The sequence below is a fragment of the Erinaceus europaeus genome, chromosome 2 (genome assembly GCF_950295315.1).
Source record: "Erinaceus europaeus chromosome 2, mEriEur2.1, whole genome shotgun sequence".
Taxonomy (NCBI): Eukaryota; Metazoa; Chordata; class Mammalia; order Eulipotyphla; family Erinaceidae; genus Erinaceus; species Erinaceus europaeus.
Window position 1 is genome coordinate 181455774 of NC_080163.1, and position 143350 is coordinate 181599123.

The 143350-nt window shown below is 45.4% G+C and overlaps 2 protein-coding genes and 1 non-coding gene across 6 annotated transcripts; 2 read left to right on the plus strand and 1 right to left on the minus strand.

Annotated features, from left to right (window-relative positions):
* Positions 1-403: 403 nt before the first annotated feature.
* On the minus strand, positions 404-68214 carry CEP89 (centrosomal protein 89). 4 transcript variants are annotated; one of them, XM_060185671.1, is made up of 19 exons: positions 68069-68214; positions 60978-61084; positions 55449-55607; positions 50188-50374; positions 43778-43883; positions 42027-42052; positions 39782-39821; positions 37582-37800; positions 33852-33994; positions 31274-31324; positions 30357-30440; positions 27620-27723; positions 25646-25761; positions 19137-19317; positions 15673-15840; positions 14177-14318; positions 6535-6624; positions 2396-2565; positions 404-1299 (listed from the first exon to the last, which is right to left on the minus strand). In XM_060185671.1, the coding sequence occupies exons 1-19, from the start codon at positions 68105-68107 to the stop codon at positions 1068-1070; spliced, it is 2364 nt and encodes a 787-aa protein (XP_060041654.1). In that variant the 5' UTR covers positions 68108-68214; the 3' UTR covers positions 404-1067. The 4 variants fall into 4 exon arrangements, with proteins under 4 accessions (XP_060041654.1, XP_060041655.1, XP_060041657.1 ...); XM_060185672.1 differs by having other exon boundaries at positions 25646-25754; positions 27613-27723; XM_060185674.1 differs by lacking the exon at positions 37582-37800.
* Positions 22155-22258, plus strand: LOC132537277 (U6 spliceosomal RNA). Its single transcript, XR_009548736.1, has one exon. It is a non-coding gene; the product is annotated as a U6 spliceosomal RNA (small nuclear RNA).
* Positions 68215-68460: 246 nt separating the features above from the next.
* Positions 68461-72698, plus strand: FAAP24 (FA core complex associated protein 24). The gene is made up of 4 exons (XM_007539465.3): positions 68461-68878; positions 68980-69119; positions 69262-69414; positions 71605-72698. The coding sequence occupies exons 1-4, from the start codon at positions 68773-68775 to the stop codon at positions 71851-71853; spliced, it is 648 nt and encodes a 215-aa protein (XP_007539527.2). The 5' UTR covers positions 68461-68772; the 3' UTR covers positions 71854-72698.
* The last annotated feature ends 70652 nt before the right edge of the window (positions 72699-143350 follow it).

Sequence of the window (143350 nt, forward strand, 5' to 3'; positions counted from 1 at the left end):
CACATGGTGTAAAGCGCAAGGACCAGCACAAGGATCCCAGTTCAAACTCCTGGCTCCCCACCTGCAGGGGAGTCGCTTCACAGGCAGTGAAGCAGGTCTGCAGGTATCTACCTTTCTCTCCCTCTCTCTGTCTTCCCCTCCTCTCTCCATTTCTCTCTGTTCTATCCAACAATGATAGCAATAACAACAATAACAATGATAAACAAGGGAAACAAAAGGGAAAAAATGGCCTCCTGGAGCAGTGGATTTGTAATGCAGGCACTGAGCTTTAGCGATAACCCTAGAGGCAAAAAAAATTCTTTGGAATTGGTCTGGGAGGTGGCACAGTGTTTAAGTGTTGGACTCTGATGTATGAGGTCCTGAGTTTGACCCCAGTATCTCAAATGTGAGAGTGATACTCTGCTTCTCTCTTCTTCTTCTTCTTCTTCTTTTTTAATAAATAGGTCTTTTAAAAAAATAGGGAAGAACTGTGCTGTTTTCTCACAACTTCCCAGTCAGCAGCCAAAGAGCACATGTGTCTAACAGTCACACACAACCCAGGACCAATGCCAGGGCTTCTTTGCATACCCAGGAAACAAGCCTTAGATCTGTGGGGCTTTGTTAGAAAGTGCTCCCAGGAGATAACATCCTTCCAGTTCACTGGTCAGGGTCCTCCATAGACTGGTTTCTGGCTCCAGAATGCCAGGCACAAACAGCCCTATATCCCTTATTATCACAAGTCAGGCGGGAAGCAGAGTGGAGCAGAGCCCTAGCCCCTGGCCACCTCCTCAGTGGGGGGCAGTGGGACAGGGACCCCCACCCCTTGGGGCTCTAGAACAACTACCTTCCTGGGAGGACAGAAATGAGCGAGGGGGAGAGGAAGGCACTGGCTTTTTCCCCCCCCCCTGCCAACAGACACTGTTAATCTGAGCAAAGGTTCTTGTAAACTGGAAGAGGTCAGCAGCCCATCACTGCATTAAGGCAAACTAACAATGTGGATGAGGGGTCTGAGGCAGTTTATTCCTCCCTTTCCCTGTGTGTGTAGGGGGCTGGGGGGGGAGGGTGCTCTGTCCCTAGGAGGCAGAGCACTAACAGGCCAGGGGCTCCCGAAGGCTCTGGCAAGTGGGTGGTGGTTTCATGTCACAGTAGCTGAAGTCACAGCCATCCTGTCTGTCCTCCTGAGGCAGGCTTCGGTCTTCCAAGGTTGGGCCAATGTCCTGCGGGCCTGTCCTCTCCGCTCTGGCCTGGAGAAGTGTTTGAATCTCCTTGTTTTCCCTAGAGGTGGCTTCCCACACAGCCTTGAGCTCTCCTTCCACTTCCCTGAGAGGGAAAAAGCCAGATAGGAAGATGTTTTTAAAAAAACGTGCTGAGGGGGCTGAGTGGTGACACACCTGGTTAAGAGGGCACATTACCATGTACAAGGACCCGCGTTCGAGCCCCTGCTCCCCAACTGTATGATGGGGGAAGCTTCATGAGCAGTGAAGCAAGTACTGTAGGTGTCTCTCTGTCTCTGTTCCTTTATATCTTCCCTGCCCATCTCAATTTCTCTCTGTCCTATCAAATAAAGAAAAAACATTAGGGTCCAGGCGGTAGCGCAGCAGGTTAAATGCACATGGTATAAAGCGCAAGGACTGGCTGAAGGATCCCCTGGCTCCCCACCTGCAGGGGGTAGCTTCATAAGCAGTGAAGCAGGTCTGCAGGTGTCTATCTTTCCCCTTCTCTGTCTTTCTCTCCTCTCTCCATTTCTATCTGTTCTATCCAAAAACAAGAGCAATAATAACAGTAATAATAATAAGAAGGGCAACAAAAAATGGGGAAAAAATGGCCTCCAGGAGCATAGTGCATAGTGCAGCCACTAAGCCCCAGCAATAACCCTGGAGGCAAAAAAAAAAAAAAAAAAAAGGCCATCTGACACAGTGGATTTGACACACATGCACTAAGGCCCAGAATAATCCTGGGGGCAGTTGAAAAAATAATAAATAAATAAATAAATAAATAAATAAATAAATAAATAAAATATATGGAGCCTGCAGTAGCGCAGTGGGTTAAGTGCACATGGTGCAAAGCGCAAGGACCGGCGGAAGGATCCTGATTTAAGCCCCCGGCTCCCCGCCTGCAGGGGGTCACTTCACAAGCACTGAGGCAGGTCTGCAGGTGTCTTTCTCTCCCTCTCTCTGTCTTCCCCTCTTCTCTCCATTTCGCTCTGTCCTATCCAACCATAATGACAGCAATAACAATACCAATAACAACAATAATAAACAAGAAGGGCAACAAAAAGGAACAAAAAGGCAATAAAATAAAATAAGTAGAATATGATAAGCAGTTCAGCAGACACAGGACATCCAGAGAGTTTCTCCAGGAAAATCTGACAGATATTCACCACCCAGTGCTGCCTATGGGGCTGGTGCAGTCCTACCTTTTCTGCCTCAGCACCTGGTCCAGGACCTCCTGCTTGTCCTGTAGTATCTGCCGCAGGTACCGCATCTCCTGCTGGTACTGCGCTGTCTTGCCAATAAAGTCCTCCTGCTGTTCCATCAGACGGTGGCTGACTTCAGTCATCTTCAGGGCTTCCTGCTTCTTGTACCCCTGAAGGAGGAGGAGGAGAGATTCTGTCAGTGAGGGGGTGCTGCTGGACGGATGGTCTCCTGGATCGTTCTCTGCCTTGTCCTTGGGCTGTCAGAACACCTGAGCTGAGCCATCCCGGGATAGATCTGATCCAGATGGACAGGTCTGGGTCCTGTAAATCACCTGCAGCCTGGGAGGGGGTGCAGTGGGCAAAGCATTGGACCGTTAAGCATGAGGTTCCAAGTTTGATCCCCGACGTCGCATGTGCCAAAGTGATGCTCTGGCTTTCTCTCTGTCATTAATAAATGATTATTTAAAGATAAATTTAAAAGGGGCCAGGTGGTGGCGCACCTGGTTGAGTGCACACGTTACAATGTGCAAGGATCCGAGTTCAAGCCCCTGGTCCCCACCTGCAGGGGGAAAGCTTTGCAAGTGGTGACGCAGTGCTACAGGTGTCTCTCTGTCTCACTCCCTCTCTATCACCTCCTCCCTCCCAATTTCTGGCTGTCTCTATCTGATAAAGGTAAAAAAAAAATTTTTTTAAAGGGCAGGGGAGATCATATAGTGGTTAAGTAAAAGACTTTTGTGTCTGAGGCTTTTGCGTCCCAGGTTCAGTTCCCAGAACCACCATAAGCCAGGACTGCGCAGTGTGTTGGCATCTAGCTAATCAATCAATCTGTCTGTCTGTCTGTCTATCTGTCATAATAGAGACCAGGTGATGGCACACTGGTTGAGTGCATAGTTTACTATGTGTAAGGACCCAGGTTCAACCCCCTGCTCCCCACCTGCAGGGGGGGTCACTTCACAAGTAGTGAAGCAGGTCTGGAGGTGTGTCTCTCCCTCTCCCTCTCCCTCTCTCCTTCTCTGTCCTATCAAATAAAATAGAAAGGGAAAAAACGGCCACCAGAAGCAGTGGATTGACAGTGCTGGCACCAAGCCCCAGTGATAACCCTGTTGGAAAATAAAAAATAACTCAAAAATAAGATGAAGTCAATATAAAGAATCAAGCTAAGTAGTGCTCTGGTCTCTGCATCTTGCTCATTAAAATAAATGAATACCAATATATTAAAAATAAAAATTCAGAAAAGCATTTATTAAAAGACAACAAACAAGTAGCTCAGGACAAACCCACATGTATTTGGAAACCAAACAGACATCCTCACAACATTTATATGTTTCTGCTGCTGTTTACCTAATGCCACAACTACCCAACCAGTCCCTCTGTTTTGCTTTTCTTAGCTTATGAAAGTTCCAGCATATGAAACGTTCTCACTCACTAGGCCCTTTGAATCACTAGTCTCCACAGACATGTCCTGGAGTCTGGGGGCCCCACATCTCATTTCCCCATGCTTGAAGCCCCATGCTTCACAGTCTCTTCCCTTTCAAGCCTTGTGGCTTCTGTCTAGCACCCAGGCATTCAGCCTGCTCACTGGGTCCTGCCCCTGACAGGGAGAACTTGGTTTGGCTGGTAAGGCTGTGATGCCTGCTGAGAGGCAGTTGGAGGATGGAGGAGAGATGAGGGACGATGAGAACTGGGCAGGGAAGCTGGATGGTGCCATCAGGAATAAGCAAGAAAGGAAGAGGTCAACAGTGGAACTGACAGGCAAGACATGACCACGAAGCCTCGTGTATTAAGGCTGAGGATGCAGTGTGGAGATTTTTCTTTCCTTTCTTCCCCCCTCCCTCTTCTTTCCTTCCTTCCTTCCTTCCTAAAATTTATTTGTTTTTGACAGAAACCGAGAGAAATGGGGCCAGGTGGTGGTGCACCTGGCTGAGCACACATGTCACAATGTGCAATGACCCAGGTTCAAGTGGTGAGGCAGTGCTACAGGTGTCTGTCTCTCTCCCTTTCTATCTTCTTCTTCTCAATTTCTGCCTGTTTCTATCCAATAAGTAAAAATATAATTAAAAAAATCTGGGGGTAGGGTGGTAGCACATCGGGTTAAGCGCACATGGCACAAGGATCCCGGTTCGAGACCCTGGCTCCCCACCTGCAGGGGGTTTGCTTTGTAAGCGGTGAAGCAGGTCTGCAGGTGTCTGTCTTTCTCTCCCCCTCTTGTTTCCCCCCCTCTCTTCATTCTCTCTGTCTATTCCAACAACGACAGCAATAACAATAACAGTAACCACAACAATGATAAACAACAAGGGCACTGGAGTTGGTGTATTGCACCAAAGTAAAAGACTCTGGGGTGGCTAGGGCAGGGGGAAGAGTACAGGTCCAGAAAGGATGACAGAGGACCTAATGGGGGTTATATTGTCATGTAAAAACAATAAAATTGTAAAAACAAAATCAAACAAAAAAAGGTCAACAAAAGGGGGAAAAAAGCTTCCAGGAGCAGTGGATTTGGGGTACAGGCACCAAGCCCCAGTGATAACCCTGGAGGCAATAAATAAATAAAATGAAAAAAATCTGAGAGTAACTGAGGGGCTGGGTAGAGAGGGAGACAAAGGGAGACACCTGTAGCACTGTTTCACTGCACGTGAAGCTCCCCCACTGCAGGCAGGGAGTGGGGGGATTGGAACCCTGGTCCTTGCACAGTGTGCTTAACTGGCTATGCTCAACCCAATCTCTGAGGATTTTTCTATTTCCCCTTTTAACTGTTATTTATTTATTTATTTTAATCAGAGCACTGCTCAGCTCTGGCTTATGGTGGTTATTGTCCCAGCAATAACCCTGGAGATAAAAAATAAAAAAATGTATAGGTTGTTTTTATGTGGAACTCCATGCATAGGCAGTACTGCTGAGTCACTCCCCCCAGACCAATTTCTTTTTATTTTATTTTATTATTTTTTTAATTTTTTGCCTCCAGGGTTATTGCTGGGGCTCTGTGCCTGCACCATGAACCCACTGCTCTTTGAGGCCATTTTTTCCCCTTTTGTTGCCCTTGTTGTTATAGCCTTGTTGTGATCATTATTGTTGTTGTTATTGATGCCATTGTTGTTGGATAGGAGAGAGAGAAATGCAGACAGGAGGGGAAGACAGAGAAGGGGAGAGAAAGATAGACACCTGCAGACCTGCTTCACCGCTTGTGAAGCGACTCTCCTGCAGGTGGGGAGCCAGGCGCTTGAACCAGGATCCTTCTGCCGGTCCTTGCGCTTTGCGCCACGTGCGCTTAACCTGCTGCGCTACCGCCTGACCCCCACCCCACCCCCCCGATCAGTTTCTATTCTATATATTGAGAGAGAGAGAGAGGGAGGGAGAGAACAAGAGAGGTGGACAGTCTGGAGAAGAGGGAGAAAAAGGGAAGAGGTATGGAGAGACAACAAAGTAATATTCCACTGGCCATGCAGCTCTCTTGGTGCTGTTCATGGTGCTCCCTTGTGGTGCTGGAGATTCAGGGTTTCGTGGATAGTAAGTCATGGTTCTTATACACTGTAACCGTATCTTCTTCCTTTCTTTTCAAAGATTTGTTTATTAATGAGAGAAAAAGGGGAGAGAGAGAGAAAGAAGGAGAGGGGGAGGAAGGGGGTAGAGAGAGAGAGAGAGAGAGAGAGAACAGGAGACAGCACCCAGAGCATCACTCTGGCACACACAATGCTGGGGATCCAACTTGGAACCTCCTGCTCTTAGGTCCAACGCTGTGCCACCTCCCAAGTTATCCAGTATCCTTTTCTTTCCTTATGTTTATTATTTTATTTGAAACGACAGAGAGAAATTGAAAGGGGAAGGGGAGGTAGGGAGGGAGAGAGAAAGAGAGACACCTGCAGCACTGCTTCTGCCGCGTGTGAAGCTTCCCCCTTCAGATGGGGACCAAAGGCTTGAACCCGGGTTCTTGCACATGGTGATATGTGTGCTTTACCTGGTGTACCACTGCCCATCCTCCCGTGTTCTTTGTTTTGTTTTTTTTAAAAACATGGAGTTCTGCATCAATAATTCTCTATTCTCGTGGGAAAATAAATAAATAAATAAATTAAAAAAAAAAAAGAAAAAAAAATAATTCTCTATTCTCTTTTTGAAAATGGTATCTTTGAAGTGAAACCACCACTTACCTTGATTTCTTCCTCTAATCTTCCCAGGCGAATATTGCCTTCCAAGATTTTGTTCAGGACTCCATGTTTTTCATTTTCTAAGAATTTAGTCTAAGGTGGGGAAGGTAAAAAGAACAGAAAATGGGCTCCCAGCTTTATAGACAACATAAAATCAGGCACAAAAAACTATCCTCCTGCAAAGAGTCTTACTACTCATGAGTAATTTCCATTCTGCTCCTTGTTCTGGCCCAGTCCCTACTCCTGCCCCAGTTCCAGAAGACCACGCCTTGCGTGAGGACTGTGAACAGAACTTGGGCCACCAGCCACAGAGGGGCAAAGGCGGGAACAGCCTGCCCTGTGCTCTGCCTTGACACAAGTGGAAACTCTGAGCCCTGTGCCACCCCACAAGGTACACGTCCGTCCTTGTGGAACATACAATTTCTTTCACCACAGCCAAGGAAGCAGTGCAGGAGGCAAAGCAACCTTTAACTCAACCTATCTGAAGGATTCCACAATGGAGGACTATCTAATATGCACGAACAAGGATGTTCTCCAAACCAAATGTGACTGGCGGCATCGCCAAGACAGATGGTATTCGATGCTGCAGGATTTAGGTTAGTGTCGACACAGGATGTGAAGTACTAGGCACTTTACTTCAAACACTAAATTTCAAAATGGAAAAGGTGGCTGGGTGGTGGTGCACCCAGGAGAGCGCACACATCTGCCTTGCACGAAGACCTAGGTTCAAACCCCTGACCCCCACCTCTGGGGAGAAGCATTATGCTTCCTGGTTCAAGTCCAGCCCCCATCACATAGAAGAAGTTTTGGAGCTGTGATCTCTTTTACTCTTTCTCTGCAACTGAGCAGTACTGCAGGCATCTCTCCTTCTCTTCATCTCTTGCTCCCTTTTCCTCCCTTACCCTGCATCAAAAAGAAAGAAAATGGGTGTATCGGATCAAAGGACTCTGGGGTGGTGGTGGGGGTAATGTTCAGGTCCTGGAACACGATGGTGGAGGAGGTTAGAGTGTGTGGAAAACAGAAATGTTACTCATGATGGAAGCAGGCGGTGGTACACCCGGTTAAGCGCACTCACCATATTGTGCAAGGACCCGGGTTCAAGTGCTGCAGGTGTCTGTCTCTCTCCCTATCTCCCCAACCTCTCTCAAGTATCTATCCATTAATAAATAAAATTCATCTTATTTTATTTATTTTTTTTTACCAGAACACTGCTAGACTCTGGCTTATGGTGGTGTGGGGGATTAAACCTGGGACTGTGGAGCCTCAGGCATGAGAGCCTCTTTGCATAACCATTATGCTAGCTACCCCCACCCTTAATAAATAAAACTTTAAAAAAGGCTCTCTCTCGCTGGGAGTATGGATCGACCTGCCAATGCCTATGTTAGTGGGGAAGCAATTACAGAAGCCAGACCTTCCACTTTCTGCATCCCATAATGACCCTGGGTCCATGTTCCCAGAGGGATAAAGAATAGGAAAGCTATCAGGGGAGGGGATGGGATATGGAGTTCTGGTGGTGGGAACTGTGTGGAGTTGCACCCCCCTTATCCTATGGTTTTGTCAGTGTTTCCCTTTTTTTCAATTTTTAAAAAATATTTATTTATTTCCTTTTGTTGCCCTTGTTGTTTTATTGTTATTGTTGTTGCTGTCATTGTTGGATAGGACAGAGAGAAATCAAGAGAGGAGGGGAAGACAGGGAAGAGAAAGATAGACATCTGCAAACCTGCTTCACTGCTTGTGAAGCAACTCCCCTGCAAGTGGGAAGCCAGGGGCTCGAACTGGGATCCTTAACGCCAGTCCTTGCGTTTTGTGCTACATGTGCTTAACCCTCTGCACTACTGCCCGACTCCCTGTGTTTCCTTTTTATAAATAAAAAAATTTTTTTAAAGGCTCTCTCTCTTTTCTTGGCCTACCATGTGAGCAAAATGTAAGTCAGTCTCGTATTCTTTCCCACCCCACCCAGTACCCTAACATGTTTTGTTTTCAGTAAAGTCTGAAGTACCTGAAACAAATTAAAAAAAGAAGTGTTAACGTAGGTAAAAACTACTGTATTAACCCTCCCCCATTAAAGAAAAAAAAAGAAAAAGGAAAAAAATGACAACTAGGAATGTGGAGTTGTGTAGGCACAGAGATAACCCTACTGGCAAGAAGGAGGAGGAAGAGGAGGAGAAAAAGAAGGAGATGGGAAGGGGAGGAAGAAGGGGCAGGGGAGAAAGAGCTATACTCCTTCTAAATAAGGCTAGGTCACTGGTAGTGAATTTGAGTTTCCAGAAAGGAATAATAAGATTCAGAGTACCAGGGTAAGCCCTGGTGCTGTGGTTTCTCTCAGTCTCTCTGAAGAAGTCAGCCCAGGAATGGGGAGGCCACATGTGTGTGAGTCCCTGGCTCCACAAACAAGATGATTTTGCATTAAATGGCCATCAGCATTTCCCAGACTATAGGGTTTTTCTATCCTTCAAAAGTTTTCATTTTGCTCTCTTCCTATTCCAGCAGGAAGCTCAGGAGGCAGGGCAAAAGAGGGGGGGACACAGGGACTCAGCACTGTTGCAGAAAATGCCGGTTAGTTCAGCACTTGGGTTGGGATAGCGACTTCTCAGGAGGGAACTATACGAGGCTCATATGGTGTGTCAAAGTTCAACAGCTCTCTGACAGAGTCCAGGGCCAGCAAAATAGCTCACTTGGATGGTTCACTGCTTTGCTGTGTGCATGACCCAGGTTCAGGTCCAGCTCCCATAACATAGAAGGAAGTTTTGGAGCTGTGATCTCTTTTATTCTCTCTCTCTCTCTGCCTTTCTCCTCTCTGTCTTTACCTTCATAAATAAGAGAAAAATAAAAAACAATGAAAGACTTCAGATGGAAGCAGACAGGGAGATGTGCAGTGGTAGCACACAGGGCTTGTAACTGAGAGGGGTCAGGTTTGATTCCTGTTGGCATCACCAACAGTCAACTGGTCAAAATAAACACACAATAAGGACTTGGGATGGATTAGAAATCACTGTAATATATAGCCAGGCTTGCTATTCTGCTGTCAACAGTTACTATATATTTTTCCCCCAACCAGGATTATCATGAGCTCCATACCTGTATATCTATTCTACCTTTCCCAGTGGCCGTGTTTTCTTTTTCTCTCTTTCCTTCTTTCTTTTTCTCTATTTCTGTTGTTCTTGTTCTTAGAGAAACAGGGAGGGGAGGGGGGAAGCAGATATACCTGTGACACTGCTCTATAGCTTATGAAGTTTCCTCCCTGCAGGGGTTTGTACCACAATTATAATATTTTTTTTTTGCCTCCAGGGTTATTGCTGGGGCTTGGTGCCTGCACCACAAATCCACTGCTTCTGGTGGCCATTTTTTCCATTTTTTCCATTTTTTGTTGTTGTTGCTCTTGTTTTATCATTGTTGTGGTTATTATTACTGTTGTTGCTGTTGGATAGGATATTGAGAAATAGAGAGAGAAGGGGAAGACAGAGAAGGGGAGAGAAAGATAGACACTTGCAAACCAGCTTCACCGCCTGTGAAGCGACCCCCCCCCCCCCGCAGGCGGGGAGCCGGGGGCTTGAACTGGGATCCTTATGCAGGCCCCTGCGCTTTGCGCCATGTGCGCTTAACCCGCTGTGCTACCACCTGACCCCCAATTATAATTTTTTTTTTGCTACTATAATTTTTAAATGCTTTTGTGGCCATAAGATGAATACTTTTCCTGCAAAGACTATGCACTGTTTCTGCTCCCTCTTATGTAAATACTAAATGAAATCTGAATCCATTTCCCTATAGAGGAGCTGTCTAGCCACTGCCAAGAAGCCTGTGGCATGTCCTGGGGTGAACTACTCCACATCTCGTTTCCCCCAGTGAAGGGCCAAGCTACTTTTAGATTTGCATATTTATGTCCCTCTTTCGCAATGACAGCCGTTAAACTACTGTTTCTGGTTTTGCCTACCAGAGACCTGCAACACTGCTTAAACATACATGCTTTAAATGCACATAAGCAATATGTAGAAAAGTTAAAAATGCAAATGACTGGAAAGATTTAAAAAAAAAAAAAAAGATCTCTCACTCCACCACTTGGAGATACATTTATCTACTTCCCTGTTACATTTGACAGTGAATCCCAGCAGACATGTCTCCACACTGAGAGTTTGGCAGAGGGAGCATCTGTCTTCTATCACCACCCAGTCTGCTGTAGACATCTCTCAAATGCCATATGAGGATGCCAAGAGCCGTGTCTGTAGCATCCCTCTTGCTGGCTGGGCAGTCCACCATCATTCAGGGCCCTCAGGAAGCGGCCCTCTTCTCTTCCTTGGGACTAGGGCTATCACAGGGAGCTCAGCAGGCCCTTTAGACTAACACCCTCGGGGTGAACTCCAGTTCATTCACCTCTCTACGCTTCTTAACATTTCATCTTTGAACAGAATACAATGGACAGCTTTACAGAGAGAGAATATCTGCAGGTGGACTGCCTGGTGACTTCTGTTTCTATCAACACTTAGTTAAGTAGACTGATCCCATTAATTCACCTTCTAAAAGTATCACTTGCCATTAACTTAAAAAACAATTTCATGGGAGTCGGGCGGTAGCGCAGCAGATTAAGGGCAGGTGGTGCAAAGTGCAAGGACTGGAGTAAGGATCCCAGTTTGAGCCCCTGGCTCCCCACCTGCAGGGGAGTCGCTTCACAAGTGGTGAAGCAGGTCTGCAGGTTTCTTTCTCTCCCCCTCTCTGACTTCCCCTCCTCTCTCCATTTCTCTCTGTCCTATCCAACAACGACGACATCAATAACAACAACAATAATAACTACAACAATAAAACAGCAAGGGCAACAAAAGGAATAAATTAAAAAAAAAACAATTTTATGTCACTGACTGGGAAGAGAGCATAATGGTTCTGCAAGAGACTCTCATGCCTGAGACTTTGAGGTTCCAGGTTTACTCCCCAGCACTACCATAAGCCAGAGCTGGGCAGTGCTCTGGCCTGCCCCCCCATTAAAATAAAATAAATAAAATACTTTAAAAAATGATGTCACTTAATTTTTAGGAGCAAGAAAGACAGAGGGATGGAGATAGAGACCATAGCACTACTTCACCATGTGTTAATATGAGACTGTGTTTGTGTGTGTGTGTGTGTGTGTGTGTGTGTTTCTTTGTGTCAGGGATGGAGCCTGGGGCCTCATGCAAGCAAGACATGCCCTGCTGCTGAACCACCTCCCAAGCTGTCATTTTCCAGTATTTAAATGTTTGGGTTATTTATTCATTTTTCAAAAGCCTGTCTTTTTCCCTATGGATAAAAGATACAATTGTGAAGAACAATAGAAATTTTAACAGATGAGCTTTTCACTGAAAATTTGTCCATATACTCCTAAAATTATAGTGGTGCACATTTACCCAAAGGAAACAAAAACTTATCAGAAAAGATCTGTGCACACCTATGTTCATAGCAGTGCCATTTGTGAAAGCCCAGAGTTTGAAGCAACCCAGATGTACAACAACCGATGAGTAACTAAGAAAATTGTGGTATATATACACAATGTTACTACTCGGCTGCTAAAAGTGATGAAGACATCTTCTTTGCCTCATCTTGGATGGAACCTGAAAGCAGCATATGAAGTGTGATAAGCCAAAATGAAAAAGACAAATAGAAAAAGATAGCCCTTATAGGTGGAACTTAAGAAATGAGGACAGTTTCCAACTATGACACCATCTCCCCAGACAGTACCTTTGGTCACCTGCATATTAGCTGTCAGACTTAGGTAAAAACTAATAAAGTCGGGAGTCGGGAGGTAGTGCAGCAGGTTAAGCGCAGGTGGTGCAAAGCACAAGGACTGGCCTAAGGATCCTGGTTCAAGCCCCCGGCTCCCCACCTGCAGGGGAGTTGCTTCACAAGTGGTGAAGCAGGTCTGCAGGTGTCTATCTTTCTTTCCACCTCTCTGTCTTCCCCTCCTCTCTCCATTTCTCTCTGCCCTATCAAACAACAACGACAGCAATAACAACAACAATAAAAAACAACAAGGGCAACAAAAGGGAATAAATAAATATTAAAAAAAGATTTAAAAAAAGCAACAAAAAGCTAATAAAGTCATGGGCCCCTTGGAATATACCTAAAATAGACCTACCAGCTTTTTCCAAAATGGATACCCCAAATCTTCATCTGTAATATTCTTGCCTTTATGTTCATGATTAGTCACAATTTGTTTTGCTTGATACCTGAATTCTTTTCAGCCACCAGGTTCCAGATGCTACCATGATGCCAACCTAACTTCCCTGGGCAGACGACCCCAATGTGTCTTGGAGCCCCACTTCCCCAGAACCCTGCCCCACTAGGGAAAGAAGAGACAGGCTGGGAGTATGGATCGACCTAACAGCACCCATGTTCAGTGGAGAAGCAATTACAGAAGCCAGACCGTCCACCTTCTGCACCCCATAGTGACCCTGGGTCCATACTTCCAGAGGAATAAAGAATAGGAAAGCTTTCAAGGGGGGTGGGGTGGGTAGGGCAGAGGGGATATGGAGTTCTGGTGGTGGGAACTATATGGAATTATACCCCTCTTATCCTATGGTCTTGTCAATATCTCCATTTTATAAATATATATAAAGAAATAAGGACAAAGAGGGAAAACACAGGGCAAAACACAGACTGGGTGGGCTGGATTGCACCAAAGAAAAGAACTCTGAGGAAGGAGGGGGAAGGGGGGGTGATGAGAACCTTGGGGTCCTGGTGCATGCTGGTGAAAAAGGACCCAAAGTTGTAGGTTAGAGTATCCTGCAGAGAATTTTTATGGGCATACGAGAAATTGTACCCATGTATCAACAGCTGCACTGTAAACTATTGATGCCCCCATTGAAAATGATGTTTTAAAATTATGGTAGTATACTAACTTACAGTGTACTTGAAGTAACTAAAGAAACTTACCAGACAGGGCAGGGGGAACAGCATACTGGTTATGCAAAGAGATTTTCTTTTTTTTTTCTTTAATATTTATTTATTCCCTTTTGTTGCCCTTGTTGTTTTATTGTTGTAGTTATTGTTGTTATTGATGTCATCATTGTTGGATAGGACAGAGAGAAATGGAGAGAGGAGGGGAAGACAGAGAGGGGGAGAGAAAGACACCTGCAGACCTGCTTCACCGCCTATGATGTGACTCTCCTGCAGGTGGGGAGCCGGGGGCTTGAACTGGGATCCTTATAACGGTCCCTGTGCTTCGCGCCACATGCGCTTAACCCGCTGCTACCACCCAACTCCCACAAAGAGATTTTCATGCCTGAGGCTCTGAAGCCCCAGGTTTAATCCCCAGTATCACCATATGCCAGAACTGAGCAGTGAAAATAATAATAATAATGATAATGATAATGATAATGGGGACTAGTGGTGGTGCACTCAGTTAAGCGCACATAGTAGTAAGGGCAAGGACCCATTCAAGTATTCGGGTCCCTACCTGTAAGGGAGATGCTTCACAAGCAGTGAAGCAGGTCTGCAGGTGTCTCTTTCTCCCTCTCTTTTCCCTGCCCCTCTCAATTTCTCTCTGTCCTATCCAATAAAATAAAAAAATTAAATTAAAATTAAAAACTAGCCCCCAGGATCCATGGATTTCTAGTGCCTGCGCTGAGCCCCAATGATAACCATGAAAAGGAAAGGAAAAAAAAAAAAAGGAAAAGAAACTTACCAGACATATAAGATTGTCCCGTTCCTGGGTTATATTCTCTGCCAGGCCAACAAGACTTGCCAGGTACTGGTGAGCAGACATTTCATTCTTCATGGCTTTTTCTACCTGCTTTTTGAGGACATCAATTTTCTTTTGAAATCTCCTGGAATTCCCCCAAATGGCAGAATAAAAATCTCATTAGCCTTAATGGCTAAGGTATAATGAATGCTCTATTTTAAAAATCATTATTATGTTAGCATCTAATTGTTACTTTTCAGTAATACAAATATTAAGCTTCAAGGTGAGGAAAAGGTATTGAATTTCATTCCAAACCAAACATAAGTATTGACTGTAACCCAGTAAGGATCACAAAATGCCAACAACCGTTAATAGGATGATTATATATTATTCAATTAACTTTTGGCACATGTTCTAATGGATATTTTTGAAAAAGGAATCTAATCATCCCAAAGTAGACTTTTGGGAACTCATTAGGAAAGAGCTTCTAGAACTTCTAGACTCTTAAGCTCATCACTGTGACTATCATGTGTAATAAAACAACAAACCTGAGAAATGTTGGTTAACAGTTTTTGCCGACATTTTGATAGTCAATGATTCAATTTTCCATTTCCATTTTATAGTCAATGTTAAAGAAAAATGCAAATGAGATACAATATGCTTTGGTTCTTTTCTAAAAATGATTTTGTCTTTTTTAAAATTATTGGGGGCCAGGTGGTAGCACAGCGGGTTAAGTGCACATGGTGCAAAGTGCAAGGACTGGCATAAGGATCCCAGTATAAGCCCCTAGCTCCCCACCTGTAGGGGGGTTGCTTCACAAGCAGTGAAGCAGGACTGCAGGTATCTGTCTTTCTCTCCCCCCTGTCTTCCCCTCCTCTCTCCATCTCTCTCTGTCCTATCCAACAACAATAACAACAATGACAACAATCACAATAACAACAACAACAAGGGCAACAAAATGGGAAAAAAAAATGGCCTCCAGGAGCAGTGGATTCGTAGTGCAGGCACCGAGCCCCAGCAATAACCCTGGAGGCAAAAAACAAAAACAAACAAAACTATTTTTAACTATTTCAGAAAATAACTCAATTCTCTACAGTCCTCTTTTGAAAGAAAAAAATTTAAAAAACATTTTATTTATTACTTTTTGGATAGAGACACAAATCAAGAGGAAAGGGAGAATCAGGGACACGGATACACACAACACCTGCAGCGCTGCTTCAGCACTTGTGAAGGTGGGGACAAGGGGCCTGAACCTGAGTCCTTGCCCACTGTAACACGTGTGCTCAGCCAGGTACACCGCCACCTGGCCCCTTTAGAAAGAGCAGAAGAAAGAACAGCATCCCAGGAGGTAGCATAGCATTAAAACACTAGACTTGCAAACATGAGGCTCTGACTCCTCTCCCTGGCACTGCATATGCCAGTCTCTCTCTGTCTTGTGAAATAAACAAAATACAACTTTAAACAGCTTAAGGAAAACAAACAAACAAACACATATGAACCTGTTGATTTTCTGTGTCTTCTCAAGTTCTTCCTCCAGGGCTTTGTTTGTAGCTGCCAGATTGTTCTTCTCTAACAGGAGGCTCTTTTTCTGCATTTGCGCGACTGCCAACTTCTCCAGCAGTCCTTCCATGTCGGCATTGCCTTTCTCTTCCTCCTTCAGTAAGTGGCTAATAGATAAAAGCAACACACAGGCTCATATCTAGGACACAGGAACTAACACGGGACAGTCAGTGCTGGGCACCATGGCCCTCCAGTCCCTGGGCGGATCACAGGGAGGGTGTCTGGGGAAATCACCTTCCTCCTCCTGCCGCAGAGCTCCAGAGTTCGAGCTCCCAGAGCACAGCAGAGAGGGTAGGCTGAGTGCATACGCCTGTGGTAGTAATGACCAAACCCTTCATCTGCCCCAGCATTTTGCTTTTGTCTGTTTCTGTAGATACATATGCGTGTATGTACTTACTTTTTAAAAAATTTATTCATTCAGTTTCCCTTTTGTTGCCCTTGTTTAGTTATTATTGTTGTTGATGTCATCGTTGTTGGATAGGACAGAGAGACATGGAGAGAGGAGGGGAGGACAGAGGGGGAGAGAAAGATAGACACCTGCGGACCTGCTTCACCGCTTGTGAAGTGATTCCCCTGCAGGTGGGGAGCCGGGAGCTCGAACCGGGATCCTTACGCCGGTCCTTGTGCTTTGCGCCACATGCGTTTAACCTGCTACGCTACCACTTGACTCCCTTATGTACTTATATCTTTATTTCTTCCTTCCTTTTAGAGAACCTTTTCCCCCTAATTTTTATGTATTTGTTAATGAAAGAGATTTTAAGAAAAGAAAAAGAGACAGAGAGAGAGAGAGTGTGTGAAAGTCTCTTATTGAACTATTATGCTGTCCTCCCACCCCACCCTCAGTGGGACTTTACTACTCTGGGACAATTTTTTCAGATACATAGAGAGATAGACACACAGACTCCAGAGACACCACAGCACCAGTGTCATGGGACTCCTGTGTAGTAAACTGGGGGTTTGAGTTTGGGTTGCGCACAATGAAAAGTAGGAACCTGCCCAAGTGAGCTGTCTCAGGCACTTATTTATATCCTGTTCTTTTCAGAAAGTATTTTAAGCAAGTTAATTCTCCACATAGTTATGATTGCATCCTCCCTCAAGCCCTCATGGGGGAAGTAAATATTATTTCCCACTCAAGTCGCTACACTGAAGCCTCACATAATAATCACTAGTAAGTTCTCAGAAACTTGTGACTTGAAGTGAAACAGTCTAAAACAAAATCAAGTTTTGCCATAGACCAGTTGGTAAAAAGAAGCATGGAATTCCCAGAGCATATTTCTGACCACGAAATCATACCTAAACATTTAAGTAAAGGCTCAATTTACCTCTAAGGTTAAACAATAATTTGCATTCATTCACCCGTTCATTCTTCAAGTCTCTTATTCAGGATTTGTCAACTATAACCCAAGATATGTAAGTAAAGTTGAGAATTCATTTCTGAAAATTAATATAAAAGTTCAAAGTAAAAACAAAACAATTTTTTTATTATTTAATTTTTTTGGTGTTTATTTATTCATTCCCTTTTGTTGCCTTTGTTGTTTTATTGTTGTAGCTATTATTGTTGTGGTTACTGATGTCATTGTTGTTGAATAGGACAGAGAGAAATGGAGAGAGGAGGGGAAGACAGAGATGGGGAGAGAAAGATAGACATCTGCAGACCTGCTTCACAGCTTGTGAAGTGATTCCCCTGCAGGTGGGGAGCCGGGGGCTCGAACCGGGATTCTTACACTGGTCCTTGAGCTTTGCGCCACGTGTGCTTATCCCACTGTGCTACTGCCGACTCCCAACAATTTTTTTTTTAAGTAAGCTTTTGGGTTGGGGATATTGTAAAGTGGTAGTACATAGGACTAGCATGAGCAAGGTACAGGATCAATCCCTGAACCACACCAGTAGTCAAAACTGAGCAGTGCACCACACAAAACAGCAAAAACAGAAGGGGAGGGAAAGGGGCCAGGTGGTGGCACACCTGATTAAGTGCACACATCTTTCTCATAAATAAATAAAACCTTAAATTATATATATGGGGGAAGAAGCAGCAGAGATAGCATATAGGTTATGCAAAGACAGCCCCAAGCCTGAGACTCCCAAGTCCCAGGTTCAATTTCCTGCATCACCATAAGCCAAAGCTAAGCAGTGCTCTGATAGGGAAGAAAAGAAAAAAGAAAAATATATACATATACATATGTATATAGGGGGTGGTACTGGTGGGTGATAGCTCACTGGTAGGGCACATACTTTGCTAAACACAGGGACCTGGGTTCAAGCACCTGCATAGGAAAAGTTTCAGGAGTGGTAGACCAGTGTTATGATATTTCTCCTTCTCTTTCTCCCTGTCTCCATCTATCTTAAAGAGAGGGGGCAGGCAGTGGTACACCCAGTTGAGCAAATACATTATCATGCATGAGGACTGGGGTTTTGAGTCCCCACTCCAAACCCGAAGTTTTGTGAACAGTGAAGCAGGTCTGCAGGTATCTCTCTTCCACTCTCCCTATCTCTCTTTCCCCTCTCAGTTTCTCTCTGTTCTATCAAATTAAAAAAAATAATAATAAAAAAGGGAAAAAGGCCACTGGGAGTAGTGGATTAGCAGTGTTGGCACTGAGCTCCAGCAATAACACTGGTGGCAATAGAAAAAAAATAAAAATAGGGTGGGGGTAGATAACATAATGGTTATGCAAAGAGACTCTCATGCCTAGGGCTCCAAGTTGCAGGTTCAATCCCCTGCAACACCATAAACCAGAGTTGAGCAGTGCTCTACTAAAAAATAAAAAACTTAAAAAAATAAAAAGAGGGAGTCGGGTGGTAACATAGTGGGTTAAGCGCACATGGTGCAAAGCGCAAGGACGGTTTGAGCCCCAGGCTTCCCACCTGCAGGGGAGTCGCTACACAGGCGGAGAAGCAGGTCTGCAGGTGTCTGTCTTTCTTTCCCTCTCTCTGTCTTCCCCTCCTCTCTCCATTTCTCTCTGTCCTATCCAACAACAATGACATCAATAACTACAACAATAAAACATCAAGGGCAACAAAAGGGAATACATAAATAAATATTAAAAAAAAAGAATTTTGCTTGATACATGTGAAATGGTTACGTTGTGTTCCATGGTGTCTATGCATCTTTATATTTAACCACTTTCCTGTTACTGGATACATAGACCTACTACTTCAAAGTGTCTCTGAGTACAAGCCCAGTGAGCCAGGAATGGTGGCAGGGAGCAGGTGCACACTAAGTGCAGCTGCAGCCCCTAAGGACAGTCACAATCCACTTTCCCAGGCTCAGGCCCAGACACCTGCACTGCTGGGACTAAGTGATTCCAAAAGGGGGGGAGGTTTGGGGAGAACACCCTTTCTCTACTCTGCCTACTGCAGCTTGCATGGTGACGGTTCATCCTTGAAAGGGAGCTCAAACCCGTACCTCTTTAATTCATTTACAATTGAAGTGTGAACGTTCAGTGCGATTTTGCCATCTAACTGTGTCTTCAGTTCCTGGCACTGGGTCTGTAAAGTCTCCAGCTGCTCCTTCTTCTCACTCAGCTCCTTTTCTTGGCTCTGAGTTTTTGTCTCCAGAAGCATTAGCTGTTTAGTCAGTTTAGAAACTGAGAACAAAAAGAGATGGATAGAGACTTGGTACAGATGACTTAATAAACAAACCACCACAGTGCTTAAATGCTAGGTAATACTGAGGGCCAGCTTAGAAAAATGATTGTCTGAAATTCTTTTGGAGGGCTGTGGGCACAGCATAATGGTTATGCAAAAAGACTTTCATGCTAGAGGTTCTGAGGTCTCAGGTGCAACCCCCAGCATCACTATAAGTTGGAGCTGAGCAGTGCTTTGGTTAAAATTTAAAAAAAAAAGATTTTTTTTTTTTGAGACAAGGCTGGGGAGATGTAGGGCAAGTGCTTTGTCATGATGCAACCCAGGTCTGAACCCCAGCACGACAGGAGAAATGCTGTGACAATGAGGGAAGCTCCAGGCTCCAGAGTTGTGGTGGTTGTTTTTTTTTTTTTTTCTTTTTTTTCTTTTTATTTTTTTTTTTCCTCCAGGGTTATTGCTGGGCTCGGTGCCTGCACCATGAATCCACCGCTCCTGGAGGCCATTTTCCCCCTTTTTGTTGCCCTAGTTGTTGCAGCCTCGTTGCGGTTATTATTGCCATTGTTGACATTGCTTTGTTGTTGGATAGGACAGAGAGAAATGGAGAGAGATGGGGAAGACAGAGAGAGAGGGGAGAGAAAGATAGACACCTGCAGACCTGCTTCACCGCCTGTGAAGCGACTCCCCTGCAGGTGGGGAGCCGGGGGCTCGAACCGGGATCCTTATGCCGGTCCCTGCGCTTTGCGCCACGTGCGCTTAACCCACTGCGCCACCGCCCGACTCCCTGTTTTTTCTTTTTTTAACTATATGATTCCTTCCTTCCTTCCTTTTCTTTCATTTTTATTTACTGATAGAGACAGCCATAAATCGAGAGGGAAGGGGTGATAGAGAGAAGAGAGACAGACACCTGCAGCCCCGCTTAACCGCTCGTAAGGCTTTCCCCCTATAGATGGGGATCAGGGACTTGAACTTAGGACCTTGCACATTGTAATAGGTGCACTCAACCAGAAGTGCCACCAACCAGCCTCCTGAGCTTTTTTTTTTTTTTTTTTTTAGAATAAAATAGCTACCTGGAACAGTAAAGCTGTGTATGTAGGAGGCCTCAGCTAAGCTAAACAAACAAAAACAACTTTTGGGAGCTAGAGTGAAAGCTCAGTGGGATGACTGCACAAGCCAGGCACCACATGGAAGAGGTTATGGCAATGGAGGAAGCTTCAGTGCTATAGAGTTCTCTGTCTTATAGGGGGAGACAGCATAATGGTTATGCAAACAGACTCTCATGCCTGAGGTTCCAAAGTCCCAGGTTCAATTCCCTGCACCACCATAAGCCAGAGTTGAGTAGTGCTCTGGTGAAAGAAAGAAAGAAAGAAAGAAAGGAAGAAAGAAAGAAAGAAAGAAAAGGAAAGGAAAGGAAAGAAAAGGAAAGGAAAGAAAAGAAAAGAAAAAGAAAAACCTGAGGGTTTTTCAAGCACCAGGTTAAGTGCATATAGTGCGAAGTGCAAAGACCAGCACAAAGATCCCGGTCTGAACCCCTGGCTCCCCACCTGCGGGGGGTTCACTTCACAAGTGGTGAAGCAGGTTTGCAGGTGTCTTTATTTCTTTTCCCCTCTCTGTCTTCCCCTCCTCTCTCCATTTCTCTCTGTCTCATCTAACAACAACAATAGCAGCAAAAGCAATAATAACAGCAACACCAACAACAATGGAAAAAAGATGGCCTCCAGGAGCAGTGCATTCATGGTGTGGGCACCAATCCCCAGCAATAACCCTGGAGGCAAAAATAATAATAAAAAAAAAGAGTTCTCTGTCTCTATCTGAATGAAAAAAGTGGCTTGAACCGGGATCCTTACGCTGGTCCTTGCACTTTGCGCCACGTGCGCTTAAGCCACAGTGCTACCGCCTGAACCTCTTCCTTATTTTTTGTATAGAGACAAAAAGAAATTGAGAGGTTGAGAGAATGAGACATTTGCAGACCTATTTCACCGCTTGTGAAACTTCTTCCCTGATGCAGGTGGGCACTGGGTTGGATGTGGGGGCTGAAGCCAGGTCCCTGCGCAGGGTAACGTGTGCTCAGCTGGGTGCACCACTGCTTAGCCTGGATTTACTTACTTTGATTCAACTTTTGTTTTATGATTGAGACAGAGATAAATAAGGTGAAGGAAGAAGAGAGAGTGTGAGAGAGAGAAAGAGGGCACCTGCAGTCTGCTCCGTTGTCTCATGGTTTCCCCCTGCAGGTGGAAGCGAGGGGCTTGAGCATGACAGTTCTCAAGCATGATAACGGGTGTGCTTTACCAGATGTACCACCACCCAACCCCTACCCTATTGACTTTTTATTTTATTCATTAATTTTTTTTGCCACCAAAGTTATGGCTGGGGTGTGGCACTTGCACAAATCCATTATTTCCAGCAGCCAACTTTCTATATAGAGGGGGAGAGACAGAGAGAAATAGGGAAAGAGAAATAGAAACACCTGCAGCAGAGCTCCACTGTTTGTGGAGCTTCCCTTCTGCAGTTGAGGGTTGGGACTTGAACCCAGGTCCTCAACACATGGTAACATGTGCACTCTTAACAGGTGAGCCACTACCTGGCCTATTCTGCCAGACTTAACCCCAAGGCACTCAGTATTTTGAAGAAAGGGCAAGAGCACAGACTGCTGAGCATTCAGTGATTCCAACTCCGGCACGCAGTTATTTGGGAACAGGGCCTGGTGTCATTTCAAGGATTCGTCTCCCCCGCCCCATACACACACTTATACACCCCCTAAACCCAACTCTGTCATCTACAATCGATCTGCAAAACATAAAGGGTTACTAAAAAGAGACTACTGGAGTGAGAAAGCAATGATGAGCTCGCTTTGGCAGCACATAGACTAAAACTGGAACCATACAGAGATTAGCATGGCCCCTGCGCAAGGATGGCATACAAATTCATGAAGCATTCCATACTTAAGGAAGAAAGAAAGAAAGAAAGAAAGAAAGAAAGAAAGAAAGAAAGAAAGAAAGAAAGAAAGAAAGCAAACAATGACCACTGTGGGGAAAAAGCTGGACATGTTGTAATGCACACAGTGGCATTTCAAGAACGAATGGATTCTAAAATACACAGTGGCCAAAGAAACAGCATAATGGTTATACAGAAGACTTTCATGCCTGAGGCACTGAGGTTCTAGGATCATCAGGAACTGAGGTTCCAGGTTCTTCAGGCACTGAGGTTCTAGGATCATCAGGCACTGAGGTTCCAGGATCATCAGGCACTGAGGTTCCAGGATCATCAGGCACTGAGGTTCCAGGATCATCAGGCACTGAGGTTCTAGGATCATCAAGGCACTGAGGTTCCAGGATCATCAGGCACTGAGGTTCCAGGATCATCAGGCACTGAGGTTCCAGGATCATCAGGCACTGAGGTTCCAGGTTCTTCAGGCACTGAGGTTCCAGGTTCTTCAGGCACTGAGGTTCCAGGATCATCAGGCACTGAGGTTCCAGGATCATCAGGCACTGAGGTTCCAGGATCATCAGGCACTGAGGTTCCAGGATCATCAGGCACTGAGGTTCCAGGTTCTTCAGGCACTGAGGTTCCAGGATCATCAGGCACTGAGGTTCCAGGATCATCAGGCACTGAGGTTCCAGGTTCTTCAGGCACTGAGGTTCCAGGTTCTTCAGGCACTGAGGTTCCAGGATCATCAGGCACTGAGGTTCCAGGATCATCAGGCACTGAGGTTCCAGGTTCTTCAGGCACTGAGGTTCCAGGTTCTTCAGGCACTGAGGTTCCAGGTTCTTCAGGCACTGAGGTTCCAGGTTCTTCAGGCACTGAGGTTCCAGGTTCTTCAGGCACTGAGGTTCCAGGATCATCAGGCACTGAGGTTCCAGGATCATCAGGCACTGAGGTTCCAGGATCATCAGGCACTGAGGTTCCAGGATCATCAGGCACTGAGGTTCCAGGATCATCAGGCACTGAGGTTCCAGGATCATCAGGCACTGAGGTTCCAGGTTCATCAGGCACTGAGGTTCCAGGATCATCAGGCACTGAGGTTCCAGGATCATCAGGCACTGAGGTTCCAGGATCATCAGGCACTGAGGTTCCAGGTTCTTCAGGCACTGAGGTTCCAGGTTCTTCAGGCACTGAGGTTCCAGGATCATCAGGCACTGAGGTTCCAGGATCATCAGGCACTGAGGTTCCAGGTTCTTCAGGCACTGAGGTTCCAGGTTCTTCAGGCACTGAGGTTCCAGGTTCTTCAGGCACTGAGGTTCCAGGATCATCAGGCACTGAGGTTCCAGGTTCTTCAGGCACTGAGGTTCCAGGTTCTTCAGGCACTGAGGTTCCAGGTTCTTCAGGCACTGAGGTTCCAGGATCATCAGGCACTGAGGTTCCAGGATCATCAGGCACTGAGGTTCCAGGTTCTTCAGGCACTGAGGTTGCAGGTTCTTCAGGCACTGAGGTTCCAGGATCATCAGGCACTGAGGTTCCAGGTTCTTCAGGCACTGAGGTTCCAGGTTCTTCAGGCACTGAGGTTCCAGGTTCTTCAGGCACTGAGGTTCCAGGTTCTTCAGGCACTGAGGTTCCAGGATCATCAGGCACTGAGGTTCCAGGATCATCAGGCACTGAGGTTCCAGGATCATCAGGCACTGAGGTTCCAGGATCATCAGGCACTGAGGTTCCAGGATCATCAGGCACTGAGGTTCCAGGTTCATCAGGCACTGAGGTTCCAGGATCATCAGGCACTGAGGTTCCAGGTTCTTCAGGCACTGAGGTTCCAGGTTCTTCAGGCACTGAGGTTCCAGGATCATCAGGCACTGAGGTTCCAGGATCATCAGGCACTGAGGTTCCAGGTTCTTCAGGCACTGAGGTTCCAGGTTCTTCAGGCACTGAGGTTCCAGGATCATCAGGCACTGAGGTTCCAGGATCATCAGGCACTGAGGTTCCAGGTTCTTCAGGCACTTAGGTTCCAGGTTCTTCAGGCACTGAGGTTCCAGGATCATCAGGCACTGAGGTTCCAGGTTCTTCAGGCACTGAGGTTCCAGGATCATCAGGCACTGAGGTTCCAGGATCATCAGGCACTGAGGTTCCAGGTTCTTCAGGCACTGAGGTTCCAGGTTCTTCAGGCACTGAGGTTCCAGGATCATCAGGCACTGAGGTTCCAGGATCATCAGGCACTGAGGTTCCAGGATCATCAGGCACTGAGGTTCCAGGTTCTTCAGGCACTGAGGTTCCAGGATCATCAGGCACTGAGGTTCCAGGATCATCAGGCACTGAGGTTCCAGGTTCTTCAGGCACTGAGGTTCCAGGTTCTTCAGGCACTGAGGTTCCAGGATCATCAGGCACTGAGGTTCCAGGATCATCAGGCACTGAGGTTCCAGGTTCTTCAGGCACTGAGGTTCCAGGTTCTTCAGGCACTGAGGTTCCAGGATTCAGGCACTGAGGTTCCAGGATCATCAGGCACTGAGGTTCCAGGATCATCAGGCACTGAGGTTCCAGGTTCTTCAGGCACTGAGGTTCCAGGTTCTTCAGGCACTGAGGTTCCAGGATCATCAGGCACTGAGGTTCCAGGATCATCAGGCACTGAGGTTCCAGGTTCTTCAGGCACTGAGGTTCCAGGTTCTTCAGGCACTGAGGTTCCAGGATCATCAGGCACTGAGGTTCCAGGATCATCAGGCACTGAGGTTCCAGGTTCATCAGGTACTGAGGTTCCAGGATCATCAGGCACTGAGGTTCCAGGTTCTTCAGGCACTGAGGTTCCAGGTTCTTCAGGCACTGAGGTTCCAGGATCATCAGGCACTGAGGTTCCAGGATCATCAGGCACTGAGGTTCCAGGTTCTTCAGGCACTTAGGTTCCAGGTTCTTCAGGCACTGAGGTTCCAGGATCATCAGGCATTGAGGTTCCAGGATCATCAGGCACTGAGGTTCCAGGTTCTTCAGGCACTGAGGTTCCAGGATCATCAGGTACTGAGGTTCCAGGATCATCAGGCACTGAGGTTCCAGGTTCTTCAGGCACTGAGGTTCCAGGATCATCAGGCTCTGAGGTTCCAGGTTCTTCAGGCACTGAGGGTCCAGGTTCATCAAGCACTGAGGTTCCAGGTTCTTCAGGCACTGAGGTTCCAGGTTCATCAGGCACTGAGGTTCCAGGTTCATCAGGCACTGAGGTTCCAGGTTCATCAGACACTGAGGTTCCAGGTTCTTCAGGCACTGAGGTTCCAGGTTCACCAGGCACTGAGGCTCCAGGCTCAATCTCCAGCACCATCATATGCCAGAGCTGAGTAGTGCTTGAGGCTCTTTCTTTGTATCTCTCTCTTTCATATTAAGATAAAATAAATAAAACATTAACACACACACACACACTCTCACCTTCCTGTAGCCGCCGCTGCTGGGCTTGCTTGGCTTTTTTTTGCTGAATCTCCAACTGCTCTATCAACAGCTTGTTTTCCTCTAACACCAGTTCTGCTTGAGTCTGGAGCTGATGCCTACAAATGAATTAATAAAATTACACACCACATAATGGTTCTGCAAAAAGATTTTCATGCCAGAGGCTCTGAGGTCTTAGGTTCAGTCCCCAGCACCATCATAAACTACACCGAGCAGTGCTCTGGTTTCCCTCTGTATCTTTCTAGTTAAAATAAAATAATTAAAATATTTCTGTGGTCCGGGAGGTGGCACAGTGGATAAAGCATTAGACTCTCAAGCATGAGGTCCTGAGTTCGACCCCCAGCAGCACATGTACCAGAGTGATGTCTGGTTCTTTATCTTTCTCTCCCTACTTTTCTTTTTCTCTTTTTTAATTTTATTTATTTATTTTCTCTTTTTTTGCCCTTTTTAAAAAATTGTTGTAGTTGTTGTTATCGATGTCATCATTGTTAGGACAGAGAGAAATGGAGAGAGAAGGGGAAGACCGAGGGGGAGAGAAAGATAGATACCTGCAGACCTGCTTCACCACCTGTGAAGCGACTCCCCTGCAGGTGGGGAGCCAGAGGCTCAAACCGGATCCTTACGCCGGTCCTTGCACTTTTGCGCCACATGCGCTTAACCTGCTGCGCTACTGCCTGACTCCCTCCTCCTACCTTTCTAATAAACATCCCAAAGCACAGAAGAAAGGAACTGATGTGGTACACAGGAGGGACAGCTTAAACACATATTAACACAGAAGAATGATGACAGCAAACCTTGTCTTTTGGATTACACAAGAAGACAGGGTAGTGATAACAGTGTGAACTGCAGATGGTTTGAGTAACTGCTTGAAAAGCAAAACTTCAGGAGCCAGGTCAGCTGCTAGAGCATACACTTTACCATGTGCTAGAACTCAGCTTCAAGTTCCTGGTAGCATGTGGGAGTACCGTGTACTATAGGTGCCATGGTGACTCTCTTTTTTGCTATATCTATCTCTCTCTTCCTCTTTTTTAAATGCTTTCTTTTTTTTTTTTTTTTGCCTCCAGGGTTATTGCTGGGGCTCGGTGCCTGCATCACAAATCCACTGCTCCTGGAGGCCATTTTTCCTCCTTTTGTTGCCCTTGTTGTTGTAGTCTCGTTGTGGTTATTATTATTGTTGTTGTTGATGTCGTTCGTTGTTGGATAGGACAGAGAAATGGAGAGAGGAGGGGAAGACACAGAGGAGGAGAGAAAGATAGACACCTGCAGACCTGCTTCATCGCCTGTGAAGTGACCCCCCTGCAGGGGGGGGGAGCCAGGGGCTTGAACTGGGATCATCATGCTGGTCCCTGCGCTTTGTGCCACGTGCGCTTAACCCCCAATGTTTTCTTTTTAAAATGTATTTCTTATTGGATAGAGACAGAAACTGAGAGAGGAGGGGGAGGTAGAGAGGGAGAGAGACAGAGAGACACCTGTAGCCTTGTTCACCATTCATGAAGCTTTCCCAGGGGTTTGAACCTGGGTCCTTGTGCACTGTAATATGAGCACTTAAACAGATGCGCCACTGCCTGGCTCCTCTCTTCCCTCTTTCTTAAAAAGATAAAGAGTCTGTGCTGGAGAGACAGCAAAATGATTATGCAAAAGACCTTCATGCCAGAAACTCTGAGGTCCCAGGTTCAATCCCCAGCACCACCAGAAGCCAGAGCTGAGCAGTGCTCTGCTGTCCCTCTGTGTATGTCTCTCTCTCTCACTATAATAAAATAAAATAAAAATATATTTAAAAAAAAGAGCCCACAAGGGGTGGTAGAATCATAGTAGACATAAAGTCCCAGTGTGCAAAAAAAGAGAGAAATGTGAATCTTTAAATATATACAAATTGATTAACAACAATAAACTCTCATGTGCATGACACTCAATTATCTGTTGTCACTAAAATACCGGAAGCACAACACCACTTGCCATTCCTCACTGGTGACAGGTCTGTTCTTATTCAACTCTTGGTGCAATTCTTCATTTTCTTTCACCACTTCTTGGACTCGGATCCTAAACGATCTCATCTCCTCCTGGAATAAAAATGCAAATTGTGGGGGTCGGGCGGTGGTACAGTGGGTTAAGGGCATGTGGCGCAAAGTGCAAGGACCGGCCGAAGGATCCCAGTTCAAGCCCCTGGCTCCCCACCTGCAGGGGAGTCACTTCACAGGCGGTGAAGCAGGTCTGCAGGTGTCTGTCTTTCTTTCCCCCTCTCTGTCTTCCCCTCCTCTCTCCATTTCTCTCTGTCCTATCCAACAATGAACAACATCAACAATGGCAATAATAATAACCACAACGAGGCTACAACAACAAGGGCAACAAAAGGGGGAAAATATGGCCTCCAGGAGTGATGGATTCATGGTGCAGGCACCGAGCCCAGCAATAACTCTGGAGGAAAAAAAAATGCAAATTGTAACACACACTACACCTACATCTTTATTTCTCAGTTCTGGAGCTGTTTCTGTGGCTGAAATAAAATCTTAGCAGTTAATTCCTCATTTTCAGTTCAGACAAAGGAGGGGGGTGGTGGAGTGGTCACCATAGCAGTGCCATAGCACCTCTGATGTGCGGGGATTCAAACCTGGATGGCGAGCAACGTACTGCAGGCATCACTTGTGAACAGCTTTTTGGGAAAGTGTCACAAAGATAACACACACTAAGTTCTTAGATTTGGCACTGAGTGCCTGCCCTCAAGAAGCTCACAGTCCAGTGAGAAAACCCAGAAGACAGCCCTGATGTCAATGACGAGAGACAAAGAACCCTAGGCTTCAAATATTCAACTTGTGATTCAACAGCTTTTTTCGAGAGCTGCCAAACTACACTCCCCTCTCTCTTGCTCTCTCTCTCTCTCTCCATCTCGCTCTCACTCCTCTCTCAAAATTTCAGGGGATAAAAAGATAAAATTTCAGGGGAGTCGGGCTGTAGCGCAGCGGGTTAAGCGCAGGTGGCGCAAAGCACAAGGACCGGCATAAGGATCCCGGTTCGAACCTCGGCTCCCCACCTGCAGGGGAGTCGCTTCACAGGCGGTGAAGCAGGTCTGCAGGTGTCTCTCTTTCTCTCCTCCTCTCTGTCTTCCCCTCCTCTCTCCATTTCTCTCTGTCCTATCCAACAACAACAACAATAAAACAACAAGGGCAACAGAAGGGAATAAATAAATAAAATAAATATAGAAAAAAAAAGAACTCTGATATAAAGTTGGTGCAAATGTTAACTGGTCCAGTTCCTGTGGAAAACAGTATGACAAGTCCTCAAATAAATAAAAATGGAAATCCCTTATAATCCATCAATCCCACTGCTAGGCACATAGTCAAAGGACATAAAAATACTATTTTTTTTAAATACTAGAACACTGTACAGCTCTGGCTTATGGTGATGCTGGGGATTGAACCTGGGACTTCAGAACCTTGCATAAACATCGTGCTATCTTCCCCATCATGAAAATACTAATTCAAAGGGACATATGCACACCTATGTTCATAAATGCATTACTCACAACAGCTACAAATTGGAAGCAGCCTCAATGCCCATTGGTGCATGACTAGATAATGAAATATGGGGCATATGTTCAATAGAATTAAACTGTGCAATCAAACTCTGTAATTAAAAGGTGATATTGTATTTTTCAGGACAAAATGGAAGGAACTAGAGGTGATTATATTTAGTGAAGTAAGGAAATGAAAAAGAGGGAGGGCAGGCGGTGGCATACCCGGTTAAGTGCACATAGTACAAAGCACAAGGACCCACATAAGGATCCGGGTTCAAGGCCCCAGCTCCCCACCTGCAGGTGTTGGGGGAATGCTTCACAAGTGGTGAAGCTGGTCTGCAAGTGTATATCTTTCTCTTCCCCTCCTCTCTTCATTTCTCTCTGTCCTAACAATGACGGCATCAATAACAATAACTACAACAATAAAAAAATTGTAATAAAAAAATAAAAATGGTGATTTCACCATTTTCAGCCCATCCTGGATGAAGCTTAAAGAAATCATGTTAAGTGAAGTAAGTCAGAAACAGAGGGATGAATATGGGATGATCTCACTCACAGGCAGAAGTTGAAAAACAAGATCAGAAGGGAAAACACTAAAGAGAAATTGGACTGGAGTTGGTGTATTGCACTAAAGTAAAAGACTCTGGGGGAGCGGGGAGAGATTAGATCCTGGAACATGATGACAGAGGACCTAGTGGGGGTTGTACTGCTATATGGAAAACTGAGAAATGTTATGCATGTACAAACTTGTATTTACTGTCGACTGTAAAACATTAATCCCCCAATAAAGAAAAAAAAAAGGAATAGTAAAGCTTTACGGATAACATAAATAAACAGATACATAAAATATATTTATCTCGTGGTCTGGGAGGTGGCGCAGTGATAAAGCTTTGGACTCTCGGGAGCCGGCCGTAGCACAGCGGGTTAAGCGCATGTGCGCGAAGCACAAGGACCGGCATAAGGAACCCAGTTCAAGCCCCTGGCTCCCCACCTGCAGGGGAGTCGCTTCACAGGCGGTGAAGCAGGTCTGCAGGTGTCTTCCCCATCTCTCTTCATTTAATCCCTGGCACCACTACAAGCCGGTGTTCTGGGAAACAAACAAAAACCCTAGTACTACTTCAAAGCTTGAAATGACCTTGTGTCTAAACAACCTTGTCTTTTCTGAGACATCAGACAACCTACCTGAAGGGTGGCATTGACCTCATCTTTCTCTTTCATTTTGTCTTCATAAGCCAGCAATAAAGGTGACAGGTACTTCATATTCAGCTGAACATAACAGAGTAAATAGAATGAATGCATTTCTTACAAGTAAACACAGTCAGCAATGCCAGAAAACACACCTAGAGTGGGGAGATAGCTTAAGCTATGCAAAAGACTTTCATGTTTGAGGTCTCAGGTTTAATCCCTGGCACCACTATAAATACGCCTGCACTGAGCATTGCTCAGGAGAAAAAAAAAAAGGAGAGAAGAGAAAAGGAAAAGAATGAAAAGGAGAAAAAAAGCAAACATAAATTTGAAACGTTTTTTTTTAAAGATTTTATTTATTTTTGAGAAAGGAGGAGAGAAAAAGAACCAGACATCACTCTGGCACATGTGCTGCCAGGGATCAAACTCGGGACCTCATGCTTGAGAGTTCAAAGCTTTACCACCGCACCACCTCCCGGACCACTGAAATCATTTAATAGCTATTCAAACATAGCTTAGCTGGACAGGGATAGACAGTGTAACAGTTATGCAAAGAGACTCTCATGCCTGAGGCTCCAAGGTTTAGTCCCCCACACCACCATAAGCCAGAGCTAGGCAGGACTCCCGTATAAACAAAGCAAAACAAAACAAAAAGTGGGAGATACCAGGTGGTGGTGCACCTGGTTAAATGCATATATTACCATGTACAAGTACCCAGGTTCAAATCCCCATTCCCATCTGCAGGGGGAAAGCTGCATGAGTAGTGAATCAGTGTTGCAGGTGTCTCAGTATCCCCCCCCTCACTCCCTCCCCCTTCCTCTTAATTTCGTTCTCTGTTTTAGCAAACAGAATAAATAAAGTTGTTGGTGTTGTTTCAGAAAATAAGGGCTTCAAATTAAATGACTTTCACTTACCAACCAGGGTGGTGTAGGCCCTTTTGATGGGAGGCCTTCAATAGTTACACTCTAAGAACAAAAGATATATTGAAGACAAATTAGATTATGCTGCCCCTGAAGTTTCAGCCTTTGATAGTCTTAGTCTAGCCTGTGCAGGATAGGTTGCTATAAAAGCTTTAAGACCAGAACCAGCAAAAATAGTCTGCAGGGAGTCGGGCGGTAGCGCAGCGGGTTAAGCACATAGCGCAAGGACCGGCAAGGATCCCGGTTCGAGTCCCCGGCGCCCCACCTGCAGGGGAGTTGCTTCACAGGTGGTGAAGCAGGTCTTCAGGTGTCTGTCTTTCTCTCCCCTTCTTTGTCTTCCCCTCCTCTCTCCATTTCTCTCTGTCCTATCTAACAAGGACAATATCAATAACAACGAGACAATAATAACTACAACAACAAAATGAAAAACGACAAGGACAACAAAAGGGAAAATAAAAAAAATATATAAATAGTCTGCAGTGGTTTGAGAGAGAGCATATCTGCCTGGACTTATCAGGAAGGACTGAGGCATTTGCACAGAGCTGTACAGTCTCTAGCCTGTAAGTACACTGTCCAGGTGAGCCAGCTTGTCAGCCCTAGTTGCAACTTAAGAAAATTAAGAAACAAAAAAAGAAAGGGGGTGGGGGGAATGGTGAAACTTGAATTGAGTGTGGTATATTGCAGCAAAGAAGAGAACTTTGGGGAAGGGGGAGATGGGAAGAGTAGAGAAGGCATGGGGACCTAGTGCACAGTGGAGAAGAACCACTTCTTGGTGGTATGAGTGGTGTGCAGATCTGTACCATGGGGAGACAAGAAATTATACCTGTGGGGAGTCCGGCGGTGGTGCAGCGGATTAAGCAAGTGCACATGGCGCAAAGTGCAAGGACCGGCATAAGGATCCCAGTTCGAGGCCCCAGCTCCCCACCTGCAGGGGAGTTGCTTTCACAGGCGGTGATGCAGGTCTGCATGTGTCTTTCTTTCTCTCTCTCCCCCTCTCTGACTTCCCCTCCTCTCTCCATTTCTCTCTGTCCTATCCAACAACAATGACATCAATAATAACCACAACAATGTTAACAAGGGCAACAAAAGGGAAAATAAATAAATAAATAAATAAAAAGAAAAAAAATTTAATAAAAAAAAAAGAGAAACTATACCTGTGAAGGGGCCAGGTGGTGGCACACCAAATTGAGCACACATTACAATGTGCAAGGACTCGGGTTCAAGCTCCCAATCCCTACCTGCAGGGAGTAAGCAGTACTACAGCTGTCTTTCTACCTTTGTTTATTTTTTTATTATTATTTATTTTCCTTTTTGTTGCCCTTGTTGGTTTTTATTGCTGCTGTAGTTGTTGTTGTTACTGATGTTGTTATTGTTGGATAGGACAGAGAGAAATGGAGAGAGATGGGGAAGACAGAGAGGGAGAGAAAGACAGACACTTGCAGACCTGCTTCACCGCCTGTGAAGCGACTCCCCTGCAGGTGGGGAGCCGGGGGCTCGAACCGGGATCCTTATGCCAGTCCTTGTGCTTTTGCACTACTTGTGCTTAACCGGCTGCACCACCACCTGACCCCCCTTTCTACCTTTCTATTTCTCTCTCCTCTTTTAATTTCTATCAAACAACCTCCTGCTTTATCCTATTAAATATTTAAAAGAAATAAAAAAGAATATACACCCATCTGTCCCTTAAATCATTATTTCCCCAATAAAATTATTTGAAAAAAGTAATTGATGGTGAAGGCAGAACCTTGGTGGTAGATAGGTACGGTATGAAACTCTACATCTGTAATTGTATAACCTGTAAACCACTACTAAATTACTAATAGAAATGTTTTTTTTTATTAATTAAAAAAAGTGAGGGGTACTAGGTGGTGGTGCACCTGGTTAAGTGCACATATTACTATGCACAAGGAACTGGGTTCAAGTCCCTGGACCCTATCTGTAGGGGGAAAGCTTTGTGAGTGGTGAAGCAGGGATGCAGGTATCTCTCTCTCTCTCTTCTTCTCTACCACCCTCTTCCCTCTTGATTTCTGGCTGCCTCTCTCCAATAAATAAAGATAAAAAATTAAAAAAAAAAATACAGGGCCAGGCTGTGGTACACTTGGTTTGCAGACATATTGCAGTGTGCAAGGACCCAGGTTCAAGCCCCTGTTTCCTACCTGCAGGGGAAATGCTTCACAAACGGTGGAGCAGGGCTGCAGGTGTCTCTCTGTCTCTCTCTCCCCCTCTCAATATCTCTCTGTCCCTATCCAATAATAAATAAAAATATTTTTAAAAAACATACAAACAAAACAGAAAAACCCCTAGAAAGACTGTCTTGGATGTATCCTTTTGAGCTAAATATACCCTCTTGGAATTAGAAATCAATTCAGTATTAAAGACTAAAAAATCTGAAGACTGTGACCTGGCAGATGGCAGAGTAGATAAAAAGTGTTGGACTCTGGAGTAGGAGGTCTTGAGTTCAATCCCTGGCATCATATGCGTCAGAGCAGTGCTCTGATTCTCTCTCTGCTTCTCTCTGGTGTTAGGGGAAAAATAAAAGACCATAAAGCCATTTTTTAATTGGAGACATTACCTCTTTCTGGGATAAATGCCTGAATTTTGTTTGATATCTACTCAGTTCAACATTCAAACGATGGACAGTTATTTTCAGCTCATCATTTTCACCCACCAATTCTTGAGCTTGTTTTCTAAGATGAAGTAATTCAGGTGCAGAAGCTATTGAAAAAAAAATGAGTAAAACATATTACTAGAACGTACATCAAGATGACTGAAATTTTTATATACATTACCAATCACCAGGTGATAGACAAGTATGTACCTTAGCCATTAATATGGAATATAGATATAGGGAGTTGGGCGGCAGCACAGCAGGTTAAGCGCAGGTGGCATGAAGCACAAGGATCCTGGTTCGAGCCCCCGGCTCCCCACCTGCAGGGGAGTCGCTTCACAGGCGGTGAAGCAGGTCTGCAGGTGTCTCTCTTTCTCTCCCTCTCTCTGTCTTCCCCTCTCTCTCCATTTCTCTCTGTCCTATCCAACAACAACAACATTAATAACAACAACAATAATAACTACAACAATAAAACAGGGGCAACAAAAAGGAATAAATAAGTAAATATTAAAAATCTAAAAAAATAATATAGAATATAGATGGAAAATTTTATTAGAACTAATGAACTTCTCATATAATATCTAATGCTCTATCTTTTTGTCATCACCAAGATTATACTTTTCTGGACTTTTTTTCAGAGAGACAGAAAGAGAGAGGATGAGAGAGACAGACAGATAGACAGACAACAGCATCAAAGCTTCACCCTGTACTGTGGGAGCTATGGCTCAAACCTGGGTTATCCACATGGCAAGGCAGGGCCCCTCCCAGGTGAACTATCTCACCAGCCCATTAACGATCTATTAAAAACATAATAGAGGGAGTCGGGCGGTGGCGCAGTGGGTTAAGCGCATGTGGCGCAAAGCGCAGGGACCGGCGTAAGGATCCGGGTTCGAGCCCCCGGCTCCCCACCTGCAGGGGAGTCGCTTCATGGGCGGTGAAGCAGGTCTGCAGGTGTCTATCTTTCTCTCCCCCTCTCTCTGTCTTCCCCTCCTCTCTCCATTTCTCTCTGTCCTATCCAACAACAAAACAACGTCAACAATGGCAATAATAACCGCAACGAGGCTGCAACAACAAGGGCAACAAAAAGGGGGAAAAAATGGCCTCCAGGAGCGGTGGATTCATGGTGCAGGCACCGAGCCCAGCAATAACCCTGGAGGAAAGAAAAAAATAAATAAATAAAAACATAATAGAAGAGAGTCCGGCGGTAGCACAGTGGGTTAAATGTAGGTGGCGCAAAGCGCAAGGACGGGTGTAAAGATCCTGCTTCAAGCCGCTGGCTCCCCACCTGCAAGGGGTTGGCTTCACAGGTGGTGAAGCAGGTCTGTAGGTGTCTGTCTTTCTCTCCCCTCTGTCTTCCCCTCCTCTCTCCATTTCTCTCTGTCCTATCCAACAACAATGACGTCAACAACAACAATAACTACAACAATAAAACAAGGGCAACAAAAGGGAATAAATAAATAAATATTTAAAAAAACATAATAGAAATAGATCCCAGAAAGAAGCAACACACATGATGCAAAGTATCTAAAAACAAATGTTTCTAAGACAAGAACTATGTAGGACCTATATAAAGAAAATAACAATGCCGTTAAGACACAAAATTAGTATGACTTAAGTAGATAAAGACATAGAAAAGTATTAGTACTTTTTTTCAACTTTAGAATTAAAAAAGCCTTGACATCAAGTGTATATGTCATAATGGAAAGCTATCCTACTGATTTAACTGAATTATGGCAAACTGAGAAAGTGTTACATATAAGGGAAAGGGCTAAAGTTATATGTAAAGAGTTTCTATAAATCAATAAGAGTTATATGTAAAGAGTTGCCATAAATCAAAAAGAAAAGCCAAATATATGGGCCAGGCAGTGGCGTACCTGGTTAATCACACACATTACAGTGCGTAAGGTTCAAGGCCCCCATTCCCCAAATGCTTCATAAGTGGTGAAGCAGAGCTGCAGAGGTCTCTCTGTCTCTCTTCCTCTCTATCTTCTTCTCCCCTCTCAATTTGTCTCTATCCAAAAATAAAAAATAAAAGTATATATATTTTTAAAGAAAAGAAAAGCAAAACATGTCTGTTTAAATTGGGAAACCTTCTCAAAAATAAAGAGCCTGCAAAGATATCCTGAAAATGTTTTAGTTCATCAACAGTGAGAAAAATACAAACTAAAATGGAACTCCTTTCTTTTGTTGTTGTCTACTAAGTTAGGAAGGAATATATACTCTTTGTCATTAGCTGGTTGGTGGTGAAAGAGGAACTTTCATATGCTGTTTGTAGGGTCAAGTACCCCACATAAGAATACTAGTACTGGGGGAAGCTTCGCTGTTACTGCGTCTCTCCCTCTCTCCCTCTTCCTCTCCCAAAAAGTTAGCTGAGTGGTAAGGCAAAAACAGACAAATAATCACCTTAAACAGAACAGATATTAATACTAAGAACAAATATTACAACATAAAAAACTAACTTTGGGGGGGCCAGTTGGTAGTACAGTGGGTAAGCTCACATGGTGCAAAGCTCAAGGACTGGCTTAAGGATCCCGGCTCGAGCTCCCGCCTCCCCACCTGCAGGGAAGTCGCTTCACAAGTGGGGACACAGGTTTGCAGGTGTCTATCTTTCTCTCCCCCTCTCTGTCTTCCCCATCTCTCTCGATTTCTCTCTGTCCTATCCAACAATGACAGCAATAGAAACAATAATAATAATGACAACAACGATAAACAACAAGGGCAACAAAAGGAAAAAAAAAAAACCTCTAGGAGCAGTGGATTCGTAGTGCAGGTACTGAGCCCCAGCAATAACTCTGGAGGCAAAGAAAAAAAACTAACTTTGTAAGGCTGAGGAGACACAGTTGAATGATGATTATGCAAATTATTTTCACACCTGAGGCTCTGAGCTCCGAGGTTCAACTCCAAGCATCACCATAAGCCAGAGCTGAGCTTTGGTTAAAAAAAAAAAAAAAAAAGTGGTGCAAAGCGCAAGGACTGGCATAAGGATCCTGGTTTGAACTCCCGGCTTCCCACCTGCAGGAGAGTCGCTTCACAAGCGGTGAAGTAGGTCTGCAGGTATCTTTCTTTCTCTCCCCCTCTCTGTCTTCCTTTCCTCTCTCCATTTCTCTCTGTCCTATCCAACAACAATGACATCAATAATAACTATAATAATAAAACAACAAGGGCAATAAAAGGGAATAAATAAATAAATATTAAAAAAAAAAGAAAGAAAAAGAAGAAAGTAGGGCCAGGTGGTGGCACATCTGGCTAAGAGCTCACATTACAGTGTGCAAGGACCCAGGGTCAAACCCCTGGTCCCCACCTGCAGGGGAAAATCTTCATGAGTGGTGAAGCAGGGCTGCAGGTGTCTGTCTTTCCCTCTCTATCTCCCCCTCCCTTCTCAATTTCTCTCTATCTTTATTCAATAATAATAAATAAACAAAAATATGATTATAAAAAGTTTTTAAAAAGAAAGGGTGGGGTTGGATAGATAGCATAATGGTTATGCAAAGAGACTCTCATACCTAAGGCTCCAAAGTCCCAAGTTCAAATCCCCCACACCACCATAAATCAGAGCTGAGCAGTGCTCTGGTAAAAAACAAATAAACAATAACAACAACAACAAAAAACCCCACCAACTAATTTTGAAAATACAAAAGAAAATGAGTGAAGCCCTGTTTGTTATTTCAATAAAAGAACTGTGTGGTGGGCCCACCTTCCTGAGAGGAAGCTTTCTTGGCCTCTTTCAAGATTCCATTTTCATTTCTCATTTTCTTAAGTTTTAATTTTTGCTCTTTCATTGCTTGTTTTATTAAATTAAGCTCAAGGGTAAGGTTTCGATTCGCAGTGCTTAGACTCTCATTTTCTTCCATTAGCTTCTGGAACTTTTCTCTGGCTGTTTGTATAAATCGTTGACGTGTCCTACCCATTAGATCTGAAAAGATGAAGGAGGAAAAGAGATAAGTAAATATTAATTAATACTGACAAGTTTACACTGGAATTTCAGGAGACTTTATCACAAAAACCAATGTGAACAGTTACTTCAGAGCAGGCCTTGTGCTTTGCTCTACCCAGTCCCTGTGCAGAGAACGACCTGTAGGGGAAGAGAGGTTTGAGGGGACTATTGCAGGTGACAGAAAGAGTGACGCACAAGAGCTGAGGCAGGTCCCAGCCTCTCTCAGTGGAGGCTTAAAACAAATGTTATATTATTTTCTTTCCATAAGCTTATTGCTAAGGCTTGGTGTTTGCATGACAACTCAACTGCTCCGAGTGGTGGCTTCTTCTTCTCCATCTTCTTCCATTTTTCTTTTTGATAGAAAATGAGACAGGGAGAAATAGGGAAAGGCAGAGGAGAGAGAGAGAGAGAAAGGAGAGACACTTGCAGCATTGCTCCATTGCTGTGACGCTTCCCCTTTTCAGGGACTTGAACCTGGGTCCTTGCACATGATAAAGTGTGTATTCTACAGGGTGTGCCACTACCCTGTCCCCCCAGTTTATTCTAAAAGCCACCACCAAGAGCCAGAAAGGCTTTAGGGCAGAGGTGTGGAAATGAAAAGGGTCCCCTCACAACACTCACTACACTGAGCAGCAAAGGAAGTGGTGGGGAGGCATCATGACTTTTCCAATAGCCCAATAACTGTCTTTCGACCACCATTCCCCAGCCTCATCCTCCAGTCTGAGGACATCCTCTGCATGGAGACAAATATCCACGATCTCTTTTAAAACAAAGATGGAAGTTCAATAACTGCTACTTCTTCCTGTTTCCAGTAATGGGACAGAGCAGCAACTTTTATAGAAAACAAAAGAAAATTATCTTTACTTTAGATGAGAACTATTGTTTATTGAGAACAATAAGGCTTGCTTGCTTTCCTTCTTTCCCTTTCCCTCTCCTTTCCTTTTTCTTTTTGTCATCCCTGGGACTGTACTGCTTCAGGCCAATTTTTCAAAATAGAAAAAATGAGAGACACCAAAGTGCTGAAGTTTCCCCCAATGCTGTGTACCAAGGGCTTGAACCTTGGTTGAAAATGTAGTAAATCCACCTGCAGGGGAGTCACTTCACAAGCGGTGAAGCAGGTCTGCAGGTGTCTGTTGGGACTATGTGCTTCTCTCATATACCTTTGGATAATTAAGTTGCTTGCGTCATGGAGAGTAACTGTCTTGTATCTCATCAATTCCTGTCATACCAGCCCCCTACCTTAGGGGCATGCTGACTGTTAAGAAACCTGTAATTTCTGACATATTTCAGTAATAATTCCCTTCGTTTGCTTTTCTATTTAATTCATGTCCACCTTGCTAATAAACGAGTTCTGAGTCCTGAACACGTTAAGAGCTCCCTGGTGTCTTTTACTTCGTGTCACCCCTGTCGTGAGCGAGAAAGAACCAGTCTGTTACCTTTCCCCTGGAGATCACCCCAACCAGAGAGACACATCAGGTGTTTTTCTCTCCCCCCTCTGTCTTCCCCTCCTCTCTCCATTTCTCTCTGTCCTATCCAACAACGATGACATCAATAACCACAATAATGTTAAACAAGGGCAACAAAAGGGAAAAATAAATAAATATAAAAGAATTAAAAAAAAAAAGAAAATGTAGTAAATCCAGATACTCTTCCAGGAGAGCTATCTCATTGACTCATAGCTTTCTTCCCTTTCTCTCTCTCTCTCTCTCTTTCTTTCTTTCTCTTCTGGAGGGATAGGGGAGGGTCATCTCTGGGGCTTCTCTGTTCCAGGCTACCTTTTTCACATAGAAACAGAGAGAAAGAGAAGAGAAAGACAACCACTGAATAGCAGCTTCCTTTGGTGTGGTGAAGGTCATGCTAGAATCTGGAATGTGCACATGTCAAATTGGTACACTACCCACGTAAGCTATTTTGCCAGCCCTAACTTTTTTAATCATAATGAAATTCCAAAGTCAGATACCTGGGGAAGGTGGAGGCTTATCACAAAACGATTTTTCATCCTAGAAAGGGAAAAACAAAAAAGCGAAAGAAAGAATTGAGAGTCATGGCATATTAGACATAGCAGCAAGATAAATAGATTCATATACGTTTACATATGTTATGGATGTTAATATCCAAACACATTTTTTTCCCTCTTGGCACTGTAGTTTCTGGTTTGTTGTAGTTTTATAGACCTCAATATCCACCGTTTCTACTAGGCAAATATTTGTATTATTGCTGTCATCAACTTTTGCAGACAGAATGGAGGCAGAGAGAGAGAGAGAAAAAAGGAAAAGGCACCACAGCTCCAAAGTTTCCTTCAAAATGTGGTGAGGGTTGAGCTCAAACCTGCGTCACACATGGTGAAGCAGTGTACTGTCCGAGTGAGCTATCTTGCTGGCCCTTTAAGAACTGAACCTTAAACTTTACAGTCTCCCCTCTTGGCAAGATTTCTCCAACAGGAAGGATAGTCCTGCTCAGCTCTCTCTCTCCCTGTTCGTCCATGGGTTCAGTCATGGTGTTTCTACATTCAGGTATTACAAATGACAAGCCATTAGATGACATTCTAAAACACATTAATGTGGTTGATTACCCCTATTATCTTACAATTTTGTAAATCAATTATTAAGTCAGTAATGATAATAATAATACTACTTAGAAGACTGCTGGGAGTCGGGCGGTAGCACAGCAGGTTAAGGCAGGTGGTGCAAAGCACAAGGACCGGCGTGAGGATCCCGGTTTGAGCCCCCAGGTCCCCACTTGCAGGGGAGTCACTTCACAAGTGGTGAAGCAGGTCTGCAGGTGTCTGTCTTTCTCTCCCCCCTCTCTGTTCTTCCCCTCCTCTCTCCATTTCTCTCTGTCCTATCTAACAGCAATGACATCAATAACAATAACTACAACAATTAAACAAGGGCAATAAAAGGGAATAAATAAATAAATAATTTTTAAAAAGAAGAGCACTGTTATAGTGTCTTTCTAGTCTCATTAAAATTCACTGTGAAACAAACAAAAAAGGAAGTTATGTAATATATATTATATATTCCATAGAAATCTACTCTGTAGTAATAATAAAAAAAGATGATATTGTTTCTTTTGGGACAAAAAAGATGGAACTGGAGGTGATTATGCATAACAAAATAAGTAAAGAGATGAAAGACCACATGATTTCACTCATATGTGGAATCTAGAGAACTGATTTACATGAACTTGAAAATAAAATAAAACAAACTATTTCTTTAAGACTTAGGAGAACAATGATGGCTATCTTTGGGATGTGGGAGGGTGGGGATACAGACCTTTGGTGGTAGGTAATCCCTGACATGTGCCAGAGTGATGCTTTGGTTCTCTCCCTCTCTCTCATAAGTAAACAACTCAAAAAAGAAATCTTAGTTAAGGATAATTTCCATGTTTGCGAATCTGCATTGTCTATTCATTCTACAAATAATCTAAGTTAGTTTTTAAAGGTTTTTTTTGTTACCTCCATTTATTTATTGGATAGAGACAGCCAGAAATTGGAGGGAAAGGGGAGAATAGAGAGGGAGAGAGAAACAGCGAAACACCTGCTGCCCTGCATAACCACTCGTGAAGCTTCCCCCACTACTGGCCTCGGAGACCGGGGGCTCGAACCTGGGTCCTTGAGCACAGTAACATGTAACCTAAGTCTTTTTTTAAAAAAAAAACTTTTAAATTTATTATTGAATAGAGACAGAGAGAAACTGAAAAGAGAGGGGGAAATACCTACAGCCCTGCTTCACCCTTTGTGTGAAGATTTCTGCCTGCAGGTGGGGACCAAGGGCTTGAACCTGTCCTTGTGCACTATAATGTGAGTGCTTAACCAGGTGCACCACCGCCTGTCCTCATGTAAATCATTTCTAACCCTTCAAATAAATTATACTCATTTTTAAGCTGTGGAAAATAAGAGTTCATTTAAGAGAAACACTCAGATGGAAAGAACCCTTAAGGGAAGCCCCTTCTCCTGTTGCACACCCACTGTAAATCACAAAAGTTTCTGAAAAACTCATGGGGGAAAATTCTACTTGTTGAGATCAAAAGATTTTGTTTGTTTTTACTGAGGGGGTTAAAGCTTCACAGTGCAGTCACTGACACTTGCATATGATGTTATTATGCACCAGGACCCCATAATTCTCTTCCACCCCTCTTTCCTCAAAGTCCTTTGCTTTGATGCAGTACATTGAGAAAATCAGTTTTTAACAAACTAATCTTACCTTTACATTCAGAAAACCTTTACCATCTGATTTTAAAAGAGAAAAAAAGAAAAACACATTTTAAAATATAGGCAGTTGACAGTGGAAAGAGTACAATCACTGAAAATCACTTTTGTGTGTGTGTGTGTGTGTGTGTGTGTGTGTGTGTGTGTGTGTGTCTCCAAGGTTATTGCTGGGGCTTGGTGCCTGCACTACAAATCTACTGCTCCTGGAGGCCATTTTTCCTATTTTGTTATTCTTGTTGTTGTTATTGTTGCCGTAACTGTTGTTGTTGTTGGATAGGACAGAGAGAAACTGAGAGAGGAGGGGAGACAGAGAGGGGAAAGACAGACACCTGCAGACCTGCTTCACTGCTTGTGAATCGACCCCCTCCCGCTGCAGGTGGGGAGCCAGGGGCTCAAACTGATCCTTACTCAGGTCCTTGTGCTTTGAGCCATGTGCGCTTAACCCGCTGCACTACCACCTGACCCCCTGAAACTCACTTCCTATGATGAGCCAAACAAGAGACTGGGAGGCAGAGGAGCCTGTGTGAGACCACATAGTGAGCAGATCCTGGAGCCAGGAGGAAGCTAGACTCCATAGACTACTCATCAGCCTGGCTCATGCCTAGTCACATGACTTCAGGGCCAAGGCAACACTCTGTGTGACTTCTGAGCCTTTCCAATGCAGCCCGACTCCACCTCTCCTCACTTCCATCTGCTGTTCCTCAGGTGGGCTGAGGCTTCACTCCTACCCTGCCCAGCCAGTGACTAACTTGGTTAGAAAAACAGCTGTTCCTTGAAGGAAAATGTTTTAATGATACAAAGGCTGGCCAGATAGTTCACCTGGACAGTGCGCCTGCTTTGTCAAGCGTGAGAGCCAGGTTTGAGCCCAATCCCCACCGCTTTGGAAGACGCTGTGGTTTCTTGTGCTCTCTGCCTTGTTAATTATTTATTTGATAGGACAGAGAGAAATGGAGAGGAGCAGGAGAAATAGAAAAGGGGGAGAGAGAGGTACCCGCAGCACTACTTCACCATTCATGAAGCTTCCCCCCATAGGTAGGGAGCAGGGGCTAGAACTGAGGTCTCTGTGCATAGCAATATGTGTGCTCAAATGGGCGCACCATCGCCCAGTCCCCTGCCTTGCTCTTTCTATCTAAAAGTCCCCCCAAGAGTTGTGAAGCCTTGCAGATAGTCACAGATAAACAATTAAAAAAAAAAGATACAGACACATATAAAATCTGTCTAGTTATTTCAAGATCTTACCACTCAGGGTTTCCTTCTTTTCCTTACACACACACACACACACACACACACACACACACACACACACACACAGAGACACACCACAGTACAGGAATTTCCTCCCATGTCATAAAGCCTCTCATGTGGTGCTGGGGCTTGAACCTGGGCTACACACATGTCATGGCACCCACCCTACTCTGTGAGCTCTCTCCCCAGGCCTAGTTATTCATTTCCTCTTTATGAATACACATTCATAATTAAGGTACTCCAGAGACAGAATAAGTTTATGGCCTAGTTTGCTTGCATCCTTGGTAACAATAACAACAACAATAACTATAACAATAAAACAAGGGCAGCAAAAAGGGAATAAATAAATTAAATATTGTAAATAATAAAGATTCCGACTTTAAATCATGAAACCACAGTATGGAAATACAGCAGCCACACACACCCAATTAACTGCTAGTGCTATGAACATTTTTTTTAAATTCAAATAGTTTGTATGCTTTTTTTTTTTTTTTTTTTTACCTTTTTCTTGTGTATTTTGGGACTTACGTGGCGATTCTGGAAACCCATCTTGTTTGGAAATGTTTTCCTCATCTTCACTGTCCACCCCATGAGATGAAGGTAACTTCTGTTAACAGAAGACAGAAGAGCAAATATGACTGGTGGTATCTGTATCGCATTTCCTTCTGACTGGGCTGATTCAGCTCCGCGGGTGTCCCCTTCCTCCCTCACCTCTCCACAAGGGCACTTCCTGCAGCTTTTCAGGCTCAGCTGAAGAGAATCGATTCTTAGTCTCTGTCTCTTGGCTAAGATCAGGTGTAAGATTTGTCATTATAGCCCTTTTATCTATTCAGATTATTGTCTTATAATAATCTATATTCAGAGTCTATCTATTCAGATTATTATTTCTTTACCAGAGCACTGCTCAGCTCTGGCATATGGTGGTGTAGGGGATTAAACCTCGGACTTTAGAGCCTCAGTCATGAGAGTCTTTTTTTAAAAAAATTTTATTTATTTACCCTTTTGTTGCCCTTGTCTTTTTTATTGTTGCTGTAGTAGTAGTTGTTGTTATTGATGTCGTTGTTGTTGGATAGGACAGAGAGAAATGGAGAGAGGAGGTGGAGACAGAGGGGGAGAGAAAGACAGACACCTGCAGAGCTGTGGTGGCCTATGAAGCAACTCCCCTGCAGGTGGGGAGCTGGGGGCTCGAACCGGGATCCTTATATTGGTCCCTGCGCTTCGCGCCACCTGCCCTTAACCTCTTGTGCTACCGCCCAACTCCCCGAGAGTCTTTTTACATCACCATTATGCTATCTACCCCTGCCCCAGAATATTTCTTAGACAATAAATTTTGTTTGTTTTGGAACTGATCAAGAATTCTTAATTTTTTAATACAACAAGAGAACCACACTCATGCCTGGGTCCTGAAGTACCAAATTCAATCCCTGACACCACCACTAACCAGATTTCAGCAGTGCTCTGGTTAAAGAAAAAAAAAATTATTTATTTATTTTAAAATTATTTCCCTCAGACTAGAGCATATCTGTGGAAAGTGTAGAGAAGACACTTTTTTCCCTTCAGTTTAGTTGAAGGTTAATGGCTTACAGCACAATTGTCTATACATGGGCTTTCTTTCCCAGCTCGGCAACATGAGTGTCTGTAATACTCTCTCACTCCCAACCCCTCACCACCCCTTCAGGCTTCCTTCTTCCATTCCTTCCCCAGAATTCCTTGCTTTGAGGCAGTACCCCTCCCCCTCCAAGTTTCACCCTATGTTCCCCCCACCTGACTTTGTCTCCAGGCTTCACCTATGTGTGTAGTCAGCCGGCATTCCTCCCTATCTTCCTGGCTCATCTCACACAACATTTTTCCTTCAGGTTCTAAGCAAGGTGATGCTAAGGTTTGGGTTTTAGAGTTGTGGCAGAAAGTGAGTGAACCAAGAAAAAGACACTTTTTTTTCTTTTCTTTTAAGTAAAAGCAGCTATAGGTAGCATAATGGTTATGCAAACACACTCTTGTGCCTGAGGCTCTAAGGTCTCAGGTTCAATCCTCTGTGCTTCCAAAAGCCAGAGCTGAGTAGTACTCTGGTTAAAATACACACGCACTCCTATAAGCATTATCATCTTCAGAGCTGATGCCATCTAGTGACTAAACAACAGTTTTACATGGCACACATCCATTATTTTCTTTCTTTTTTTAAAAATATATTTATTTATTTATTCCCTTTTGCTGCCCTTATTGTTTTATTGTTGTAGTTATTACTGTCGTTGTTGTTAGACAGGACAGAGAGAAATGGAGAGAGGAGGGGAAGACAGAGAGGGGGAGAGAAAGATAGATACCTGCAGACCTGCTTCACTGCTTATGAAGCGACTCCCCTGCAGGTCTCCACTTGAACCAAGATTCTTATGCCGGTCCTTTCGCTTTGTGCCACCTGTGTTTAACCCGCTGCACTATTGACCGACTCCCTACACCCATATTTTCAAAGATAGATATTTTTATTGTATTAAAAATTCTAAGATTTCTTGCACCAAAGCAAAGGACTCTGGGGAGGGAGAGCACAAAGTGAAACATGGTGTATTGCATCAAAGCAAAGGATGACAGAAGGAAAATTCTAGGGGCCTATTATATAATGAAACTGTATGCATATGTCAGTGATTGTACTGTAAGACATTAACCCCCTAGGAAAAAAAAACCTCAGATTATAAAAAGGTAAATAAGATCAAATAAAATTACTTAAGAATTCTTGACCAGTTCCAAAAAAATTTTTTTTTTGTCTAAGAAATATTCTGGATAGATAAAAAGGCTATAAAGACAAATTTTAAACCTGATCTTAGCCAAGAAACTTAGGCTAAGAAATAATTAGACATAAGGGAGTCAGGCGGTAGCGCAGCAGGTTAAGCACACATGGCCGGCATAAGGATCCCGCTTCCCCACCTGCAGGGTAGTCATTTCACAAGCAGTGAAGCAGGTCTGCAGATGTCTATCTTTCTCTTCCCTTTTTGTCTTCCCCTCCTCTCTCCATTTCTCTCTGTCCTATCCAACAACAATGATATCATCAACAACAATAATAATAACTACAACAAGGGCAACAAAAGGGAATATTAAAAAAATAAAAATAATAATCAGACACAAATCTTTCTTTCACTTTTTCTTCCTTTATTTCAAAGAGATAGAGAGGCAGAGAGAGAGAGAGACACCAACCACAGTTTCCTTCAATGTGGTGGAGGCCAGGCCTGACCCTGTGCCATGCACATAGCAAAGCAGAGCAGTGTATTATCCAAGCAAGCTGTTTCACCAGCCCCATAAATATTAACTCTACAACGGGAAGATGGTCTGAATCCTACCTCTCTGCCTTTGCCTCTGAGTGGCTGGCTGAGTGGTTCTGGACAAGTTGTTTGTCCTATTTTTTCAGACTTACTCCAAGGGTGTGGAATAAATAAGATGGTGTATGTAGGCTGCCTAGCATCTATTCATTGTTCAATGTGTCTTTTTTTTTTTTTTTAGAGAGACAGAGACAGAGAGGGAGAAAGAGAGAGAGAGATGGAGAGAGAACACAACATCAACGTCTCCTTCGATAAGGTGGAGGCCAGGCTCAAATCTGGATTATGTGCCATGGCAAAGCAGCGCACTACCCAAGTGAGCTACTTCGTTGACCTCAAATCAATGAATCTGCTCTCACTTGTCTTACCCTGCTCAAGGGGGAGAAAAATCTAAACACAAAGCTGGGATAAAGCACAGTCACTTTCTACCTTAAGGGTCCATTCATTCATTTGTTCATGCCATCTTCAACTGGTCAGGACAATGGGCAATGATAAGACTCTGAAACTGCAACCAGTTATTAAAACTTCACCTCTCACTCCTGGGGTTGTGTGGAGGTTCCCGTTGCCTGGGATATATAAAAAACAGGAAGACTGGCACCTACACACTGTCAGTGGGAAGGTCAATTAGAACTATTCTGAAAAACAATTTAGTCATATCCAGTGTGGTCTAACACACAAACTTACACCTCCCAAACACGTGGAAGCAAACAGCCCAAATGTCCATCAGTCGAGAGCTGATAAATGAATTAGCACTGATCAATCACAAAACTGCAATACTGAGTGAAGAAGCCATGTGGCCGGGCTAGGTGGTGGCATATGTTACAATGAGCAAGGACAGGGTTTGAGCCCCTGGTCCCCACCTGCAGGGGGAAAGTTTCATGAGTGGTGAACAAGGGCTACAAGGGCTCTGTCTCTCTTTCTTATCTCTCCTCTCCTCTCCTCTCCTCTCCTCTCCTCTCCTCTCCTCTCCTCTCCTCTCCTCTCCTCTCCTCTCCTTTCCTCTTCTCTCCTCTCCTCTCCATTTCTGGCTGTCTCCAATAAATAAAGATAATAATAATAATAATAATAATAATAAAGAAGCCAAGAGGTGGAATTATTGGTTCAAAATGGTGATCTTTGTATAATTTTTCAAAAGATTGATTGACTGATGAGATGTTCATGCTGGAAGGTCCCAGGTTCAATCCCCAGCACCACCATAAACCAGAGCTCAAAAACATTCTGGCTAAAAAACAGACTGGCACAGTGGATAAGGTACTGGACTCTCAAGCTTACGGTCCTGAGTTCAATCCCCAGCAGCACATGCACTAGAATGATGTCTGGTTCTTTCTCTCTCTGCTGCTACTTCCTCATGAGTAAATAAATAAAGTATTTTAAAAATAGATCACAAGTAAAATAAAAAATGGAATGATACTATTTTTCTGACACTCTGTCCCAGTGATAATCCTGGTGAACAAAAAAAAGGAAGAAAGGAAAAACAAAGAAAGGAAAGGGCTCTGAATTCAGGTTTCCCATATGTGAGAGGGCAGGGAATGGAACTCGCCTCACAGTTAGTAGGACATGAGTGTATATAAGAGCTTAGAATAGGGAGTTGGGCTGTAGCGCAGTGGGTTAAGCGTATGTGGTGCAAAGCACAAGGACCAGCATAAGGATTCTGGTTCGAGCCCCGGCTCCCCACCTGCAGGGGAGTCACTCACAGGCAGGTCTGCAGGTTTCTATCTTTCTCTCCCCCTCTGTCTTCCCCTCCTCTCTCCATTTCTCTCTGTCCTATCCAACAACGACAACAACAATAATAACTACAACAATAAAACAAGGGCAACAAAAGGGAATAAATATAAAAAAAGAATTTTTTTTTTTAAAAAAGAGCTTAGAATAGCTCTTTTTAAAAAAATATTTCCTTTTGTTGCCCTTGTTGTTTTATTGTTGTAGTTATTATTGTTGCTATTGATGTCGTCATTGTTGGATAGGATAGAGAGAAATGGAGAAAAGAGGGGACGGCAGAGAGGGGGAGAGAAAGATAGACACCTGTAGACCTGCTTCACCACTTGTGAAGCGACTCCCCTGCAGGTGGGGAGCCTGAGGCTCAAACCAGGATCCTTATGCTGGATGCTGGTTCTTGCGCTTTGCACCACATGCGCTTAACCCGCTGCACTACCGCCTGACTCCCAGAATAGCTCTTACATGTGGTAAGTATTCAAAGGTCTGTTACAATGGGGAGCTGAGTGACAGTACTTCTCATCAAGCATACATTTGAAGAGGTTTCAACAAGCACACTGATACTGGCAAAGTGTTAAGGAAATTATGAACCTTTGGGTTCACACCAGTGAGCAGGAAATCTGTGTTAAGAATGTGAAGATGTTTATTTTTGAAAAACAAAGGACAGAGCTTTAAATTTTAGCCCAGTCAAATAGAATTTAAGACTGGACATGTGAAAAATTAAGCTCTTGTGGTCCGGGAGGTGGTGTAGTGATAAAACTTTGGACTCTCAAGAATGAGGTCCTGAGTTCGATCCCCAGCAGCACATGTGCCAGAGTGATGTCTGGTTCTTTTTATCTCCTCCTATCTTTCTCATAAATAAATAAAATCTTAAAAAAAAAAAAAGGGAGTCGGGCGATAGTGCAGTGGGTTAAGCACACGTAGCACAAAGCGTAAGGACGCCGGTTTGAGCCTCCGGCTGGCTCCCTACCTACAGGGGAGTCGTTTCACAAGTGGTGAAGCAGGTCTGTGGGTGTCTATCTTCCCCTCCTCTCTCCATTTCTCTCTGTCCTATCTAACAATGATGACATCAACAACAACAACAATAATAACTACAACAATGAAAAACAACAAGGGCAACAAAAGGGAAAATAAAAATAAAAAAAAGAAAAAAGAAAAAAGAAAAATTAAGCTTTTGGGGGTCAGGTGGTGGCACTCTCAGTTGAGTGCACACACTCCCATGCCTAAGGATTCAGGTTCAAGTCTGCAATCCTGACATATATGAAGCAGGGCTGCAGGTGCCTCTCCCCCGCCCCCTTTCTTACCTCCCCCTGCCTTCTCAATTTCTCTGCCCTATCAAATAAAAGGGAAAAAATGGCTGCCAGGAGCAGTGGATTCATCCTGCAGGCACTGAGCTCCAGTAATAACTCTGGCGGCAACATAAATAAATAAATAAATAAATAAATTTAAGTCCTCAAGGGAACTAGGATGTAACACAGTGGCAGGGTACAGTACTTACAAGTATGAGGTACCAACTTCAGTCCCTAGCACTATATATGCTAGAATGATGCTCTGGCTTTCACTCTCTCAGTAATAAATACATAAATTTGGGCTGGGGTGATAGCATAATGGTTCTGCAAAAAGACTTTCATGCCTGAGGTACTTAAGGTCCCAGGTTGAATCCCCAGCACCATCATAAGGCAGAGCTATGCAGTGCTCTGGTACAAAACAAAAAATAAAATGAATAATAAATTGAAACAACATAAATAAAATGTATGAATAAATCGAAAAAGGAAAAAAAAGTCCCAAACAAAAATCATCAAAGACAAAACAGGAAAAAGAATACCCTTACTAGTGTACTCTACATCCCTGACCCCAAGCTAATGTCACCGTGCATAAGTTCTGGGATATGATCAACACCTGATTTCTGCGTGAAGCGGCATACACAGCACCACACAGAGCTCCCTCTTCTTTGCAAGCGATGGCCTCCGACTCCATGTGGCTGTGGCTGGATGATGAGGACCTGTCAGAGTCCTCTTCCTCCCCATAGTTCAGCATTTCAAAGGTTGGTGAAGAAGTCTTTCGGAGGCCGATCTGCCAATCAAGTCTGTTTTAGAACATTAAAAAGCAAAATAAACAAGTTAAATTTCTTACACACTACACACTGGTATATTTCCATATCCTCAGCGCTCTGTCTCCAAGTCCCCATTTGTAGTTATAAGAACTGTAACTATGTTACAAAACAAGATAAATGCTGAAAGATTCAACCACTGCTTTGCATATTCATTTCTTTCTCACTTTTTACCTGGGCTCTTATTGTCACTATCACTGGTTACACATACAATTTGCTTTATCATTTGCAATTCTTTTTTGTTTGTTCCTTTGTTTGGTTTCTAGATAAGAAAAAGAAAAACAAAGAGGGGGACAGAGACAGGGAGAGAGAGAGATACATGCAGCTCTGCTTCACTGCTATGACGTTTCCCCTCTGTGGGGTGGGGTGGGGGAGCTGGAGGTTCAAACCTGGGTCCTTTCATGTAATACCAAGTGTGTGCTCAACTGGGTGTACCACCACCCATCCCCCCCACCCCATTAGCAATTTAAAAAAAAATTATATTTATTTATTTTCACCCTTGTTGCCCTTGTTGTTGTTTTTTAATTATTGTTGTAGTTATTGATGTCGTCATTGTTGGATAGGACAGACAGAAATGGAGAGAGGAGGGGAAGACAGAGAGGGGGAGAGAAAGACAGATGCCTGCAGACCTGTTTCACCGCCTGTGAAGTGACTCCCCTGCAGGTGGGGAGCCAGGGACTCGAACCGGGATCCTTAGTAGGTCCATGCGCTTAGTGCCACCTGCGCTTAACCCACTGCGCTACCGCCCGACTCCCAGCAATTTTTTTTCCCCTTTTACTTTTTATTGCCTGCAGGGTTATCTCTGGAGCTTGATGCCAGCATTACAAATCCACCAATCCCGATGGCTGTATTTCCTTCCCCCCACTTTCTATTTTATTGGGTGGGACAGCGAGAAATTGAGAGAGGAAGGGGAACTAGGGAGACTGAAAGAGACACACCTGCAAACCTGCTTCACTGCTCATGAAGTGTCCCTCCTTGCAGATGGGGATTGGACGCTCAAACCAGGGCACTGTGTGTGCTTAATTGGGTGCGCTACCACCCAGCCTACATTGACAAGATTTTAAAGTCAACCTTTTTTTTTTTTTTTTCCCTCCAGGGTTATCTCTGGAGCTCAGTGCCTGCACCATGAATCCACTACTCCTGGCGGCCATCTTTTTTCATTTCTGTTATTGTTTTTGGATAGGACAGAGAGAAATTGAAAGAGGAGGGGAAGACAGAGAGGGGAAGAGAAAGACAGACACTGGCAGACCTGCTTCACCAGTTGTAAAGCAACACCCCTGCCAGGGGCTCAAACCCAAATCCTTGAGTGGGTCCTTGCGCTTCATACTATATGCACTTAACCCCATGCATTACTGCCCAGCCTCCTAAAGGCAGCATTTGAAAACGTCAGACTCAAGTAGAGACATCAGTTTAGTTAGCCATTACCCTTAGCAAGGCATTCCCCCCATAATTTTCACTGTCAAAAATAACCCTTTAAGGAACAACTATAGGCAGAAAATATCTTACCTACAAAACCGCCATGTGGTAGACCATTGAGTAGAATGGTCTAGATGTCTTATGAATCTACATGCATACCACATAAAGTCACTTTCAAATATCATTTCCCGTGATCCAGGAGGTTGGGCAGTGGATGGGCATTGGGCTCTCAAGCATGAGGTCCTGAGTTCAGTCCCTGGCAGCACATGTACCAGAGTGATGTCTGGTTCTTTCTCTCTCTCCTCCTATCTTTCTCATTAATAAATAAACAAAATATTTTTTAAAAAATATATAATTTCCCATGGTCCAGGAGGTGGTGCAATAGATAAAGCATTGAATTTTCAGGCATTAGGTCCTGAGTTCAATCCCCGGCCGCACATGTACCAGAGTGATATCTGGTTCTTTCTCTCTCTCCTCCTAGCTTTCTCATTAATAAATAAAATCTTTAAAAAATACATTAAAAAATCATCTTCCTGGCCTATAGATACACTGGGAATAACTTTCTAAAATTTAGCCAAAGAATATAGATCATTGTCTTTAAATTTACATTTCTTACCCAAACAAACAAACAAAATCTTTTTCCATATATATTTGCATGTAAGTCAAATTCTCTATTGTGTCAAGCCCCTGGCTCCCCACCTGCAGGGGAGTCGCTTCACAAGCGGTGAAGCAGGTCTGCAGGTGTCTTTCTCTCCCCTTCTGTCTTCCCCTCCTCTCTCCATTTCTCTCGGTCCTATCCAACAACAACGGCATCAATAACAACAATAAAAATAAATAAATAAAATATATTTTGAAAAAAAATTCTCTATTGTGAATCTTTTTTTAAAATTTCTTGGGGGATTAATGTTTTACAGTTGACAGTAAATATAATAATTTGTACATGCATAACATTTCTCAGTTTTCCACATAACAATACAACCCCCACTAGGTCCTCTGTCATCCTTTATGGACCTGTACTCCCCCCTCACCAACCCCAGAGTCTTTTACTTTGGTGCAATAAATTGTGAATCTTCTGTTCCTGTCCTCTGTCCATTTATCTATTATACTTTGCTTCTAGCATGTCCACTCCCATCTGAAATTAACTTTTTTATCAACTGAGATGAAAAAAAACCCTGAGTTTTTAATGTCCTATCAGAATTTTCCTAGCCCATCAATTTTATTTTGACTATGTAATTTTAACATTCAGAAGATTAAAACATACTCAGCATAACTTATCGATTTAGAAGAAAATAGCAGTCATTTTGCTCTGCAAGCTTTGCTAAGACTGGAGATTGGATTTCAAGCTCTTATTTATGGGTCTATATAGATTAATCTCTTCTTTCAATGGGGATTCGTTTTGGTACATAAATTAGAACTGTCTCAAAGTTGCTTTTTCCCCTAATATAGCTAATCAAGATACTATTGAATCTTTCCCTTCCCCTTCGCTCTGTGGGGCTGCCTTTAATAAGATTCAACATAATGGGCTAGGGTGATAACATAATGGTTATGCAAAGAGACTTTCATGCATGAGGCATTAAGGTCTCAGGTTCAAGTCCTAGCACCACCATAAGCCAGAGCTGAGCAGTGTTCTGATTTATCTCTCTGTATGTCTTTCTAATTAAAGTAAATAACTAAAATATTTTTAAATAGAGGTTTTCAAAAAAAAAATTTAAGAATATTTTATTTATTTATTTATTCATGAGAAAGATAGGAGGAGAAAAAGAACCAGACACCACTCTGGTACATGTGCTGTTGGGGACTGAACTCAGGACCTCATGCTTGAGAGTCTCAACACTTTATCCACTGCGCTACTTCCTGGACCACAGAGGTGTTTTTTTTAAAAAATGGGTAAGATTCAGCAAGACTGTAAATACTAGGTTCACTTTAGGCCATGCGCCAGAGCTCCCCTCCCCCTTACTGAACCGATCCTCCTTCATTTTAACTACTTCAGCTCTGGCTTTTGTTCTTTCATGTGGTGCCAGTGAATGAGGCTATGAGCTTACACATCTGTAATATCAATAAGCTGCCTTCTTGCCCAATTTTTTTTTTTTTTGCCTCCAGGGTTACTGCTGGGGCTCAGTGCCTGAACTATGAATCCACTGCTCCTGGAGGCCATTTCCCGCCCCCCCCCTTTTGTTGCCCTTGTTGTGGTTATTATTGTTGTTGTTGATGTCGTTCGTTGTTGGGACAGGACAGAGAGAAATCAAGAGAGGAGGGGAAGACAGAGAAGGGGAGAGAAAGACAGACACCTGCAGACCTGCTCCACCGCTGGTGAAGCGACTCCCCTGCAGGTGGGGAGCCGGGGCCTCAAACCGGGATCCTTATGCCGGTCCTTGCGCTGTGCGCCACGTGCGCTTAACCCGCTGCGCTACTGCCCGACCCCCTCTTGCCCAACTTTTATCCTCTGTGTTTTCGAGTGAGAGGGTGAGGCATCAAAGCACTGCTCCACCATCCATGCAATTCCCTTGGTGCTGTATTCCCTTAGTATTCTCATGTGGTGCTAGGGATGGATTCCAGGGCCTCAGGCATAGTGAGGTATATATTCTACCAGCTGAGGCTCCTGGGCCCTCAGTTTCGGTTTTATCTTATTTATTTGCCACCTGGGTAATCACTGGGGCTGTATATCTGCAAGATTTCACTGCTGGTGAACTTTTTTAATGTATCCTTGAGACCGAGGAAAGCAGAAACAGAGAAAGAAGCTGTGCTAAAGTGATGGTGAAACTTCCTCTGTTCTCTCACATGGTGGTTTGGGGTTTGAACCCAGGTCTTTACACATGGTAAAGTGCATTCTACTGGGTGACCTGACTCCTGGCTCCCTCGAGTTTGTATTTTAAAATACGATTGGGCTAGTGCAGTTCTCCTTAAAGGTCAATGGTCTTTCTTTTCAGAATTCCTCTAAATATCCAGCACCACCCATAAGTCAACATAGGGCTACAATCAGTATGAGTGTTCCGAGAGGAGCTATACGAGAAGTGGTGAATGACATGGAGTTGTTGGCCATGGGTTCATGGGTTCTGTGCTGTTACGAAAATAACCCATAGTTATTTTGTTTTGTTTTGCTTTGGACAAGATAAGGCTGGGAGGTAGCACCGTGGTTTATGCAATAGTCTTTCATGTCTGAGGCTCAGAGGTCCCAGATTCAGTCTCTTGTATCACCATAAGCCAGAGCTGAGTAATGCTCTGGTTAAAATAACAATAGCAATAATAATGATTTGACAATATATACTCTAGAGAAAATTCGTGTGTGTGTGTGTGTGTGTGTGTGTGTGTTTCTGGGGCTTCATGCAACTGTGATACTACCACATCCAGGCCAACTTTTTCTATCCTAGATAGAAGAGAGACATCACACCACCACCCATGAATCCTCTCCCAGAGTTGTGGTGGTCCCAAGCAGTGCAAGCCTCAAACACAGGCCTTCATACTTAAGAAGGTGCATACCCTACCTGGTGAGCTATCTAGAGAAAATTCTTAACTTAAGAGCTATTCATGTCCCAAGACACAGATGAAGATAGCCTGAGTCCTGAGCTCTAGTGACAATCACAGGTGTGCCCACCTCTCCCCTGAGAGAAAGCAAAGCTAGCAATCTGGTCCTTACCGAGGCCTCACTGCTGAGGCGGTGGCATAGGGTTCAATGAAGCTGTCTTTGTCAGTGTTGGTTGCGTCACTCTCAGACCGAGACCTCCGGTGAGGCTGAGGAATGGCAACGGTCTGGCCGGTCAATGTTGTTGTTAGAATGGCTGCTGCCAAAGCAGATCTGGGGACAAAAACAAACAAACAAACAAACAAAACCATCTCGGTGAGATACTATCCTTCAAGCTGAAGGCTGAAGAAGATTCATGAATCAACAGAAAGTTACCTTCTCTTTATACTGTGCCCAGAGATAGCTATGTGCCACCAGAAAAGCTCATTTCATTCTCACAGCAACTGTGTGAGTAGATGTTAGATTTTCATTTTTCATAGAAGCTAAGTGACTTGCAGCATGGGAGGTGGCCCAGCGGCTGAAGCGTTAGCATCATAAGCCTGAGGTCCTGAGTTTGATACCTGTCACTGTGTGTGCACCACCACTCAGCCTCCTGTGTGCCTATTTTACTCCAACAATATACAGTTTATTTTGTCTTTTCATCCTCCTTGAGGCTTTGGTATTACAGGCTGCCATTTGTTTCCCCAGAAAAACAGGGAGGGAAAGAGAGAGAGAGGGAGAGAGAGAGAAACTCTGAGACCACAGCACTGAAGCTTCCTCCAATGCAGTTGGGGCCAGGCTTGAACCTGGGTTGCACACATGGCAAAGCAGGCACACAATACAGGTGGACTATTTTGTTGGCCTCCACCCACCCACCTACCCCTGCCATATAGTTTTAATTACAGTTGCTTTGCGATACAATTTGAAGTCAGGTAACATGATGTCACCATTTTTTTTCCTTGTGCCCTTCAGAACCGCATTAGCTAGTCAAGGACTCTTAGGAGTCTATATGAACCTTAGTGCTTTATGAATACAGCAGTTCGTGGGCAGAGACAGAAGGAGCTCACCATGTAGGGTGTATGTTTTGCCAGGTTCACAGCTCAGATTGAACCCTGGCGCTATCACATGAGAGGAACTGGAGAAAGCTCTTCTGTATCTCTTTCTGACTCCAAGCTGAATGAAAAAGTGCCCTGGAGGATCCTAGTTTGAGCCCCCGGCTCCCCACCTGCAGGGGAGTTGCTTCACAGGCAGTGAAGCAGGTCTGCAGGTGTCTATCTTTCTCCCCCCCCTTTGTCTTCTCCCCCATTTCTCTCTGTCCTATCCAACAACAATGACATCAAGAACAACAATAATAACTACAACAATGAAACAAGGGCAACAAAAGGAAGAAATAAATAAATAAATAAATAAATAAATAAATAAAGTGACCTAGAGTACACAAGGTCCTGGCTGCTCAATCAATAACAACAACAACAACAATAAATAATAGGGGCCAGGCAGTGGCATACCTGGTTGAGCACATATTATAATGATTTGAGGATGATCAAGTAGTGCTCTGACTTTCCCCCTCATAAATACAGGTACAACTTAAAAAAAAAATTACAGGGAGTCGGGCAGTAGCGCAGCGGGTTAAGCACCGGTGGCACAAAGCGCAAGGACCAGTGTAAGGATTCCAGTTCGAGTCCCTGTCTCCCCACCCACAGGCGAGTAGCTTCACAAGCAGTGAAGCAGGTCTGCAGGAGTCTATCTTTCTCTCCCCCTCTCTGTCTTCCCTTCCTCTCTCCATTTCTCTCTGTCCTATCTAACAATGACATCAATAACAACAACAATAATAACTATAATAATAAAACAAGGGCAACAAAAGGGAATAAATAAATAAATAAATAAATAAATATTAAAAAAAATTACAATCCAGTGCTGCTCAGTAGGATAGTGGCTTTCAGCCAGGCCTCCACCACAATGAAGGGAGTTTCAGTGCTACAGTGGGTTTGTGTCTTTCCTTCTCTCTCTGTAGTGCTCTTTCTATCTGTAAAAGTCAGAACAGTGAAACCATAGAGATGACCAAAAAAAAAATTACAGTAGTTGAGGAGGATGGTTTTGTGAAGCACAGAGGACTGTAGAGCTTTTTCTAAGGTCACAGAGTCCTTGAAGTACCATGAAGTGTGTGCTTTTCTAACCATCATGCTACTGCCACTGTTCCCTAAACCCTTAAGTCCTAACGACACAGCTGAAGGGTCGTGCACACAAACACTGAGGAGTGTGCAGACCTGAGAGGCCATCACAGTGAAGCTACTGCTTGTCAGCTGGGACTCTGGGCCCAAGGCTCGATCCTGAGCTCCAAATAGAAATGGCATTGGGACCTCTTGTCACTTAAAGAATGAAAGCACATGTTTCAAGATATTTATTTATTTATTTATGAGAAAGGGAGAAGGAAAGACAGACACACACACACACACACACACACATACATACACACACACGTAGAGAGAGAAATAGAGCATTACTTTGGTATATGCAGTGCCAGAGATCAAACTTGGGACTTCATGTGACAGTTTAATACCACACCCATTGCATCATCTCCTGGGCTGTAGAAATGATGTTTCTTTTTTCAAAAAATATTTTATTTATTTATTCATGAGAAATTATAGGAGAGAGAGAAAGAACCAGACATCACTCTGGTACATGTGATGCCGGGGATTGAACTAAGGACCTCATGCTTGAGAGTCTAATGCCCTACACAGTGCGCCTCCCGGACCACAGAAATGATGTTTCTAAGGTCCCAGAGTCCTTGGCACAGAGTGACACTAATAAGTGGCTGTTCTTCTTATCAAGACTCTAATGACGGGAAAACAAACAATAAAAATATGTGTCCCTGGTTATGGTGCAATGGATAAGGCACTGAACTTTTTTTTTAAATTTATTTTCCCTTTTGTTGCCCTTTTTTTTTTTTATTGTTGTTGTAGTTATTGATGTCATCATTGTTAGATAGGACAGAGAGAAATGGAGAGAAGAGGGGAAGACAGAGAGGGGTAGAGAAAGATAGACACCTGCAGGCCTGCTTCACCACCTGTGAAGTGACTCCTCTGCAGGTGGGGAGCAAGGGGCTCGAACCGGGATCCTTCCGCCAGTCCTTGAACTTTGCACCATGTGTGCTTAACCCGCTGCGCTACTGCCCGACTCCCGCGGCACTGGACTCTTAAACCTGAGGTCCCAAGGTCAGTCCCTGGCATTGTAAATGCCAGAGTGATGCTCTGGTTCTCTCTCTCCCACTCAGTGAATAAATAAATACAATTTTAAAATAAAGAAGGAAAAAGAAAATGGAGAGACAAAATAATTCACTTGGATACTGTACCCAGTCTCCAAAACTGGGTTGTACTCATAGGAAAGCAAATATACTACCCAAGTGAGCTATTTTACTAATACACACACACAATTTTTTTTTTTAAAGATGAGGAGGAGGGCAGGGTAGATAGCATAATGGTTATACAAACAGACTCTCATGCCTGAGGCTCCTAAGACCCAGGTTCAACCTCCCCACATCACCATAAGCCAGAGTTGAACAGTGCTCTGGTGTTTCTCTGTGTGTGTGTGTCTCTCTCTCTGAATCTCTCTCAAAAATAAAATAAATAAAATTTAAAGAAAGATGAGAAGGCTGGGGTGGGTGGGTGGGTGGGGAGAATACAGGTCCATGAAAGATGATGAATGACATAGTGGGGGTTGTATTGTTAAATGGGAATCTGGGGAATGTTATGCATGTCCAAACTATTGTATTTACTGTTGAATGTAAAACATTAATTCCCCAATAAAGAAATAAATTATTAAAAAAAAAAGAAAGATGAGAAGGAAAGATAGCACTTAAAGTATTGATACTGTGGTATTTTTCCCTCTCACCTTCTGTCACTTTCTATTCCATTTATTAATTAATTTATTTATTGTGATTACTAGTAGGTTACAAGTTGGTAAGATTACAGTGTATAGTTCCACACCACAACCACCACCAAGGATCTGTATCCCCACCCTCCCACCTCCCAAAGATAACCACCATAGTTCTCACAAGTCGTAGAAACAGTTTACTTGCTTCTGTTTTTTTTTTTTTAAGTTTATGTGCATCAGTTCTCTAGATTCCACATGAGTGAAACCATCTCATAGTTGTCTTTCACCTGTTTGTTTATTTTGCTAAGTATCACACTTACCTCCAGTTCTATCCATTTTGTCTCAAAGGTCAGAATATCACCTTTTTTTACTCTTTTTTTTTTATTGCAGAGTAGTATTCTATACAGTCTCTATCCCATAACTTTTTTAAAAAAGATTTTATTTATTTATTAATGAGAAAGATAAGAGAAAGAGAGAGACAGAGAGAGAGAGAGAGAAAGAAAGAATCAGACATCACTCTGGTACATGTGCTGCAGGGGATTGAACTCAGGACCTCATGCTTGAGAGTCTAATGCCTTAGCCACTGCACCACCTCCTGGACCACAACTTTTTTAAAAAAAATAATTTTTTTATGGGGGCTTGGCAGTAGCACAATGGGTTAAGCGCACATGGTATAAAGTGCAAGGACCAGTGCAAGGATCCCGGTTCAAGCCCCAACTCCCCACCTCCAGGTGAGTGGTGAAGTAGGTCTGCAGGTGTCTATCTTTCTCTCCCCCTGTCTATCTTCCCCATTTCTCTCTGTCCTGTCCAACAACAACAATAGCAATGACAACAATAACAATAATAAGAACAACAAGAGCAACAAAAAAGGGGGGGAGGAATGGCTGCCAGGAGCAGTGGGTTAGTAGTGTAGGCACTAAACCCCAGAGATAATCCTGGAGGCAAAAGAAAAAAATTACTATCTTTATTTATTTATTTATTGGATAGACAGCCAGAAATCAAGAGGGAAGGGGGGTGATAGAGAGGGAGAGAGAAAGGGAGAGACACCTGCAGCGCTGCTTCACCACTTACAAAGCTTTCTCCCTGCAGGTTGGGCCTGGGGGCTTGTGCACTGTAACATGTGCTGCGCTCAACCAGGTGCGCCACAGTCTGGTTCCCTCCCATAACTTCTGTAGACAGTCATCTGTTGATGGACATTTAAGCTGCTTCCACTCTTTGGCTACTGTGAATAATATGGCTAGCAACATAGGGGTGCGTATGTCCCTTAGAATTAGTGTTGGACTGTCCTTTGGATTCTTTCTCTATTTCTATCTGAAAAAGTTGGCCTGGGATATTGGAGCCCAGGCAATGTTAAGTAAATAAATAAACAAGCCAGGGAGATAGCTCACCTGGTAGAGCATGTGCCTTGCTACGTATGTGGTCAAGGTTCAAGCCCCAACACCACATAGGAGGTGCTACAGCACTGAGTTTGGTCTCTGCCTGTCTGTCTTGCCAGAGATCTGAATGAAAAAGCCAGACTGGGAACAGTAAAATTACACAAGTGCAAGGCTGCTGAGATCCACAAAAGAAAAATAAAAAGAAATGATACACATGGTTCAAATGCCCTTAAGCATGTGATCAACCTAAATACTTGGACTTTAAAGCTTTCTGTTTTGAAAAACACAAGCTGCATTTGGTTTAAGAAATATGAGCCTTCCAGGCACCTGAAAGGGACAGACTGTTTTCTTGTCAGATTCTATCATCTCCTGGCTGAGCACAGGGTAGCCCAGTGCCTGTTCATCTGAGACTCACCTTGGTCTCTCTGGAGAGGGGCTGGGGCTGCGGGGAGGAGGTGTTCGGGGCACTGCTGGCTTCGGGGCAATGCTGGCTGCAGGGAGAAGGCCATGGATGATGTGTTTCTGTGCAAATCAAACAAGGCAAAGTCACTGGGTGTATGGGCCCATCTGGTCCTCCCACCATGCCTCCCTAGAAGGGGAGCTCCGGGGATCCAGCTCCCCCACACCCCACCCCAGGCTATCTCCTACCCCTAGGAAGTGCCAGGGCAATCCCCCATCTCATCCTCCTGGAATGTCACTGCTAAGTCACCCTCTAGTGCCTCCAGGTACCTCACAGTACTGCCCTCCACGATCTACTCTCCTTCCACTCCCTACAAATGCATACTTTCTAAGAGCAGGCAAGCTTCTTTTTTGTTTTATGTTTTTTATATTTATTTATTTATTTATTTTCCCTTTTGTTGCCCTTGTTGGTTTTTTTATTGTTGTAGTTATTATTATTGTTATTGATGTCATCATTGTTAGATAGGACAGAGAGAAATGGAGAGAGGAGGGGACGACAGAGAGGCGGGGAGAAAGATAGACTCCTGTAGACCTGCTACACCGCCTGTGAAGCAACACCCCCTTTGAAGCAACAACCCCCCCCTCCGCAGGTGGGGAGCCCAGAGCTTGAACCGGGATCCTTACGAGGTCCTTGTGCTTCGTGCCATGTGTGCTTAGCCTTCTGTGCTACCTCCTGACTCCCTCTTTTTTGTTCTTTTAAAGAATTATTTGGGGAGCTGGGTGGAGTGCAGACAATACCATGTGAAAAAATCCAGGTTCAAGTCCCTGGTCCCCACTTGCAAGAGGGAAGCTTCAAGAGCGGTGAAGCAGTGTTGCGTTTCTCTTTCTCTATCTCCCACTTCCCTCCCAATTTCTCTCCATCCTGTCCCCTCCCCGACCCCGGAAAAAAAAATCCTTATTTTGGTCCTTGGGATGCTCTACCAACTGAACTATTTCCCAGTCCACTGGCAACCATCGGGTGTTCATCAGCCTTGGAATTCTATCATTAGCACTTTGATGAGTTCTGCTACTCTGCGTCTGTGAGAGAAACCACTGGAAGTTCTCTTTAGTTCTCTCACAGATGCAGAGTAGCAAAACTCATTTCTACACGGATCAAAGTCAGAAACCCCTGAGTTGGGCAACTGGGAGTCAAGTTTCTGAATGCAGCCCAATCTTTGCTTTCTAAGCACTGGCTACTTATATATCCTTACTAAAGGGAAAAGGCCCTAATAGCAATGAGGAAACCCTGTTGCCATCCTCGAGGAGGGTGAACACAGAGGGACGGCATCCACATACCTTGTTTATTTATTATTATTTTAATATTTATGTATTCCTTTTTGTTGCCCTTGTTTTATTGTTGTAGTTATTATTGTTGTTATTGATGTTGTCGTTGTTGGATAGGACAGAAATGGAGAGAGGAGGGGAAGACAGAGGAGGGAGAGAAAGACACCTGCAAACCTGCTTCACCGCCTGTGAAGCGACTCCCCTGCAGGTGGGGAGCCGGGGGCTCGAACCGGGATCCTTATGCCGGTCCTTGCGCTTAACCCACTGTGTTACTGCCTGACTCCCTTATTTATTATTTTTTTATTGCCACCAGAGATATCACTGGGCTTTGGTGCCAGCACTATAAATCCACCGCTCCTGGCGGCCATTTTTTCTTCTTCCAGTTTTATTGGATAGGAGAGAGAGAAATTAAGAGAGGAGGGGGAGATAGAGAGGGAGATAGAGAAAAGTAGACACCCGTAGACCTGCTTCACCACTCGTGAAGTGTCCCTGCTGCCCATGGGAAGCGGGAGTTTGAACCCAGTCCTTGCGCGGACCCTTGCGCTTGGTACTATGTGCGCTCAACTGGGTGTGCCACCGCCCAGCCCCCTACATACTTCGTTTATAACACAGAATTATAGGATGTGCCAAGGGAGAGGCAAAGACTCAGTGTTGCAGTGACCCAAGGAGAAAAAGGCCCCTTCAGGTCTGAAGACTTGCTTAGGGACCACTCATGCTGCTGTGAAGGACGTTCAGTCTGGGGCTTCCAAGACAGCCCCTGTTCCCATGAGTGAGAAATGTGAGGAAGTACATTCTAGGAAGGAAAAATGTGAACAACAGAATGATGCCAGATACCACTCACAGTGTTATTCTGGAAATAACAAGTACTTGGGCAAGGAAGATAGCATGGTGGCTATGCAAAACAGACTCACAAATCTGAGGCTCCCAGGTCCTAGGTTGAATCTCCTGCACCACCAGAGCTGAGCAGTGCTCTGGTAAAATAATAATAATAATAATGTTCATGATTAGTCAACAATTTATTCTGCATTATATCTTAACTCTTTTTCAGCCACCAGGTTCCATATGATAGCATGATGCCAACCTGACTGACTTCCTTGGGCAGAGGACCCCACCAATGTGTCCTGGAGCCTCACCTCCCCAGACGCCTGCCCGACTAGGAAAAGAGTGACAGGCTGGGAGTATGGATTGATTTGCCAACGCCCATGATCAACGGGGAAGCAATTACAGAAGCCAGACCTTCCACCTTCTGCATCCCACCTTCTGCATCCTGGGTCCATATTCCCAGAGGGATAAAAAATAAGAAAGCTATCAAGGGAAGGGTTTGGATAGGAAGCTCTGGGAGTGGGCATTGTGTGGAAATGTACCCCTCTTAACCTAGTCTTGTCAATATTTCCATTTTATAAATAAAAAATTTAAAGCAAACAAACAAAATAATAGTAATAACAAAGTGCTTCTGTTTGTAGAACCAGAGAGGCTCCTGGGATGGGGTAGACAGAACTGTGGAGTTGAGGGAAGAGTAAGGATGGCTGACACTTGAGATTATTATTATTATCTTAAGATTTATTTATTAACATGAGAAAGACTGGGAGTGAGGTGTGGAGCAGAGAACCACACCATCCCCCCCTTTTTGTTTTTATTTAATTAATTTTTTTAAACTTTTCTTTAATATTTATTTTATTTATTTATTCCCTTTTGTTGCCCTTGTTGTTTTATTGTAGTTGTTGTTATTGATGTTGTCATTGTTGGATAGGACAGAGAGAAATGGAGAGAGAAGGAAGACAGAGAGGAGGAGAGAAAGATAGACACCTGCAGACCTGCTTCACTGCCTGTGAAGCGACTCCCCTGCAGGTGGGGAGCCGGGAACTCGAACCGGGATCCTTACGCCTGTCTGCGCCTTATGCTCTGCTACGGTCCAACTCCCCATTTGTTTTTAATGCAGTAGCAGGGATTGAACTCAGGGCCTTCTGTATGTGCCACCTGGATTCTACCTATGCTACCTCTACTGAGCTACCTCCCCTGTCCACTGAAGACTAAGGTGGCTTAGTAAGGAACATCCACTGAAATTACTTTAGTGTTCAGACATGTCTTCTCCAACCAGGATTTTTTTCCTAACTCTCCAAAGGCCAGTCCAGGTCTCCAGAGTGAGTTTTACTGTTGCTTCCTGAGGGGAAGCAATTTCTACAGTAGTTCCAGCCCTACTATTTTGTGCTAGGTGATTTACGGGCCCGTCTGGTCTCCCAAGACTATAGCCATAAGCTGTCAATCAAATATGAGCTCTGGCACACGGCAGGAACTCAACAATGCAATAAAACTCAATTAACAAGCTGAGCCAACAAAACTCTGCTTCCACAGTATAGGACTGAGCAAGGGAAGCCAAATCAGACATGCTTCCTGATCTAGATTTAAGACAGAATTGGGGAGAAGTGGGACAGAGCTCACCTGATAAGAGACAAATCTACCATGCATGAAGACCCAGGTTTGAGCCCCAACACCACAGAACACCAAGCAAAGGGAAAGGTATGTGTATGTGTGTGTGTCTGTGTGCGCGCGCGCGTGCGTGAGAGAGAGAGAGATGTTCTCACTTGGTATCTAGGGAAAAACAAAAACAAAAATAGAGAGGACTCTCAAGCAAGAGGTCCGAGTTCAATCCCTGGCAGCACATGTACCAGAGTGATGTCTGGTTCTTTCTCTCTCTCCTCCTAGCTTTCTTACAATAAATAAAATCTTAAAAAGAGAAAGAAAGGGCGGGGGAAGGTGGTGGTGCAACTGGGTGAGTGCACATGTTACAGTGCGCAAGGACCCGAGTTCAAGCCCCTGGTTCCCAATTGCAGTGGGAAAGTTTCACAAGTGGTGAAGCAGTGCTGCGGGTGTCTGTCTCTCTCCCTCTCTGTCTCCCCCTTCCCTCTCAATTTCTGGCTGGCTCTAGCAAATAAATAAAGATAATAAAAACTTTTAAAAAAGAAAAGAAAAGGAAGGAAGGAAGGAAGGAAGCATAAAAGAAAGAAAGATGAGAAAGAAAAAGGGTGGAACCATGCAGGCAGGAACCCTGGCAGTAAAACAAATAAATAAACTAGAGTTCAGAGGCATCCTTATCTTTCTCTGTGTTTCAGATGACACATTTATGGAGACCTGGCTGTGGGTCGAGGGGAGTGGGTTGTCAGGCAAGTATGGAAGAGGGAGATGGGAGAAGAAAGTTGAGGGTGTGTATGGGGAGTCATCCTAATGACAGAGTCAGAAACCAGGGTTGGGAAAGAGGGCAGTGAGGACACTGTTATGCTGAACAGATGTGGCTGGGCGTTGGGTACTGCTTCACCAGACTTTTTTTTGCCTCCAGGGTTATCGCTGGGGCTTGGTGCCTGCATGACGAACCCACCACTCCTGGAGGCCATTTTTTCCCCTTTTGTTGCCCTTGTTGTTGTTACTATTATTGTTGTTGTTGGACAGGACAGAGGGAAATTGAGAAGGGAGGTGAAGACAGAGAGGGGGAGAGAAAGATAGACACCTGCAAACATGCCTTACTGCCTGTGAAGCGACTCCCCAGGGAGCTGGGGGGCTTGAACCAGGATCCTTCCTCTGGCCCTTGTGCTTCATGCCATATGCGCTTAACCCACTGCGCTACTGCCCGATTCCCAACACATTTATTTATTAATGAAACAGAGTGGGGGGGGAGAGAGAGAGAGTGAGGAGAGAGAGAGAGAAAGAACACCAGAGCACTGTTCTGGAACAAACAAGGCCAGGAATTGAACTCAGGACCTCCTATTTTCAAGCCCAGCACTTACCCACTGCACGTCCAATGCTTGCTCCATCTAGCTGTGCCACCCCCCCAGACACTATATAGATGTTTTAAAAAGTAATAATAAATCCTGACACCTGGAAGGTGGTACAGTGGCTGGAGTGTTGTAATTAAAAGCTTGAGGCCCTGAGTTCCACCCCAGGCATCTCATATGCCAAAGTGATGCTCTGACTCTCTCTCTTCCCTCTTTCATTAATGCATAAATACAAATCTACAAAGACTTTGAGCACCTGCAGCTGTAATCCAGACAGATGATGAAGCCCTGTGGTGGGTGTGGTGTGGTGTGGGTGGGGGCAGAAATACATGCTAGACATATATTTTAAAATATTTATCTATTACATTTTGTTGCCCTTGTTGTATTATTGTTGTAGTTATTATTCTTGTTATCGATGTCGTCGTTGTTGGATAGGACAGAGAGAAAAATTGAGAGGAGGGGAAGACAGAGAGGGGGAGAGAAAGACAGACACCTGCAGACCTGCTTCACCACTTGTGAAGCAACCCTCCTGCAGGTGGGGAGCCAGGGGCTTGAACTGGGATCCTTATGCCGGTCCTTGCGCTTTGCACCAACTGCAGGTAACCCACTGCGCTACCACTTGACTCCCACCTGCCAGATATTTTCAGGGGTTCAGATCTATGGATGGAGGACTCAAGTAATCAAGGCCTCCTTGCGGTGTTCCAGCAGTGACTTCACTCAGTTCACTACTCAGCAGCGAAAAGTGAACTTCTTCTCCTTCTCCTTCTTCTCCTTCTTCTCCTTCTTCTTCTTCTTCTAGTGTTTGCCAGTGAACTCACCCCAGTCAGCATGAATGGTGCAGGCAAGACAGGGTGAGTCCTGCCTAATTGAGGCTGACCCTGGGGCAGTGGATTTTTTTTCAGTTCACAAAAAAACCTGGGATTCTCTATGACCCAAGAGGTGGCAGTGGATAACTTGTTGGACTCTCAAATATGAGGTCCTGAGTTCAATACCACCACCACCCCCCACCCCCAGCACTACATGTGCCACAGTGGTGTTCTGGTTCTCTGCTTCTCTCTCCTGCATAAATAAATATTTGGGGTCAGGTGATGGCTCCCCTCCCTGGTAGAGCATACACACAACAATGTACAAGCACCCGAGTTCAAGCCCCCAGTTCCCACCTGCGGGGGAGTAGCTTCACCAGTAGTGAAGAAGTGCTGCAGGTCTCTGTCTCTCTCTAGTTTCCCCTTCCCTCGCAACTTCTCTCGATCTCCAATCAAAACAAACAATACTAACTTTTACTTGTTTTTAACCAGAGCACTGCATAGCTCTAGTTTATGGTGAGGGGGCGGAGGGGGGGCTGAACCTGGAGCCTCAGGCATGAGACTCTTAGCATGACCATTATGCTATCTACCCCTGCCCAGTAAATGTTTAAACAATTGTTTTAGGAGCCAGGCGGTGGTGCACCTGGTTAAGCGCACACATTACAGTGCGCAAGGACACAGGTTCAAGACCCTGGTCTCCACCTGCAGGGGAAAAGCTTCATGAGTGGTGAAGCAAGGCTGTAGGTGTCTCTCTGTCTCTCCCCCTCTCTGTCTTCCCCTCCTCTTTTCATTTATGTCTTATCTAACAACGACTACAACAATAAAATAATAACGGCAACAAGTGGGAATAAATAAATATTAAAAATAACAAATAAATAAAGAACAGTAAAAAAAATATTTTAAAGAGAAAAAAGGGGCGGGGGTAGATAGCATAATGGTTATGCACACAGCTCTCATGCCTGAGGCTTCAAAGTCCCAGGTTCAATTCCCTGCACCACCATAAGCCAGGGCTGAGCAGTGCTTTGGTAAAAACAAAACAAAACCAACAAAAAAAAAAAAAGAGAGACACAGAAAGAAAAATCTGGGGTTCTCAAAAGCTAAGCCATTTCCTCCGGGGCTATTGCTCTGCCTCTGTCTCAGGCCCAATCCCCCTGCTCCCGAGCTCCGAGCTCCGAGCTCGCGGGCCAGCGCGCAGCCGGCGGCGATGCACTTACAAACTGGTCCCTGCGGCGTCTCGGGAAGCTCAGCAGCATCTTAGCCCGGGGTGCAGGGGCTTCTACCCCTGGGCGGATGGTCTGCCAGGCGACTACTGAGCAGGGACCCGCCACCCCCTAAAGCCCCACCCCTCTCGGGGGCCGGGTCCCAGACGCTTTACTCTCCCCCCAACCCCCAGCACTTAGCAACAGCCACGTCCACCATTGGCTAGGATTTCCGTCTGACCAATCAGAGCTGACTTTACTTTACACTCGTAGCGTTGGCAACCAGCGGTTCCATTCAAATTCTCTCCCGGGAGGAAACCCGGAGACCTATCTGTTACCTGATTGGTGAAGTCATCTGTCTATCTCCGGGGCCCTGGCTTATCAGGCGCACTGGGAGCTGGAAGGCGGGCAAGATGAAGGACTGGCAGAGATCGCTGGAGGGACCCCAGAAGAAGCGTGCAGCCGTTCAGGGCCACCCCGATCCCTGGTTGGCACTGAACTAGGAGTCTGGCTGGTTTGCACCCACCCCGCCCCGGACTGGATCTAGCTGGGCTGTCAGGGGCCAGGCAGGTGACGGAAAGAGGGGACGTGGCAATCAGGACAGAAAGGAATTCAGTCTTCTCAAGGACACCGCGAAAGCCCCTCACTTGGAGTGGAATGTGAGGCGGTGCACAGGAGAGGGCACTTCAGTGTCATCTTGCCTTTTACCCATTGAACCCATGGAAAGGGCAGCCCCGGGTGGCATAGGCCCCGTGCACGTACCTTTTGGGCACATTGTAGCCAATGAGAAGTGGCGCGGCTCCGAGCTGGCACAGGGCATGCAAGGTCGGTGGCTTGCTCCCTGCTTTCACCTTTTTAATTTTATTTTTTTAACCTACTTAAACTTTTACTCTAAAACTCACTCGTTACCTTGTCTGTGTTTTAAGGGAAAATTAAGCTCGTTTTTGAGGATGACCTGACACCTGTAGATTTTTACCTGTCGAGCAGATCCTGCATTCTGTTTGTTACTGAAGCTGAACTGGTCGCAGGAAATAGCTATCGAAAGAGGCTTGTTCGGGTTAGAAATGTAAGTACCGAATCGAAGAAACTATTGGCCGTTTCCAGGCACTATTGAAGCGTTGGCTTTCTTAACCTGGAAAGGTAATCAGTATTTTGTTACAAGACAATTTACTGTTTTCTTGACTTTTTTTCTCTCTCTCTCTTTGAAGTCCAGCAATCTTCAAGGCATTGTAATAGTTGAAAAAACTCAAATGAGTGAACAGTACTTCTCGGCCATGCAGAAGTTTACTGTTCTGGACCTGGGAATGGTGTTACTTCCAGTAGCCAGCCAGATGGAAGCATCCTGCCTCATTATCCAACTAGTAAGTACTGATTCCTGCACTTCCAGGAGCCTGGTCTTAGGGACAGACTGTCAGCTGACTTTTGTTATACTTTCCATCCATCTATACAATCTAATTAATAATCCCTGTGTGCTTCCTAAGAGGTGGCACAGTAGTATAATTCTGGACCTGAAAGCATAAGGTCCAGAGTTGTTGTTTTCGCCAGGCTATGTTGTTTTCGACGGGCTGGCTTCACGGGCTGGCTTCACCGGCGGGTAACAGACGACCAGGTACTCATGGCTGGGTTGTACGCAGTATCTCTTTATTCATGCAGGACGCAGCGCAATCTATACCAAGCTAAACTAAACTAAACTAAACTAAAGTACCCTAAAACTCACAATGCTGTCTTTATATATACTTGCCAAGTAGGGTGGAAACAGGATGTGACATAGAGAGAGGGTGGAGAGAAAAGTGACTGGTGAAATCAGAGTGTGACAAGGAGAGGATCAGGGTGTGGCAAGGAGAGGGGGTGGAGCAGGTGAGAATTCTACCACTAAACCACCAATGCCCTGGAGGGAAGGTGGTGCTTGTTAACAGAGGTTATGTAAATAGAATAGTGTTAAGCAGGGAGGATTTAAACCAAATGAAACAGAAGGGGTTTTTAAAAGCAGAATTAGAAGATACCAACACAGAGTTTAATTCCTAGCATCTCGTGTGCCTGAGTGATATTCTGGTTCTCTCTTTCTTGAAACATACAGGGCTGAGACCCTAATTAGAATTGGAGCCAGCCCTATGTGAGTCACAGATCACCACATTCCTTGCTTCACTATTCCTAACTTCTTTTTTATTTTTAGTATGTATTTTGTGATTTTTGTTTATATCTTTATGGGGAAATTGAGAGGGCAGGAGGTGATAGGAGAAGAGAGAGATACCTGCAACATTGCTTCCCCACTGATGAAGTACAACCCCTTCCACATACACACACAGATGGGGACTTAAACCTGGGGCCTTGAGTGTTATAACGTATGCCCTATGAGGTGCTCCACTCCCCGCAACCCCTAACTTCTCTTGATATTAATGCTGTTAGCTCTGTTAATATAACTTCTGACTGGACCGTAGGAACATGTTTGAGTTCTTCATTGTTTTTTGGGTTCATCCTAAGCATACTGGAAATGCAAATGTTTCTAAGTCATTTTTTTTTTTTTGCCTCCAGGGTTTTTGCTGGGGCTTGGTGCCTGCACTACAAATCCACTGCTCTTTAAGTCTGTTTTTTTCCTTTTGTTGCCCTTGTTGTTGTTATTATTGCTGTTGTTGTTGGATAAGACAGATAAATCAGGAGGGGAGGGCAGTGAGGGGGAGAGAAAGATAGACACCTGCAGACCTGCTTCACTGCTTGTGAAATGACCTCCATGCCGGTGGGGAGTTAGGGGCTCGAACTGGGGAGGGGAGTCACTTCACAGGCGTTGTCTTTCTGCGTTTCTCTTCCCCTCTCTGTCTTCCCCTCCTCTCTCCATTTCTCTCTGTCCTATCAACAACGACATCAATAACAACAATAATAACCACAACAATAAAAACAAGGGCAACAAAAGAGAATAAATAAATAAATATTAAGAAAAAAAGAAAAAAAATTGTTGGGGCCAGGTAGTAGAGTACCTGGTTAAGCACACACATTACAGTGCACAAGGATGCAGGTTCAAGCCAGTGTTCCCCATCTGCAGGGGAAAGCTTCACAAGTGGTGAACTAGGGCATATCTGTCCCCTTCTCTATTTCTCCTCTTCCCCCTCTCAATTTCTCTCTGTCTCTATCCATTAAATATAACTTTTTATATTTATTTATTCCCTTTTGTTGCCTTTGTTGTTTTATTGTTGTTGTTATTGATGTCGTCATTGGATAGGCCAGAGAGAAATGGAGAGAGGAAGGGAAGACAGAGAGGGGGAGAGAAAGAGAGACACCTGCAGACCTGCTTCACCGCCTGTGAAGCGACTCTCCTGCAGGTGGGGAGCCGGGGGCTTGAGCCAGGACCCTTATGCAGGTTATTACACTCTGTGCTATGTGCGCTTAACCCACCGCGCTACCTCATGAATCCCTAAATATATTTTTAAAAAGCTAAAAAAAAATTGTAAGATTTATTATAATTGAAAACACTTAAGATGAAATTTCTATGAATGTTTAAAACTGCCAGTCCTCTAGAGGGCGCTCGTATACTTAAACTTTTTTTTTTTTTGCCTCAGGTTCAAGAACAAGTCAAAGAACCCAGTAGTAACCCTTTCCTTAGGAATAAGCGGGCTCAGATATCCGAGCCATCCCTCCTCAGAACTGTGCAACAGATCTCAGGAGTTGGAAAAGTCAAAGCTCCTCTGCTGCTTCAGAAGTTCCCAAGTATCCAGCAGCTGAGCAATGCTTCTGTCCGAGACCTGGAGCCGGTAGTTGGACAGGCAGCAGCACAACAGATCCACACCTTCTTCACACAGCCCAGGTGACAGCTCTTCTCCTGGCCTGGACTTCATTTCCCGCTGGAGACCACCAGCTCCAGGACCTTCTTTTCCACTTCATATTTAAAAACCAAGAAGAACAATTTCTCTGACCTGGGAGATAGTATAATGGTTATGCAAAAGACTCATGTCTCAGGTTCTAGTCCCAGCACCACCATACACCAGAGCTGAGCAATGGTCTGGTTTAAAAAAAGAGAAAAGAAAAGAAAAGATTCCCTCTTACAGCAACTAATGAAAGAAGAGGTGATGTCTGAATGGAGCTGGTTGTCCTGCCTGGGATATTGAAGTGTGTGTGTGTGTGTGTGTGTGTGTGTGAGTGTGTGTGTGATCACTGGGGTCTCATGGCTCTGTGATGACTTTCTCAGACAGAGATAGATACAAAGAGGCAGAGAGAGAGAGTGTGTGTGTGTGGTGAGAGGCCACAACACCAAAGTCTCCTTCAGTGTGGTGGAGGCCAGGCTCAGACTTGGTCTCATACACTGCAAAGCAGTGCACTATCCAAGTGAGCTACAAGATTTTGTTAGCTTGGAGAGGGCTGGTAGAGATGTTCCCAAGCGAGTCTATTTAATTAATGACTCTACGGACACAGCAAAAAGCCAGCTTGGGCGGATTGTGTTGTGTGACCTTGACCTACTTGTATCTTGGAAAAGAGCTTCTCAGATTGCCCCGTGGTGGTTGTGATTGTCTAAGGGAAACAAACCGACAATGAAGCACTGTGTTCCCTAAGCCCCTTGTTCCTGGTTACAAAGCCACTGTTCTTCAGGGCTGGTTTCAATATACCTGTGCTTGGAGGACTGCTGCCAGTGTAAATAAACAGCCCCACTGCCTTTTTATTTATTTCCTTCCTTCCTTCCTTCCTTCCTTCCTCACTCCCTCCCTTCCTGGTTGCTACAGTTTGTTTCTAATCACTAGTTATGGCTTCTGAACACAGAGAACCTGGAGTCTGGAATTCCTTTTTAAGAATTTAGCAGCCTAGTATAAAAGGATATAGTATAGAAGGAAAATAATTTGTTTATGCCACCACTGTGGGGTGATACATGGCAGGGTCAAAGAGAGTTGGCTGGATGGTTCTGCACCTGGTTGAGTGCAAGGACCTGAGTTCAAGCCCCTGGTCCCCACCTGCAGGAGGAAAACTTTGCAAGTGGTGAAGCAGTGCTGCAGGTATCTCCCTCCCTCTCGATTCTGTATCCATCTTCTCTGTCCAGTAAATAAGTAAAGATATCAACAAGGGCAACAAAAGGGAATAAATAAATAAAATAAATATTAAAAATAATAATAATAAGTAAAGATAATTAAGTTTTTTTTAAATAAGATAAATGTAAGACCAGCAAAGCAGTTCACCTAGATAATGTGCCTGTTTTTTGATGTACAAGTTCAAACCCCGTCCTCACCACACTGGAGGAAACTTCAGTGCTATGTGTTTATCTATCTGGAAGGGGAAAAAAAAACAAAGCAGTAAGGCCCTCCTTATAACAACAAAGTAAATGAGTACAATTAAAGATGTGTTCATGGGGCTGGGTGGTGGCGCACCTGGTTGAGTGCACATGCTACAATGCGCAAGGACCCAGGATCGAGTCCTGGTCCCCATCTGCAGGGGAGAAAGCTTCACTAGTGGTGAAGCAGGGCTGCAGGTGTCTCTCTGTCTCTCTTCCTCTCTACTCCCCCTTCCCTCTTGATTTCTGGCTGTCTCTATCCAATAAAAGATGTGTTCAAATAGAAGATGAACTGAAAGCTCTGTAGGTGCTATTTTTGAAGTGTTAGTGATCAAAGTGTTGAAATCAAACACAATAGAAACATTAATAGCACCATTTGAAGAAGGGAACTGGAGAAAAAAAACATTGTCTGGCAAATGTGTTTATTTAAATATTTATACAAAAGATAACTCTAAAAATAGTGAATATACTTTCCCTTTTGATACTGCACAATAGGAAATAAGTTATTATTAATTCTCAAAACTTAAGATTTCAGTGATACATAGCCTGTCCTTTGTCAATGGTGAATCTTACTAGAATCACAGTATCATCCAACTTAGAAGCAAAATAGTCAGAATTTCACTCTGAAAAGTCAAATGGAGCTTGGCACTGAACTTTGTCAGGAAATAGCTTTTGTACTATGTATTTTATACTAGGAAGCAGCTTTTAGGAACAGTTTCTAAGTCTGTCGTCATCCTCCAAAGTGCCTTAATTTAGGGTCGTTTTAATTCTGAGTTAGGGAATGTTCTGTTGCTCAAATGTAGGAATTATAACAAATGGGGTAATTACAGAGAAACACCATGAAGCTTTCATAACAACTAAGACATTTTAGGTATTAAAAAAGTGGCTATTTTTTTTCAGACTAGGGAATATAACAGAGTGGTAGCACATAGGACTTCACATGTGAGAGGTCCTCGGTTCATTCCTTGGCAACTCCAATATCCACAGCTATGTGGTTTCCTGGGGAGGAAAAAGTCATATTCTTTTTACAATACTTTATGGAATAAATAACTTGCAGCACTGTGGTGGCTTTCCTTGAATGAATTTGTTTCCCCCAATTTCTTTTTTTTTTTTTTTTTCCTCTTCCAGGGTTATTGCTGGGCTCGCTGCCTGCACCATGAATCCACCGCTCCTGGAGGCCATTTTTCCCCCCTTTTTGTTGCCCTTGTTGTAGCTTCGTTGTGGTTATTATCATTGCCCTTGTTGACACAATTCGTTGTTGGATAGGACAGAGAGAAATGGAGAGAGGAGGGGAAGACAGAGAACGGGAGAGAAAGATAGACACCTGCAGACCTGCTTCACCGCCTGTGAAGCGACTCCTGCAGGTGGGGAGCCGGGGGCTCGAACCGGGATCCTTACGCTGGTCCCTGCGCTTTTGCGCCACATGCGCTTAACCCATTGTGCCACTGCCCGACCCCCTGTTTCCCCCAATTTCTAGAGGTTTCCTGGAACTTTCATTCATACAGACTTAGCATATTAATGATTTTGCCCAGGAAGTTGAGATTTGAGTATGTTAGAATGTTGAGAAATATCCCAACCCTGGCTGTACAGATGCAACAGTCTAATCAAGACCTAAATATCCAGGATCGGAACATTTCTGTTTCCTTGCCTTAGTACAGAGAACTGTCAGAGGTCAGGAGGCTGAAAGGAGAAGGGAGCTTCTTCTTGATCTGAGGTCTGGTGACGCCCACTGACGGAAGACACAAGGTGCTGGCGGATTTTGTCTGTTCTTGTTGGTGCCCCAACTCAGAAAGGAAAGCTTCTTTGAGATCTTGGTTTTGTCGGTTTTGTCACCATCTTCAATAGCTAAGCAGACCATTGAGTAGGTTTTCTGCATCCCCACAGAGTAGGTAGCACACTTGTTATGCTGCACATAGGAAAGGAAGGAAATGAGTGTGAGGAATCTTCAAGTAGTGCAAGTGATCGTGAAATTTGAGACTTGCAGGGGTTGGGCTGAGCACAGTGGGTTAAGTGCACATGGCGCAAAGCTCAAGGACCAGAGTAAGGATCCTGGTTCAAAAAAAAAAAGGGGGGGGGGGGAGTCGGGCAGTAGTGCAGTGGGTTAAGTGCATGTGGCGCAAAGCACAAGGACCTGCCTAAGGATCCCGGTTCGAGCCCCTGGCTCCCCACTTGCAGGGGAGTCACTTCACAGCCAGTGAAGCAGGTCTGCAGGTGTCTGTCTTTCTCTCCCTCTCTGTCTTTCCCTCCTCTCCCCATTTCTCTCTGTCCTGTCCAACAATGATGACATCAGTAACAACCACAATAATAACTACAACAATAAAACAACAAGGGCAACAAAAGGGAATAAATAAATATTAATTAAAAAAAAGAAGAAATTCATGGCCCTGGAAGTGGCACAATGGGTACGTTGGACTTTCAGACAAGGGATCCTGGCCTCAGTCCCTGGCATCACATGTGCCAAAGTGATAATCTTTTTTTAAAAAATATTTACTTAATCATTTTCCCTTTTTGTTGCCCTTATTGAGTGATAATCTTGATACAGTGGTTCTCCACCATCTCTCATTAATAGATAAACTAGTAAATAAAGGCAGAAAAAACTATAGTTTTAAAATATTTTTTATTTATTTATTATTGGATAGAAAGAGAAATTGAGAGGGGAGAGGGAGATAGAGAAGGAAACAGAAAGACACCTGCAGCCCTGCTTCACCACTTGTAAAACTTTCCCCCTACAGGTGGGGGAACAGGGGCTTGAACCTTGGTCCTTGTGCACTGGAATATGTGCATGCAGGTGCACCACTGCCTGGTCCCCGAGAATTTTTTTTTATCAGAGCGCTGCTCAGTTCTTGCTTATGATAATGCAGGGGATTGAACCTGGGACTTTGGAGCCTCAGGCATGAGAGTCTGTTTGCATAACATAGATTATGCTATCTACCCTCCACCCGAGAAAAGTTTTTTTATAAAAGAAATTGTACCATTGTGCCAACAACTGTCCTATAAACCATTATTTCCCCTAATAAAATTATTTCTTTTTTTAAATGAAGGAAGAGGGGGCCAGGCGATAACACTCCTGGTTAAGCACACATATTACATACACCGTGCAAGGAAATGGGTTCAAGCCCCTGGTCCCCAACTGCAGGGGGAAAGCTTCACAAGTAGTGAAGTAGAGTGCAGGTGTCTCTCTCCCTCTGTTTCCCCCTCCCCTCCAATTTCTCTCTGTCTCTAACCAATAATAAAGTAAATTTTTAAAAAATCAAAAAAAAAAAAAAAACAACAACGAAGGAAGAACAAATTCTTTCATCTTAGGACGTTCAGGAGCAGCCCGTCACCCAAAGTCACACCTTTTCCATAATGGAACCAAAAATTTTATTGACCTGCATAAGCAGCATTCTTTGAGTTTTTTTTTTTTTTTAAGATTTTATTTATTTATGAGAAAGATAGGAGGAGAGAGAAAGAACCAGACATCACTATGGCACATGTGCTGCCCGGAATCAAACTAATGCTTGAGAGTACAAAGTTTTATCACTGTGCCACCTCCCGGACCATGCTTTCTTTGACTTTTATATCTAACTGCCAATAAAGACACAATGAATTTTGCTCCATATCTATAAGAGTCTGCCCTCCAACCCCCAACCCCCTGTCCCGCTTACTGCAGCAGAATAGTAAGGATCCAGGAATTGAACTTGCACTGGGGAGTTTCCTCTCAGGGTGAATCCCAAGTCTCAGCTCTGATTTATAATGGTGTTGGAGACTTAATCTGGGATCTTAGAACCTTAGGTTTGAAATTCATTTGCATAACCATAATGCTCTCGCTCCAGCCCTTAATTTTATTTATTTCAGTTCTGGGTTATTTGTGTTGCTAGGAATTAAACTTGGAACCTCAGAGCCTCAGGTGTGAAACACTTTTTTTTTTTTTTTTTTTTTTTTTTGCAAAACCATGATGCTTGCTCCCTATCTCATGACATTCTATTTATTTTAGTATCTCTTGGTCTTCTTGTTCGTTTAAGATTTTATTTATCCGGTTCGAGCCCCTGGCTCCCCACCTACAGGGGAGTTGTTTCACAGGCCGTGAAGCAGGTCTGCAGGTGTCTGTCTTTCTCTCCCCCTCTCTGTCTTTCCCTCCTCTCTCCATTTCTCTCTGTCCTATTCAACAAGGATGACATCAATAACAACAACAATAATAACTGCAATAATAAAACAAGGGCCACAAAAGGAATAAATAAATAAATATTTTTAAAAGATTTTCTTTTTTTCTTTGAAAGGTAGGAGGAGAGAGAGAAAAAAAAAAACCTGACATCACTCTGGTACATGTGCTACCAGGGATTGAACTTGGGACCTCATCCTTGAGAGCCCAATGCTGTATCCATGGCACCATCTCCCAGACCACACTTTTCTTGTTTTTAATGTAGTGCTGGTGATTGAATCCAGGATCTTACTCATATGAGGAACAGGCTTTACCACTGAGCCACTTCTCTGACCTCTTTTAGAAATTCTACTTTAAGTAATTTTAATGAAGATAGTGTTTTGTTTTTGTTTGTTTGCTTGACCACTGGGACATCATTCTTGCAGGTGGACTTTTTCTTATTGAAAGACAGAGGGACAAAAGGACAGAGAAATCAGCATTGCAGCTCCCTTCAGTGTAGTGGGGACCAGGACCTACCCTGGGTCATGTGCCGGAAACTGAGAGGGAAGGGGAAGATAGAGAGAGAGAGAGACAGACAGACACCTGCAGCCCTGCTTCACCACTTGCGAAGCTTTCTCCCTGCAGGTGGGGACTGGGGGTTTGAACCCGGGTCCTTGCGCACTGTAACCTGCGCGCTGAGCCAAGTGCGCCACCACCCGGCCCCTTATTATTATTATTATTTTAAATATGATTTATTTATGTATTGGATAGAGACAGAGAGAAACCGAGAGGGAAGAGGGAGTTAGCAGGGGTGGAAAGGTGACTGGAGGAGGGAAGAGACCTGTAGCACTGCTTCACCACTGCTGGAGCTTCTCCCCTGCAGGTGGGAACCGGGGGCTTCTGGCGGGTCCTTGCACATGGTAACATGCATACTCTGCTGGGTCTGCCCCTTCCCAGCCCCTGTACAAATGTTTTCTTCAGTGTAGAGGGGAGCCAGGCTCATTATCCCCGCCCCATTGCTAAATAAAATAAAATCTTAATGAGGGCCGGGCGGTAGCACCATACGTTAAGCGCACATGGCGCGAAGCGCAAGGACCAGAGTAAGGATCCCAGTTCGAGCCCCTGGCTCTCCACCTGCATGGAGGTCGCTACACAAGTGGTAAAGCAGGTCTGTGTCTGTCTTTCTCTCCCCCTCTCTGTCTTCCCTTCCTCTCCCCATTTCTCTCTGTCCTATATAACAACAGCAACAATGACAATAACAACAACAATAAACAACAAGGGCAACAACAGGGAAAAAATGGCCTCCAGGAGCAGTGGATTCATAGTGCAGACACCAAGCCCCAGTGATAACTGGAGGCAAAATAATAAGAATAGATGGTTGAAAATTAGTGACTTTGAATAAAGACCAGTCACAGGGCTGGGGGACTGCATAATGTGTGCAAAAGGCTTTGGTGCCTCAGGCTCTGAAGTTCCAGGTTCAGTGTTCAGCTCAGCCTTAAACCGGAGATGAGCAGCTTCTGTAAAAAGAGGAAAAGAAGGAGGAACGATTGCTAGAGGAGGAGAAAAGAAACTCCCTGAGGGTCATGGTCCAGTCCCAGCCCCAGCCCCCACAAAGGAACCTGTAAGAAGGGGGATCAGCGGCTGGCTTCTGAGCAGCTGCACACTGAGGAATGCAAGCCCAGCCTCCACCTTCTTCACCGTCGCCGCCACCCCCTTGGACACTGTAAAGGCTCAGCCCTGACAGAGTTCAGGTGTTTGCAATTGGTAGGTGAGTGGGGCTGTTGTGACTGAACTCTGACTTCAGCTTTCCCGGGAGAGGAACCAAGGCTTGGTCTGCGTTAGGGCAGCAGGCTTTGAAATGGCTGACCCCAAGAAGACATTGCTGCCTGGCCACAGATACCAGGAATGGGGCAAGTTGGCCACCATCTCTGCCCCTGAAGACCTCGTGAGCTGCGTGACTGAACTGAGTAGTTGAGACTCGGTGCTTTCCTGACTTGCCTGCGGCCTTGAGAGCACGTGCACCAGCAGGTCAGTGGGGCTCTGGGTGGGTGTCTGGCTCTGGAGAGCACCTTGGGGTGCTTTTTGCTTTGTGAGGGTGTGGAGAGCCCTGGTGGGGCCAGTGGGTGAGGATTGCAGCTGGGGGCTTGGGTGGGCCCTGGGCTCCAGAGGTCTGGGGCAGGGCTTCTGTGTGGCTCTGGGGTGGGACTGCTATGGGGAGTTTCCTGTTCCCTGCTGAGTGTCCTTTGTTTATTATTATGGTATGCTTTTAAAATTTTTATTTATAAAATGGAAACATTGAGAAGACCATAGGATAAAAGTGGTACAACGCCACACTCTTCCCACTACCAGAACGCTGTATCCCATCGCCTCCCCTAATAGCTTTCCTATTCTTTAACCCTCCGGGAGTATGGAGCCAAAGTCATTGTGGGATGCAGAAGATGGAAGGTCTGGCTTCTGTAATTGCTTCCACACTGAACATGGGTGTTGACAGGTGGATCCATACTCCCAGCCTGCCTCTCTCTCTTTCCTTAGTGGGGCAGAGGTCTGGGGAAGTGGAGCTCCAGGACATATTGGTGGGATCGTCTGCCCAGGGAAGCCCGGCTGGCATCCTGCTAGCATCTGGAACCTGATGGCTGAAAAGAGTTATTTTGATATCTTTTATTGCTGCTGATTGAATGGTGGGTAACCAAATTGTAAGATTTCAGGAGCATAGTTTCACAGACAGGGTGTGTATAAGTCTAGCACCCTCGACCAAAGTCCTGTGCCTTCCCACCCCCTTTAAGACCACACAAGGTCATATGGAAGGTCCATGTCTAGCCTTGTGAGAGTTCTCCAGACTGCTCTCCACAGAGGCTGGACCAATTTACACCCCCATGCCTCTTTTTTGTTTTGTTTTGGATTGTCTGTTTGTTGTTTTTTCAGCGACTGCCTCTCAGTTATCATCCTTCTCTCTTTAAATCTCTCATTAATAAGTTGATAAACAAAGTACAGAAAATAGGCATATTTAAAAGAATTGCATGGGCTGGGAGGCAGGTTAAAAATTAAGTTTCAGGGACCCGGTGGTGGTGCACCTGGTTGAGAGCACATGTGACAATGCACAAGGACCCAGGTTTGAGTCCCAAGTCCCCACCTGCAGGGGGAAAGTTTTGCAAGTGGTGAAGCAGGGCTACAGATGCCCCTCTGTCTCTCACTCTCTATCACCCCCTTCCCTCTAGATTTCTGGCTGTCTCTATGCAATAAGTAAAATAAAAAGATAAAAAAAACTCAGTTTCTGTCTGTGGCACCATGTTGAGCTTGAGCTGATCGGTGTGGTGTTGTTTCTCTCTGTTTTCCTCACTGGATGTGTGTGAGGAAAAAACGATATTCAGGGAAACATGGAAGCCCTTTGTTGGTCTCATCTCCAAGTGCATTCTACTCCGTGTCCACAAGGCGGCGACATTTCCCTACAGTGCCGCGGTAGGGTACTCCTGGCTCCCACTGGACAGCCCCTTGGATGTTCTTGTGGGCAGGGTGTTTGCAGTCTGTTCACGAGATCTGTTCTTGGCAACTTCCTTGCCAGGAGCTGGAGAGAGGCAAGAGACAGAGAAGAAATCACTCTTTTCTACAGGGCAAAACAGTCGATAGAGCAGAAGCAGAGTTTTGCCCAATGCAAAGGCTGGAGGAGGAATGAGTCTCCTCTTTGGCCAGACATGTGGAGAGTTTGCACTTGCTGTGCTGCACAGGAAGCTCCTCTTTGCTTAGGGAGAAAAGAGATTTGTGTATTTGACTAAGTAAGTCAAGAGCGGGGTCACCGCTGTTAGGCCTGGGAAGAGCAGGGAATGGAATTGGGGCTTTCTGGTGTAAGCAGGACTGTCCTGGTTTGAGCCATGTGGCAGGCTGCTTCTTTCTGGACCTAAATCAACAGTCTGCGGGCTCCTGTCGAAAGAAGCCCATGGGGGCCACGTAGACACCTGAGCGGTCAAGTAAAAAGCTTTCATAGTTGAGGTTTCAAAACTTCAAGCTGACTTCACAACTCTCTAGAATAAGCCTGAGCTGAACAGTGCTTTACTCTCACTCTCTGAGTCATTTACTTATTTTATTCACTCAATTTTTTTTAATACCAGAGCCCTGCTCAGCCCTGCATCATGGTGAGTCAGGACCCAGAAACTCCAGGATGAGAGTCTCTTTGCATCAGCGTTATGATTTTACCCCTGCCTGTATCAGTCTCTCTGTATCTGTAGCTTTCATTACTAAACATAAGAATAAAATACAATATGAAAAAAGATTGAAAAAAGGAGAGCTCAGTGAAAAAGATGAAAGTAACTGCCTAGTAATGATCATCTGTTTCTCTCTCTCTCTCTTTTTTTTACATCCAGGGTTATTTCTGGGGCTCAGTGCCTGCACAATGAACCCACTGCTCCTGGAGGCTATTATTTCCCCTTTTGTTGCCCTTCTTGTTATAGCCTTGTTGTGGTTATTATTGTTGTTGTTGATGTCATTCGTTGTTGGATAGGACAGAGAGATATGGAGAGGGAAGGGAAGACCGAGAGGGGGAGAGAAAGAGACACTGGCAAACCTGCATCACCGCCTGTGAAGCGATTCCCCTGCAGGTGGAGAGCCAGGGGTTTGAACCGGGATCCTTATGCCAGTCTTTGCTCTTTGCACCACGTGTGCTTAACCCTCTGCACTACCACTCAGTCCCCCATCTTTCTCTCTTTAAACCAATCTCATTACTCAAAATAGGAGCAAAGTAAAGTAAAAGTATTTTAAAAGAAATTCCTTGCCTATGAGAATGCTTCATAGTTAGCATAATTCTGTCTCTTTCTGTCTCTCTGTTTCTTTCTCTCACTTTCTGTCTCTCCATAGCTAAATATAATAATACAAGTAATTACAAATATTCAAAATAAAAATGCCTTTTTGATTATGAGCTATTGGAAATAGTTCTTCTGCCAAGGAATTGAATGCCTGTGGCTTTAAGAACCCAGTTCCAGTCCCTGCCCCGCCCCACCCCCCCTTTAGCTTGAGCCGACAGTGTTCTGGTGTTTCTCTATGTTTTCTTCCCCCTGTATCTATGTCAGGAAAATAAAATGAAGAGAATTTTCAGAGAAATATGGGAGCCCTTTGGTTGGCTCTAGTCTCCCATAAGGTGCATTCTGCTCTGTGTCCGCAAGGCGGCGACATAACCCAGCAGGGCTCCAGCTGGGAAGGCCTTGGCTACCACTGCACTGCCCCTTGGTCTGGACTAGTTGTTGCTTTAGGCAGGGTGCTTGCAGCCTGCCAACAGGATTTGTTCTTGGGAGCTTCCTTCCCAGGAGCTAGAGAGAGGCAGGAGACAGGGTTCACTGGGCAGAGCCCTGGGCTTTCAAGGCTGAGGCACTAGGTTCCCTCCCCTGTTTGGGTGTCCACAGAGACAGAAGGGTCCTGGATCTCTGCCTTTGTTCCCCCTGTGTCTGTGCCATGGGTCAGCCCCATATGTCTCCTGCACTGCTCCAGCCCCCTTCCAGAAAAAAAAGCGATTTGAGAGCTTGTGCTGGACTCCTGGGATATGTGGAACCCTCTGTGTTCCCAGATGTCAGTGCACACAGACCAGGGTTGGAACCCCATTCCTAAGCTGCAAAGGGAGGGGAGGTGAGGCTGGTCTGTGGGGGTCTCTCTTACTTTCCATGTCTCTATCTCATCCCTTCCTCTCAATTTCTCACTGCACTTTGAACTCAGAGAGAAAGAAGAATTGGGAGGGTCTTGGGGAGAGGTGGTGAAGCTGTGGGTACACCAGGGTTTCTAGTGCTGGTACAGAGCCTCCGCAATCAGCCTAAGGCCATCCAAACTAGAAAAGGGTGGCAGAGGAAGACACCATAACAGTGAAGCAAAGACACTCTCAGGCCTGAGGCTCTGAAGTTCCAGGTACAATGCCCTCCCCCACCAAATCAGTGCTCTAGTTTTAAAAAAGAGAGAAAGAAGGAAGAAAACAGTGTAAAGAAGTAAAAATGAGAACAAATGGAAGAAAGGAAGAGAGAAAGAAAGAAAGAGATAATAAGGGGAAAGTAAATTTGCAGGAACCCTCACAGGTCCTGCTGGGGATTGAACTGGTAGAATGAAGGACAAGGCTGGTGCTTGGCATTGATCCAGCAAGCAGAAAGTGCATCAAGTTTCCAAGTTGTGCAGTGCCTGGCATCAGGGTGGAGGTCACCCCAGCAGGAATCCTTCAAGGGGATTCATTCCCTTGCAGTTGTTGACCCAGGAAGCTCTGATCTGTCTACCTCACTGAGGTCTCTCAAAGGTCTCTGGTGTCCCAGGAGGTGGGTAAGTGCAAAGAGCCTTGGATGGTGGTCTGAGTTCCTCTGATCTTTATCTGAGTACAAAATGCTCTGAATCTCTCTCTCTCTCTCTTCCTCTCTCTCTCTTCCTCTCTCTTTCTCTCTTTGTTGGTGTGTGGTAGGTAATAAATAATATATTGAAAATGTTACATCTGAATTTGATGCCAGTTTGAAAGAAAATCAGACAGAGAGAAATCTGTAGCTCAGCACAAGGAAAATGGGAAATCCACACAGTAGGAGCAGAGTTTGGGGCAGTACGAGGGCACTTGTGTCAAGGTGTCCTCTTGGGCCAGGCATCTGGAGAGTTTGCTTTTGCCATGCTGCACAGGAAGTCCCTCTTTACTACAGGGGGAAACAGGTTTGTGTATTTAACCAAGTAAGTCAGTAAAGGTGTCACAGCAGTAAGACCTGGGAAGGGCAGGGGATGGACCAGAGCTCTCCTGTGAAAACATGACAGCATTAGCTGGAGTTGACAGTGTCCTTATGTTTCTCTGTCTGCTTTTCTCCCTGGATATGTGTCAGGAAAAGGAAATGAAGACAGGGAGTCGGGCTGTAGCGCAGCGGGTTAAGCGCAGGTGGCGCAAAGCACAAGGACCGGCATAAGGATCCCGGTTCTAACCCCGGCTCCCCACCTGCAGGGGAGTCACTTCACAGGCGGTGAAGCAGGTCTGCAGGTGTCTATCTTTCTCTCCTCCTCTCTGTCTTCCCCTCCTCTCTCCATTTCTCTCTGTCCTATCCAACAACGACAACAACAATAATAACTACAACAATAAAACAACAAGGGCAAAAAAAGGGAATAAATAAATAAAATAAATATTTTAAAAAATATATATATATAAAAAGAAAATGAAGACAATATTGGGAGAAATACTGGAACCCTTTGGTTGGGTGTGTTCTTCTGTAAGGTGCATTCTGCTCCGTGTCCACAAGGCGGAGACATATCACAGCAGGGCCCCAGCTGGGCAGGCCTTGCTCCCAATGCACTGCCCCTTTGTCTGGACTAGTTGTTGCTTTGGGCAGGGTGCTTGCAGCCTGCTGACAGGATTTGTTCTTGGGATCTTTCTTTCCAGTAGCTAGAGAGTCAGGAGACAGGGTTCACTGGGCAGAGCACCAGGCTTTCCAGGCTGAGGCGCCAGGTTCTCTGGCCTTGTGTGATGTCCACTGAGTCAGAAGGGTCGTGGAGCTCTGCCTTTGCTCCCCCTGTGTCTAATTGGTTTTTGATAGGTAATACATAACATCTTTAAAATGTTGCATTCTCAATTGATGCCATTTGAAAGAAATATCAGAGTGTGAGAAAGAGAGAGGGGGGAGTGGTGGGGGAAGATAGAAATACAGATGGCAGGGAGTCGGCTGGTGGCGCAGCAGGTTAAGTGCATGTGGCGCAAAGCACAAGGACTGGCTTAAGGATCCTGGTTCGAGCCCCCAACTCCCCACCTGCCGGGGAGTTGCTTCACAAGCGGTGAAGCAGGTCTGCAGGTGTCTCTCTTTCTCTCCCCCTCTCTGTCTTCCCCTCCTCTCTCCATTTCTCTTTGTCCTATCCAACAACAACTACATCAATAACCACAACAATGTTAAACAACAAGGGCAACAAAATGGAAAGTAAATATAAAAAAACAAGGACACTAAAGGGAATAAATAAATAATTAAAAAAAATAAATACAGATGGCAGGAGATGGGCTGTGGCACCATGCGTTAAGCACAGGTGGTTCAAAGCACAGGTTTCAGTGTAAGGATCCCAGTTCGAGCACCCGGCTCCCCTCCCTGCATGGGAGTCACTTCACAATTGGTGAAACAGGTCTGCAGGTTTCTATCTTTCTCTCCCCCTCTCTGTCTTCTCCTCCTCTCTCCATTTCTCTCTGTCCTGTCCAACAACAATGACATCAATAACAAAAACAATAATAACTGCAATAATAAAACAAGGGCAATAAAAAAGAATAAATAAATATTTTTTAAAAAGAAAGAAATCCAGTTGGTTTGGGGGATGCTCAGTGCTAGGAGAATGGACAGTCCACCCAGCTGGAGCAGAGTTTTGCCCACTGCTGGGGGATGTGAGTCAAGGTCTCCTCTTGTCCAGGGATCTGGAGAGTTTGCATTTCCCAGGCTGCACAGGAATTTACTCTTTTCTACAGGGGAAGCAGGTTCGTGTATTTAGCTGATCCAGGCAAGAGGGGATCAGAACAGTTATGCTTGGGAAGGGCAGGGAATCAAACTGAGCTCTCAGGTGTGAGAATCCCTGTTGTGCACTGAGCCCTCTGGCAGGCTGCCCCACTCTTGGCCTGAATCACCAATGCGTGGGCTTGAGTTCATAGAACACTTTAGGGGCTGTGCAGACAGCATCATGGTGACGCCAAAGGCTCTGTGCTTGACGTAGCTGGGCATCAGCTTCAATCCCAGCTCTCCAGCATAAATCTGACCTGGCAGTGCTATACCCCAATCTGGAATTCTAATCTCTCTCTTTCTTTCTTTCTTTCTTTCTACCAAAAAAAAAAAAAAAAAAAGATCAACCCTGCATCATGCAGTTGTGGGAACCTCAGAGCTTCAGGAATGAGAGACTCTCTGCATCCCCACTGTGATACCTGCCCCTGCCCATGTCAGTGTCTCTGTATAGTCCTCATGGGTCTCTACCTCTCATCCTAAGATGACAATAAAATAAAATAGGAGAAATAAGAAAGAAGGAATAACATAAAAGAGCTTGGGCAGAAGTCACTTCTTTTTTTTTTGATTGTTTGTTTATTTGTTTGTTCGACTGCCTCTCAGTTATCTTTCTGTCTTTAAACCTCTCATTACTAAGCTGATGAACAAAGTACAGTAAAATAGGAATATTTGAAAGAATTGCATGAGAGACAGCTTAAAAACTCAGGTTCAGTACGGGGTATCATCATGAGCTTGAGCTGATCGGTGTGGTGTTGTTTCTCTGTGTTTTTCTCACTGGATGTGTGTGAGGAAAAGACAACATTCAGAGAAGCACAGAAGCCGTTTTTTTGGTCTCGTCTCCCTTGAGGTGCATTCTACTCCATGTCCACAAGGTGGCGACATTTCTCAGCGGTGCCCCTGCTGGGCACGCCAGGCTCCCACTGAACTGCCCCTTGGGTGTTCATGTGAACAGGGTGTTTGCAGTCTGTTCACGAGATCTGTTCTTGGCAACTTCCTTACCAGGAGATAGACAGGGGGAGGACACAGAGAAGAAGTCACTATTTTCTACAGGCTTAACAGTCAGGAGCAGCGTTTTGCCCACTGCAAGGGATGGAGGGGGGGAATGAGTTTCTTCTTTGGCCAGGCATGTGGAGAGTTTGCACTTGCTGTGCTGCACAGGAAGTCCCTCTTTCCTACAGGGGAAAAACAGATTTGTGTATTTACCCAAGTAAGTCAAGAGAGGGGGGTCAGCACAGTTAGGCCTGGATAGGGCAGCAAATAGAACCGGGGCTTTCTGGTGTAAGCAGGACTGTCCTGGTTTGAGCCCTGTGGCAGGCTGCTCCTTTCTGGGCCTGAATCAACAGTCTCTGGGCTCCTGTTGAAAGAAGCCCTTGGGGGGTCACATCGATACCTTAGTGGTCAGGTAACATGCTTTCACAGTTGAGGTTTTGAGACTTCAGGCTAACTCCATAGCTCTCCAGCATAAGTCTGAGCTGAGCAGTGCTCTGCTCTCACTCCCTTCTTCTTCTAGCATTTGCCCTTCTTCCGTAGCCAGTCAACAGCATCGGGTTGAGCCTGATGTAAAGTTTCGAGACCTCCTTTGAATCTGGAGAGGTGGCAGTCGTTGACTATGTGGGTCATAGTCTGTCTGGAGCCGCAGGGGCAGTTCGGGTCCTCTCTGGCTCCCCAGCGATGGAACATAGCGGCGCACCGGCCATGGCCTGTTCGATAGCGATTGAGGAGGGCCCAATCATAACGTGCTAGGTCAAAGCCGGGTTGACGCTTGCAGGGGTCTGTGAGGAGGTGTTTGTTCTTTACCTCAGCTGACTGCCAGCTCTGTTTCCAAGAGACTGGAACAGAGAAGTTCAGTGTATCACTCCCTGATACACATACTCATTTATTTATTTATCTACTTATTTTTACCAGATCCTTGCTCAGCCCTGAGACATGGTGTTGCAGGAAATTCAGAGCTTCAGGTAGGAGAGTCACTTTGCATCAGCATTATGATATCTGCCACTACCCATCTCCCTCTCTCTCTGTATCTGTCTCTATCCCTAGCTCAAGTCACTAAGCATTACTATAAAATAAAATGTGGTAAAATATAAGTGAATAAAGAGAGCTTGGGCAGAAGTGACTGTCTAGTAGTTATCATCATTCTGTTTTTTTTTTTAACCTATCTCTCATTCCTAAAAGTATTTAAAAAGTAAAGAAAAATAAAAATATTTTAAAAGAAGTCCTTGGGCTGGGAGACAGCTTAGTAGCTAGCATCTTCTCTCTGCTTTTCTCTGTGTCTCTTTCTCTGTCTTACTCTCCATATCTTGATATAACAATACAATAAAATATTTAAAATAAGAAGATCTAGTGCTTAGAAGCACTATTAGGAGTTCTGCCAAAGACTTTCTTGCCTGTGGCTTCAAGAACCCAGTTTCAATCCCTGACACCACCGTTACCTGGAGCTGACAGTGTTCTGGTGTTTTTCTGTCTGCTTTTCTCCTTGGCTCTGTGTCAGGAAAAGATAATGAAGACAATATTGGGGGAAATACTGGAGCCCTTTGGTTGGGTGTGCTTTCCTGTAAGGTGTATTCTGCTTCGTGTCCACAAGGCGGCGACATAATACAGCAGGGCCCCTGCTGGGCGGGCTTTGCTCCCACTGCACTGCCCTTTGGTTGGGACTAGTTGTTGCTTTGGGCAGGGTGCTTTCAGTCTGCTGGCAGGATTTGTTCTTGGGAGCTTCCTTCTCAGGAGAGAGGCAGGACATGGTTCATTGGGCAGAGCACCAGGCTTTCCAGGCTGAGGTGCCAGGTTCTCTGGCATTGTGTCATGTCCACTGAGACAGAAGGGTCTTGGAGCTCTGCCTTTGCTCCCCCGGTGTCTTTCCCATGGGCCAGTCCCTTTCAGTTTCCTGCACTGCTCCAACCCCCTTCCGGGAAATAAGTGATATGAGACCTTGTGCTGGGCTGCTGGGTTGTGAGGAACCCACTGGAGTTCCCAGAATCCCGACACAGGGTCAGGGCTGGAACCCCGTTCCACATCTGCAGAGGGAGGAGAGGTGAGGCAGGTCTGCGAGGGTCTTTCATTCCTTCCAGATCTCTGTCTCACCCCTTCTTCTCAAGTTCAGTGCTCTTTGAACTCAGAGATAAAGAAAAAATGGGAGGGTGTTGGGGAGAGGGTGGGGGAGCCTCGGGCATGCCTGGGTTCCTAGTGCTGGCACAAAGCCTCAGCAATCCACCAAGACATATCCAAACTAGAAAAGGAGGCCGGGGTAGACACCAGACTGGTTATGCAAAGTCATTCTCAGGCAGAGGCTCTGAAGTCCCAGGGTTAATTCCCAGCACCAGCAGAAGACAGCTGATCAGTGCTCTGGTTAAAAAAATAAACAGGAAAAATAAAAGAAAGAATGGAAAGGGGGAATAAAGTACAAACAATGGTATACTGTACCAAAGGAGAAGGCTCCAGGGTGGGGTTCAGGATTCAGACCCTGGAAGGTGATAGCAGTAGAGGACCTAGAAGGGGTTTATTTTTTTTTTTCTGAGAGCCCCTGAGGCCAGCAGCTACCACAAGGGGGCTGGGAGTGCATATATGTGTGAGTCCAGTTGGGGGGAGTTTTTAGCCCATGCGATTTCCTTTGGAGAAATGGTATGTAACTTTCTTTTTTTCCCTTTTTTTATAATTTATTTCTTTTTTATTTTATTTTATTTATTTATTCCCTTTTGTTGCCCTTGTTGCTTTTATTGTTGTAGTTATTATTGTTGTTGTCATTGTTGGATAGGACAGAGAGAAATGGAGAGAGGGAGGGGAAGACAGAGAGGAGGAGAGAAAGATAGACACCTGCAGACCTGCTTCACCGCCTGTGAAGCGACTCCCCTGCAGGTGGGGAGCCGGGGTTCGAACCGGGATCCTTATGCCGGTCCTTGTGCTTTGCGCCACCTGCGCTTAGCCCGCTGCACTACAGCCCAACTCTCAAATAATTTATTTCTTTATTGGGGAATTAATGCTTTACATTCAACAGTAAATACAATAGTTTGTACGTGCATAACATTCCCCAGATTCCCATTTAACAATACAACCCCCAGGGGTTTAATTATTATGTAGAAAACTGAGAATGGGGATAGGTAGCATAATGGTATGCAAACAGGCTCTCTGAGGGTCAGAAGTCCTATTTTCAATTCCCCACACCTCCATAAACCAGAGATGATTAGTGCTCTGGTAAATAATAATAAATATAAATAAAATATTGTAAAAAGAAAACAGAGAAATATACATAGTATTGTAGTTTGCTGTCAACGCTTAGCCATTAATGCCCCAATAAAAAAGTAGGATAATATTTGACAGAAAAAGACAATAAAAGGTTTATGGATAATAATAGAATAAAGGACAAACAATAAGAGTTAAAAGAAAGGAATATTAAAAGGGAGGGGCAAAGCACATCTGCAGGAACCCTCACAGGTGGTGCTGGGGATTGAACTGGTAGAATGAAGGACAATGCTTGTGCTTGTCTTGGACTAAAAGCAGAAAGTGAATGAATACAAGTTGCATAGCTGTGCACAGTGCCTGGGGTCAGGGTGGAGGTCACCCCAGCAGGAATCACTCAAAAGGTTTCATTCCCTTGAAGCTGTGGACCCAGGAAGGCTCTGAGCTGCCCCCCTCACATTGAGACAGGTTTCTGGTGTCCCAGGAGGTGGCCTTGGATGGTGAGGTCTGAGTTCCTCTGATATTTGTCTGAGCAAGAAATGCATGCTCTCTCTCTGTGTCTATCTCTCTGTCTCATTCTCTCGCCCTGTAGGTATGTTATAGGTAATAACTAACATCTTGAAAATGTTACATCCTAATTTGATGCCATTTTAAAGAAAATCAGAGAGAGAGGTAAGGAGGGGTGGAAATGACGTCTTGAAGATTGCTAACAGCTAGGAAACTGCAAAGTCCATAGAGCAGGAGCAGACTTTTCCCACTGCAAAGGCTGGGGGGGGGTGTCAGGGAATGAGTCTCCTCTTTTTCCAGGCTTGTGGAGAATTTGCATTTGCCATGCTGCACAGGAAGTCCCTCTTCTACAGGGGGAAAACAGATTTGTGTCTTTAACCAAGTAAGTCAAGAGAGGGGGTCACCGCAGTTAGGCCTGGGAAGGGCAGGTATGGAACTAGGTTTCTCAGGCGAAAGCATCAGTGTCTTGCTTAGAACTATGTGGCAGGCTGCTCTTTTCTGGGCCTGAATCAACAGTTTGTCGGCTCCTATTAATGGAAACTCTTGAAGGCCAGTCAGAAAGCTTACTGGTTAAGTAAAAAGCTTTCAGGCCTGAGGTTTCAAGGCCTCAGGCTGAGTGTCCAGCTCTCCAGCATGAGTCTGAGCTGAGCAGTGGTTTGCTCTCACTCTCTGAGTCATTTATTAATTTTATTCATTCATTAATTTTTTTATACTAGAGTCCTGCTCAGTGCTGCATCATGGTGAGTTAGGACCCAGAGAACTCCAGGGATGACAGTCTCTTTGCATCAGTGTTATGATTTTATCCCTGCCCATCTCACTCTCTCTGTATCTCTAGCTTTCTTACTAAACATAAGAATAAAATACAGGGAGTCGGGCGGTAGCACAGTGGGTTAAGGGTAGGTGGTGCAAAGTGCAAGGACCAGAGTAAGGATCCCTTTTCATGCCCCCGGCTCCCCACCTGCAGGGGAGTCGCTACACAGGCAGTGAAGCAGGTCTGCAGGTGTCTGTCTCTCCCCCTTTCTGTCTTCCCCTCCTGTCTCTATTTCTCTCTGTCCTATCCAACAACAAGAACAATAATAACTACAACAATAAAACAACAAGGGCAACAAAAGGGAATGAATGAATAAATAAATATAAAAAAGAATAAAATACAATATGAAAAAATTAAATTAAATGGATAGCTTAGGTAAAAGTGACTGCCTAGTATTTATCATCTTTCTCTCTTTAAACCCACCTCATTACTCAAAACAGGAACAAAGTAAAGTAAAATTATTTTAAATGAAATTCATTGACTATGAGAAGGCTTCATAGTATAATTTTCTCCCTGTCTCTCTTTATCTCTCTGTATCTCTGTTTCTGTCACTCTTCAGTTTCTGTCTCTTCATATGTAAATATAATAATATAAGTAATTCCAAATATTAAAAATAAAAAGACATTCTGATTATGAGCTATCATAAATAGTTCTTCTGACAATGAATTGCATGCCTGTGGCTTCAGTTTCAGTCCCTGGCACCCCCTTTAGCTTGAACTGACAGTGTTATGGTATTTCTCTGTGTTTTATCCCTGGATCTGTCAGGAAAAGAAAATGAAGAGAAAAATGAAGAGAAATACGGGAGCCCTTTGGTTGGCTCTAGTCTCCCATTAGGTGCATTCTGCTCTGTGTCCACAAGGCGGCGACATAACACAGCAGGGCCCCAGCTTGGTAGGCCTTGCTCCCACTGCACAGCCACTTGGTCTGGACTAGTTGCTGCTTTGGGCAGGGTGCTTGGAGTCTGCTGACAGGATTTGTCCCTGGGAGCTTCCTTCCCAGGAGCTAGAGAGAGGCAGAAAACAGGGTTCCCTGGGCAGAGCACCAGGCTTATGTGACTGAGGCCCCAGGTTCTTTGGCCTAACAGTGGTGCAAAAACTCTCTCATGCCTGAGTTCTGAAGTCCTAGGCTTAGTGCTTGAACCACCATAACTAGAACTGATCAGTGTGCTGGCAAAGAAGAAAAAAGAAAATAAAAACTAGAGAAAGAAGAAAAATAAAAAAGGGAAAGAGAATAAATAATGCAGACATAAATAGATAAAGGAAAGAAAGGTAGGAAGGAGGATAAAATGGGGAGAAAGCACAAATGCAGGATTCCCCACAGGAAGTGCTGGGGATTGAATTGGTAGAATGAAGGGCAAGGCTGGTGCTTGTCAGTGGGCCAGCAAGCAGAAAGGGCATCCAAGTTTCATAGCTGTGCACAGTGCCTGGGGTCAGGGTGGAGGTCACAGAAGCAGGGATCCTTCCAGGGGATTTATTCCATCCCAGCTGTAGAAGGCTCTCCGATGTAAGCAAAACTGTTCTGCTTTGAGCCATGTGGCAGGCTGCTCCTTTCTGGGCCTGAATCAACAGTCTGTTGGCTCCTGTTGAAAGAAGCCCTTGGGGGCCAAGCAAATACTTTAGTGGTCAAGTAAAAAGCTTTCATCATTGAGGTTTCAAGACATGAGGCTACTTCACAGTTCTCCAACATAAGTCTGAGCTGAGTAGTGCTCTGCTCTCAATCTGGGATTTTTTTTTTTACCAGAACCAGGATCCACCCGGCATCCTGCCACTGATGGAGCCTCAGAGCTTCAGAGATGGGAGTCTGCATCACCACTGTGACATCTGGCCCTGACCATGCCAGTGTCTCTGTAACTTCTCTAGGCTCTCTCACTCTCATTCCTAAGATAATATAATAAAACGGGATAAAATAGCAAATAAGAGAGGAGAGCATGGGCAGTTATCATCCTCTCTTAAACTCATCTCTCATTTCTAAACTTAAAGAACAAAATAAAGCAAGATAAAAATGATTACAAAAGAATTCCTTGTGGTGGGAGACAGATTAGTATCTAGGATCTTTCTCTGCCTCTGTCTATCAATAGCTAAATATAATAGTACGATAAAATGTAAATACTTAAAAGAAGACCTCAACCTTAAGAGCTCTCTTAGGAGTTCTGTCAAAGATATTCATGCCTGTGTTTTTAAGACCCCAGTTCCATTCCCAGGCACCATCATGAGCCTGAGCTGTGTGGTGTGGTGGTGTTTGTTTGTGTGTTTCTCTCACTGGATGTGTGTGAGGAAAAGACAATGAACAACAGAGAAATATGGGAGCCCTTTACTGGCCTCCTCTCCCTTGAGGTGCATTCTACTCCGTGTCCACAAGGCGGTGACATTTCCCAGCAGTGCCCCTGCTGGGCATGCTGGCTCTCACTGGACTGCCCCCTTGGGTGTTCATGTGGGGAGGGTGTTTGCAGTCTGTTGATGGGATCTGTTCTTGGCAACTTCCTTGCCAGAAGCTAGAGAGAGGCAGGAGATAGAGAAGTAAAGTCACTCTTTTCTATAGGGGGAAACAGGTTTGTGTAGTTAGCCAAGTAAGTCAAGAGAAGGTGTCACTGTAGTAAGGCCTGAGAAGGGCAGGGAATAGAACTGGAGCTTTCCAGTGTGAGCGTAACTGACCTACTTTGAGCCCTGTGGCAGGCTGCTCCTTTCTGGGCCTGAATCAACAGTCTGTGGGTTCCTGTTGATAAAGGCCCTTGGGGGCCACGCAGATACCTTAGTGGTCAGGTAAAAAGCTTTCATAGTTGAGGTTTCAAGACTTCAGGCTGACTCCACAGCTCTCCAGCATACTTCTGAGCTGAGGAGTACTCTGCTCTCACTCTCCAATACACACATACACTTATTTATTTATTTATTTATTTATTTATTTTTACCAGAGCCTTGCTCTGCCCTGAGTCATGGTGTGGCAGGGAATTCAGAGCTTCAGGTAGGAGAGTCTCTTGGTATGAGCATTATGATACCTACCACTGCCCATCTCCCTCTCTCTGTATCTTTCTGTATCTCTAGCTGTCGTCACTAAGCAGAACCATAAAATAAAATGTGATAAAATATAAGTAAATAGGGAGTCAGGCTGTAGCACAGCGGGTTAAGCGCAGGTGGCGCAAAGCACAAGGAACGGCATAAGGATCCCGGTTCGAACCCCGGCTCCCCACCTGCAGGGGAGTCGCTTCACAGGTGGTGAAGCAGGTCTGCAGGTGTCTATCTTTCTCTCCCCCTCTCTGTCTTCCCCTCCTGGGCAAAGCTACTGCCTAGTAGTTATCATATTTGTGTCTTTATACCTATCTCTCATTACTTAAGATATTTAAAATTTAAAGAAAAGTAAAAGTACTTTAAAAGAAGTCCTTGGACTGGGAGACAGCTTAGTAGTTAGCATCATTCTCTCTGTATTTCTCTCTCTCAAACTCTATCTCTCCATAGCTAAATACAAAAATACTATAAAATATTTAAAATAAGAAGACCTAGTGCTTAGGAGCTATATTAGCAGTTCTGCCAAAGACTTTCATACTGGTGGCTTCAAAAACCCAGTTTCAATCCCTGACATTTCCATTAGCTTAGCTGACAGTGTTCTGGTGTCTCTCTGTCTGCTTTTCTCCCTGGCTCTGTCTCAGGAAAAGAAAATGATGAAAATATTGGGAGAAATACTGGAGCCCTTTGGTTGGGTGTGTTGTCCTGTAAGGTGCATTCTGCTCCGTGTCCACAAGGCGGCGACATAACATAGCAGTGGCCCTGCTTGGTGGGCCTTGCTCCCATTGCACTGCCCCTTGGTCTGGGCTAGTTGTTGCTTTGGGCAGGGTGCTTGCAGCCGGCTGACAGGATTTATTCTTGGGAGCTTCCTTCCCAGGAGCTCGAGAGAGAGGCAGGACTCAGGGTTCACTGGGCAGAGCACCAGGCTTTTGACTGAGATGCCAGGTTCCCTGGCTGGTGGGGTTTCCACAGAGAAAGAAGGATCCTGGAGCTCTGCCTTTGCTCCCCTGTGTCTGTGCCATGGGCAGTCGCCTTCAATCTCCTGCACTGCTCCAAACCCCTTCTAGAAGAAGAACGATTTGAGAACCTCTGTTGGACTGCTGGGCTCTATGAAAACCTCTTTGTTTGCAGACTTCAGGGCACAAAATCCAGGTTTCAAACCCCATATCCAAACTGCAAAGTGAGGAGAGGTGAGGCCGGTCTGCGAGGGTCTTTCTTTCCATGTCTCTATCTCATCCCTTCCTCACAATTTCTCAGTGCACTTTGAACTCAGAGAGAAAGAACAAATGGGAGGGTGTTGGGAAGGGGTGGTGAAGCCTCAGGCAAGCCAGGGTTCCTAGTGCTGGCACAGAGCCTCAGCAATCAGCCTAGGGCCATCCAAACTAGAAAGGGGGTAGGGGTAGATACCAAAATGTGTGGTAGGTAATAACATACTGGAAATGTTCCATCCTAACTCGATGTCATTTTGAAAGAAAATCAGACAGAGAGAAATCACATTGGCTTGGGTAGCTCAGCACTAGGAAAATGGGAAATCCACACAGTAGGAGCAGAGTTTGAGGCAGTAAGAGGGCACTTGTGTCTAGGTCTCCTCTGGGGCCAGGCATCTGGAGAGTTTGCTTTTGCCATGCTACACAGGAAGTCCCTCTTTACTACAGGGGGAAACAGGTTAGTGTAGTTAGCCAAGGACGTGGACAGAGGAGGTCATAGCTATGAGAAAGCTTCATAGTGAGCATAATTCTCTCTTTCTGACTCTCTTTCAGTCTCTCTGTTTCTGTCTCTCCATAGATAAATATAATAATAAAAGTAATTACAAATATTAAAAATAAAAGGACCTTTTGATGGCGAGCTATCTTAAATCATTCTTCAGCCAAGGTCTTGCATGCCTGTGGCTTCCAGACACAGTTTCAGTCCCTGGCACCTCCCTTAGCTTTAAGTGACAGTGTTCTGGTGTTTCTCGATGTTCTTCTCCCTGGCTCTGTGTCAGGAAAATAAAATGAAGTGAATATTCGGAGAAATACGGGAGCCCTTTGGTTGGCTCCCATAAGATGCATTCTTCTCCGTGTCCACAAGGCGGCGACATAAAACAGAAGGGCTCCTGTTGGGCAGGTCTTGCTCCCACTGCACTGCCCCTTGGTTTGGACTAGTTGTTGCTTTGGGCAGGGTGCTTGTAGTCTTCGGACAGGATTTGTTCTTAGTAGCTTCCTTCCCTGGAACTAGAGAGAGGCAGGACACAAGGTTCACTGGCCAGAGCACTAGGCTTTTGAGGATGAAGCTCCATGTTCTCTGGCCTGGTGGGGTGTTCACAGAGACAAAAGGGTCCTGGAGCTCTGCCTTTGCTCCCCCTGTGTGTCTCCGCCATGGGCCAGTCCCCTTCCATTTCCTGAAGTGCTCCAACCCCCTTTCAGGAAATAAGTGATATGAGATCTTGTGCTGGGCTGCTGGGCTGTTAGAAACTCTCTGGAGTTCCCAAACTCCATACACAGGGACCAGGGCTGGAACCCCATTCCCCAGCTGCAGAAGGAGGAGAGATGAGGCAAGTCTGCGGGGGTCTCTCATTCTTTCCAGGACTCTACCTCTCCCCTTCCTCTCAGGTTCTTAGTGTTCTTTGAACTCACAGAGAAAGAGCAAATGGGAGGGTGTTGGAGAGAGGGTGGAGAAGATATTGGCATGCCTGGGTTCATAGTGCTGGACACAAAGACTCAGCAATGCACCAGGTGGTATCCAAGCTAGAAAAGGGGGCAGAGGTAGACAACAGAATGGTGCTGTAAAGGCACTTTCAGTCCAGAGATTCTGTAATCCCAGGGATAACCCCCAGCACCAGCATAAGTCAGAGCTGGTCAGTGCTCTGGTTGAAAAAAAAAATCAGAGGAAAAATAAAAGAAAGAATGGAAAGGGGGCATAGTACAAACAATGGTATATTGTACCAAAGAAGAGGACTCCAGGGTGGGGTTCAGGATTCAGGTCCTGGAAAACGATGGTGGAGGAGGACCTAGAAGGGGTTTAATTGTTATATAGAAAACTGAGAGTGGGGGTAGATCACATAATGGCCATTCAAACAGGCTCTCATGCCAGAGGGTCAGAAATCCTATGTTAATTCCCCACACCACCGTAAATCAGAACTGATCAGTGCTCTGGTGAATAATAATAATAAATAAAATGTGTAAAAAGAAAACTGAAAACTACTATATTTTGCTGTTAACTCTTAGCCATTAATACCCCAATAAAGAAATTAGAATAATATGTGGCAAAAAAGACAATAAAAGGGCGATGGATAATAATTTCCAAAAGTACAAACAAGATGAGATAAAAGAAAGGAATAGACAAAAGGGAGAGGCAGAGCACATCTGCAGGAAGCCTCACAGGAGGTGCTGGGGATTGAACTGGTAGAATGAAGGGCAAAGCTTGTGCTTGTCATAGGGCCAGCAAGCAGAAAGTGCATCAAGTTTCCAAACTGTGCACAGTGCCTGGGGTCAGGGTGGAGGTCACCCCAGCAGGAATCCTGTAAAAGGTTTCATTCCCTTGAAGCTGTGGACCCAGGAAGGCTCTGAGCTGCCCCCCTCACATTGAGACAAAGGTCTCTGGTGTCCCAGGCGGTGGGTCAGGGCACAGGGCCTTGGATGGTGAGGTCTGAGTTCCTCTGACATTTGTCTGAGTAAGAAATGCAAATCTCTCTCTATCTTTCTGTCTCTCTCTCTCTCACACTGTTGGTGTAATAAGTAATAAATAATATCTTGGCAATGATACATCCTAATTTGATGCCATTTTGAAAGGAAATGAGAGAAAGAGAGAGAGAGAGATGTAGGGAGGGATGGAAATGACGTTGGCTTGGAGAGTGCTGACTGCTAGGAAAATGCGAAGTCCATAGAGCAGGAGCAGAGTTTTGCCCACTGCAGGGGCTGGAGGGTAGGGGAATGAGTCTCCTCTTTGTGCAGGCATGTGGAGAGTTTGCATTTGCCACGCTGCACAGTAGTAGTAGTAGTAGTCACTCTTTTCTAAAGGGGGAAACAGGTTTGTGTACTTAGCCAAGTAAGTCAGAAAAGGGGGTCAGTGCAGTTAGGCCTGGGAAGGTCAGGGAATGGAACTGGCGCTCTCCGGTGTAAGCAGGACTGTCCTGGTTTGAGCTCTGTGACAGGCTGCTCCTTTCTGGGCCTGAATCAACAGTCTGTGGGCTCCTGTCGAAAGGAGCCCTTGGGGGCCATACATATACCATAGTGGTCAGGTAAAAAGGTTTCATATCTGAGGTTTCAAGACTTCAGGCTGACTCCACAGCTCTCCAGCATAAGTCTGAGCTGAGCAGTGCTCTGCTCTCACTCTCTGAGTTGCTCAGCTCTGCACCATGCAGAGTCAGAACCCAGAGAACTCTAGATATGAGAGTCTATTTGCATCAGCATTATGATTTTATCCCTGCCCATCTCCCTCTCTCTGTATCTCTAGCTTTCATTACTAAACATAAGAATAAAATACAAATTGAAAAAAAATTAAAAGGAAAGCTTGGGTGAAAGTGATTAATTATCATCTTTCTCTCTGTAAATCCTTATTACTCAAAGTAGGAACAGAGTAAAATAAAAGTATTTCAAAAGAAATTCCTTGGCTATGAGAAGGCTTCATAGTTAGCAGAATTCTCTCTGTTAGTCTCTCTCTTTCTGTATCTCTTTTCCTGTCTCTCTCACTTTGTCTCTCCATGTCTAAATACAATAACACAAGTAATTACAAATATTAAAAATAAAAAGACTTTGATTACGAGCTATCTTAAATAGTTCTTCTGACAAGGACTTGCATGCCTCTGGCTTCAAGAACCCAGTTTGAGTCCCTGGCATTCCCTTTAGCTTGAACTGCCAATGTTCTGGCATTTCTCTGGGTTTTTTCCCTGGATCTATGTCAGGAAAATAAAATTTAGAGAATATTTGGAGAAATACAGGAGCCCTTTGGTTGGCTCTAGTCTCTCATAAGGAGCTTTCTGCTTTGTGTCCACAAGGCGGCGACATAACACAGCAGGGCCCCAGCTTGGCAGGCCTTGATCCCACTGCACTGCCCCTTGGTCTGGACTAGTTGCTGCTTTGGGCAGGGTGGTTGCAGCCTGCTGACAGGATTTGTTCCTGGAGCTTCCTTCCCAGGAGCTAGAGAGAGGCAGGAGACAGGGTTCCCTGGGCAGAGCACCAGGCTTTTGAGGCTGAGGCACCAGGTTCCCAGACCTGTTGGGGTATCCACAAAGACAAAAGTGTTCTGGATCTCTGCCTTTGCTCCCCCTGTGTCTGTGCCATGTGTCAGTCCCCTTCCATCTCCCGCACTAATCCAACTCCCTTCCAGGACAAAATCAATTTGAGCACCTGTGTGGGGCTGCTGGGCTGGGGAGAACCCAATATATTTTCAGACTTCAGTGCACAAGGACCAGGGTTGGAACCCTGTTTCCAACCTGCAAAGGGAGAAGAGGTGAGGCAGGTCTGCGGGGGTCTTTCTTTCCTTGTCCCTATCTCACCCCTTCCTCTCAGTTTCTCAGCGCACTTTGAACTCAGAGAGAAAGAAAAAATTGGGAGGGTCTTGGAGAGGGGTGGTGTAGCTTCAGGCACACCAGGACTGCTAGTGCTGGCACAGAGCCTCTGTGATCAGCCTAGGCCCATCCAAACTAGAAAAGGGGGCAGAAAGATAATGTATATAATGGTGAAGGAAAGACACTCTGAGGCCTGAGGCTCTGAATTCCCAGGTTCAATGCCCCCACCACCAGATCAGTGCTCTAGTTTTCAAAGAGAGAGAAAGAAGGAAGAAAACAGTGGGAACCAGTACAGGTGAGAACAAGTAGAAGAAAGGGACAATGGGGGGAAAGCACATTTGCAGGAATCCTCACGGGTCCTGCTGGGAATTGAACTGGTAGAATGAAGGACAAGGCTGATGCATATCACTGGGCCAGCAAGCAGAAAGTGCATCCAAGTTGCATAGCTGTGCACAGTGCCTGGGGTCAGGGTGCAGGTAACAGAAGCAGGGATCCTTCAGGGGGATTCATTCCCTTGCAGTTGACCCAGTCAGCCCTGAGCTGTCCACCTCATTGAGGTCAAAGGTCTCTGGTTTCCCAGGAGATGGGCCAGTGCACAGGGCCTTGGGTGGTGAGGTCTGAGTTCTTGTGATCTGTATTTGAGCACAAAATGCTCTGAATCCCTCTCTCTCTCTCTCTCTCTCTCTCTGTTGGTGCATGGAGCGTTATAAATTACAACTCGAAAATGTTCCATTCTAATTTGATGTCCGTTTGAAAGAAAATCATACAGAGAGAAATCACATTGGCTTGGGTAGCTCAGTACTAGGAAAATGGGAAATCCTTACAGCAGGAGCAGAGTTTGGGGCAGTACGAGGGGACTCTTGCCAAGGTGTCCTCTTGGGCCAGGCATCTGGAGAGTTTGCCTTTGCCATGTTGCACAGGAAGTCCCTCTTTACTACAGGGGAAAACAGGTTTGTGTATTTAGCCAATTTTCTCAAGACAGGGGGTCACAGCAATAAGGCCTGGGAATTCCAGGGAATGTAACTGAGGCTCTCCCGTGAAAGCATCAGTGTCCTGCTTTGAGCCATGTGGTAGGCTACTCATTTCTGGGCCTAAATCAACAGTCTGTGGGCTTCTGTTGAAAGAAGCCCTTAGGGGCCACACAGATACCTTAGTGGTCAAATAAAAAGCTTTCATACATGATATTTTGAGACTTCAGGCTGACTTCACAGTTCTCCAGTATAAGCCTGAGATGAGCAGTACTCTGCTCTCACTCTCTGAGTTAATTAATTAATTAATTAATTAGTTAATTAATTAATTTTTACCAGAGCCCTGCTCAGCCCTGCATCATGGTGAGTCAGAACCCAGAGAACTCCAGGGATGACAGTCTCTTTGCACCAGCGTTATGATTTTACCCCTGCCCATCTCACTCTCTCTGTATCTCTACCTTTCATTACTAAACATAAGAATAAAATACAACGTAAAAAATAAATAAAAAAGAGAGCTTGGGTGAAAGTGACTGTCTAATAGTTATCATCTTTCTCTCATAATCCCATCTCATTACTCAAAATAGAAACAAAGCAAAAGTGTTTTAAATGAAATTCCTTGGCTATGAGAAGGCTTCATAGTTAGCAGAATTCTCTCTCTTTCTGTATCTCTGTTTCTGTCTCTCTCTCACTATCTGTCTCTCCATAGCTAAATATAATAATAGAAGTAATTACAAATATTAAAAGTAAAAGGACCTTTTCATTAAGAGCTAACTTAAATAGTTCTTTTGCCAAGGACTTGCATGCCTCTGGCTTCAAGAACCCAGTTTCAGTCCCTGCTACCTCCTTTAGCTTGAGCTAACATTCTTTTGGTATTTACCTGTGTATTTCTCCCTGCGTCTGTGTCAGGAAAAGAAAATGAAGAAAATATTCGGAGAAATACGGGAGCCCTTTGGTTGGCTCTAGTCTCCCATAAGGTGCATTCTGCTCTGTGTCCACAAGGTGGCGACATAACAAGGTACGGCCCTTACTGGGTGGTCCATGCTCCCACCACACTGCCCCTTGGTCTGAACTAGTTGTTGATTAGGGCCGGGTGCTTGCAGTCTGCTGACAGGATTTGTTCTTGGGAACTTTCTTGCCAGGAGCTAGAGAGAGGCAGGAGACAGGGTTCACTGGACTGAGCACCAGGCTTTCGAGGCTGAGGCACCAGGTTCTCTGCCCTGGTTTGGTGTCCACAGAGACAGAAGGGTCCTGGAGCTCTGTCTGTGCTTCCCATGTGTCTGTGCCATGGGACAGTTCACTTTAGCCTCCTGCACTGCTCCAACTCCCTTCCAGAAAAAAATCAATTTGAGCAACTTTGCTGTGTTGCTGGGTGATGTGGAACCTGCCATATTCCCAGACTTAAGTGCACAATGATCAGGATTGGAACCCCGTTCCTAAGCTCCAAACTAGAAAAGGGGGCAGGGATAGATACCATATGGTGATGCAAAGACACTCTCAGGCCTAAAACTGTGTAGTCCCAGGTTTGAAGCCCCTCACCACCCGATCAGTGCTCTAGTTTTAAAAAAGAAAGAAAGAAGAAAAATCAATGGAAAAAAGTACAGATGAGAACAAATAGAAGAAGGGGAGAAAGAAAGAGTGAAATGAAGAAAGGGATAATGGGGGAAAGCACATTTGCAGGAGATCTCACAGTTCCTGCTGGGAGTGAACTGGTAGAATGAAGAACAAGGCTGGTGCTTGTCATTGGGCCAGCAAGCAGAAAGTGCATGAAAGTTTCCAAGCTGTGCACAGTGCCTGGGATCAGGCTGGAGGTGACCCCAGAAGGAATCCTTCAAGGGGATTCATTCCCTTGAAGTTTTTGACCCAGGAATCTCTGAGCTGTCCACCTCATTGAGGTCTCTCAAAGGTCTCTGGTGTCCCAGGAGGTGGGTCAGTGCACAGGGCCTTGGATGGTGAGGTCTGAGTTCCTCTGATCTTTATTTGAGCACAAAGTGCACTGAATCTCTCTCTCTGTCTCTCTTTGTCGGCACATGGTAGGTAATTAACATCTTGAAAATGTTCCATCCTAATTCGATGCCAGATTGAAAGAAAATCAGACACAGATAAGTCACATTGGCTTGGGTATCTCAGCACTAGGAAAGTGGGAAATCCTTACAGGAGGAGCAGAGTTTGAGGCAGTACGAGGGCACTTGTGTCAAGGTCTCCTCTGGGGCCAGGCATCTGGAGAGTTTGCTTTTGCCATGCTACACAGGAAGTCCCTCTTTACTACAGGGGGAAACAGGTTTGTGTAGTTAGCCAAGGACGTGGAGAGAGGAGGTCTCAGCAGTTAGGCCTGGGAAGGACAGGGAATGAAACTGGGGCTGTGCAGTTTAAGCAGGACAGTCTTGGTTTGAGTCATGTGGCAGGCTGCTCCTTTCTGGGCACGAATCAGCCAGTCTGTGGGCTCATGTCGAAAGAAGCCCTTGGGGGCCAGGCAGAGAGCTTACTGGTTAAATAAAAGGCTTTTATAGAGGAGGTTTCAAAGCTTCAGGCAGACTCCCCAGCTCTCCAGCATAAGTCTGAGCTGAGCAGTGCTCTGCTCTCACTCTCTGATACACACACACACACACACACACACACACACACACACACACACACACACACACACACATATTTATTTTTACCAGAGCCATGCTCAGCCCTGAGTCATGGTGTTACAGGAAATTTAGAGCTCCAGGTAGGAGAGTCTCTTGGCATCAACATTATGATATCTACCACTGCCCATCTCCCTCTCTCTGTATCTTTCTGTAACTCTAGCTCTCAGCACTCAGCATAACCATAAATTAAAATGTGATAAAAGAGTAAGTAATTAAAGAGAACTTGGGCAGAAGTGACTGCCGAGTAGTTATCATCTTTCTGTTTTTATACCTATCTCTCGTTACTAAAGACATTTCAAAGTAAAGAAAATTAAAAATATTTTAAAGAAGTCATTGGGCTGGGAGACAGTGCAGTAGCTAGCATCATTCTCTCTGTATCTCTCTTCCCCTCTCTCTTGCTTTCTCTGTCTACATAGCTGAATAAAATAATTAAAATAAGAAGACCTAGTACAGTACAATAAAATAATTAAAATAAGAAGACCTAGTTCTTAGAAGCTATATTAGGAATTCTGCTAAAGACTTTCATTCCTGTGGCTTCAAGAACCCAGTTTCAATCCCCGACACCCCCTTTAGCTTGAACTGACAGGGTTCTGGTGTTTCTCTGGGTTTTATCCCTGCATCTTTGTCAGGAAAAGAAAAAAAAAGAGAATATTCAGAGAAATACAGGAGCCCTTTGGTTGGCTCTAGTCTCCCATAAGGTGCACTCTGCTCTGTGTCCACAAGATGGCGACATAACACAGCAGGGGCCCCAGCTGGGCAGGCCTTGCTCCCACTGCACTGGCCCTTGGTCTGGACTAGTTTTTCCTTTGGGCAGGGTGCTTGCAGCCTGCTGACAGGATTTGTTCTTGGGAGCTTCCTTCCCAGGAGCTAGAGAGAGGCAGGAGACAGGGTTCACTGGGCAGAGCACCAGGCTTTCGAGGCTGAGGCGCCAGGTTCCCTGGCCTGATGGGGTGACCACTGGAACAAAAGGGTCCTGGATCTCTGCCTTTGCTCCCCCTGTGTCTGTGCCATGGGTCAGTCCCGTTTTGTCTCCTACACTGCTCCAACTCCCTTCCCAGAAAAAAGCAATTAGAGCACCTGTGCTGGCCTGCTGGGCTCTGTGACACCCATTATACTTCCAGACTTCAGTGTAGAAGGACCTGAGTTGGAACCCCATTCCCCACCTGCACTGGGAGGTTAGGCTAGTGTGAGGGGGCCTCTCTTGCTTTCTATGTCTCTATCTCACCCCTTCCTCTCAATCTCTCAGTGCACTCTGAACTCAGAGAGAAAGCATACATGGGAGGGTGTTGGGGAGTAGGCGGGAAAGTGGCAGCCAAGTGGCAGCACTGGCTTCCTAGTGCTGGCACAGAGCGTCAGCAATCAGCCTAGTGGTATCCAAACTAGAAAAGGGGCCAGGGGTAGATACCACAATGGTGATGCAAAGACACTCTCAGGCCTGAGGCTCTGAAGTACCAGATTAAAGGCCCCTCACCACCTGATCAGTGCTCTAGTTTTAAAGAAGAGAGAAAGAAGAAAAAAAAATAATGGAAAAAAGTACAGATGAGAACAAATGGAAGAAGGGGAAAATGAAAGAGTGAAAGAAAGTAGAAGGAAGGGGCAATGGGGGGAAAGCACATTTGCAGGAGACTTCACAGGTCCTGCTGGGGATTGAACTGGTAGAATGAAGGACAAGGCTGGTGCTTGGCATTGGGCCAGCAAGCAGAAAGTGCAGGAAAGTTTCTAAGCTGTGCACAGTGCCTGGGGTCGGGTGGAGGTGACCCCAGCAGGAATCCTTCAAGGGGATTCATTCTCTTGCTGTTGTTGACCCAGGAAGCTCTGAGCTGTCTACCTGATTGAGGTCTCTGTCTTTCAAAGGTCTCTGGTGTCCCAGGAGGTGGGTCAGTGCACAGGGCCTTGGATGGTGAGGTCTGAGTTCCTTTGATTTTTGTCTGCTTAAGAAATGCTCTAAATCTCTCTCTCTCTCTTTCTCTCTCTCTCTCTCTCTCTCTCAGTGTGTGGTAGGTAATAAATAACTTCTTATAAATGTCACATCCTATATTGATACCATTTTGAAAAAAAGAGAGAAATTACATTAACTTGGGTAGGTCAGTGCTCTGTCTTTCATCTCTCTATTTGTCTCTCTTTGTCTCTCACACTGACTTTCTGTCTCTCCATAGTTAAATATAATATGAGAAATTACGAATATTAAAATAAAAAGACCTTTTGCTTATGAACTAACATAAAGAGTTCTTCTGCAAAGGACATTCATGCCTGTGGCTTCAAGAACCCGCTTTCAGTCCCTGGGACCCCCTTTATTTTGAGCTGACAGTGTTCTGGTGTTTCTCTGTGCTTTTCTCCCTGGATCTGTGTCAGGAAAAGAAAATGAGGAGAATGTTCGAATATGTGATCCCTTTGGTTGGCTCTAGTTTCCCAGAAGGTGCTTTCTGCTTTGTGTCCACAAGGTGGCAACATAACACAGCAGCGGCCCTCGTGGGCAGACCTTGATCCCACTGCACTGCCCCTTGGTCTGGACTAGTTGTTGCTTTGGGCAGGGTGGTTGCAGCCTGCTGACAGGATTTGTTCCTGAAGCTTCCTTCCCAGGAGCTAGAGAGAGGCAGGAGACAGGGTTCACTGGGCTGAGCACCAGGCTTTTGAGGCTGAGGCACCAGGTTCCCAGGCGTGGGTTGGGGGGGAGTCTATCTCTCTTTTTTAATTTTCTTAATATCTATTTATTTTCCCTTTTGTCCTCTTTTTAATTTTTTAAATATATATTTATTTTCCCTTTTGTTGTCCTTGTTTTTTAATTGTTGTTATAGTTATTGCTGTCGTGGTTAGAATGGACAGAGAGAAATGGAGAGAGGAGGGGAAGACAGAGAGAGGGAGAGAAAGACAGACACCTGCAGTCCTGCTTCACTGCCTGTGAAGTGACTCCCCTGCAGGTGGGGAGCCGGGGGATTGAACTGGGATTCTTAAGCTGGTCTTGTACTTCGTGCCATGTGCTCTTACCCCACTGCACTACCACCCAACTCCCCGGGGAGTCTCTGTTTTCCACATCTCTGTCTCACTCTTTCCTCTCATTTTTTCAGTGAACTTTGAACTCTGAGAGAAAATAAAATTGGAGGCTTCTGGGAGGGGGATTGGAAGCTGTGGGCAAGCCTGGGTTCCTATTGCTGGCACTGAGCCTCTGTAATCAGCAGAGTAGTATCCTAAGAGTGAAAGGAAGAAAGAGAGAGAGAGAGAGATAGAATGGAGGGAAAGCACATTTGAAAGAGACCTCACAGGTCCTGCTGGGGATTGAACTGGTAGAATGACAGACAAGGCTGGTGCTTGTCATTGGGCCAACAAGCAGAAAGTGCAGGAAAGTTTCCAAGCTGTGCACAGTGCCTGGGGTCAGGGTGGAGGTGACCCCAGCAGGAATCCTTCAAGGGGACTCATTCCCTTGCAGTTGTTGACCCAGGAAGCTCTGAGATGTCCATCTCACTGAGGTCTCTCAAGGGTCTCTGGTGTCCCAGGAGGTGGGTTATTGCACAGGGCCTTGAATGGTGAGGTCTGAGTTCCTCTCACCTTTATTTGAGCACAAAATGTGCTGAATCTCTCTCTCTCTCTCTCTCTCTCATTCTCTCTGTCTTTCTCTCTTTGCTGGTGTTTGGTAGGTAATTAATAACATCTTAAATATGTTACATCGTAATTTGATGCCAGTTTGAATGAAAATCAGACAGAGAAGTCACATTAGCTAGTGTAGCTCAGCACAAGGAAAATGGGAAATCCACACAGTAGGAGCAGAGTTTGGGGCAGTACGAGGGCACTTGTGTCAAGGTCTCCTCTGGGGCCAGGCATCTGGAGAGTTTGCTTTTTCATGCTACACAGGAAGTCCCTCTTTACTACAGGGGGAAACAGGTTTGTGTAGTCAGCCAAGTACATCATGACAGGGAGTCACAACAGTTAGGCCTAAGGAGGGCAGAGAATGGAACTGGGGCTCTCCAGTGTAAGCAGGACTGTCCTGGTTTGAGCCATGTGGCAGGCTGCTCCTTTCTGGGCCTGAATCAACAGTCTATGGGCTCCTGTTGAAAGAAGCCCTTGGGGGTCAGACAGAGAGCTTACTGGTTAAATAAAAAGATTTCATACTTGAGGATTCAAGACTTCAGGCTGAATCCCCAGATCTCCAGCATAAGTCTGAGCTGAGCAGTGCTCTGCTCTCACTCTGATACACACACACACACACACACACACACACACACACACACATACTTATTTATTTATTTATTTTTACCAGAGCCTTGAGACATGGTGTTACAGGAAATTCAGAGCTCCAGGTAGGAGAGTCTCTTGGCATCAGCATTATGATATCTACCACTTCCTATCTCCCTCTCTCTGTATCTTTCTGTATCTCTAGCTCTCATCACTAAGCAGAACCATAAAATAAAATGTGATAAAATATAAATAAATAGAGCTTGGGCAGAGTGACTTCCTAGTAGTTATCAGTTTTCTGTTTTTATACCTCTCTCTCATTACTAAAGGTATTTAAAAAGTAAGTAAAATTAAAAATATTTTAAAAGAAGTCCTTGGGCTGGCTGACAGCTTAGTAGCTAGAATCCTTCTCTCTCTCTTTCTCTATCTCTCTGAATCTCTGTCTCTTCATAGATAAATATAAGAATACAATAAAATAATTAAAATAAGAAGCCCTAGTGCTTAGGAGGTATCTCAGGATTTCAGCCAAAGACTTTCATGCCTGTCGCTTCAAAACTCAGTTTCAATTCCTGGCACCACCATTTTTTGAGCTGACAGTGTTGTGGTGTTTCTGTCTGCTTTTCTCCCTTGCTCTGTGTAAGGAAAGGAAACGAAGACAATATCCAGAGAAATAAGCCCTTTGGTTGGGTTTGTTCTCCCGCAAGGTGCATTCTGCTCCGTGTCCACAAGGCGGCGACATAACACAGCAGGTCTCCTGCTGGGCAGGGCTTGCTCCTACTGGTTGCCCCTTGGTCTGGCCTAGTTGTTGGTTTGGGCAGGTTGTTTGCAGTCTGTTCCCAAGATCTGTTTCGGAAGTAAGCCAGAACTGAGCAGTACTCTGGTTGAAGAAGAAAAAGAAAAAGAAAGAAAACATCTTTTGGGACTGTCGGCAAGCTCACCTGGGAGGGCACCTGCTTTGTCATGCATGAGGCCTGGGTTTGAGCTCCTGCACAGCATATGGGAGCATTAGGGCACCGGGGGCACATCTCGTGCTGTGCTGTCTCCCCGTCTCTCTTTTTTTTTTTGGAAAAAGTTAACTCGTGGCAGCTAAACCCTGGCGATGAAAAAGCAAAGAACAAACCCCCATCATCTGCCCTCCTGGCTGTGTACCTGTTCTCCACCTGCCTCTGGCCTCACTGGCCTGAGTTGCGTTTTCGTTCTCTCGTCATCCTGATTGTTCTGACTGCGGGCTGAGTCAGAACTCCCCTGGAAGAGGCGTCTCTCCTTCCGTCACTTCAAGTAAGCAGATCCACTCCCGGGAGATCCGGGGCTGGGCAGAGCCAAGCTTGTGCTCTCAGTGTGGGGCTGGTGGTGCCCTCCCCTCTGCGGCCGCTGTGCGTCATCTGTAGAGGGGGGCGGTGACAGGTGCTGTGCTGGGCCTTGCAGGCAGGAGGTCAGGCTGGAGCAGCCCAGGCTGGGGGGTGGTGGTGGGGTGCAGTCAAGCTGCTGCTATTGCTGTTTCTCAGACTTTGTTTCCCCTTCCTCTCCCCTGTCCACTGCTCACTGCCTCTCTTTTCCCTTACCCTCCCGTTTCATTCTCCTTCCTTCCTTCCTTTCGGAAAGGGCTTTGTGACTGTGTGATTACTGGTAGACTTCTTTTCTTTATTTCTGAGAGAGAGAGGGAGAGGGAGAGGAGAGACACCACAACACTGACCCACTAGGTGTGGAGCTTCTCCTCTGCATGGTACTCCCATGTGATGGCCAGGGATTCAGACCTGAGTTCTCGCCCATGGTGAACTGTGTTCACTATCAAGGGAGCTATTTCCTGGTCCTGCATCTTTTTTAAAAATCTTTTTATTTTATTTATTTATTTTCCCTTTTCTTGCCCTTATTTTATTGTTGTAGTTATTATTGTTGTTATTGATGTTGTTGTTGGATAGAAGAGAAATGGAGAGAGGAGGGGAAGAAAGAGGGGGAGAGAAAGATAGACACCTGCGGACCTGCTTCACCGCCTGTGAAGCGACTCCCCTGCAGGTGGGGAGCCAGGGGCTTGAGCCGAGATCCTTTGATTGGTCCTTGCACTTAACCTGCTGCACTACCGCTCGACTCCCTCTGCTCCATTTTTAAAAATAAATTATTAAGGAGAGAGAGAACTGAGAGACCTGCCCCTATTCCGGCACACGAGGTGCTGGGGGTGGAAGTCAGGATCCAGCTTACAGGTCTTACGTTCCGCCCTCTGTGCCACCTCCTGGGCTTCCAGGCTTCTGGTTTGACCCCCAGCAGCACCCTTACTAAATGGTGCTCTGGGTTCTCAATCATGGAATGCTTGAGAGCTAGATATAGTTCATGTGAAGTAAGCAAAAAGTAAAAATTTCAGAATGCTTTAGAGGAACTGAGAAGCTAGCTCACTGGATAGTAAACCCGCTTTATCTACACCTGACCCAGGGTCCAGCTCTGCTCCCAATGCACTGGGGGAAGCTTTGGTGCTGTGATGCACCTCTCCCCCATTCTCTCCCCCCTCAGCATTAGGGTTACAGACAGGGTTTTCTGCCTGCACAATGAATACACCTTTTCCTACGATCATTTTTGTCTCTTCTTTTACCCTTTCTTTGTTGGTAGAGAGAACTGGAAATGGAAGGGAGGATAGAGAGGGAGAGAGAAAAACAGACACCTGCAGCATTGCTTCACTGCTCAGGAAGCTTCCCCTGCAGGTGGGGACTGGGGACTTGAACCTGGGTCCTTGTGCAAGATAGCATGTGTGCTCTACCAGGTATACCACCGTCAGACCCTTCTCTGTCTCTGTCTAGAAAAGTTGACTTGGAGTGGTGATGAGAGATAGATAAATAAATACATAAATAAATTTCAGGCTGTCTTACCTCCCTCCCACCCCAACTGAAAGAATACTTGGAGTTCTTTGTAAAGCAATCTTTGGATTTGAGCCCATCCAGCAGAACTTCCTGTGGTGACAGCAGTGTCCTGTAGCCTATGCCTGCCCTGTGGCAATGAGTACATGTGACTGGTGAGCTCTTGAGAAGTGTTGAGTGGCCTGGGAGGTGGCCCAGTGGCTAAGGCACTAGATCCTCAAACATGAGTTCCTGAGTTCATCCCTGGTATCATATGTGACAGCATGATGCTCTTTCCTTCAATTAAATAAATAGATTTTCTTTTTTATATATTTTATTTAATTTATTTATTCCCTTTTGTAGCCCTTGTTGTTTTATTGTTGTAGTTATTATTGTTTTTGTCGTTGTTGGATAGGACAGAGAGAAATGGAGAGAGGGAGGGGAAGACAGAGAGGAGGAGAGAAAGATAGACACCTGCAGACCTGCTTCACCGACTGTGAAGCGACTCCCCTGCAGGTGGGGAGCCAGGGTTTGAACTGGGATCCTTATGCCGGTCCTTGTGCTTTGCGCCACCTGCGCTTAGCCCGCTGCACTACAGCCCGACTCCCTAGATTTTCTTTTTAAAAAAGGATGTGAGGCATTGAGGTTTTAAATTAAGTAATTAATTTTTACCCAAGCACTGTTCAGCTCTGTCTGATGGTGGAGCTGGGGATTGAACCTGAGACCTTGGTGTCTCAGGAATGAAAGTCTTTTTGCATAACCACTATGCTATCTCCCCAGTCCAATTTTATTTCTTCAGGGTTAGGGGGCCAGGTAGTGATGTGCCCAGTTGAGTGCACATATTGCCTGAGACTCCAAGTCCCAGGTTCAATCCCCCACACACATCACCATAAGCCAGAGATGAGTAGTGCTCTGGTAAAAAATAAAGAAATAATAAAAAAGGGTTTTTAACTTGGGATTCTCCAGAGAAGCCACCAGGTTCCAAATGCTACTATGATGTCATATGGGTCTATACTCCCAGAGAGATAATGAATAGGGAAGCTATCAGGTGAGGGGATGGGATACGGAGTTCTGGTGGTGGGAGTTGTGTGGAGTTGTACCCTTCTTATCCTATGTTTTTTGTCAGTGTTTCCTTTTTATAAATAAAAATTAATAATAATAAAAACCCACCTTCTACACTTCCTATCCATGTAATGAGGGAAAGGGCTCCAGAGAAACAACCAGGCCCAGGATGGACAGGGATTTAACATGGGATCACACATTCAAGTCCTGCTCTCCACCACTGGGCTATCTCACCAGTTTCTATATTTTTATTATCATTATTATTGTTGTTGCTGCTATTATTATTATTATTTTTACCAGAGCACTACTCAGCTCTGGCTGATGGTGGTTCGAGGGATTGAACCTGGGACCTCAGAACCTCAGGCAGGAGAGTCTATTTGCATCACCATTATGCTTTCCCCCTCGCCCTCCATGGTATTTTGTTGTTGTTGTTCCTCCAGGGTTATTGCTGGGCTCGGTGCCTGCACCATGAATCCACCGCTCCTGGAGGCCATTTCCCCCCCTTTTTTTGTTGACCTAGTTGTTGCAGCCTCGTTGCGGTTATTATTGCCATTGTTGACGTTGCTTTGTTGTTGGATAGGACAGAGAGAAATGGAGAGAGGAGGGGAAGACAGAGAGGGGGAGAGAAAGACAGACACCTGCAGACCTGCTTCACCGCCTGTGAAGCGACTCCCCTGCAGGTGGGGAGCCGGGGGCTCGAACCGGGATCCTTACGCCGGTCCCTGCGCTTTGTGCCACGTGCGCTTAACCCACTGCGCCAACGCCCGACCCCCCTCCATGGTATTTTTAAGTGCAGTGAGATGAATATCTTTGAATATATAAAGCTTACACTGGGAATTGATGAATTCGTCTATTCAGATGCATTCTACAGTGTGTCCACAAGGTGGCAGCAAAACACAATAATCTAGCTTGTTTCTGAATATTTTGTAAAAAGAGCTCACGCTTTATGCAGTGCATTTCTTAAATACTTTTTTAAAATTAAGATATCTATCTTCATTTTATATATATATATACATACACATATAATACCTGAAGAGTATATAGAGAATTACAACAATTTTATATTCAGAGGCATTCTTCAGCATGTCCACAGGGTGGCAGCAAAACACGGCCATCCTGGTTGTTTCTAAGCATTTTCTGTCATGTGGCTTTTTGCACAGTGGATTTAAAAACGTTGAGTGCCACAATTACCCTCAAACTATTGCTTTGTTTTTTCCCTATGATGTATATGGAGTATCTGGTGTTTATAATATATTAATTTAAATTCAGTGAACATCTTTCTTTAGGCACCTGGTAGATTCCACTCCTGTTTTGTTTTAATTTAGAGGTGAGAGCCAGTGAGATAATGTGGACAGGAGATATCAATGCAGATGGAGAGATAAAGAGAGAGAGAAAGAGAGAGAGTAGTGGTCCAGGAGGTGGCGCAGTGATAAAGCTTTGGACCGCAAGCATGAGGTCCCAAGTTCGGTCCCTGCAGCATATGTGCCAGAGTGATGTCTGGTTCTTTCTCTGTCCTATGGTTCTCATAAATAAATACAAGCATAAAAAAAGAGAGAGTGAGCTGCAACACTGATCCACTGTTCCTGAATGTTGCCCATGCAGGTGGAGACCTGGGGCTTGAACCTGGGTCCAAGCACATGGCGCCTGGTGGACCACCACCTGGTCCTTCCCCCACCTTCCACCATCAGGGCGCCCCTCTGTCTGTGAAGCCCCACCTCTGCTTTGGCTGGATTTATGGCTACGCCAATGCAGAAGGTCTCCTAAGTCACTTTCCTGGAGATGGACATGCTGATTGGAAGGACTGCAGGTGTGGTTTATCTGGGGGGTGGGGGTCAACACCCTCCCCCTGCTCGGGAGATGCCAGGATCAGCCAATGGGCAGACCCGAGGTCAGCCTTTGGTGGGTGGGGCAGACCCTGGTGGGCGGGGCCCGACGTGCATCACGTGAGGTCGTCCTAGCACGTGTGGGCGGGGCCCACAAATCCGCGCCTGCGCAAATGCAGGACTCCAGATGCTGTGGCGGTGCTGCAGGCCAGTCCTCTTTTCCCGTCCTCGGCCTACAGGGTGGACACAGGGCTGTGCCGTCTGCGCTGGGGGAACAGCCTTGACAAGTGAGGGTCACCAGGGCCCCATGGCAGCCCCCCGCACCCAGAAGCATGGTGAGTCCTCATGCAGGTGCTGGCTGGGGGTTGGGGGCCCTGGCGTGGGTGGGAGGTCACTGCCCGGGTCAAAGGTCAGGCATGGAGGGAGGGGGCACAGGGGCGGCGCTGCCCAGGGTTCTCTGTGTCCCCAAGTCAGCCCAGCTCCGCCTCTGGCTCCTGCACCTGCTCTTCAGCGCTGAGCGTGACAAGGGGACGCGAATCCTTCCAGCCCCAGCCCAGTCCAGGGAGTCACGAGACTCCTTGGCGGCCCTGTGATTTTTTATGTTTTATTGGAGAGAGACAGAGAAATCAGGAGGGAGGATCGGGGAAGAGACAGAGGCACCTGCAGCCCTGCTTCACCCCTTGGAAGCTTCCCCCCTGCAGGTGGGGACTGAAGGGCTTGAACCCGGCTTGTCACACACCAGCACTCCCCCGCATGCTGTCATGTTTCACATTTTCATCATTAAATGTCAGTATGCGGAGTATTTTATTTTTTGTCTTTGTCATGTTTGTGGGTCCATGTGTCCCTCGGTCGGTGGGGCCGAGGAGGGAGGAGCCAGGACATGACACCTCCAGGCACTGTGTGCTCCTGTATTCCTGCTCGCACCCAGGTCTTCCTGTCTTTTCACGGTTTACTAGTTTTATAGGGGGAGGAAAGATGGAGAAGTGGGAGCAGCACTCCAAGCACACGCCCTGGCCAGCGGGGCTGCCACCGGCTGCAAGCCACTCCAGTGCCCACCCGAGTCCCTTCAGCGCTGGCCTGCACTTTGCAGGGGGCGGGGAGCCCCAGCCCCGCTTACCCAGGAGCCCAGTTGGTTGGAGATTTGGGGCCCCTGGGCTGCTTACTCGAGCTGAAGACATCCTTGGGCTTAGCAGAGTGACTGACACTGGGTTGAGGTCATATCACGGTTAGAGCCACAGTTTTGGGGGGCTCTGAACTTGTAGTGGGAATGGCCACTGAGCCAGACTGAGGGGAAGCGGAAGCACAGGGTGCCTCTCAGCTCCGGCTCAGGAGGCCTTGGGCACATGGGTCCTGTGCTTTCCCACTGAGATCTCTTCCTGGACTGAGAGATCTCTGCAGCAGGGAGATGGGGCCGCAGGCAGAGCAAGGGACTTGCATATGTGAGGCCCAGAGTTTGGTCCCAGCCACTGCCAAGGCTGGAGTGATACTCTGGTTCATTCTCCAATAAACATATATATTTTAAAAATCCTTTTTGATGTGCTCTTCCTTTTGTCCAGAGCCTCCGTCATCTCTGGCTTGTGGCAGCAGGGCCTCCGGGTCCCAGCCTGTGGGGTCTGCTGCGTGAGTGTGCTGCGTGCTGTCCGATCCAGACAGCAAAGCGGGCACTGACTGGGGGGTGAGGGCCGGGCAGATGGTGTAGTGGGACTCAGGAGCAGGGTACCAACCTCCGGTGTCAACAGATGGCGCCACGTCCCCACAGCCCAGTGCTGGCCACAGGCTGCTGACCCGGATGAAGCCAGCCACCCGTCCCCTCAAGGCCCCCAGCAGCCCCTGGTCTGGAGACATTTCTAGGGTTGGGGGAAGTCCCCTCCTAGTTCTACTCTGGTCAATTCTCACCCTGCTCTGCCCCTTCTCCTGGCAGGGGCTGCTGTAGCAGATTCTCCTGCAGGAAGTTGAGAGAGTTGTGTGGGTGTTGGGGGGCGGTGAGCCCAGAGACCACCTGGGCTCACAGGGCCTTGGGTTCAATCTTTGTCACAGCTTGAGGGAGAGAGTTGTCAGAGGCAGCGTGTATGTGTGTGTGAGAGAGAGCGGGCGAGTGAGCGCAGCCCTGGAGATGGGCCTGTTTCTCATGTCCCAGGTCTGGGGTTCAGTCCCCCCTAGTGCCCCCCACAACCCAGTGTGTGAAGCATTTTCAGCTTTTCAAGCCTCAGCCCCCCCCCCAGCGTGGAGGAGACTTAGGGGCAGAAGTCCAGGAGGTGGGTGATGAGCCCCGCAGATGCCTCTCGCCTCTCACAGCCCAGCTCCCGGGATTGATCAAAGGCCAGTGCTCTGAGCACTTTCACACGTGTTTGGGCTTTAGAGAGATGAGACCTGGTGGAGAGCTAAGTACGTTAAAATCTGCTTAAGGTGGTGGGCGGGGGATTTAGGAACACTGCTAGCGCTCTCGCCTCTCATGCTCCAGGTCCCGGGATCGGATCCCCCGGGAGCCGAGTGTTTTTCCCTCTGGTTGGGCAAAAGTCCGAGTAGGGCAGGCAGGAGGGAGAGAGAGAGAGGAGAGAGGGGAAGGGGGAAGGGGGAAGGGGGAAGGGGGAAGGGGGAAGGGGGAAGGGGGAAGGGGGAAGGGGGAAGGGGGAAGGGGGAAGGGGGAAGGGGGAAGGGGGAAGGGGGAAAGACAGGAGGGAAGAGAGAAAGGAAAGGGAGGTAGGAAGGGAGTGGGAGAGTGCCGATAGGAACATGCCAGGATCCCGAGTGTCCCCCCTGAGATCCCCCGAGTGTCTTATATACTTGGGAGTGTTTTGTTCGAGCCTTGCTGCCTGGAGAAGACTTATAGGCAAAAGTCCGCGTAGGGAGGGTGGGAGGGACAATAGCAACATGCTCAGCGCTCTCGCCTCTCGCGTCCCAGGTCCAGGGATCGGATCCCCCCAGGAGACGAGTGTTTTTCCCACTTGTTGGGTCCTGCAGGAGACTTGTGGGCACAAGTCTAGGTAGGGTAGCAGGGATGGCCCATAAGAACATTGAGAGTGCTCTGGCCTCTCATGTCCCAGGACTCAGGATTGGGTCCCACACCCACAGAAAGTTTTTTGAGCCTTATTTGAGCCTTAGGCCTTAGTTTTTTGACACTGATTTGAGCCTTAGGCTCCAGCATCCTTGAGGAGACTCTTTACTCAAATGGCATCGGAGGGTGGCTTAGTAGCCCTGTGGAGGTGCACTTACCTTGAGTCCCAGGTCTCCAGTTCAAGCTGCTGTAGGAATGGCACTGACAACATGAAGCAGTTTACTTTTGTCAACGTGTTTTATTTTCATTAACTCTAGTTAAATAAAGACTGAGGGAGGAGGGAGGTCCCTAGAAACCTGTTGCTTAAAACCACAGGAGAAACTTAAAATTAAACCTCTCCAGGTCTTTGTCTTTCTAGCAGGAACTGCAAGTGTCTGCAGGGCGTCCTCTGTCCTCTGCAGCTTGACTGCAGCCTCGTCTGCCATCCAGACTGCTGAGAGTGGCAGGAGAGGACAGGGGCTGAGTGACACACCAGGAAGCAGAGACAATATAAAAGTGAGGGAGATCCCAGCCCCGCTGTTCCCTGAGTTCTCGGCAACAAGACTGCCATGAATATAACTGCAGTGATTAATGATTTTAATTTTCAGCCCCGGAGGTGGAAGGACAGGCTGGAACAGGGCAGGAAACGGGTCCCAGAATAAAGCCTAACCTGTGTGCTGGGCCCTGTGGGATTGGCACTGGCTCTCTGACTACCCGGCATGGCAGCTGGTGCCTGGGTCTTGAATGCAGCCGAGAGACGGATCTTAGAGCTTTTCTGAGGAGGAAGATTTAAGGATTCAGGAGGGATTAAGGATTTGAGGGACCAAAAGCACTATAGTCAAGTGATCCAGGGACCCATAAGGCTCATTTGAGGTTTCTGGCTGCTGGGGGAAGAGTCTGAGGGCTGCTGAGACCAAGGTTGCCCATGTAAAGCCCAGGCCATTGCAAGACTGCTGACAGACCTCCTCCACCCCCACTCACCTCCAATGAACAGGGCAGCTGCACCATCTCTGCTTTGCTACAGAAGATTTCAGAGACGCAGGAAACAGCACGTACTGTGTTGTCCTTGTGGAGACGCTGCTCCTCTTCCTCCACTGTCTCCTGTCTGTCCCGTCCCGGCGTCTCTTAGGTGTTTTCTCCTCCTTCCCCTCTGGTTAGCAGGGCTTCTCCCCCAGGTGAAATCTATCCAGCTCACTCGTTTGAAGGTCTTTGCAAACCTTAATCACTTCCCCCATGAGGCCCAGCTGAGAGCTCCCCAACGTCCGTGCAAACCGTGCGCTCGGATGCCTCACGGCCACGGGGCTCCGGAGGCGGCACAGTGGCTACACTGCCGGGCCCTCTAGCAGGAGACCCAGGTTCCAGACCAGGCACCACATGGTCCAGAGTGTGATGCACATGCTCTTTTTTGCCTATATATATATATATATATATATATATATGTATATATGACCTGGGTTCAAGTCCCTGGTCCCCACCTGCAGGGATAATGCTTCACAAGTGGTGAAGTAAAGCTGCAGGGGTCTCTCTGCCTCTCTATCTCCCCCTCCCCTCTCAATTTCTGTCTCTATCCAATAATAAATAACAATTTGAAAAATAAATTTAAAAAATACATTCATTCATGGGGGCCAGACAGTGGTGCACCTGGTTAAGCACACAATACTATGTGCAAGGACCTACGCAAGGGCCAGGGTTCAAGCCCCACCAGCAGTGGGGACACTCATGAGCAGTGAAACAGGTCTGAAAGTGTCTATTGTCTTTTTTTTTATTTTACCAGAGCACTGCTCCGCTGTGGCTTATGGTGGTGCAGGGGATTGAACCTGGGACTTAGGAGCCTCAGGTATGAAAGTCTGTTTGCATAACCATTATGGTATCTACACCCACCCCTATCTCCCTCTTCCTCTCTCAATTTCTTTCTGTCCTATATAATAAAATAGAAAGATAGGAAAGCCCCACACCTATGGACATCTAATCTTTGACAAAGGCGCTCAGACTACTAAATGGGGAAACCAGAGTCTCTTCAACAAATGGTGTTGGAAACAATGGGTTGAAACATGCAGAAGAATGAAACTGAACCACTGTATTTCACCAAATACTAAAGTAAATTCCAAGTGGATCAAGGACTTGGAGGTTAGACCAGAAACTATTAGATACTTAGAGGAAAATATTGGCAGAACTCTTTTCCGCATACATTTTAAAGACATCTTCAATGAAATGAATCCAAATTACAAAGAAGACTAAGGCAAGTATAAACCGATGGGACTACATCAAATTAAAAAGCTTCTTCACAGCAAAAGAAACCACTACCCAAACTAAGAGACCCCTCACAGAATGGGAGAAGATCTTTACATGCCATACACCAGATAAGAGTTTAATAACCAACATATATAAAGAGCTTGCCAGACTCAACAACAAGACAACAAATAACCCCATCCAAAAATGGGGGGAGGACATGAACAGAATATTCACCACAGAAGAGATCCAAAAGGCTGAGGAACACATGAAAAAATACTCCCAAGTCTCTGTCAGAGAAATGCAAATAAAGACAATGAGATACCACTTCACTCCTGTGAGAATATCATACATCAGAAAAGGTAACAGCAGCAAATGCTGGAGAGGGTGTGGGGTCAAAGGAACCATCCTACACTGCTGGTGGGAATGTCAATTGGTCCAACCTCTGTGGAGAACAGTCTGGACAACTCTCACAGGGCTAGAAATGGACCTACCCTATGACCCTGCAATTCCTCTCCTGGGGATAGATCCTAAGGAACCCAACATACCCATCCAAAAAGATCTGTGTACACATATGTTCTTGGCAGCACAATTTATAATAGCCAAAACCTGGAAGCAACCCAGGGGTCCAACAACATATGAGTGGCGGAGCAAGTTGTGGTATATATACACAATGGAATTCTACTCAGCTAAAAAAATGGTGACTTCACCGTTTTCAGCCGATCTTGGATGGACCTTGAAAAAATCATGTTGAGTGAAATAAGTCAGAAACAGAAGGATGAATATGGGATGATCTCATTCTCAGGCTGAAGTTGAAAAACAAGATCAGAAAAGAAAACACAAGTAGAACCTGAAATGTAATTGCATATCGCATCAAAGTAAAAGACTCTGGGGTGGGTGGGTGGGGAGAATACAGCTCCAAGAAGGATTCAGAGGACCTAGTGGGGGTTGTATTGTTATATGGGAAACTGGGGAATGTTATGCATGTACAAACTATTGTACTTAATGTTGAATGTAACACATTAATTCCCCAATAATAAAAAAATATATAGGAAAGGAGGAAGAACAGAAAAAGAAAGAATGGCCACCAGGAGTGTGGGATTCACAGTGCTGGTACCAAACACCAGCAATAACCCTGGAGGTAAAAATAAATCAACCCTTCATTCACTATTCTCGCACATGTCCTATCTTGACTCCCCTCACCCCAACATTGCTCTATAAATATTCATGGCACAATGCAAGGTATTGAGAATCCCGGCAGGTCAGTAGCTTTCACTCTTTTTCTGTTTGTTGATTAGCACTGGACGTAGTGTCCTGTGGTTTGAGGTGTGTTCACACCAGCATCAGTATGGGGGGGCCCAGCCAGGGAGCCCAGAGCCTGTGTTTGGGGACCTCTGGCTGTTCTCAGGCCTCCTACTCTCATGGGAGCTCCGTATCTCACATCAGATCAACCTATAAAACAGCACTTAGCCTGAACATCTCCAGCGCCATCCACTCAAAGTGATGTCGCTACCTATCCTGCTGGCCCGTGAGGAGAGAGATTCAGAGAAGGAAAGTGAGTTCTGGACCTGTGGAAGTCACAGCACCTGGCAAGACCCTCCCTCTCCCCTTCCACCTGGGGCAGGGCCCTGCCTGCACTGTCAGGCTGCATCTGACTGAGCTACACAGTTCTTAGTTGTTGTCCTCTAGAATTCCTGGATGCCATTTTCAGGTCAGAAAGAAACAAGAGACACCCAGGACCCTAGTCAGGAAATCCTGGAATTCCCACAGAGACATGAGAGGCCTCAACCTCTAACAGATCCCTGTCTCCGCTATCACTGGTCATCTCCATCAGGAACAACAGAATGACCCCTATAGGTCCCTACCCTCTCGGGACTGCCTCATTCTTGGAAGGGAGGTTGGACCAAAATCCTCTACCACTCGAGGAAGATGGTCCTGAAATTAGCGCAGCCTGGAATGTTCCTGTCCATGACCACAGAATGAGAGCTCAGACCCACAGGGATGCAGAGGTTACAAAGGCTCCTGTGACAAATATGAGCCCAAGGTCAAATCAATGGGGGTTACAGTTAACAATAGATCCTTTAGGGAGCTGGGTGGGGGCGCACCTGGTTAAGCACTCACATTACAGTGAGCGAGGCCCCAGGTTCAAGGCCCTGGTCCCCATCTGCAGGGTAAGCTTCACAAGTGGTGAAGCAGGACTGCAGGTGTCTCTCCATATGTCTCTATCTTCCCTTCTGATTTCTGGCTGTCTCTATCAAATAAATAAACATAATTTAATTAAAAAACACGATATATCCTTTCCCCATATTTGGGAGCTATTCTCTTTTCCGATCCAGCTTTCTAGTCCTATTTCCAACTATGACACCATCTCCCCAGACAATACCTTTGGTCCACCTGCATGTTAGCTGTTGGGCTCAGGCAAAAAGTAGTGAATTCATGTTGGGGAACATCTAATACAATACATGTGGTGTCTTGGTATTCTAGACTTATGTACATTTTAGACTAGCACAAACTATGATTTAATCAGCCCCATGGCGCTGCCCTCTACACCTCCCCACAGTCAGGCACAGCCACCAGCTTCACAGTGACTGTTTCTGTGTGCAGGGAATGTACCTTGTCGGGCTGGTCGGCAGACTGGGGCAGGAGCAGCAGATTCTCAGGCCACTGCCCCAGGCCACGTGGGCAAGCGCAGGAGGAAGCCCGGAGGGCAGATGCCCCCTCACTGCATTTTTCCTTAAGAAATGAACCCCGGCTTTTCTCTTTAGAAGTGGACCCTTGCCTGTCGCTGGACCGCCTCTGCGCCCTCAGGCGCTGCAGCACCCCATGCCCCGGGCTTTGAGGTCCCGCCCTGTGCTCTCCCCGCAGCCCCGCAGCCCCGCAGCCCTGCAGCCCAGGGGGTGTCGGCCCGGAGCACCTGCTGGAGGACAGCCCGCAGGCTCAGGACCCGCAGTCACTCCCCGGAGTCAGGGCTGCGGGACACCCAGTCGCATGGTTTCCGCCCAGGGAGCAGCAGGCAGCGGCTCGGGCACCCGGGTGGGGAGCGGGGAGCCCAGGCCGGGACTCACCGGAGATGATGAGAGAGCGGCCGTGCAGGTGGCCCCGGGTCGAGGGTGGAGCGGGAAGCACAACACAAGCGCGAACCCGGTGCCATGTCAGCGCAGCTCAGGACCAGCGTTTCCCTGCGGCTGCAGGTGGGAACTACAGTGGCCGAGACGCTACCGGAAGTGGGCGGGCCGGTGAAGCAGGGCTGCCGGTGTCTCTCCATCTCTTTCCCTTCCTAGCCCCCTTCCGCTCTTAATTTCTCTCTATTCTATCCAGTTTAAAGGGGGGAGAAGGGACGGCCACTAGAAGCACTGGATATGTCACACAGGCATCAAGCCCCACCACTAACACTGATGGCCAATAAATATTTTGAGGAGTTTGAGTTTAAAGTGTGGACCACTTCCATTTTTGAAAGCTAAGATGCTGGACCTTTTTAAAATAAATATTTCAGCACTGATTTTACATGAATGTAAGATAATAGGGTTCTAATCACAACCCACTCATACCAGTGAGGTCCCCTGCTCCTAATCGCCAAGGATCACCACCTCTCCCAAAGTTTTAGAGGCAGAGTGAATTTTTTTTCAAGCTCATGTATTTCCGTTGTCTCTCTTTCCATATCTGAGTGCTGCCATCCAGTAGGTGTCTTTCACTCCCTTACTCCACGAAGCACTGTCATCTAGTCCTAGCCACATGGTCCCGAAGGACACGTGCCATCTTTTATAAACACCTGAGACTCCCTTGAGTGCATATTGCTCAATTCTTTATGCAGTTTTCTGTCCATGGACATTGAGTTAACTTCCATATTTTGGCTACTGAGAAGAACATGGGGGTACATATGTTCCGTGTCTTTGATGATGTTTGTTTTTGTTTATTACCACCAGGTTTACTAGTGGGGCTTGGTGCCTGCATGACAAATCCACCAATCCTGGAAGCCATTATTTTCCTATTCGCCCTTTTGTTTGATAGAACATAGCAAAGGTGAGAGGAAAAGAGGAGACAGAATAAAGATGCATCGTATGAACAGTAACGGGGGTGGGGGGGAGCAGGTGGTGGTGCACCTGGTTGAGTGCACATGTTACAATACCTAAGGACTCAGTAAAGTAGCAAGACACAAAATTAACACCCATAGATCTGTAGCATATCTATATAGAAATGGCAGATAAGATGAAAGGAAATTGAAGAATTTAATCCCATTTACAATCAAACCTAAAAAATTAGCAAAATACCTCACAATGAATATCACAAAAGAAGGAAGGACCTTTATAAGGAAAACTACAGACCATTGATAAAATAAATAGAAGAGGATACACAGAAATGGAAGAACATTCCTTATTCCTGGAATGGAAGAACACACATTAAATAACAGCCATTTTACCAAAAGCCATCTGCAACTTCAATTTCAATTTCCCTATCAAGATCCCAATAGCATTTTTCACGAAAGTTGAACAACTTGGAAAAAGAAGGCCTCTTCAACAAATGGTGCTGGAATAATTGGACAAACACATGTAGAAAAGTAAAACTACATCATCACCTATATCATGCACCAAAATCAGGTCAAAATGGATGAAAGATCTAGACAATAGACCAGACACTCTAAAATGTATAGAAACTATTGGCAAAACACTGCAGGATCTTAACACCAGAGAAACATTTGGAGACTCGAGTCCTGGGCATGTTGAGATGAAGACAAGAGAAAATAAATGGGATAAGATCAAATTTAGAAGCTTTATACATAAAAAAAAAACTACCCAAAGTTAACTATGCAAATCAGAAGCTGGGGAAAAAAATCTTTATACACCACACAGCAGACAAATGTAAAACATCTAGAAAGAACTGGTATCGCTTAATAACAAGAGAAGAAATAAATAACGCCCGGTTCCCCACCTACAGGGGAGTCGCTTCACAAGTGTTGAAGCAGGTCTGCAGGTGTCTATATTTATTTATATATATTATATAAATATATTATATATAATATTATATTAATATTATATTATAATATTATAATATATAATTATATAATTATATATTATATAATTATAATATAATATTATTATATTATATTAATTATATTATATAAATATATTATATATTATATAAATATATATATATATATATATATTTCTCTCCCCCTCTCTGTCTTCCCATCCTCTCTCCATTTCTCTCTGTCCTATCCAACAATGACAACATCAATCACAACTACAACAAAAAGGGCAACAAAAGGGAATAAATAATTTTTTAAAAATCTTTTAAAAAAGTGAATGAAAAAAAGACAATGGTCATTCTAAACAAGAGACAAAAAGCAACAATCAGATGGTTTTATTCATATGTGGGATCTAGAGAACTAATACACAGGAAATTGGAAAACAAAACAGAAATGAACAAATGTTTCTAAGACCTTGTGAGGGGGAAGTGGTGAGGTAGGGACACAGAACGCTAGTACTTTAGTGATAGGAGTGATGTGAAACTACACCCTGTAACCTTTATGGAATGCTTTCTGAACATCAAACATTTTATTTTTAAATATTTTATTTTATTTTTTATTTTTTTCCTCCTCCAGTGTTATTGCTGGGCTCAGTGCCTGCACCATGAATCCACCGCTCCTGGAGGCCATTTTCCCCCCTTTTTTGTTGCCCTTGTTGTAGCTTCATTGTGGTTATTATCATTGCCCTTGTTGACGCAATTCGTTGTTGGATAGGACAGAGAGAAATGGAGAGAGGAGGGGAAGACAGAGAGGGGGAGAGAAAGACACCTGCAGACCTGCTTCACTGCCTGTGAAACGACCCCCCCTGCAGGTGGGGAGCCGGGGGCTCGAACCGGGATCCTTGCGCCGGTCCCTGCGCTTTGCGCCACATGCGCTTAACCCACTGCGCCACCGCCCGACCCCCTTAAATATTTTATTTTTATTAACACCAGAGAAAGATGGGATGCTTGGGATCAATCTTCAGTCCTCAAGACTACGGCCATTGTAGTCGCTGCCACTTTTCCTTGTCTCAGCTTGCTTCCTTTTGATTCTCCTTTTCTTATTGCAGAGTACATCCCAGGCCAAACATTTTACATATACTATCTAATTTAATTCCTCTGCCAGCTCTACGAAGTAGGTGCTATTGTGCCTCTAAAGCAGAGGAGTAAAATAAACAGTGGTGTAAGGACTGGAGTCTCCTGCCCAATAGTGGCTAGAAAACCCAACTTTTCACCAAAGTGTGGGCTGTTACCCTGGACTCTTACCATCTTGAAACCCATTATTAATCCCAAACAATAAGTGAAAAGGGGAAGAAGGGGATGTTAAGGAGAGACACCTGCAGAACTGATTCTCTACTCATGAAGCTTTTTCCCAGCAGATGGGGAACTGGGGCTCAAACCCAGGACCCTGCACAGGATGTGTGCACTCAGTCAGGTGCCTCATTGCCCAGCTCCCTCTTATTTTTAACTTACTGGATAGAGAAAAAACAAGAAACAAAGAGTACAGAGAGAGGGAGAAGGAGAGGGAGAGAGAGAGGGATAGAGAGAGACCTACAGCACTACTTCAGGGCTTGTGAGACTTTCCCCATGTAGGTAGGGACTAAGGGTTTGAACCCAGTTCCTAGCACAGAGGTATATGTCTGCACTCAACCACTGCCTGACACCTTCAACGGAAAAGTGTAAACTTGATTACAATCACTACTTCTGAACTCATATTTGCAATGAGCCAAAGTCACTCCAATATATTACTAAACCACTGATTCAATGATTTTGGAAAGGCCTGCTTCTCTTATCTCCTGGTCATAAAGAGTAGCTATTAGACCTCAGTGCAATGGAAGCAGGAGTAGCCTCAATCAAAAAACACAGGGGAGAGAAAGAGAGAGAGACAGAGGGAGAGAGAGAAAGAGAGAGGGAGATCGAGAGATCAATACATTTCTTGCTCAAATAAATGTCAGAGGAACTCAGACATCACCATCCAAGGCCCTAGGCACCGACCCACCTCCTGGGACACCAGAGACCTTGGTATCAACAAGGACAGCTCAGAGCTTTCCTAGGTCAACAGTTGGAAGGGGATGACTCCTCTTGAAGGATTTCTGAAGGCGTGGCTGCCACCCTGACCTCAGGTACTGTGCACAGCTTGGAAACTTTGATGCAGTTTCTGGTTGCTGGTCCAATTACAAACACCAGCCTTGCTCTTCATTCTACCAGTTCAATCCCCAGCACCACCTGTGAGGGGCCCTTCATATGTGACCCCCAACACCATTTTCTATTCTTTCTTTCTTCCTTTCCCTTATCTCTTCTAGTTGTACTTTTTAATTTTTATCTATAGCCTTCTTTTTATCTTTTCTAATTTGCTACATATTTTTCTAATTACTTTATTGGGGGGGAGATGGCGTAGAGTTGACAGTAAAATATAAAAAATAGTCTGTAAATTTCTTAAGTTTTCCACAGAACAGTTCAACCCCTCAAGGTCCTCCTCTGCTATCATGTTCCAGGACTTGAACCCTGAGCCACACCCAGGAATCTTTTACTTTAGTGCAATGAAGGACTGTTTGTACTTTATCCCCCTTTATGTTTCTTCCATCTTTCACTCTTTCTTCTTATTGGCTTTTTAATTTTTTTTTCTTAATCAGAGCTCTGATCAGCTCTGGCTTATGGTGGTGTGGGGCATTGAACCTGGAACTTCAGCCTCAGGCATCAGAGTGACTTTGTATCACAACTATGACATCTACACCCACCACAGTGGCTAGTTTGGATGCTACTAGGCTGACTGGTGAGGCTCTGTACCAGGAATCGGAACTGAGGATGGCAGGAAGCACCTCCTCCCACCTCCCATCCACTTCCCATTGGTTATTTCTTTTAGATTTTAAACTACACTGAGAAATTAAATTGAATGAGTGAGGTAGAGTGACGCAGAGAAAGAGAGACAATGGAAATACATGAGCTTGAAAAAAAATTCACTCTGCCTCTAAAACTTTGGGAGAGGTGGTGATCCTTGGCGATTAGGAGCAGGGGACCTCACTGGTATGAGTGGGTTGTTATTAGAACCCTATTATCTTACATTCATGTAAAATCAGTGCTAAAATTTTAATTTTAAAAAGGTCCAGCATCTTAGCTTTCAAAAATGGAAGTGGTCCACACTTTAAACTCAAACTCCTCGAAATATATATTGGCCATCAGTGTTAGTGGTGGGGCTTGGTGTCTGTGTGATATATATAGTGCTTCTAGTGGTCGTCCCTTCCCCCCGCCCCGTGCAGACCTGCCTCACCTCTCCTTCCCCTGCAGGTGGGGAAAGAACGTGGCTCCAACCCTGGTCCCTGTGCATGGAAGTCTGGGAACTCCAGCAGGTCCATCACAGCCCAGAAGGACAGCACAGGTGCTCAAGTCGCTTTTTTCCTGGAACGGGGATGGAGCAGTGCAGGAAACAGAAGGCGTCTAGCCTATGGCATAGACATAGAGCCGGGGATCAACCTGAAGTCTTGGGACATCAGCCACAACAGCTTTTGACACATCCTTGGCCACAGAGGAGACTCACCCCACCCACCCTCCACCCCTGGCAGTGGCCAAACTCTACTCCTGGCTATGGAGTCTCCATTGTCCATTGTCCGAGCAATGAGCAGTCAGCAAGCAAATGAACTTTCCGTCTCTCTCTCTCTCTCTCTGATTTGTTTTCAAAATGGCATCAATTGAAGATGCAACAATTTTCAGACCTTAATTATTACCTATCACACCAACAGGGAGAGATACAGAACACAGAGTGACATAGAGATATAGACAGATATACAGACCATTTCCTGCTCAGATAAAGGTCAGGGGAACTCAAAACATCCCCTTCCAAGGCCCCGTCACTGAGCCACGTCCTGGGACACCACAGACCTTGGTTTCAATGAGGGGGCAACACAGAGCCTTCCTCCATCAATAGTTGGAAGGGAGTGAACCCCCTTGAAGGATTCCTGCTTCTGTAGCCTCTACTCTGACCCCAGATACTGTGCACAGTTTGGAAACTTTGATGCCGTTTCTGATGGCTGCCCCTGTGACAAGCACCAGCCTTGTCCTTCATTCTAGCAGTTCAATCCCCAGCACCACCTGTGAGGGTGCTACATATGTGCTCTTCCCCTCCCCACCCCACTGCATAGTCTGTAACTTGCTTTCTTCATTTCTTCCTTGCATCCATTCTTGTTTGTAATATTTTATTTATTATTATCCATAGCTCTCTTATTGTCCTTTTTTTGTCAAATATTTTTCTAATTCCTATAATGGGGGATTAGTGGCTTAGAGTTTAGAGTAAAATACGGAAGTTTGTACATTTTTTAGTTTTCCACCAACAATTCAACCCCTTCTAGGTCTTTCTCTGCCATTGTGCTGCACAACCTGAACCTACCAACCCCGTCCCAGAATCTTTTATTTTGGTGCAATACACCAATGTTTCTACTCTATTCCCATTTCTGTCCTATCCTCCTCTCCTTTCCTTACCTTTCCTTTCCTTTCTTTCCATTCAATTTCTTTTCTCACTGGCGCACTGATCAGCGCTGGCTCATGGTGGTGTGGGGCACTGAACCTAGGGCTCCAGAGCCTCTAGCATGAAAGTGACTTTGCATCACCATTCTGGTATCTATCCTGCCTCCTTTTCTAGTCTAGATACCACTAGGTGGATTGCTGAGGCTCTGTTCCAGCACTAGGAAGCCAGGCATGCCAGCGATATTGAACCCCCCCCAATACCCTCCTGTTAGTTCTTTCTCTCTGATTTGAAAATACACTGAGAAATTGAGAGGAAGGTGTGGGATAGAGAGATGGAGAGAAATAGAGACCCCCACAGACCTGCTGTACTTCTCCTCCCCTGCAGGTGGGGAACGGGGCTCCAACCCTGACCCATGTGCATGGAAGTCTGGGAACTCCAGCAGGTTGGTCCCTCACCGCCTAGCAGCCCCACACAAGTAGTCCAATCACTTTTTTCCAGGAAAGGGCTTGGAGCCTTGCAGGAAACATAAGGGGTCTGGCTCATGGCACAGATACAGGAGGAGCAAAGGCAGAGCTCCAGGACCCTTCTGTCTCAGGCTGGAAACCTGGCACCTCAGCCAAACACCACCGGTTCTCTGCACAGTGAGCCCTGTAACCTGCCTCTCCCTAGATTCCGGGGAAGGAAGCTTCCAAGAACAGATCAACTGAACACACTGGAAACACCCTGCCCAAAGCAACAACTAGTCCAGACCAAGGGGCAACCAATGGGAGCAAGGTGCTCTCAGCTGGGGCCCTGCTGGGTTATGTCGCCGCCTTGTGGACACAGAGAAGAATGCATCTTATGGGAGACTAGAACCAACCAAAGGGCTCCCGTATTTCTCCTAATATTCTCCTCTTTTTATTCTCCTGGTACAGAGCCAGGGAGAAAAACACACAAAGAAACATCACAACACTGTCAGCTCAAGCTAAAGGTGGTGGTGCCAAGGGCTGAAACTGGGTTCCTTAAGCCACAGGCTTGAAAGTCTTATATATATTTTAGTATTGGGTAGAGACAGAGATACATTGAGAAGGCACAGGGGGATAGAGAGGGTTAGAGTCAGAGAGACACCTGCCGCCCTGCTCACTACTCATGAAGCTTTCCCTCTGCAGGTGGGGACCAGGGGCTTGAACCTGGATCCTTGCACACTGTAATGTGAGTGCTTAACCAGGTTTGCCACCACCTGGCCCCCTAGGCATGAAAGTCTTTGGCAGATCTCCTAGAATAGTTCCTCAGCCCAAGGTCTTATTTAAATATGCAACAATTTTCAGATCTTAATTCTTACGTATCACACCAACAGGGAGAGATAGAGAGAAATAGAGACACAGAGAGACATAGAGACATACAGAGCATTTCTTGCTCAGATAAAGGTCAGAAGAACCCAAAATATCACCATTCAAGTATCCCTGTTCACTGACCCACTTCCTTGGACCCCACAGAACTTTGTATCAATGATGGGGTCACCTCAGAGCCTTCCTGACTCCATAGATGCCAGGGAGTGAATCCCCTTGAAGGATTCCTGCTGCTGTGACCTCTACTCTGACCCCAGACACTGCACAGCTTGGAAACTTTGATGCAATTTCTGGTTGCTGGTCCAATCACAAACACCAGCCTTGTCCTTCATTCTACCAGTTCAATCCCCAGCTCCACCTGTGAGGGCTCCTGCATATGTGCTCTCCCCTCCCCACCCCACTACATATTCTGTTCCTTTCTTTCTTTCATTCATTCTTGTTTGTAATCTTTTATTTATTATTATCCATAGATCTCTTATTGTCTTTGATAAAATATTTTCTAATTTATCATGGGTGATTAATGGCTTACAGTCTATGGAAAAATACAGAAGTCAGTATATTTCTTAGTTTTCCATGTGACAATTCAACTTCATCTAGGTACTCCTCTGCCATCATATTCCAGGTTCTGAACCCTCCACCCCACCTCAGAGTCTTTTATTTTGGTACAGTACACAATTGTTTGGACTTTATTCCCCATTTCTGTTCTCCCTTTCTCTCTTTCTATAGGATTTATTTTCCCACCAGAGCACTGGTCAGCTCTGGCTCACGGTGGTGTGGTGCATTGAACCTGGGACTTCAGCCCTCAGGCAGAAGAAGAGTCCTTGCATCAGCATTCTGGTATCGAGCCTGCCTCCTTTTGTAGTTTGGATACCACTAAGTTGAGTGCTCAGGCTCTGTGAATTCTCATAGGAATTCAGGGATGCCAATGGCAATTGCCTCCTCCAATCCTCTCCTGATGTTTTTTTTGCTCTTTGATTTGAAAATACACTGAGAAATTGAGAGAATAGTGTGTGAGAGAGAGATGGAGAAAAAGAGAGACCCATGCAGACCTGCCTCACCTCTCATCACTGGGAAGGTGGGGAACCAACATGGCTCCAACCCTGGTCCTTCCTGCATGGAAGTCTGGGAACTCCAGGGGTTCTGTCACAGCCCAGCAGCCCAGCACAGGTGCTCAAATTGCTTTTTTCCTGGAAGGGGGTTGGAGCAGTGCAGGAAACAGAAGGGGACTGACCAATGGCACAGACACAGGGGGAGCAAAGGCAGAGCTCCAGGACCCTTCTTGTCTCTGTGATCACCCCATCAGGCCTGAACACCTGGTGCCTCAGCCACATAAGCCTGGTGCTCTGCCCACTGAAGACTGTCTTCTGACTCCCTCTTGTTTCTGGGAAGGAAGCTTGCAAGAACAGACCCTGTAAACAGACTGCAGACAACCAGCCCAAGCAGCAACTAGTCCAGCCGAAGGGGCAAACAGGTGGGAGGGAGCAAGGCCTGCCCAGCAGGGCCCAGCTGGGTTATGTCGCCACCTTGTGGACTCATAGCAGAATGCACATTATGGGAACCTAGAGCCAACTTAAGGGCTCCCGTATTTCTCCTAATATTCTCCATAATTTCTTTTCCTGACACAGATCCAGGGAGAAAAACCACACAGAGAAACACCACAACACTGTCAGCTCACGTTAAAAGTCTACTGGGGACTGAAGGTGGCTTCTTGAAGCCACAGTCACGAAAGTCTTTGGCAGAACTCCTAAAATAGCTCCTCAGCCCAAGCTCTTTTTAATTTAAATATTTGCAATTTATTGCACACTTATCAAGAGAGAGATAAAGATATTATGCTAAGTACTAAGTTGTCTCACAGCCCAGGTCTTCTTTTTATAAAAATTTTATTTTACTTTACTTTGTTAATATTTTGAGTAATCAGAGGTAGGTTTAAAGAGGGAAAAATGATAACTATCAGGCAGTCACTTCCACCCAAACTCTCCTTTTATATCTTATTTGATCACATTTACTTTCATTGTTTTCTTTGGAAGGAGAGTTAGAGATACAAAGAGGAAGATACAGAGTGAGATGGGCCAGGCTAGATATCATAATGCTGATGCAAAGAGACTCTCCTACCTGAAGCTCTGAGCTTCTCACAACACTGTGAGCAAAGTGAGCAAGGTCGGGTAAACAACACGAATGATGACAACCAGAAGTGAGAGCAGAGAACTGCTCAGCTCAGACTTATGCTGGAGAGCTGGGAATTCAACCTGTAGCCTTGGGACATCAGGCATGAAAGCTTTTGAAAAAACCATTAATCTATCTCCCCAGCCCACAAGGAATTCTTTCAACATCAGCCCACAGGATGTAGATTCAGGCCATGAATGGGGCAGCCTGCCTGATGGATCGATGAAAGACAGTGATTCTTACACCTGAGAACACCAGTTGGATTCCCAGCCCTTCCTAGGCCTCACTGCTCTAACTGACCTCTCTCTCTTGATGGACTTGGGTAAATACAAACACACATCTGTTTTCTCCCTGTAGAAAAGAGTGGCTTCCTGTGCCGCATGGCCACAGCAAACTCTCCACATCCCTGTGCAAAGAGCAGACTCACCCAACCCACCCCTCCAGCCCTGGCAGTGGGCAAAACTCTGCTCCTGCACTGTGGAGTTTCTATTTTCCTAGCAATGAGCAGGCCCCAGGGAAATGTGAGAACCCCCCATCTCTGATTTGTTTACAAAATAGCATCAATTTAAGCTGCAAGCATTTTCAGGCCTTAATTATTACCTTTCACAGCAACAGGGAGAGATAGAGAGAAATAGAACACAGAGAGACATAGAGAGATATACAGAGCATTTCTTGCTCAGAGAAAGGGCAGAGGAACTCAGACACCGCCATCCAAGGCCCTGTGCACTCACCCACCTCCTAGGACACTACAGACCTTTGTTTCATTGATGGGGGACAGCTCAAGGCCTTCCTGGGTCAAGAGCTGGAAGGGAATGAACCCCCTTGAAGGATTCCTGCTGCTGTGACCTCTACCCTGACCCCAGGCACTGTGCACAGCTTGGAAATGTTGATGCAGTTTCTGGTAGCTGGTCCAATCACAAACTTCAGCCTGTCCTTCATTCTACCAGTTCAATCCCCAGCACCACCTATGAGAGGTCCTGCAAATGTGCTCCCCCAAACTCCTATTTTTTATTCCTTCTTTCTTTTTTTAGTTCTTCCTCTCATTTATCTCTTCTTGTTGTAGGTTTTTATTGGTATCTATAGCTCTCTTGTTATCCGTTTTTAATTTGTCAAACATTTTTCCTATTTTCTTACTGGGGATAATGGCTTAGAGTTGACAGTGAAATACAGTAGCTTGTAAATTCCTCAGTTTTCCACAGAGCAATTCAAGCCCTCTAGGTCCTCCTCCGCCATCCAGCTCAAGGACCTGAGCTCTGAACCGCACCCAGGAGTCTTTTACTTCGGTGCAATAAAGCATTGCTTATATTTTATTCCCCCTTTCTGTTTCTTCCTTCTTTCATTCTTTCTTCTTATTGGCTTTTTGATTTTTTTAACCAGACCACTGATCAGCTCTGGCTTATGGTGGTGCAGGGCATTGAACCTAGGACTTCAGTTTCAGGCATGAGGGTGACTTTGCATCACAATTATGACATCTACACCCACCACAGTGACTAGAGTACATAGCACTAGGTTGATTGGTGACACTCTGTGTCAGCAATAGGAACTGAGGGTTTCAGGAAGCATTGCCTCCCACCCCACCCAACCACTTCCCTTTAGCTCTTTCTTTTAGATTTTAAACTATACTGAGAAATTAAAAGAAAGGGGTGAGGTAGAGAGATGGAGAGGAGAGACCCCTGCAGACCTGCCTCACCTCTCTTACCCCTGCAGGTGGGGAAGGAAAGCGGCTCTGACCCTGATCCTTGTGCATGAAAGTCTGGGAACTCCAGAGGGTTTTCCTGCAGCCCAGCACAAATGCTCAAATTGGTTTTTTCCTTGAAGGGGACAGAGCAGTGCAGGAGACAGAAGGGGACTGGCCCATGGCGGAGACACACAGGGGGAGCAAAGGCAGAGCTCCAGGACCCTTCTGTTTCTGTGGACACCCCACCAGGTCAGGGAACCTGGTGCCTCAGTCACGCAAGCCTGGTGTTCTTCCCAGTGAACCTGTCTCCTGCCTCTCTCTAGTTTCTGGGAAGGAAGCTTCCAATAACAGATCCACTGAACAGACAGCAAACACCCTGCCCAAAGCAACAATTAGTCCAGACCAAGGCATGAACCAGTGGGAGCAAGGCCCGCCCAGGAAGGGTCTTGATTGGTTATGTCGCCGCCTTGAGGACACAGAGCATAATGCACCTTATGGGAAGCTAGAACCAACCAAAACAGAGAAATACCAGAACACAGTCAGTTCAAGCTAATGGTGGTAGTTTGAGGGACTGAAACAGGGTTCTTGAAGCCACTGGCATGAAAGTCTTTGGCAGAACTCCTAAAATAGCTCCTCAGCCCAAGGACTTCTTATTTTAAATATCTGTAATTTTTGTATATTTATCTATGGAGACAGAGAGAGAGAATGAATGATGCTAGCTACTAAGCTGTCTACCAGCCCAGGTCTTCTTCCTTTTTTTTTTTTTTGCCTCCATGCCTGCACTACAAATCCACTACTCAAGAAGGCTATATTTCCCCTTTTGTTGCCCTTGTTGTTTATCAATGTTGTTGTTGTTATTTTTGTCGTTATTATTGATGTCGTTGTTGTTGGATATGACAGAGATAAATTGAGAGAGGAGGGGAAGACATAGGGGGAGAGTAACCAGGTCTTCTTTTAAAAATAATTTTACTTTACTTTACTTTGTTAATCTTTTTAATAATGAGAATCGGTTTAAAGAGAGAAAGATGATAACTACTAGGCAGTCACTTCCAACCAAGCTCTCCATTTTTTCATTGTTATGTTTTGTAAGGAGAGTTAGATATACAGAGAGAAAGATACAGAGAGAGGGAGATATCCTAATGCTGATGCAAAGAGACTCTTATACCTTAAGCTCTTGAGGTTCCCACAACACCTAGACACAGAGCTGGGTAAGGCTATAATAATAATAATAATAACAACAACAATCAGCAGTGAGAGCAGAGTATTGCTCAGCTCAGACTTATGCTGGAGAGCTGTGGATTCAACCTGAAGCCATGGGACATCAGGCATGACAGCATTTGAAAAAAACCATTAAGCTATCTCCCTAGCTCCCAAGGACTTGTTTCAACATGAGCCCACAGATCAGGCCAAGAATCGGGTAGTCTGCCTGAAGGCTTAATGAAGGACAGTGATTGTTAACCAGAGAGCCAAAGTTCAATTCCCTGCCCTCCCCAGGACTTACTGCTGTGACCCCCTCTCTTGATGGACTTGGCTAAATATACACACCTGTTTTCTCCCTGTCGAAAAAGGGGCTCCCACCCCCACACCTCTGGACATCTAATTTTTGATAAAGGGGCCCAATGTATTAAATGGAGGAAGGAGGCTCTCTTTCATATAGGGTTCTGGGAAAACTGGGTTGAAACATGCAAAAGAATGAAACTGAACCACTTTATCTCACCAGAAACAATAGTCAACTCCAAATGGATCAAGGGCTTCAATGTTAGACCAGAAGCTATCAAATACTTAGAGGAAAACATTGGTGGAACACTTTAACACCTCAACCTCAAGGACATCTCTGATGAGACAAACCCAATGTAAGGAAGACTAACACAAAAACAAATCAATGGGACTACATCAAATAGAAGAGCTTCTGCACAGCCAAAGAAACCATCACCCAAACAAAGAGACCCCTCACAGAATGGGAGAAGATCTTCACATACCGTACATCAGACAAGAGACCAGTAACCAAAATATACAAAGAGCTCAGCAAACTTAGCAACAAAAAAGAAAATATCCCATCCAAAAATAGCTAGAGGATATGAACAGAATATTCACTACAGAAGAGGTCCAAAAGGCTAACAGATGTGAGTCGGGCTGTAGCGCAGCTAGTTAAGCGCAGGTGGCGCAAAGCACAAGGACTGGCATAAGGATCCCGGTTCGAACCCCAGCTCCCCACCTGCAGGGGAGTCGCTTCACGGGCGGTGAAGCAGGTCTGCAGGTGTCTATCTTTCTCTCCCCCTCTCTGTCTTCCCCTCCTCTCTCCATTTCTCTCTGTCCTATCCAACAATGACAACAACAATAATAACTACAACAATAAAACAACAAGGGCAACAAAAGGGAATAAATAAAATAAATACAAAAAAATTTTTTAAAAAAAGGCTAACAGACACATGAAGAATTGCTCCAGGTCGCTGATTGTCAGAGAAATGCAAATAAAGACAACATTGAGATACCACCTCACCCCTGTGAGAAAGTCATACATCAAAAATGACAGCAGCAACAAATGCTGGAGGGGTTGTGGGGAGAGAGGAACTCTTCCTACACTGCTGATGGGGATGTAAATTGGTCCAACCTCTGTGGAGAACAGTCTGGAAAACCCTCACAAGGCTAGATATGGACCTTCCATACAACCCAGTAATTCCTCTCCTAGGGATATACTTCAAGGACTCCATAACACCCAATCAAAAAGATATGTGCACACCTATGTTCATAGCAGCACAATGCTTTTATTTATTTTTTATTTTTTATTTTTTTATTTAAGAAAGGATAAATTAACAAGGGTAGGAGGGGTACAACTGCACACAATTCCCACCACCCAATCTCCATATCCCACCCCCTCCCCTGATAGCTTTCCCATTCTCTATCCCTCTGGGAGCATGGACCCAGGGTCATTGTGGGTTGCAGAAAGTGGAAGGTCTGGCTTCTGTAATAGCAGCACATTTATTAATAGCTAAAACCTGGAAGCAAACCAGGGGCTCAACACCAGATGTATGGCTGAGAAAGCTGTGGTATATTTACACAATGGAATACTATGCAGCTAGGAAGAACAGTAAACCCACCTGCTTTGACCTATCTTGGATAGAGTTAGAAGGAATTATATTAAGTGAAATCAGTCAGAAAGACAAAGGGGAGTATGGGATGATCCCAATCATAAACAGAAGTTGAGAAAGAACAGAAAGGGAAACTCAAAGCAGAATCTGAGGTTGGAGTAGGGCACGAAAGTAAAAATCTCTGGGTGGACGGTGAGGGTAGATGTTCAGTTTCACTGGGGGGGGGGGTTGGGGGAGACACAGTCCTTTGGTGGTGGGAATGGTGTTGATGTAAACTCCTATTAACCTGTAGTCTCATAAATCATTATTTAATTAATAAGAGAGGAGAAAAATGGATTGAATGTCTCAAACTTTTTGATGCATAGACCATAGGCTGAGTATATGTTCCTTCAATCTACGCACTTAAGATTTCAAATTGGTAATCAGATTGAATTTTAACAGTGGGCTCAAATTGTCAATACATTTCCAATATTGACTTTTTTTTTAAATATTCAATCTCTTAAAAGCTTAGACCAGGGAGAACAGAAATAACCGGTGGTGTTACTTTATAAGATAGAGCTATATATAGATAGAATTAAGGAACACAAATTACGGTGAAGTCTTGTGTGATACAGCAAATCCTAACAACAGGATTTTCAAAGTGAACTCAATTGCCAATAATTTGGTTATAGCAATAACTATTGCCTTCTTAAACCCCAAGGCAGCAGGAAACTTTTGCTTTTTCTATAAAGCTCATATTTCTCCCAGGCCTGGAACCTCTAGTGTGGGGCTCACTTTCTAGCAGGCTTGTCTCTATTCATATGAAGTGACACTGCATCTGCTGATCACATCCTAACCAAGTCAACCAGTGCCACCTCAGCACGCTTCACTTCAGACTGCGTCCAGAGACATCAGCGTGGAATGTCAACCCTCCAGCTTCATTACGCAGCTGAGATCTTTATTTTATTTTATTTATTTATTTTCCCTTTTGTTGCCCTTGTTTTTATTGTTGTTGTAGTTGCTATTGTTGTCATCGTTGTTAGATAGGATAGAGAGAAATGGAGAGAGGAGGGGAAGATAGAGAGGGGGAAAGAAAGATAGACACAGCTGAGATCTTTCCAAGCTCAGAGGACTTCTTATTCCATTTTGGGTGGTGCACATCCTAACAAAGACTCAAAACCTAGTGCATATGTACACATGTATCCTTCACTTAGGGCCAAATATAGACCTTAATAGAAAGTGCACAATTGTCTGCAGTGAGTCAATAAATACATCAAGCAAGTAGAAAGACCTAAAAAGTCAACATAAAGTACCTAATGAAATAGTTTCTATTTAGACCTAGAAACTCTCCTCACCTACTTCCTATTACATTTCCCTCAATCACTCCAAGGCTAACCTTGTCAGACAAAGTATGGACTACAAAAGCTGAATAAGGGCAAGAGACTGGCATCCTTTAATGATGACTCTTTAGTCACTGCCAGGCCACCCTGGGGCCCTAGTCAGGGAGTCCTGGGATTCCCACACAGACATGATGGGCCTAGACCTCTAACAGATCCCCCTCTCCACTGTCACTGGTCATCTCCATCAGGAACAACATAATGGACCCCTCTGTGGGCCCCTATAGGACCTTGCCATAATTGTGGATCAACAATGGTTGAGAATGTTCCATTCTCTAAAGGGAGGTTGGACAACAGACTCTACCTACCACCCGGGGAAGAGGGGGCCTGAAATTGGTGCAGCCTGGAACATTCCTATTGGTGACCACAGAATTCGAGCTCAGACCAGCAGGGATGCAGATTATTACATAGGCTCCTGTGCGGAATATGGGCCCAAGATCAAAGCGGTGGGGTTCACAGTTAACAATATTTACATACTTTTCCCATATTTGGGAGCTACTCTCTTCCCTGACCCAACTTTCTAGTCCTTTTTCCAGCTATGACACCATCTCCTAAGACAATAACTGGGGTCCACCTGCAAGGGGCTCAGGCAAAAACTAGTAAAGGTAAGAGCCCCTTGGGATATACCGAAAATTGACCTATCTTTTTCCAAAACGAGGACCCCCAAATCTCATCTGCAATATTCGTACCTCTAAGTTCATGATTAGTCAACATTTTGTTCTGCTTTATATCTTTAACACCTTTTTCATTTATTTATTTATTTATTTATTCCCTTTTTTGTTGCCCTTGTTGTTTTATTGTTGTAGTTATTATTGATGTCATTGTTGGATAGGACAGAGAGAAATGGGGAGAGGAGGGGGAGACAGAGAGAGAGAGAGAAAGATAGACACATCCAGACCTATTTCACTGCTTGTGAAGCGACTCCCCTGCAGGTAGGGATCCACGACTCGAACTGGGATCCTTACGTGGGTCTTTGCGTTTAATCCACTGCGCTACCGCCCAACTCCCCCTCTGCTTTATATCTTAATTCTCTTTCAGCCACCAGGTTTCAGATGCTACCATGATGCCAACCAGACTTCCCTAAGTAGACGACCCCACCAATGTGTCCTGGAGCCCCACTTCCCAAATAGACAAAGAGAGAGGCGGGCTGGGAGTATGGATCGACCTGCCAACACCCATGTTCAGTGGGGAAGCTATTACAGAAGCCAGACCTTCCACCTTCTGCATCCCATAATGACTCTGGGTTCATATTCCCAGAGGGATAAAGAATAGGAAAGCTGGGTGCCAGGCAGTGGCCCAGCAGGTTCAGAGCACATGGTGTGAAGTGAGGGTACCAGCCTAAGGATCCCAGTTCAAGACCCCGGCTCCCCACCTGCAGGGGAGTCGCTTCACAGGCAGTGTAGCAGTTTGCAGGTGTCTGTCTTTCTCTCCCCCCTCAGCCTCCCCCTCCTCACTCCATTTCTTTCTGTCCCATCCAACAAGAATAATAACAACAATACTACTAACAACAATAATGATAACAGCAACGATAAACAACAAGGGCAACAAAGGGAGAAAAAACTGCCTCCAAGAGCAGTGGATTCATGGTGCAGGCACCGTGGACCAGCGATAACCCTAGAGGCAAATAATAGTAATAAAAAAGAATATGAAAGCTATCAAGGGAGACGATGGGATATGAATTTCTGGTGGTGGGAATTGTGTGGAAGTATACCCATCTTGTCCTATTGTCTTGTTGGGGTTTCAATTTTATAAATTAAAATTACGAACATTAAAAATAAAACTGGCTTAGGAGTTGGGCAGTAGCGCATCGGGTTAAGCGCAGGTGGTGCAAAATGCAATGACTGATGGAAGGATCCCAGTTCGAGCCCCTGGCTCCCCACCTGTGGGGGGGTCACTTCAGAAGAGGTGAAACATGTCTGCAGTTGTCTTTCTCTCCCCCTGTCTTCCCCTCCTCTCTCCATTTCTCTCTATCCTATCCAGCAACGACAACAACAATAACAACTACAACAACAATTTTAAAAAGCTGGCTTTCCTGTGCAGCATGGAAATTCAAGCTATCCACATCCCTGTGCAAAGAGGAGACTCACTCCACCCCTCCACCCCTGCAGTGGGCAAAATCTGCTTCTGCACTATGGAGTTTCCATTTTCCTAGCAATGGGCAGTCTCCAAGCAAATGTGATACCCTCCCCCCATCTCTCTCTCTGATTTGGTCTCAAAATGGCATCAATTTAAGATGCAACAATTTTCAGATCTTAATTCTTACCTATCACACAAACAGGGAAGATAACAGAGAAATGGAGACACAAAGACACATGGCAAGAAATTCTGAGCATTTCTTGCTCAGATAAATGTCAGAAGAACTCAAAACATCACCATCCAACGCCCTGTGCACTGAGCATTTTGTTTCAATGAGGGGGCAGTGCAGAGCCTTCCTGCCATGAAGGATTCCTGCTATGGTGACGTCCACCCTGACCCCAGACACTGTGCACAGCTTGAAAACTTTGATGCAGTTTCTGGTTGCTGGTCCAATCACAAACACCAGCCTTGTTCTTCATTTGAGCAGTTCAATCCCTAGAACCACCTGTGAGCGCTCCTGCATATGTGCTCTCCCTTCCCATCCCACTGCATATTCTTTTTAAAAATATTTTTATATTTGTTTTCCCTTGTTTTTTATTGTTGTAGTTATTATTGTTGTTATTGATGTCATCATTGTTGGATAGGACAGAGAGATATGGAGAGAGGAGGGAAAGAGAGAGGGGGAGAGAAAGACAGACAACTGAAGAACTGCTTCACCACCTGTGAAGGGACTCCCCTGAAGGTGGAGAGCCGGGGGCTTGAACTGGGATCCTTATGCTGGTCCTTGTGCGTTGCGCCATGTGCACTTAACCTGGTGTGCTACTGCCTGACTCCCCACACCACATATTCCATTACTTTCTTCTTTCATTTCTTTCTTGCATCCATTCTTGTTTGTAATCTTTTATTTATTACTATCCATAGCCCTCTTATTGTCCTTTTTTTGTCAAATAATTTTCTAATTTCTCTAGTGGGGGGGGTTAATGGTTTAGAGTTTAGGGTAAAATACAGAAGTTTGTACATTTCTTAGTTAGGTCCTCCTCTGCCATTGTGTCGCAGGACCTGAACCCTCCACCCTACTCCAGAGTCTTTTTAAAAATATTTATTTATTTATTCCCTTTTGTTGCCCTTGCTGTTTTGTTGTAGTTATTATTACTGTTGTCATCGATGTTGGATAGGACAGAGAGAAATGAAGAGAGGAGGGTAAGACAGAGAGGAGGAGAGAAAGATAGACCCCTGCAGACCTGCTTCTCCGCTTGTGAAGCGACCCCCCTGCAGGTGGGGAGCCGGGGGTTTGAACCGGGATCCTTATGCCGGTCCTTGCACTTTGCGTCCCCTGTTTTAACCCGCTGCACTACAGCCCAACTTCCTACTCCAGGGTCTTTTATTCTAGTGTAATACACCATTGCTCCTACTCTATTCCCCCTTTCTGTTCTTTCTTTCTTTCTATTTGATTGCTTTTCCCAGTGGCGCACTGATCAGCGCTGGCTCATGGTGGTGTGGGGCACTGAACCTAGGGCTTCAGAGCCTCTAGCACGAAAGTGACTTTGCATCACCATTCTGGTATCTATCCTGCCTCCTTTTCTAGTCTAGATACCACTAGGTGGATTGCTGAGGCTCTGTTCCAGCACTAGGAAGCCAGGCATGCCAGTGATATTGAAACCCCCCCAATACCCTCCTGTTAGTTCTTTCTCTTTGATTTGAAAATACACTGAGAAATTGAGAGGAAGGTGTGGGATAGAGAGATGGAGAGAAAGAGATACCCCCACAGACCTGCTGTACTTCTCCTCCCTTGCAGGTGCGGAATGGGGCTCCAACCCTGATCCATGTGCATGGAAGTCTGGGAACTCCAGCAGGTTGGTCCCTCACTGCCTAGCAGCCCCACACAAGTGGTCAAATCACTTTTTTCCAGGAAGTGAAGCCTTGCAGGAAACAGAAGGGGACTGGCCCATGTCACAGACACAGGGGGAGCAAAGGCAGAGCTCCAGGACCCTTCTGTCTCAGGCTGGAAACCTGGCACCTCAGCCAAATAAGACCAGTGCTCTGCACAGTAACCTGTCTCTCCCTAGATTCCGGGGAAGGAAGCTTTCAAGAACAGATCAACTGAACACACTGGAAACACCCTGCCCAAAGCAACAACTAGTCCAGACCAAGGGGCAACCAGTGGGAGCAAGGTGCTCTCAGCTGGGGCCCTGCTGGGTTATGTCGCCGCCTTGTGGACAAAGAGAAGAATGCATCTTATGGGAGACTAGAACCAACCAAAGGGCTCACGTATTTCTCCTAATATTCTCCTCTTTTTATTCTCCTGGCACAGAGCCAGGGAGAAAAACACACAAAGAAACATCACAACACTGTCAGCTCAAGCTAAAGGTGGTGGTGCCAGGGGCTGAAACTGGGTTCTTTAAGCCACAGGCTTGAAAGTCTTATATATATTTTAGTATTGGGTAGAGACAGAGATACATTGAGAAGGCACAGGGGGATAGAGAGGGTTAGAGTCAGAGAGACACCTGCCGCCCTGCTCACTACTCATGAAGCTTTCCCTCTGCGGGTGTGTACCAGGGGCTTGAACCTGGATCCTTGCACACTGTAATGTGAGCGCTTAACCAGGTTTGCCACCACCTGGCCCCCCAGGCATGAAAGTCTTTGGCAGATCTCTTAAAATAGCTCCTCAGCCCAAGGTCTTCTTATTTTAAATATTTGTGATTTATTGTATTTTTTATGGAGAGTGAGAAACAGACAGACAGACTAAAAGAGAGATGATGCTAGTTACTGAGCAGTCTCACAGATCTGATCTTCTTTTTAAAAGGCTTTTATTTTACTTTATTTTGTTAATATTTTGAGTAATGAGAGACAGGTTTAAAAAGAGAAAGAAGATAACTACTAGGCTTTCATTTCCACCCAAGCTCTCCATTTTATTTCTTATTTCATCACATTTTCTTTTATTGTTATGTTTTGGAAGGGAAGTTAGAGATACAGAGAGAGTGAGATGGGCATGGGTAGATATCATATGCTGATGTAAAGAGACTCTCCTACCTGAAGCCTGAGGTTCCTGCAACACTTGGATAGGCCTGAGCAAGGCTCTGGTAAAAAAAAAAATCATTACTATAATAATAACAATCAGCAGTGAGAGCAGAGCACTGCTCAGCTCAGACTTATGCTGGAGAGATGGGAATTCAGCCTGAAGCCTTGGGACATCAGGCATGAAAACTTTTGACAAAACCATTAAGCTATCTCCCTAGCTCCCAAGGACTTCTTTTAACATCAGCCCACAGATTTTATATTCAGGCCAAGAATAGAGAAGCCTTCCCAATGGCTCAGTGAAGGACAAGTGATTCTTACACCTGAGATCTCCTGTTCCATTCCTTGCCCTTCCCAGATCTCACTGCTGTGAACGCTCCTCTCTTGACGAACTTGGCTACACACACACACACACACACACACACACACACACACACACAAACACACATACACCCTGCACCCACCAGGAGTAGGGAAGTTGTACAAGAGGTTAAGCAGTGCTGCAGCTATCTCTTTCCCTCTCTCTCTTCTGCTTCCTTCTCAATTTCTCTCTGTCCTGTTTAATAAAAGGGAGAAATGGCCACTTGGGG

Excerpts from the sequence above, each read along its gene's own strand:
- CEP89 (XM_060185671.1), bottom strand. The coding sequence starts at position 68,107 with ATGCTGCTGAGCTTCCCGAGACGCCGCAGGGACCAGTTT. Across the intron at positions 61,085-68,068 it reads GACGCCGCAGGGACCAGTTT|AAACACATCATCCATGGCCT; the intron begins GTAAGTGCATCG and ends TGATTTGCACAG. Across the intron at positions 1,300-2,395 it reads CAGGTGCTGAGGCAGAAAAG|GGAAGTGGAAGGAGAGCTCA; the intron begins GTAGGACTGCAC and ends TTTCCCTCTCAG.
- FAAP24 (XM_007539465.3), top strand. The coding sequence starts at position 68,773 with ATGGAAAGGGCAGCCCCGGGTGGCATAGGCCCCGTGCACGTACCTTTT. Across the intron at positions 68,879-68,979 it reads GCTGGCACAGGGCATGCAAG|GGAAAATTAAGCTCGTTTTT; the intron begins GTCGGTGGCTTG and ends CTGTGTTTTAAG. Across the intron at positions 69,120-69,261 it reads GGCTTGTTCGGGTTAGAAAT|TCCAGCAATCTTCAAGGCAT; the intron begins GTAAGTACCGAA and ends CTCTCTTTGAAG.